The 144179-nt window shown below is 37.6% G+C and overlaps 2 protein-coding genes and 3 non-coding genes across 6 annotated transcripts; all 5 read left to right on the top strand.

The window, feature by feature from the left end:
- The first annotated feature begins 6536 nt into the window (after positions 1–6536).
- Positions 6537–16178, top strand: rpl27a.S (ribosomal protein L27a S homeolog). Its single transcript, NM_001088118.1, is given in 5 exon segments — positions 6537–6562; positions 9251–9314; positions 11901–11976; positions 13351–13525; positions 16013–16178. Coding segments are annotated over 5 exon segments (447 nt in total). The 5' UTR covers positions 6537–6559; the 3' UTR covers positions 16142–16178.
- LOC121396710 lies at positions 8183–8314 on the top strand. The gene has a single exon (XR_005963149.1). It is a non-coding gene; the product is annotated as a small nucleolar RNA SNORA3/SNORA45 family (small nucleolar RNA).
- Positions 10301–10432, top strand: LOC121396707. The gene has a single exon (XR_005963146.1). It is a non-coding gene; the product is annotated as a small nucleolar RNA SNORA3/SNORA45 family (small nucleolar RNA).
- LOC121396709 lies at positions 14471–14602 on the top strand. The gene has a single exon (XR_005963148.1). It is a non-coding gene; the product is annotated as a small nucleolar RNA SNORA3/SNORA45 family (small nucleolar RNA).
- A 14435-nt stretch (positions 16179–30613) lies between the features above and the next one.
- ubash3b.S (ubiquitin associated and SH3 domain containing B S homeolog) lies at positions 30614–125073 on the top strand. 2 transcript variants are annotated; one of them, XR_005963037.1, is made up of 15 exons: positions 30614–31255; positions 96305–96358; positions 99527–99713; positions 104227–104425; positions 107092–107261; positions 109091–109299; positions 112077–112209; positions 114191–114317; positions 115341–115463; positions 116406–116498; positions 117396–117540; positions 117909–118015; positions 119027–119136; positions 121846–122176; positions 124414–125073. XR_005963037.1 is itself a non-coding variant. In XM_018227800.2 (14 exons), the coding sequence occupies exons 1-14, from the start codon at positions 31128–31130 to the stop codon at positions 121981–121983; spliced, it is 1923 nt and encodes a 640-aa protein (XP_018083289.1). In that variant the 5' UTR covers positions 30614–31127; the 3' UTR covers positions 121984–122698. The 2 variants fall into 2 exon arrangements, 1 of the variants encoding a protein (XP_018083289.1); XM_018227800.2 differs by lacking the exon at positions 124414–125073 and having other exon boundaries at positions 121846–122698.
- The last annotated feature ends 19106 nt before the right edge of the window (positions 125074–144179 follow it).

Genomic DNA, 144179 nt, shown 5'->3' with positions numbered 1-144179 from the left:
AATAAATAAATATTAAGTTATTATAAATTAAAAGCAGCATCTGAAGGACCAATCCTGCACCTGTGGGTCTTTGTTGGCAAGGCCAGTTCTTGCTTGACAGACAAGGGATAGACTGGTCGAAATAGCTTCTTATTAACTTCATTGGAAATATTCTGGATTAAATAGGCAAGCAAAAGTCGCTCCAAAACAGTTCAGCAACTGACCCATGAGTGCATCCACATGTCATGGTTATTCCCATTTAAATAGATAGGTATTCTCTGTTTTGTTGCATGCAAACAAAATCTAAATCTCCCCGAATCGCCAGGTGTGCCCTTACCCATAGGTAGGTCTGGGTGTCAGAAATCATTATCTATAATTGCATGTAATGTATTTGGACCTAAAGTTCCCACTGTCTCTCTGTAGTTATCGTATATAGGGCTAAAGTACCTACTACTTCTCATTGTATCAAATGTAATTTGGGTGTCACTACTTCTCCCCCTCATTGTATTATGTATTTAGGATCTGGAGTTATTGTTTGTAGAAGTCGGTGTACCATTATTTACAAGTGCATACTGTGTGTGTATATATGTACAGTATATCTTTTCTGTATAAGCTAATCGAGGCTAATGGGGCAGGTTTTTCATGGTATATCATGGAAGCCAACCGAAAATTTTTGGGAGACCATATAGGCAGTTTCATCCTCTTGCTAAAATTCAGGACAATGGCAACAGTGCTATTAGCTCATGGAGGCACTATCAGTTCAGGCAGCTGAATCCTTTATCCTTGGTATCAGAGAGCCCATTAACAATACCTACCCATTGTTCTGTGTATAGTCTGAGGGGAGAGGTTGATATCACTCCAACTTGCAGTGCAGCAGTAAGTGTCTGAGGTTTATCTGAGCACAAATCCAGGTTTGGACTGAGAATTAAAATAGGCCCTGGCATTTCATGTACACAGAGGCCCAATCAGCCCACATAGAGGCCCAAACAGCCCCCACCAGCCCACTAAATACTGACTTTCTATGGGACCTTGTAGCAGCCCCTCTGACATTTGCCAGAACCCACAGATTGCCAGTCCGGGCCTGCACAAGTCACATGACTGGGGAAAAGGACATCATGGCTAGCCCCATGCCAAATTTAAAAATTAAATGTAAAAAAATATGTTTGCTCTTTTAAAAACGGATTTCAGTGCAGAATTCTACTGGAGCAGCACTATAAAAAAAAGTGTGCCTCATGACAACATCCCTAAATTAAAATGCTATATTTATCTGGAATAATAAATATACTGTACACACTTGATATAATCACCATTTTTGTCTGTCTTCCCAAAAGTTACTGGAGAGTAGACCTGAAAAAACTGGTGGAAGAAGGTGCTAGCAAAGAGCCACAGCCAATTTACTTCATTAAGAGACCAATCTGCATCCAGGAGCAACTCCTCAAAGACCTAAACCAAAGGAAAAACACTTGAGGAATTGCTCTGTGATGAATGCCATATGGAGGGCATCAGTGGTACCTTAGCTGCTTTAGTCTCACTTGACTACAAAACAATTTACTTTTTATAGTTTTTAGTTTTGCAGGCAGAATAAATTGCTGTTTGTATATAATATATATGCTGCTACTTGCATAGTCAGCACTGTAAAATTTTACGATTCAATTTCAAAGTTTTAGGACAAAGGGCACATACAGTGCAATGGACAAAACATAAATATACAAGGTTATACCTCAAAAACAGAGAAGAGGATAAGATGCACTGCTGTGATAACACTAAAGATTCTCTGTGATTCAGTACATCTGATTTCTGGAAAAAAACTTGATGGTCTTAGGTTTATGAATGCTGATGTACCCTTACTCCCGTCACCCACCAACAAGAATTTATAAACAAAAGCTGAACAGCCACAGACTATAAAAAAAAATCAAATCTAAACAATGGAAAATCTGTCTAATATTGAAAGTCTTTAGCAATATACAAATCAATCATTGTTGTAGGAATGAGTGGAAAAAAAAAAACCTGAAGCAAATTTGCTCCAATATAAATGAATGGAGTGGCTTTATCAAAAACGAAATCCAATGTAAGGTACCCATCATTGTTCAAAATCGGCTCCTCCTTGAGTGAAGTTTTTGAGCTATTGTGTTCTTGTTAAAGGTATAGCATGTGATTTAGGTCATTATGGTTTGATTTTCCATCAGAACTTTTGTCCTTCCTGTGATATCCAGAGACAAGCAACAGCATGTCGAGTGGTGGATCCATACTTCAGTGCTTACCTGCTTCATAATTGCATCTATGACTGGGTAACCAGTTCTACCCTGAGAAGAAATGTTAAAAGCAAGGTCAAAAAATGGCACAATATATTGTGTTCATGGCTAGGTTTCAGAATGTATTTGACTGCCTTTAGCAGCGGAATGACGTTCTTCTCTGTGGATTGATTGTGTTCAGCTACTACTATTGCTTCTCCAAATCTTTGGTTCCTAATGCACATTGAATGAGTCTTGGACAGCAAACCTGATTCTTTCATCAGCCTCTGCCAATATTGGGAATGTCCTTGGTCAGGTTATGAGCATCAGCATAGCTTTAAAGGTATTTGAATTAATCATTCTTGTCTCAAGAGGCTACTTGTTTTAGAGGGAATTCAATGTGAATACACATCTCAGCCCAGGCCTGGTGCTTTTTGTTGTTGTCCTAGTCAGCCTAAACCCAAACTGTGTTTCCCTCCATCTTATTGAAATTTGGAATTCCTACACGAGCAGTGTAATAGAACTCCTGCAACTGCAGCCACCCATGGAGAGACACTGGAGGGTCAGAATGTTTCTTCTAAGAGCAAATAAAAAAATAACTGTAAAAAGTTCTGCATTCTTGATTACACAAATTCTATTGGATATTTTACACTGCCAAAGACTCAGCTCCTGGCTAAGGCCTTCCTAAAAGAGGTGGTTAACCAGAACCATTGTACATCACTGTAGAATATGTTGGTGCATTTTTATGATTAACATATATTTATAATTAAAACTTAGTAAAATTTAGACTGATATGCCATAAACATGTTCACAGATAATAAAATTGACTTGGTATTGCACATAATAATAAGGTGCTTGCTTGTCAAGCTGTTGTTCAACTAGCAAAGTGAAGTTTAAGTAATGTAAATTGCATTATTTCTGCGACATAAAAGAAAAACACACCTAATTATTTTTAAAGGATAATTCCAGGGTTCGCAAGGGCAGTGGTGTAAAATCAGGCATAACTAGAATACTAAGCTTTATAAATATACAGTTGTGTTCAGAATACTAGCAGTCCAACATCAATCATGGTTTGTAGAAATTATATTTCTACATAGCAAATAATGTACTAATAGGTTGAGTAGAGTAATAGAAAACCAACAGACCCAGCAGAATGCTGCTGATTCTGTGTAATTGAGTTTTAAATTGAGGCTTGTCCAAATTAATAGCAGAGTGGAGTTCAATTAGTGAGGTCATTCATTCTGTGGAAAAACAGGCTCTTATTTAAGGAAGGAAGGCAGCAAATGTACACTGTGAAGACAGTAAAGCAGGGTGGCGCAAGTATCTATATCAGCCCAAGGCAACTACTGCCCTTTAGCAGTAAAGATCTGTGTCACAAAAGACACCCCAGTAACTCCCTATCTTCTTTTCTGCTGATTCACTGCACATGATCTGGGCTATCAGTTAGTGAGCTTAGGAACCGACTCACAATATACTGTACATACAGAATAGAAATGACACAATATTAGACTGATTAGTAAGGGCTCTTACTCACTGGCGTTCTGACCTGCGCTCCCCTGCGTTCCGTTTTTTGGCGTTCAGCCGCAGGGGAGCGCAGGAATAGACGCATGTCATTATTTCAAATGGGGCTGTACTCACTCAGGCGCGTGTAGGCGCCGAACGCAGGTTGAGACGCAACATGCTGCATTTTTCCTGCTTTCGGCACCTACACGCGCCTGAGTGAGTACAGCCCCATTTGAAATAATGACATGCGTCTATTCCTGCGCTCCCCTGCGGCTGAACGCCAAAAAACGGAACGCAGGGGAGCGCAGGTCAGAACGCCAGTGAGTAAGAGCCCTAATTGTTACAGATAATTACTAAATGGCAGCACAGACACCAGTGCAACTAGCATCAGAATTTAATAATCAGCCCTGTAGCATCAGCTTATATCACAGGCCAACCTCATTTTTTTTTTGATAATTAGTGACGACCCCTAAGCTTAGCTTCTCAACAGCTGCTCAGAGCCCACTAAGCATGTGAATGTCACAGACACTTTCCAAGATGGTGAACCCCTGTGACAACTTTGAAGTCCTGGATGATTGCTGCTATTGACAAGCTGAAACTTTAGGCTGGTACAACAATTTCACTATGTAAAATTTTTAGCCATATTCATATTTAGGGTTTAGTTCTCCTTTAAGCTGGCATTACACGCGGACAGATTTAAGCTGCCAATTTGGATGTTTTAGACATATTAGGAAGCTTATCTTCCCATGTATGGGGCCTTCCGACGTCTTCCCTGACCATATCTGGCCAAAAGTCGTACAGATATCGATCGGGCATGTTTGATTTTCCCCGCGATTGAGGACCGCATCGGCTAGTTGATGCAGTACTCACCCCGTAGGCACCCATTCCCATCGTTGTAATCTGATCGTTTGGCCCTATGGCTGAACAATCGTATTAGCCTGGTATTGCCCTGACTTTGGTGGCAAATTGGAGGAAAGATTTGGTGACCTCTCCAAATGAACGGATCTTATATTGTATGGCCACTAGGATTGCCATCTGGCCAGTATTTTACCAGCCTGGCCGGTAAAAATAATGCTCGCTGCCAATGTTATTAATAGGAAAAAATGGCATGAATATAGGAAGGTCGGTATTTTTTTCCAGAAAAGGTGGCAACCCTAATGGCCACCTTTAGACAAGTGTGTCAGTTGGCGCAAATAAGACAAACAGTCAGTGTTATTTGATGCACTGATGCACTGGCTCATTTGCTAATATGTGCCCAAGGCATGGATAAAGATGGCTGCATTGACTCAGAGTTATAAGTCAGTGTACCTTATAACCTCCCCCCATAGACTATTATATAATTTCCTCTGCACAATATTTCTACCCCACCCAGCTACTTAACCCCATGGCCGCCATCAGGGGGCACAATCGTCCTCAGCCCAATGTCTTCTATATTTTAAGGGGGGGCAGCAGTGCTGTTTACTGGATTAGCCGGGCCCCCCTTGAGCTGCCGAAGTAGGAGCCAAGTTACGTCAAAATAGGAAGAATAGGGGAGGCCAGAAAATTTTGTTGTATGGGGCCCTGCAAATTCTGATGGTGGCCCTGCTTAACCCCATAACCATTTTTATTAACATGTATTTTTAGAGCGCCAACATATTGCGCAGCACTGACCATTTTAACTTCCCATAGTTCACGCATTGTCATTGCCACCAAAATATTTGTAGAAATTTTACTTGGGATACTTTTGCCTAGTCTCCCCACTCTGAAAAATATGAGGACTAGAAATTAGTGCGACTTGTAGGGTTGCCACCTTTTGCTAACCTTTTTACCGGCTGATGGTGGGGCGGGTACAAAAAGGGTGGGGTGTGATGTCAAAGGGTGGCATGTTGTGCCACGGCGCGGCCAGGACAAAACGGAGGAAAAGGCTACGTTTACAGGGATTGGGGGCAGGCTGAGGGATCTTTTTAAGGGTATTACAAATTTACCGGCAGCTACATTGCCGGTAAATTTGTAATTCCGTCCTTGGCAGGTGTTTTACCGGCCTAGCTGGTAAAATACTGGCAGGGTGGCAACCCAAGTGACTTGCAATATTTGGTATTGCGGTAAATTTCGACAGTGAAATTTTGCCAAACTAAGTGGACTGAGTAAGGTGGGGATGTACTTCATGGCACTAGTGGTGGAATGCACGGGAAATGTGATTTGCTGTTGCTATGGGTAACAGAACTTGCATATGAGGACTAGAAATTAGTGCAACTTGCAAAATTTGGCGAAACGTTGCGGTAAATTTCGAAAGTGGAATTTCACCAAACTAAGTGGACTGAGTAAGGTGGTGGTGTACTTCATGGCACTAGTGGTGGAATGTGTGGGAAAAGCGGAGTGTGAGAGCTTGACTGTGTGCATTGAAATAAATGGTCTGATAGCTCGACTCCAGTAAAAATTTCCAGCTTTCATCACTGAAGTCCATTTTAATTGCCTACTCTTCTACATTTTGCACACCTAGGTGCGATTTTCCTTAAACGTGGTTTAAAATGACCGAGCAATAGAAGACATTCAAGTCAACTGAAATAAAGCAGGACTTCTCCTTCAGAAAACAAAATTACAAAGCAAATGTAAATAATTCTAAAGCAAAGTGTCATGTAATGCTTGTTAAAATGTTTTAACAGTAACGATCTGCGATGGGGAACGTCAAACAAATTGGAGATTTCCCTCTAGCCAAGGAATTCTCGCAAGAACCAGAAAGGCAAGCGAAACGTCACAATGTCGTCGCGATCCGGCCTGGTATTTGTTACCGGAAATGAGGTATCCCTTCTCACTTCTAACCTCGCGAGACTGCCCGAGATCTCTCTCTTTTCTCTTCCACCGCCGACATGGTAGGTTGCAAGACGTGTGGCGTGCGAAAATGTGCGGTTTTATTGGATTCTAAAGGAGTTTTCCTCCTGATACACGTAACTGTGGCACGGGAGAGCTGCTCTCGTAGGCGCTGTTTTTAGCTGTAGCCTGTTAGAGGAATGCCCGCGGTTATCTGGAAGTCTCTTATGTTTAACACGATGGGCAAGCGCCTCCATGAGGCCTGACGCTTATATATTGCCCTTCCACAGGCGTGCTTCATGCATTTACTCTATTCGGGATAGATACATTTCGCACTTGTAATACACAAGGGCGAGTAATGCGCTTGCGCGTGTCTGCTCTGAGCTTTATATGACAATGAGCCGCGCTCTTCTCATAAACTTCACCCCAAGTTCCAGTTGTCCAGTTTTATGACCATTTACCTGTTTTCTCTTTGATACACATTGTTCTGCCTATATACATGTGCTTCAAGGGGTTGTTCACCTTCAAATTCACTTTTAATATGATGTAGTGACTGATATCGAAGACCATGTGCAAATTTTTTTTTATTTGTGGTTATTTAGCTTTTTATTCAGCAGCTCTCCAGTTTGCAATTTCTGCAATCTGGTTGCTAGGGTTTAAACAAGCCAAGCAACCATGCCCTGATTTGAATGAGACTGGGGTATGAATAGGAGAGGACCTGTACAGAAAGATGAGTAATAAAAAGTAGCAATAACCATAAATGTGTAGCTTTACAGAGCATTTGGTTTTAGATGGGGTCAGTGACCCCCCCATTTGAAAGCTAAGACTCAACGAAAAAAGGCAAATAACTAAAACACTAAAAAAAATTGAAGTTTAGAATTTTCCATTCTATAACATATTAAAAGTTAATTTAAAGGTGAAACGCCCCTCTAATGAAATACGTTTATTTTACGGAGGCTACTTTGGGCGCACCGCGTGTGCTTTAGCGCAGGCGACTTTTCATTATAGCCTATGGGAAAACACGCTGAGGCAGTTTGGAGCGATTGTCGCTCAGAAGATGAGGCGATTAGTCGCCAGGCGACAAAATCCCCCCGGATCTCATGTGAACTAACCCTAAGACTGCTCAGATTGCCTGTCTTCAGCAGTGTGTGTATATAGGTACAAACGTGTCCTCGCATCTCCCATTCATAAATTACCCGAGGTTTCGGACATTCTATAAAAAAAATCTGTTCTAGGGCTGCTCTGACAGAAAATAGCATTCTTCTAACTGACTACAAATTAAAATAGGTGCTGTAATGTTATAAAATATATATATATATTTTTTTACTTATATAGTAATATGTATATTGGCCTTTGGAATTTTTTAAATACCCAAGCCTGTTTATCCTGGGCTTGTGCCCTTATTATATTGATTTGAATTCCTTTGTTCTTAGACTAAAAGTCATACACTTTATAAAATTTGCCCTTGTTTATTTACAATCATCTGCAATGCGTCTCCTTCTCATGCTCTCAGGGCAAAGGGTGTGTCCATGATATTGATGGTGGAATTTAAATTAGTGGCTATAAACTGAAACTAAATCATTGGTGTAGTCTTTCACCAATAAATATCCCCAATGTAGTTGGGTAACTTTTGGCACACAACAGTAAAGCGGCTACATGAATGTGTTCTGAGGGTTCAAAATATCGAGACTAGAGTCACATCTTGGCATTTCTGATTGCTTTGTTGTGCTAGAGTACTCGGAGATAAACTACTGGTCTTTATTCACTGGTTGGATGTCATTGTCGCTCAACCAGCCACCTGTTCAGTGACAAGTTTGTTGTGGTGGCCACAGGTTGCTTCCCATTAACTTCAATTTGGAAGTGCAATGGATTTATGCATTTTCTGCATGAAGGAGATAATTGACAGTTGAAAGCTCTGCTAGGGTATGATCATTAACCTTAAGCAGTTGTCAAAACCATCGAGATTGCCCATTTTTTTTCTCCATGACCTTTAGAAAAATTCCCTGCTTTTAATCAACATTGGCTTTACCATGGTAAATTAAAGAGGAACTATCTCAAAAATTAAATTTAGGCTTCAGCATACCGAAATAGGAAACTTTGTAAATACAATCAATTAAATATTCTGTATAGTTTGACATAATCAGGAACACTACAGAATATTTATTGATTGAATTTAAGTTTCTTTCAGTATGTTGAAGCTTAAATTCATTTATCTCTCTGCATCTTTCTCCATTCTGTCTTCTTGCAGCAGTTGGGTGTCCTAGCCATTTACAATTAGATCCAATATATCTTATAGAGGGGGTCTTCCTTTTGTAGCAAATGTACTAGAGCACATTCAAATAACTGATTCCAGTACAAATTCTAACAAAATAACTGCCTTTTACACAAATTCTATATGTAGAGACGTGCTGTCTGGTGATTTATATAGTAAGCTCAATTACATCTTCTAGGCAAAATGAGTCCCCCCCCCCCCCTATAAGATATATTGGATCTAACTGTCAATGATTATCTGACACCCAACTGCTGCATGAAGGCAGAATGAAGAGAAACAGATGCTGAGAGGAATAGTGAAGATAAACTTGATTTCAGAAACTGTACTGAAATTTTAATTGATTGTGTTTAGAAATTTTCTCATTTCAGTATGCTGACTATTATATTAAATTTTCATTTTTGATAGTTCCCCTTAACTATTTGATATGCAGTTAAGCAAAATTAAATATCTGGGAGCTAATTATTTGTATCTTTAATAGCCTTCCAAACTAAGAAAGACCAGGAAGCTACGTGGGCACGTCAGTCACGGCCATGGCCGAATTGGTAAGTAAATACTGAAGTAGTCTACTGTCTTGTTTCTGTACTCTCCAGAACTTGTCAAACATAATGCTCCTTGCCAATGACATCATACAACTTCTAATTAATTCATAGGTAACATCGATTTTTCACTGGAGATCACATGACCTTAAAAATGAGTGACGCAAATGTATTAGAATATTCATTATCCACAGACTACAATAGATATGGTTATTGCTTTCTATAGTGCCATAGTTAAGTGCGCAGTGAATAGAATCAGTAGATTAACCCTCTGGCTGGGCTCCCTTTAGGGAAATGGAACATGAGTCTCCACCTCTGCAGGTGGCTAATCTCCTACGAAAGCTTCCCCACTGGCGTTAATGTAAATCGCTGGTGATAAAACCTATACGGTACTTCATTATTTTAATGTCTGCCATTTTCTTCTTCATGGTGGGGAAGCATTTGGAGATAAGTTGTGGGTCAAATGTATTGTCACCCTCTAGTGATTGGTTTTCTTGTCCTTGCTTTACATTATTCTTAGCTTGAAAAATTAGAACAGTAATGTCTAAACGTTTCATATTTTGATATATTTACACAATAAAGGTATGGGACCTGTAATCCAGAATGATTCAATCACTGGGGTTTTATTTGGATCTCCATGCTTTTTCTACTAAAAAATCGTTTAAACATTAAATCCAATAGGCTTGTTTTGCTTCCAATTAGGAAAAAATAGTTTCTTAGCTAATTTCAAGTACAAGGCACTGTTTCAATACATAGAAAAAGAAAATGTTTTTTTTTTTAAATTGAATTATTAAAATGAAGTCTATGGGAGATGACCTTCCTATAATTCAGAGCATTCTAGATAATAGATCCCAAACCTGTACAACATTTGTGGGACAGCTTAAACTAAAAATCTCTGGAGGGCGTTGTCCTTTCCACAGGCCTCCACTTGGCAAGAGTTTAGTTTATGGACTGTCTGAAATTAATCTTTTCCCATTGCGATCGTATCCATTCCTGAGACTAGAGTCACATCCTAACATTCCTAATTGTTTTGGTGTGCTAGAGTTCTCGGAGAGAAATTACTGATCTTTATTCACTGGTTGGTTCTCTATGTAGCTCAATCAGTCACCGGTTCAGTGACATACAAGGTAATTACTTAAAGATTTTTAAAGTGCTTTCATAAATTGGTACAGACTTTGCCTAAAATATTTGTTCTGTTCTTAGAAATGTATTAATTGTTTCTTTAACATGGACCTGCAAACAAAACCTTTTTTGATAATTTTCTTTGGCTGAACCTGATCTTGAACATACTTAGTGACCCTTATTTCAGATCTGGAAATGTCGGCAAATAATTCAAAAACCATAATAAAAACCATACATTTGCTAAGAATTGCCTAAGGGCTCTTACACACGGCCGTTCCGACCTGCGCTCCCCTGCGTTCCGTTTGTTGGCGTTCAGCCGCAGGGGAGCGCAGGAATAGACGCAAGTAATGATTTGAAATGGGGCTGTACTCAGGCGCGTGTAGGCGCCGAACGCAGGTTCAGACGCAACATGCTGCATTTTTCCTGCGTTCGGCGCCTACACGCGCCTGAGTGAGTACAGCCCCATTTCAAATCATTACTTGCGTCTATTCCTGCGCTCCCCTGCGGCTGTACGCCAACAAACGGAGCGCAGGTCGGAACGGCCGTGTGTAAGAGCCCTTAAAGCAGACGGAAAAGCTAAAATTAAGTAAGCTTTATCAGAAAGGTCTATATAAATACACCATAAAACCCTCAAAGTAATGTTGCTCTGAGTCCTTGGTCAAAATAAATACACCTTTTCTTTCCTTCTATTGTGTACACATGGGCTTCTGTATCAGACTTCCAGGGAATAGGCTTGAGCATGCTCAGTTTGCTCCTCACTCCCTCCCTCCTCCCCTCCCTGGTGTAATCTGAGCTCATACCTATGAATGAGCAGGGAGAGACTCGGGCTGGAAGTGATGTCACAGCAAGCTAATATGGCAGCTGCTATCCTAAACAGAGCTTCTAGAAGCTGTTTACTCGTATGGTTAAGCATTCTGCAGAATAAATTGTGTTATAGCTTGTGGCAAATTTATTGGAGAAGGAAAGTTAACCACTTGGGGTGTCAAATGTTAGGCACCTCCAAGTGAATGCATTTACTTACCTGAAACCCCGGGCCGGTACTCCTATCAGTAGAAAACTGCACCGGCCCGGGGTTATTCCAGCGAGCACCACGGATCGCTTCTCTTCCAGCTTCTTCTTTCTTCAAGTTTCCCAGGGCAAACTGATGCGCAGTAGAATGAGAAAGCCGAAGTTTTAGTTAGTTTGGCTTTTCACTCTAATGCGCAGCCGCAAGAAGCCTGAAGAGAATCTCAGTGGTCCTCGCTGGAATAACCCCGGGGTGGTGCAGTTTCTGGTGACGGGAGCACCGGCCCGGGTTTTCAGGCAAGTAAATACATTCACTTGGGGGGCCTAACATTTGGCACCCCCAAGTGGAAGAAGACTTTCCTTCTCCTTTGACTTAAATTAAGTTGGGATAAAAGAAAACTGTTAAACATGCATTGCAAACATATACTTAAGTTTAGATTTGTAATGGGATGTTTTTATTTCCAGGCAAACACAGGAAGCACCCTGGTGGTCGTGGTAATGCCGGTGGTATGCATCACCACAGAATCAACTTTGATAAATAGTAAGTGTTCGCTAATTTGTTTATAATGGCAGAATGGTCCAATGTTACTGTGAAAATAACTCTTGGGTAGCTTGATGTAAAGGAAGTCTTTAACTACACTTTCTATTTCCTATCAAATTGTGCGCAGTCAGTCAACTTTGTGGCTATTGAAATTCTGTTAGAACTGTATTTTAACATAAATTTAGTGCCTATAGCACGTTATAACTACCCAGGCAGTGGTTCTATGCCCTGCAAAGAATCTACATTTAAAGGGATACAAGCATGACTAAAATGTTTCCTGAAATTCCAGGAACTACTCCCTTCAGATGTAGAGAGTCTGATGCCCTCTTATATAGTGGATTGTTGGCAGCAACCTCTGCATCTGAAGTGGGTCAGGCCTGGCAGTGAGAATCTGTGCTGCTGAAAATCCTTTTGAAAGTGTCAGGTACTTGATGTTTGGATGAAATGGATATTATTATTAATCATATTTTAATCCTGCAATGATATCTTTAAACATATCAACCATGTTACCAAAGGGAATTTTTTTTTTACCCTTCTCTGCCGTGTACAGGTATGGGACCTATTATCCAGAATGCTCGGAACCTGGAATTTTCCGGATAATGTATCTTTCTGTAATTTGGATCTTCATACTTTGTCTACTAGAAATCACGTAAACATTAAAACCCAATTTTTGCTTCCAATAAGGTTTATCTTAGTTTGGATTAAGTACAAGCTGTTTGTTATTTGGATAAAATGGAGTCTATGGAAGATGGCCTTTCTGTATTTTGGAGCTTTCTGGATAACTGGTTTCCGGTGACGGATCCCATACCTGTGCTGTAAAGGCTGCAAATTATGGCTCTCCTGACTTAGTCTTTTGTTTCGAACACTCGTTTGCAACAGATTTTTAGACCTTAAACCATTGTATGGCTCTGTACCAGTATTCCCAAAAATTGCAGTGGCTACTGGTAGTAACACTTCCACTAGCCACATACATAGTGTTCATAAACCTAACGATTAGCTAGTGATTTAAGTGCTTAAATAGATCAAATTAGAAGAAGCAACAAGCAAGAAACAGCTTGCTGCAAAGGTATCACAGGGTGACAAATGCAGCTGCTGGCTAGTCACTACCTCTTTATTCTTTTAATCGATGCTTTAGAACAAATGTAACAAAATTGGCATTTGACAATCGAGTTCTCTTTACAGCAGGTTAATTATAAAATGCTGAATGGGGATTTACAAAAATTGTAGACACCATTACATATTGTACAGATAGGATACCTAATTTTTAGAAAATGCAGTTTCTCGTACTATACACATTAACCAAAAACAGGGTTAGTGTACTGAGCTGTGCAAAGATTTTGTGTGCGTCAATAAAACAAACTGTTTTTTTTACAGCCACCCTGGTTATTTTGGAAAAGTTGGTATGAGACATTACCATCTGAAAAAAAATCAGTCTTTCTGTCCTACTATCAATTTGGATAAACTGTGGACTCTTGTCAGTGAGCAGACAAGACTGAACCATGCAAAGAACCTTGAAGGTCCAGCACCAATCATCGATGCTGTTCATGCTGTAAGATGTTTATTTTATACATGTTCAAATACTTTTGAAATGGTTATGGTGATAATACATGGACCAATCCAGTATTCTGATTGTTTATGGCAACCTTAAAATGGTAATTCACTTTCACCGTTAATTTTAGTGTAATGTAAATAGTGATATTTAAATTACTTCTCTTTTTATTCTGCAACTATCTAGATTATATGGTCCAATTTACTCTTAGCAGCCTAGGCAGTGGCTTCAATGGGATATGAATATTAGAGGGGCTGACTATAAAGATTAATAAGTAACAGGAAGAATGCAATTGTAGCCTGATAGCGAACACTTTTTTAAGCAAATAATTTAAACTAAAAGGTGAAGACCAATTAAAACTTAGGTCAGTCAGTCTATAACTTAAAACTTAGAGGCACTTATCAGTAAAAAAAAATTCTTATGGGACTGAGATTCTGTCTAATACAAACTTTCTAAATAACTCCAGTATAGTTTTTTTAGTATAGTTTTTAAAGACCGGATTTGTGAGTGGATAGATGGTAGAATAGGTTAGTTAAGAGCAAGCTTTGCACATTACTATTGAATTGGTCAATTGCTTAGAAGTTGATAGTGAGTAGTAACTTGTTTATTTACATGAGATAAAGCTTTAAAGGAACAGTTGGTATGAGACATTACCATTAGTAACTCCAATTAGGGAAATTGTTTCTTAGCTAGGATCAAGTACAAGGCACTGTTTTAATACAGAGAAAAAGAATGTTTACAATTGAATTATTTGATTTAAATGAAGTCTATGGGAGATGACCTTCCCATAATTTAGGACATTCTAGATACCTGTACAACATTTGTGGGACATCTTAAAATTAAAATCTCTGGAGGGCGTTGTCCTTTCCACAGGCCTCCACTTGGCATGAGTTTAGTTTGTGAACTGTCTGAAATTCATCTTTTCCCATTGCTATCGTATCCATTCCTGAGACTAGAGTCACATCCTGACATTCCTAATTGTTTTGGTGTGCTAGAGTTCTCGGAGAGAAATTACTGATCTTTATTCACTGGTTGGTTCTCTATGTAGCTCAATCAGTCACCGGTTCAGTGACATGAATGGTCATTTCTTAAAGATTTTTAAAGTGGTATTATAAATTGGCACAGACTAAAATACAGCCTAAAATACTTGTTCTGCTCTTAGAAATGTATTCCATTATCTTTCATTTTCTAGCTTCCCCTCTCTTTCCTTAATCTTTCCCCCCCTACAAATGATGGCAGAATAAGTTAGTTTGAAGGAGCGAGCTTTTGCACATTACTATTGCATTGGTCAATGAGACAAATTGCTTAAAAGGTGATAGTGAGTAGTAACCTGTTTATTTCCATGAGATAAAGCTTTAAAGGAACAGTAACACCAAAAAATTAAGAGGTATTTACTAAAACATTTATCAACCAAAAACAAGCGCTAAAAGCCTAAAACTTTCGAGAACCATGAATGTAAAAAACATGTTGAAATAGTAAGACCATCTGCCATTGACTTTTACATGATTTCAATTGATTTTAGCTGGAGTATGTTTTAATTGAAATTTTTAGCAACTTGGTATAATCTATTTCTTTCCCTCTAAAAATTAGTTTTTCCCTTTTAGAAATTTGACCAGAAAAATTTGGTTTAATAAATAGACCCCATAGTGTTTCAAGTAATGAAAATATCATGTACTGTCACCTTGCACTGGTAAAACTGCTTTTTGCTTCAAAAACACTTTTTCATATTAACAAGCTGCTGTGTAGCGGAAATTGAAAAAAGGCTATATGGCACATGTTAAATAGTGGATAACGGATAGCAGATAAGCTCTGTAGAACATAATGTTATCTGCTGTGTAACTTGAGCCTTTCCTCCTTTCAGTGGCTGCCCCCATTGCTACACAGCAGCCTGTTTATATAAACAATAGTAGTGTTTCTGAAGCAAACACAGCAGTTTTACCAGTGCAGGGCAACACTGCATTATATTTTTATTGCTTTAAAACTTACATTTTTTGATGTTACTGTTCCTTTAATTTCTTTTCATTTTAGCAATAGTTGCATGTCAAGTTGGGATGTCTTCACATTTGTCCATCGTTGTGTGTGTGTTAAGTAGTGAAAACGGTTCATCTACTTCCTGAGCATCGGCCTACAGTAGGAATAGAAACACTTCCTCATGCTATTCTGGATATAAGACTTATGGTTTGGTTAGTTTAAGGAAGGTAATTCCTCTACAAAGTTTCACGCAGGGCTAATTTTTAACTTGTCATTTACACACAACTTTGCCGTTTTATTTAAAATTGTCAGTTTGTCTCGGTGCTGCTGAAAACCTTGGACAGATTAATTTTCTTAGCTAGCATAAATTATGCCACGTTTCACAATGGCCTAACCTGGTCGGTTCTACTTCTCCCACTCGTCATTTTTTTGTCTTACAGCAAATTCAGGCTTTTCTCATTTTCTTTGACTTCTTTGTTTGATCTGATTTAATCTAATGCCAGTTTTTTCTTTCAGGGTTATTACAAGGTGTTGGGAAAAGGCAAGCTCCCTAAACAGCCAGTGATTGTGAAAGCAAAATTCTTCAGCAGGAAAGCAGAGGAGAAAATTAAGAGTGTTGGTGGTGCTTGTGTACTAGTTGCATAAAACTGTCCCAACAAAAATTAAACCTTTTGTTCTCTACAATTATTGGTTTGTCTGCATCATTATTTGCTACAACTCTTGTCTAATTTGAATGTTTTCAAGGATATAACTTAAAGGAAGTATCAGCCTAAAACATTTTCTTGCTTAATTTAAGTAAACCTAATTCTAAGCAACTTTGCAATATACATTCATTACAAATTGTCTGTTTTTTACATTATTTGAACATGTATTGATATTGAAAGCTGTGTTTGTCCCTTTCTATTCTCTGCCCTGGTGGCTCTGGCTTTTCAAACAATGTAACATATGCCAACCAATTAACAGACCTGTCTTGCTGGAGGAGACTGGCTTTTTTGAAAAAAATTTTTGAAAGCTGAAAAGTCAGAAGGAAACTAATTAAAAAAACAAATAATGTAATCAAACTGAAATGTTGCTTAGAATTGGCCATTCTATAATATACTAAAAGTTACCTCAAAGGTGAATCACCCCATTAAGATTCTTCACGTTACATGAAATAAACCTAGATGCTGGACATAAGTTAGTCAATGCAAGCTTAGGTTATATTTGGTTCACCTTTAAGTTAACTTTTAGTTATGTTATACAATGGTTAATTCTAAGCAACTTTTCGACTGGCCTTCGTTTTTCTTTTATTAGAGATTGTTTACCTTTGAGAACTTTTAGTATCATGTAGTGATATTTGAAGACAATTTGCAATTTAACATTTGTGGTTTGTTATTTAGCTTTTTATTCAGCAGCTCTTCAATTTGCATCTTAAGCAATCTGGTAACTAGGGTCCAAATTACCCTAGCAACCATGCATTGATTTGAATAAGAGATTGGAATATGAATAGTAGGATCAGTAATAAAAAGTAACAATACATTTGTAGCCTTACGGAGCATTTGTTTTTTTTTTTAGAAGTCAGCAATGCCCATTTGAAAGTTGCAGAGTTAGAAGAAAAAGGCAAATAACTATAAATAGTTCACCATAAACAGACTTTCAGTTGCTTTTTATTTTTTTACCATTTTCCCAAAATGTAAATTAAGTAACCCAGGCGCTTCTAAACTGTAACAATTTGTTACATGTAGTTGATACAATTAATTGATACATTTCTCAGCAGAATCTGTGGAATATTGGTAATTATTGTATCAATTCTAACGGCTGCCTCATGGATTCTGCTCAACAGGGACAAAAATAACAAATGTATCCACTAAGTGTATCAATTTAGTACCGTTAGTCTGCAACCCCCCATACAGAGCTGCTTTAGAAGGTGAAAAATTCAACTTTACACTTCAATATTAGAGAAACTGTCACAAATAGAAAGTGATTGAAAAAAAGTCTGAACAATAGTCTGAAACCAACTGAACTGAAGAGAGGGTTTGAAGGTGAGCAACCACTTTAAAGTTTTTGGGTTTTTTTTGTCCATATCACTTTAAATTACTTTGCAATTTTGCCTTACTGATAAGGCATTGTAGTTAATTTGATAGCATTGCATGTGCAGGTTCGGTGATTAACTAGAAATGTATTTCTTACTGTTCTAAAGCGATAATCCGTAATTAACCTGTGCTCCAATATCCTGAATTTGTTTATATGGATATGTTTAATCTAGCAACAGTTGGATAAATTACTGCTCAGGAACAATACTTGCATCTCCTTTGACTGCTTACCTATTGCAAATCAGAAAAAGTTAAGGCACTTTCTCTCAAGTATAAATTCTAATTTTCAAGGTTTCTTTCTTGACTAATAACCTTTTCGAGCTAGGTGGCGCAATCAGCATTTTATAGTATGCAGTATGAGCTATTCTCTATAATAGTCATAACCTTTAACATATGGCTTAAAACACACGGTACAGGGTATAAATATTTATTTTATTGAATAAATGCTGTATATAGGGGATCCAATATTTATTATCCAGTTTAAAATACTGGTATAGGACCCGTCACAGTTATGGCACTTTTAGCTGCATGTGGCTTTAGGAGTCACTAACTCAGTCTCTTGCACACAAGTTAGACCAGGGGTCCCCAACCTTTTTTACCCGTGAGCCACATTCAAATGCAAAAAGAGTTGGGGAGCAACACATGCATGAAAAGTTCCTGTAGATGACAAAAAAGGCTGTGATTTGCTATTTGGTAGCCACTATGTGGACTGGCAGCCTACAAGAGGCCCTGTGTGGTAGCACACATGGTTTTTACGCAACCAAAACTTGCCTAAAAATGAGGAATTCAAAAACAAGCACCTGCTTTGAGGCCACTGGGAGCAACATCCAAGGCGTTCGTGAGCAACATGTTGCTCGCGAGCTACTGGTTGGGGATCACTGAGTTAGACTAATGCAAAAGCACCCCAAACACCAACCAACACCCACAAAACTTGCTATCAATCTCAGGAGAGATGCCTTCATTTGTTAAATAAACATGACTACACAGCCAAGAAAGGGTTAACTAGCATACAAGCCACTAGCCTTTCCATTTAGTATGCTAAGGCTTGCAGGCACACACTTTTGGGCTAGAGTTGTTTAGAGCATTTTTGTTTAGAGCATCAAAGACTAATACTATGTTTTATATTTAATATTATAAAAGCTAAGTGCATATGAACAAAAAGATGTTACAAAAACATTGAAAATACAAACGGTTTATAAAAAAGAAAACGAAAAAACAAAAACATGGAAAACCTGTACTTGCAATAAATATAGAATTTCTTGGTCCTGAAGGCAAGGGGAAACAAACGGGATAAACACCCCCATGGAAATGAGAACTCCAAGGTACATCCCAAATATAGTCATAAATTATCTGAGGGGCATCAGGTTAGTGTACACTCCCGCCTCCCTCAGGAATGATTTCTTAGATACTGAACATCAATTATGTGTGACTTGCCCATGCCCAGATATTCTCATTTGACATAGTGGCGAACCTAGTCATGCTTGGACTCCTTTGAATAACCAGTTTTTTATAGTGTTGTTACAACAGGTATGGATTCTGTGCTCATAAATGTGTTTGGTTTGCATTATATTGTGACCTCCACATCACCTATGAGGGGCCTTAATGTGAACTCTAAATCCCCCTTCTTGTGCTGTCACCCCTCCACATAACTTATGAGTTATTAGGCAGGGCATCAGAGGCTTTGACCCCTTTACACAAGGCTGATTCCAGACCTTACTGAAGAGGCCCATTACATATCTGATTTTGGTACTGGCACTGCCAGAAGTGTTTTTTTCATGATCCCATGGCCTGCTTTAATTAATACAGGCCTGTATCATGACCAAACCTGTTCTACAGAATGCTCAAGACGTTTTCCAGGTGATGGATCTTTCCATTATTTGTATCTTCATACATTAAAACTACTAGAAAATAATGTAAACATTTAGGCAGATTTATCAAAGGTTGAGGTGTAAATTTGAATTTTGAGCAAATAGTCCAAATTCTATTCGAATTTGAAAAAAATATCAATTTATTATGTACTGCCTCTTTAAAAATTCACTTCGACCATTTGCCATCTAAAACCTGCCAAATTACTCTTTTAGCCTATGGGGGACCTCCTAGAACCTATTTGGAGTCAATTGGTGGACTTTGAAAAATCAAAGTCTTTTTTTGGGAAAAACTTCAATTCGAATTAGATCGAATGCGCTATTACTTTGATTCGTACAATTGAAATTTGATAGAATACGGACCTATTCGGCCAAAAAAACCTTTGATTTAATTTCGGTTTGGTCTTTTTGAATTCGAAGTTTTCAAAATCGATCCTTGATAAATCTGCCCCTAAATAAACCCAGCAGGCGGATTTTGCCTCCATTAAGGATTAATTATATCTTAGTTTGAATGTATAATGTGCTGTTTTATTATTACAGAGAAAAGGGAAACAATGTTTAAAAATTTTAATTTGAATAAAATGGAGTCTATGGGAGATGAGCTTTCCGTAATTCTGAGCTTTTTGGATGACGGGTTTCTTGATAACGGATCCCATACCTGTATTACAGCATTTATACAAGCAATCAATACATATTTCCCCATAGGATGCTTAAAGGGCAAGAAAAGGCAAAATAATAAAATCCCATTTTTACTTTCTTTAATGAAAAAGAAACCTATCTCCAATATACTTTAAATAAAAAATGTGTACCGTTTTTATCATTTACTGCTGTGGATAGGAATTGTCAGACGGTCCCCAACTGCTGAGCAGGGAAACAATCATAATTATGAACAGCAGGGGGAGCCCCCGCCTTACTTCCCAGCCATGCAGAACTCAAGCAGCTTTGTTTAGGTTTAAGCAGCCCAGACCACACTGAGCATGTGCACAGTCTTAGTCTTGCAAAGATGTTTAACAAAGTTACAAGATGGTGACCCCCTGTAGCCAACTTTGAAAGCATAAATTATTTGTTTAATTAGGCTTGTGGTGCAGTAAGTTCATGTTTATATTTAGTATACAAAATACAGCATTTCTAGCCTTATTCTATTTTAGACTTTACATGCCCTTTAATGGCAATATATATATATATATATATATATATATATATATATATATATATATATATATATATATGGTAGTCCATTCATTGGCAGAATTTGTATTTGTCATGTGCAAATTAAGATTTTTAATATGTATTAAAAGAGAGAACTGTTTTTAAGATTTCATCCATATTGACCTAAAGGATTGTAATGTTTTTTGCCATCTCAGAACTGGCAAAAAAACAACTGCTTATAAAATAAAAATGCTTCTGGAAGTAGGCTGAAAATATAGTTATAAATATAGGCTGACACTGGCAAAGAAAACTCAACAAATGGGAACGGTTTTTCTGACTTTTCTTAAATTTGACAAAATTCATCCTGCAGATTAAAAAAAACAATGACCTATTTTATTTGGAGTTGAGGGATGGAAACCTGACCTTTGATAATCCTGCCTGCTAATATTGAAGTATCACATAACAAAAACGTGATTTGATATCCATAATGTGTTAAAATGTTAAAATCAAGTCTTTTAGGAGATGGCTTGCACAAATGTCATTGCAATTACAATTCTTATAAATGCAATATTTATCAGAGCAACACTTCTTATTTTTTTATGTGGCTCCAGCAAGTGTTTTGCATTAATTTATAACAAAGAATATTTTAACAAATAAGGAATAAAAATAGTATCAGAGGGCCTTGCTCACAAGAACTTGTCCCAGAGGTTAAGTAATCAGCCTTTGTGGGATCTGCAGCTAGAGACCCTGTGGCAACTCCTTGGGGCAGATTTACTAAAGGGCAAAGTGGCTGTCGCTAGAGAGTTTGTCAGAAATCCCATCCGCAGGCACATCGTCTATTTACTAACAGGCATAGAGGACAATTCGCTAGCGAAAAAGACCGTTGCTAGCGTGGTTTCGCACCCTATCATCAGGCGAATTCTCACTCAGGCGAACAATCGTTACTCCTCAAATTCACTAAAGTGCGAATCTTCCATCATGTTACCCCTTTCACCAGAGTTGCCTTCTCCAGATTATACCTGGCAAACTGATAAGATGAAGCTTCATCCTCCTCAATCTTATATCAGTGACATCATATCCTGTATGCCGGAAAGTCATAAAAGTTCTAAAAAACGCTGACGTTTTTTTCATATTTTAAAGTGGGATTGCCTTCAAAAGTTCTAACTATTCGAGATTTTTGTGTTAACATTTTTTCCAAACATTTCAGGGGCATGCCACATTTGTTTTAGGGTGGGCTCATGTCTAGGGCATTAGAGAATCTCTTTTGTCTTTATTTTGCTTCCTTGGCCAGCGTTCGGCTACAAAGACACAACTTCGCATTTTAGTGAATTAGCATATTGGTAATGAATTTATGCCTGGCAAAGTGGCGCTAAGTGTGGCAGAGCCTTCGCTGGTGAAAATTAACCCTTAAGTGAATTTGCCCCCTTGTGACGTTAGACAAATGAATTGTCTATTAGTGATATATAAATAACTTTTTTTAACCAGATTTTGCTACCAGCTACTTTTCCATAGAACAGCAGTAGCCCCTGAGATTGGAAAAACTATTTCCTACTGGTAGAGGCACACAATGCTATTTGGGGGAGATTGGTCACCCAGCAACAAATCGCCTTTTCTTTAGGCGATTTGTTGCAATGTCTTCCTGCCGGCTAGAATCTAAATTGCCTGAGTCCTTCGTTTTCCAAAGTCTCCCAAAGTTTCTTCGTGAGGCAACTTCGGGCGACTTCGGAAAAGGAATCGCTTTGAGTGCCAACCCACCGCCAATTTAGATTCTAGCCGGCGGGAAGGCTTTTCTGGGAGATTAGTCGTCTGAAGAAGAGGTGATTTGTTGCCGGGCGACTAAATCTCCCCGAATCTTAGAGTGTGCCCTTACAAGCTGCAAGAGCTCTAATGCCTATTATATTTATTATAACAAATACAAGAGGTCATCTGCACTTAGTCCACTCAAACAAAAACAATTGTTTGTCGATATAATGCAATATATTTAAGATGTCTAACTACGTCAAAGTCATCCCATATCTGGCCAGTCCTATGCTCAACTTTCATTGGATTCATTAAGAATTTTATTGCTTCATTATACATTTTACAAAGGGACTAAGTTTTACCTGCAACTTACTTGCTATCAAGGCTAAAACTCCCAAAAATGGTTCCCCTTTTATTGGCCAACACTGGGATCACCTGACTATGGCTGGGAAGGGTGGGAGTTACAACATGGAGCTGGCCACTGCTTCTGTATAAATTATAACAAACATGGGAAAGTTGTGCTCACCACTAATTTTTCAAAAACATTAAGCGGGGGTGCAATGAGGCTGTGACCATAAATTCATACAGACAAAGAGTCCTCTGCACTCAACAGATTGCTCAACTCCCTGCTAAAAGCTATTCAAATAAAAGCAGTTGCCTTGTTTTATTATTGCTTTTGATGTAACATCCATGCTTATTGTTATTCCTTTTAACTTTCATTCTCAATAAAACATCATACAAAAGCAAAGCATGAGGAAGTAGTCGAATGAAGAAGCAGAACCAGGAAGGAGGAACAAAAAATAAAAAGGATTCTTTCATCACCTGAGAACTCAGGAACAGAAAGCATCAGGTCTTTATGATTAACCTCAGTCTACATTATGAGTCATTTAGGATGACGAGCACTAATGTGAAACACTGTAAGGAGTTGGACCAGGTTCTATAAAAATAGAAAAAGCAGTCCTTGCAGCTACTAAAGGGTCTGGAACTGGAGGAGCGGAACTTCCGGGGGTGCGACCACACATGGACTGGCACCCCATTATGAGGGGGTCCCGGCTGCTCTGCCTGCACCCGGGCCCCGGTGATCATAGTTCCATTACTGCTGTTACTATAAGGGTCCTGGTAGGGGCTTGACTAAGGCAACATTCCAAAATGTGTATATGCAAAATGTAAAATTTTTGCAAAATTTAATTTTTAAAATATTGTAACAAAAATAACATGGAAAAACATATATATAGGAGCTTTTCCCAAAGTAATCATCCCAACTAATGCTTTCCCAAATAGGCCAATGCAAAAATGAATGAAATTATATTATAGATTGCACTTCAGATAAGGAATAAAAGTATTAGCCACCAAAAACAAATGGTGCAATAAAAATAAAAATGATTTGACCTGTTATGATTTACTACTTAATGCTTTTATTATATTACTATATCTCCACATGTTGTATTTTACATGGTAGTTTTTGTATGATCCTTTAAAACTATTTTAAAAGTAGCACGGGTCTAAAGACAGGATTTACGATTGCAGGCGTGTTTTAGGGACTGCATTTTAAAAAATGGAATGTCGGCTCTTATAGTCACCAGAGGCGGCTTTGTGCCGCTCTGTGCCACCTGAGGCAAGATTCTCACTTTGCTTCATGGCTGGAGCTGCCCTATAAGATTGCTGTCGGCGCTTGAAGTAAGGGTTGTGCATATGACCTCTTTGAACAGAGGTAGCAGAGGCAGTTGCAGGTTAGAAGAGGAAGAACAAGAGACATAGGTTATTTTGTATACTAAAAATATGAATTTACTGCACCATAAGCCTAATAAAACAAGGGATATATGCTTTCAAAGTTGGCCAAAGGGGTCATCATCTTGTAACTTTGTTAAACATCTTTGCAAGACCAAGACCACGCACATGCTCAGTGTGGTCTGGGCTGCAGTTGGGAAGTTTAGGGATTGTCATAAATTATCAAGACAGCACAAGTCAAATACTGTAATATCTGCCATAGAAACTGATACAGCAAGGCTGATTAATAATCAGAATATGCAGACTGCACTGGGTCTTTACAGATACAAATCTCTACACAGTCGCCGGCGGCTCTACAGGAAAACATACAAAGTTGCTCGAGTTCTGGGTAGTAAAGTGGGGGAGCTCCCCCAAAAGTATGATTGTTTCCCTGCAGAGCAGCAGTCAGAGCAAATAAAACGAAGGGGGAATTTCACTGCATACAATCTGGTTTCTTATAAACACAGTATGCATTTTTTAATTGAAGTATATTGGAGATTTCTTTTTCATTAAAGAAAGTAAAGATTTAATTTTATTTTTTTGCCTTTACATCCCCTTTAAGGGAGACATATACCCAGGATCAGACTGGGCCGGTGGGACACCAGAAAAAATCTGGTGGGCCTCAGCTCTCATGGGCCCCCACCGCCCAGGTCAGCTCTCCCAATCAGCTTTCCCTAAAGGAAGGAATACTGTATGTGACTCATGCTGTGGTGTGAAGGTGTGCGTTCATTGGGGGAGGAAGTCTGGTTCGAGTTTCTCCACTCATAGTTTGCTGCTGTACAAATTTCCATAGTTCCCAAATATAATTTCAAGTTGTAAACCATGATGGCAGCTGTAGTCCATCAGTCACAGTGATGGGTTCTTAAAGGAACACTGCACAATATAATTTTTAATAATATACTGTAACTATTAAAATATTTGCATTCTTCCATCTAACTCATATATTGGGCATTGTTGCGGTATAGTCTTGACGCTTTCTAGAACTAGACACAAGACCGCAGCACACTTACATATTAAATTCGTTGTGCTTTTTATTGTCTCATTTTAAATAGACAAAATGGCAACGTTTCGGGCATCACAAGGCTTGATAAAGGGTCCTGTGAGGCCCAAAACATTGCCATTTTGTCTACTTAAAATGAGCTAATAAAAATCACAAAGCACAACGGATTTAATTTGTCAGTGTGCTGCAGTCTTTTGGATGTCACAGATGACTTTACTAACCCATTACAGAGTGGGTAATTGACTGCAAAGCACCTGGTCCCAATATATAAGACACTGGGGTAGAGCACTTCACTATTGTGTAGAACTAGACACAAAAACATGGTATGGGAAATATCAAAGTTATCCAAACAAAACCCACAATAGTCCATGGAGCGCCAAGCATGAGCCAGTCTTAGCTTTCACCTTGGGGATCGGATTAAACCATGCAGGAAAAGGCAAGCATCAATGAGATGAAAAAATTAAAGATGGTTTTTTGAAACATTTTTCTATATAGGACCCGGAGCCTTGGCTGAAGGAGAGATGAAACTAGCACAAAGTATTATACGCTTACAAAAGTATGAGTAGTTAGAAACAGCTGTAACACTTCATTAAACAGTTTATTTCCAGTGTTTCAAATATGTTCAGTCTGCAGGAAAGATCTTTTGGAACTGAATTGATGCTTGAAGATGGTGGCAGGGGAAAACGAAGAATAATGGACAAGGGAAACAAATAAGGAATAAAAATAACATCAGAGGGCCTTGCTCACAAGAACTTACAGTCTAAAGTTTGCCCAGAGGTTAAGTAATTAAAGGAGAAGGAAAGCTACGGAGGCATTTTATTGCCAATAGATTAGCTGCAATAGTGCAAGCTAGAATGCTATATTTATTCTGTAGAATGTTTTACCATACCTCAGTAAAAAGCTCTAGAAACTCTCTGTTTGTTTAGAATAGGAGCTGCAGTATTAACATGGTGTGACATCACTTCCTGCCTGAGTCTCTCCCTGCTCTGGGCTCAGTTTACAGTAGAAAAGGGAGGGGGGTGGGGAAGAGGAGCAAACTGAGCATGCTCTTGCCCAGGGCAATGAGGTTTAAACTGAAGGCAGGTCTGATACAGAAGCCCATGTGTACACAATAGAAGGAAAGAAATGCTGTGTTTCTTTTGACAGGGGACTCAGAGCAACATTACTTGGGGGGTTTACTGGTATATTTAGATGGACCTTTCTGATAAGGCTTACTTAGTTTTAACCTTTCCTTCTCCTTTAAGCCTTTGTGAGATCTGTAGCTAGAGACCCTGTGGCAACTCCTTGGGGCAGATAACAAAGTGGCTGTTGCTAGAGAAAATTTGACAGAAATCCCATCTAAGGCACATTGCCAATTTACTAACAGGCATCGAGGACAATTCACTCACGAAAGAGAACTGCAATATAGTGGTTTCGCATCTTATTGCCAGGCAATTAATCAGGCGAACAATCATTTCTGCGCAAATTCACTCAATGCACATTTTGCCGGAAAGTCATGAAATTTCTAAAAAACGCTGAAGTTTTTTCATATTTTAAAGTGGGATTGCCTTCAAAAGTTCTAACTATTCGAGATTTTTGTGTTAACATGTTTTCCACATTTGTTTTAGGGTGGGCTCATGTCTAGGGCATTAGAGAATCTCTTTTGTCTTTATTATGCTAAATACTGTTATGATACTATACTATAGTCTATCTGACAACACATGTTGGGATATGACTGATAGTTAGCATTTCAGTCCTAATAGTCCTAATAGTCCTAACCAAATAACCATTCACAGTAAATGGATGATATTGGTTGAACACAGTTGTTGGGCACTGACCTTTGGGACAGGGAAATCTAGTATTGTATAGCCACTAATGAAAAAGTAGCCGATGTTAAAAGATTCAACTTTTAAAAATGCAAGTATGATAATTACCTTCTAATTCTGTTGGATAGGTGAGTTTCATAAGGCTGAACAATCCCATTTCTGGAAGGGTACACAGTAGCAGCAGCAGCAGAATAAATGATGTATTCAAAGGTTGATTCTGAATTAGATTATTACATTCTTGAAACTCCCCCAAACATGACCTCTATATTGTCTCCAGATTATAACCTGTATAACCTGGAAATCATATTTGCCTGTTGGCATGTACATCAAAGCACAAGAGAAACCGTTTACAACCATTAATCAAGTATTTGTAAGGGTTTCTAAGTATTTTTCTTGTTTGGAAGAACCCATTGTGAAAAATACATATGTCCCAAAAAAATATTTAGAAATTTATATATATATATATATATATATATATATATATATATATATATATATATATATATATATATATATATATATATATAAATATGTGTGTGTGTATATATATATATGTGTATATATATATATGTGTATATACAGTATATAAAGAACACGTTTCCATAGACAACAGAAATTGTGACTTAGCCACTTGTTTCATTAAAGAATAAGTATAAAGTTTTAAAAAATGCTGAAGTTATGTTTTTGTGTTCTCCTTTAAGGTTTAATTAACTTCTAATATAATGAATTTTGTAACACTGCCTACTGGTCAATTCCTATAACTGTACAGTCAAAAAGATGTACCATATTATTTAAAAAGATACGGTGGTACTTAAAAGTTTGTAAACCTTTTAACATTTTCTATATTTGTACATAAATGTTACCTAAGAAATCATATGATTTTCATCACCCGAAGTCCTAAAAAAAAAGAAATGATGAAGAAAACCTATTTATACAAATGAAACCAAAAAGTATTATATGTGGTCATATATTTATTGAAAAAAATGATTCAATAACATAAGTAAATCAGTATTCACTTACTTTTTTTTGCCCAGTATTTGCTGTGACCCCTGTGTGCAGCAATAACTGCAACTAAACATTTGTGGTATGACTTTAGACTATTCCTCCATACAGAACAGCTTCAGTTCTTGGATTTTGGTGGGTTTCCTCACATGAATCGCTCATTTTAGTGGGCTTAAAAATCTAATTTGTAAGGTTTAAGAGTCTGTTTCAACTTCAAATTAACTCACAGTTTAAAAAAAATGGAATGTCTATTTATTAAAAAATCAAATATAAAAACCTATAAAAAAATTTGAAAACGTGAAAATCTCAAATTAAAAAAAAATTGCTTGAATTTGGCTTAGGACAACTCCCATTGACATCACAAGCTTTTAGATACCAAGCTTAAACTTACCAAATATTCAAGTTTTTTTTAAAAATATAATGCAAAATTGTGAGTTTTTGTGCAAAGAAATTTGAATCCTAGCAAGAATTCAAATTCCACCGTTGATAAATCACCCTCTAGGTCTTTCTACAACATTTCAGTTGGATTAAGGTCTGGAATTTGACTTGGCCATTCCAGGACATTCACTTTATTCTTCTTTAACCATTCTTTGGTGTTCTTTGTGTGTTTAGGATTGTCTTGCTGCATAACACACTGTCTCTTGAGTTTCAGTTCATGGACAGATATCTTGATGTCATTGTTTCATCTATGATGGCAAGACCGTCCATGCCCAGATGCAGCATTGAAAAGCATAAATTACTGCAATAATATCAAAGAAGAACTACACTAACATCGTTTTTTTACAGGCTGTATACCATGGCAAATGTGCAAACCCTCCCCATTCTTCAGAGCAGCACTTCTGTGAATGATAAGATGCTAGAAGCTTCCTGTTCTTTTAATGTTAACTGCCATGGCAGTTATTCTTAGCCCATAACTCACTGCCTGAGTCTGCTTGAGTCTGCAATATACCAAAACACAAGGTCTTCTATTGTATATCATATTGTATATATGAGACATTAGTATTGATTTTATTCATTAAAGGTACTTTTGCCTAAACATAATACCAGAGGTATCAACCCCCTATTTTTTTGGGGGTTACCCAATTTTAGGCTCTGTCCCCCAGTCTCCCATCACTCAATTTCCCTGATTTCTGAGATTTCAAGCAAAAATCTGATGTGACCCCACGCCAAAACTATGCTTCTAAAATTGACATCTCCGAAATCTTTTCACTTGTATATATGTGCCAAGCGCTATTGTATCTGCTTACTCTGTTCTGCTGTGCACTGCTGAACTATGCACAAGTGTTCCTACTTATGCAGGGAAATCCTGGATCCAGGGTTCAGTATTACAGGAAGATCAGCACCCCCATGCTGTTCCAAAAAAATATTTCAGTGCTCAGTATGGAAGGTCAGTACTCTGCCAATACTACATAGAATATAATACAGGCACAGCAGAGTATCTGCAAAAACGGTGAACCCCTGCATGTCTGCACATCCTCGGCTATGCCTGTATTCTGTCTTTACAAAGTAATGTAAGGGTTCCCACTGTGAGCTAATGGCGCAGCAGAGTTGTGCCTGAATAATCACGCACTAACATCATTCTATCACTGGGTGCCAAACTCTGACAATTATGATCCCAATTGTATTAAAAAAAAATGCACAATCGCAATTGCACACAGTTTAATGAAAAAACATAGGGAATTGAATGTGAAATTGCACACTGCACTTGGAGATGAAGCCTACAGTCTGACCTACCTGCCTGATGGATGGGGATTTTTTTCTACGTGTCTTAGTTTTGATTAGATATTATTGGGCAAAAAGGAAATACACTAGAACTTTGGACCCATAGAGTGTCAGTATTGCTTGAATAAATGTCTCTCTTTTTATGACAAACTTTTGTGCTGTGCCCTGGGTGAGACCTTTATGTGTGTAGGCATATATTTTCCTTTGGGGTGCTATAAAATACAGTGTATAAAAAGCAAAAACCTATGTCGTCCAGCTATCCAGCATTGGGAGCATTGGGTGTATTTCATAAACAATGTTTACAACATTTCACCATAGTGCAATTTTCTCTGGGGCCATTGCGTGCAATTGTGATTGTGCATTATTTATATTTAAATACAATTGCGATCATAATTGTCAGAGTTGGGATTGAATCAATTTTGGCTTTCTCTGGGGCCCCTTGCTGAAAAATTCGGGATGAATGAATCTATTGATTGCTGGGTTAATATGAAAGACCCCTCTAAAGAACTAGTGTTAATGCTGCTATACTATACTTCCCAAGCTACAGATTTGCACTTTTCTTCTCTGAAGGTGGCCAGATATCCTCACCTGCATATGGAATCCTGGACATCTCTGTCTACAGTGCTGACCATACCTACCTCATTGTGCCTTTCTTTGGCAGTTGCAATGCAAGCAAACTATGGGTCACCCAAACACTGTAGACAGTATAGGAAGGACATTTGTAAGTGAGCTGACCAAGCTTCTCTTTCCAGAACCATGATTGCAGAGCACACATTTGCCACCCTTATTTGCTTGCGATTGGCTAGAATGCAGGAGACTGAGACTGTCCTACTGTCATGCTATTCACATCAGGATATTTGGGCAGTGGAGTGGGGGTGGATTTTGTTTCTGTATGTAATGTTTATTTAATATGAGTCTAAATTATGTTCATATTTTGTTGTATTGTTTTCATTAAAAAATGTAAAAAACCCTAAGGATATTCAATAGGATTCCATAGGAATATTTTCACCATAGGATTATTTTCACCACAAGGTGGCGTTTAATTGGAATAACGCAATAGTTCACATAGAACACTGTGCATAAAACAATTTAGTGCCTCCAGTTTAAGAGCTCTGAATTCCTTATTACGGACAAACAGGATTTGCACACTTCCACTTTAAGAAGGGGGGGTGCATTTATGCAAGGGGAAGTCTGCTCTTAAGAAACATTGCTTAATGAAACCATTCAAAAAAAATGACTTCAATGTTCATACCTGGCTTCAGGAAATGAGAGGAGATTTTGCCTGGATTGTACTATAGATCTGTTCTAAAGTGAAAGGATCGCAGCTACAATGTACCAGAGGCTACCGAGCAGTCACTTCCTACCCTGACTGTGTATGTGCTGCACCAGGAAGCTGCCGGCAGCTGCTCATCTGACAACACAAGCTGCTGTTGCTACTGTCTTTATCAGCTCTTTGGGTGACATGGCTGAATTGTGAGGGATGACACGTTAGCTGCTGCCCATAATACCATGGCTGCAAAGGAAGAGCTCTACACCCAGATTATCCCCAGGAAAATCAGACAGCACCGAGCAGGGACCATTAAGCATGGATCATCACTGGAAGTCCTGCTCTCCATGGGATTCCCAAAAACAAGGGCGTGAGTAATTGGTCACATTCCCTCATTGATAATTTGCATTGAAATAAGAGTATGTGGCTGCTGCTCGTGTGGAGATGGCGGATTTGATTTGTCTATAGAGAGAGCAGTGCAGCCAGCAGCAAAGTGATGCTGTTCCAGACTGTACGACTCACTATGGCATGCAGGGGCAACAGCACGATCTCCATGGGCAGGAGGGGGGGACCCCATTCCCACTTTCTGTCAAACTGTCAGAGGGCAGCCTCTCTCTTACACATGGAAAGAACTTTACTGGGTATTTCGACGCAGTGGGTTCATACAACCCATGTATGGCATCATGCTTCATAACACATGAAAAGTATTAGGCATGTCTAATCTGCATGGCTCCATAAATTGTAATTCTCCAACTCCCACTATCCCCTGACAGACAACTGTTGACAGACAAGGCTCTATAGCCACCTGTTATATTCTTTGCTGCCCTGAAACAGCTTAAAAACAACTGGCTGTTTGAGTGCAGAAAACAGTATTGCCACTTGCTTGCTCTTGGGTTATGGTATTGGGCTGATGGCTCCCACAATCTCTTCTTTTCAGGGATTCATTTCTATCCATCGATAATAATTTTGCTGGATTATTATGTGGCAGCTGCAAAACCTCTTGGGTTCCCTTGTTGTCAGACTTTGTACAGTGGTGGTATTATGTGTGGAAATGACTGACAGGGCCATGCCTTGCCGTGTTTTGTGACCGTTTATATGCTTTACTACAGAGAAATAATATGCCTTCCAATTGCTGAGAACAATTAATGACCCAATACAGCTATTTGATTGTCCATCCATGTAATGCATGATAAAGCACCCAGTGTAGTAATCATTTCTTTTTTTACTAAATCCCCAAGGATGGAATTAGTATGTCAACATATTCAAGGTATATGTAGTGGTCCTTACAATATGGGATAAGACTGCAGTGGTATTACTAAACATATGCAGTGCTGGGAGACACCAGTCAGCTTTCACTGACTTGGACAGTTACTGTCCTGCTTTTGATTTTCAGAAAGGGACCAATGCTTATTAATTTGTAAGATTTTATTCCTACTTAATACCATATGAAGCCCTCATGCCAACTGCAAAATCCCCCTGTCTTTAAAGTATATAGTTAACCATGTAACTATTATTATCTAGTTGCAAATAAGAGCTACTGATCACTCAATGTGACATGCACTCAGGGCCGTTTGGCTGTTTTAACTCTCTGTCACAGACAGTTTCAAAACATACATTTAGGTGAATTGGTACTAAAGAAATGAACCCCATTGCATGTGTGTGTGTGGATTTTAAGAGACTCTTGGAAAAGGACTTGTCAAGGTAGAAAAAATGAAAAAGAATCAGGACTCATAAACAGCAGTAAGATATTAAACAGTCACTTTTCATTAGATAGTCTTTTCTTATGCATACAAAAAACTAGTGGCAGTTTGCAGGTGTAATCATATTTGTTGGGTATATTATAATAATATTTCTGGGTATATTTTCACTAATATAATAAGCAATCACAGGACAACAAAGCCTGTGGGGTATTTTGCGAAGAAACTGTGACACAGAGGAAATAATATATTTGTGACTAGTATATAATATGGGAGGTAAGAATCTGCCTGTGGGAGTAAGACTGAAGGGTCAGCTGTATTTTACAAACCCTACATAATTACTGGATTCTTTATTAGGCCTGGATATAGGACTGTCCTGTGGGGATGCAGTTTACAGTCAGGAACCCACTGTTCTCCAAAATCCCCCTGCTGTGATATAAAAAATATATTTGAATATAGCAAATATATAGGACACATATCAATTACCTACAATAAAACTAATCCCTGGGGCACAAGCAATTATAGGTCTCAGGATGAGATTGAGCTAAGCAGCACAAAAGCCTTATTTTAAAGCATCTTATTAGGAATGCAAATGCCAGTTTATAGTATTTTACATTCACATACGATGCCTGTGACCAAGATGTATATCATTTCTTTTTAAAGTAATTTTCAGGACCTAATACTGCAAGTGGGATAAAAGGATGTGCCTGGCAATACAAAAAGAGCTCTTTAATAAACAAAACCATTCCATATTTATCTTAAGTAAAACTATTCTGGAATGCTTTTACGTGTTCTGTTTGCTTTTTATTTCATTGTTGCATTTTTTTCATGCACATACATGATGAACGCCATTCTTATTTTCAGATGAACAGTATGAAAAGGCCCAGATTAAAACGACAGTAGAATGCTGCTAATTTAGGGGTCTGCTAGCTTGATGTCTGACATTCTTGGCCAGCCCCAGTCTTTTAGCAAGGTTTGTGAGAATGCAGTACTTTGTAGGTATATGAGACCCCAGCCACCTTTGATAATGTAAATTATAGTCCTAACTTAAAACCCTGCCACTCCTACTTGCCAGTTACTGTAGGATCTAGTAAAGTGAGAACATTTGGATGGTATTTCCATTTCCTTACTAAAAGAAAGAAGGACCATATTATTTCCTGGAATAAATGGCAACCATTCTTTCCAACAAATTTCCTTCACATCGAAGGGCACATTTACTTAGCTCGAGTGAAGAATTAGAATAAAAAATACTTAGAATTTCGGAGTATTTTTTTTGGCTACTTCGAATTTCAGAGTATTTTTTTGGCTACTTCGACCTTCGACTACGACTTCGAACTAAAAATCGCTCGACTATTCGACCATTCGATAGTGGAAGTACTGTCTCTTTAGAAAAAACTTCGACCACCTATTTCACCACCTAAAACCTACCGAACATCAATGTTAGCTTATGGGATAGGTCCCCATAGACTTTCTTGCCAATTTGTGATCGAAGGAAAATCGTTCGATCGATGGATTAAAATCCTTCAAATCGTTCGATTTTTCCTTCGATTGTTCGATCGTACTAAATACGGTAAATCCTTAGACTTCGATATTCGAAGTCGAAGGATTTTACTTTGACGGTCGAATATCGAGGGTTAATTAACCCTCGATATTCGACCCTAAGTAAATGTGCCCCCAAGTGTCATGTTTTTGGACAAACTTGTAAACAATTAGCCAAGTGGCACCATTTTATAGTGACCATGAGAAAAAAACAATAGAAAGTTTTTAATTTTTAAAAGTCAAACCAGGGTTGTTAAAATGAGCAGCTGCTACTTATTAACACCATGTGTTACCATAAATTACTATGGCAGCAAGGCAAATAGATTGCTTGCGAGGTGCAAACAATTTATTTTGGGCACTTCTGGATCCAAAGTGTGGGGACAGAGATACTGTTACTTGTATTGTTTTACTAAGGGGAACAGAGATGAATATGCAGCAGTTCTCTTAGAAAAAGAGAGTTTGCATTCTTGTGAAAAAAGTCAGCAAATATCAGATCTCATGAAGGCTTCAAACTACCATATCATCTTCAAAGTGCTACCAATAAATCCCAGTCAACATTTCTGGCATAGCTAAACTGAGCTATAACTTAGAAATGTTCTCAGAAAGAGAGGCCAGGAGCAGACGGAGGAATTAGAGTACAGGTGTAAATGTATATAAGAAAAGAATATTTAAAATTTTAGTAAATTGGTATTGAAGCCTCCATATATTGCCTATTCAACCCAGCTGCTTACCGTACTCCTTGAACGGACAGTTGGCCCTGACCATAACATGAATTTTCTCTATATAGTATAGGTACCATATTCACATTGAGCCACCGTTTAGCCAATCCCTTCTTTGCCATTCTGTTGAAATAGTTCTTTATTCAGTTTTACATTTTAAAGAAATCAGTGCACTTGGAAAAATAGGTATAAATCTCAAATATAGTACAATATTTCTTTGTATGACTTTTGTTTGACTGTATGCAACCACCTATAGAGTGTAACCAGCATGTGTGAAAGTCCTTTGTGTCACAGGGCTACTGTACCTATTGATTATCTACAGCTAGTGATGGGCGAATTTATTCGCCATTTTTCAGCGAAGCGAAACGGCGCAAATTCGCCCATCACTATCTACAGCGGCTCAATGACTTTCTTTGAGGGATGCATAATTTATCATAACCACTGATGGAGGTCTGCACAGTGAATGCACAGTTTCTTGTACTGGAGCCTGTTGTCAATATAGAAAATGATGTAGCAAACGTAGCCTAAGAAATCAATAATAGATAAAAACAAGTGTGAGAGTAAACACAAGGGAACAAGAGAGAACACAAGCTATTTTAGTACTTCTGGAAACTTTTACTCTCCTTCTCTTTTCATTAACCATTACCGATTAAAATAGCCTTTGCGAGTGAGACAATATTTTTTGTTCATATTATACACACAGGAACTACGGGGGTGGATTGATGGTGCTTGCACTGTCTGATCACTGGTGTCAGTGTCATTGCTTCTATAGAGTGTAAAATAGGCAATGCCGCAAAAAACTTTACAGATAATACCATTATTATCCTCACCAAATTGAATTTTTGGTGAAAACTGTAAAGACCCTTGTGCAAGTTGTCCTGCATTGTCCTTGTGTGCTTTCTAGTTGGACTGGGTGCACTATGCACAGTGGTGACATTAGTGCTAAACTGGAGTTAAAGTGGCGTAAAAATGCTGGTTTATACCAAAAAATGTCTGATGCTAAATACACATAGTCCTTAATGCCAGTTTCTGATTTTTTAAGATTGCAGGGGCATTTCTGAGCCCCACATCACCTGATGTGACCTTCCCATACTGCCTTCTGCGCTAGATCCAAATTTCCAGTTTAAAAAAGGAATTTAGTTCTTAGAGGTGTGTATTGTTGTTGTTTCTGGTAATCTGCAGCCTGAGACAAAGTTCTCACCTGGATCAGTCATGATAAATGGCAAATTAACTTTTTCTTAGTAACAGAAATTGTAACACAGTAAGTTAGGTTGAAAAAAGACAAACATCCATCAAGTTCAACCTTTTAACTCTATTTTAACCTGCCTAACTGCTAGTTGATCTTTTTAATGTTGATGTTATTCATCCAAGCCAAATGGTATGAATAATGCCAAATATCTTTCAGCAAATTCATATTGTCATTATACAGGTATGGGACCTGTTATACAGAATGCTTGTGACCTGGGGTTTTCCAGATAATGGATCTTTCTGTAATTTAGATCTTAATACCTTAAGTCTACTAAAAAAATCATTTAAACATTAATAAACCCAATAGGCTAATTTTGCTTCTAATATGGGTTAATTATATCTTAGATAGGCTCAAGTACAAGTTCTTTTGTATTATTATAGAGAAAAAGGATATCATTTTTAAAATTTGGATTATTTAATCATAATGGACTCTATGGGAGGCGGCCTTTCCGTAATTCGGAGCTTTCTGGATAATAGGCTTTCCGATAATGGATCCATACCTGTATGCTGCATGGATTTGCAGTTTAACACCAAGAAAAACACTGTATTGACAAAAATGCAGTATGTGTATAAAAGTAGGTATAACCCGACATGAAGTACAGAGCCTTGCCCTCACATTCTATTTTTACTTTGTAACTCTTGTATGTAAATAATTGTAAGACCTCTGTTTGGTAAAAATCACTGTATAACACCGAATAACTTGCTAGTGCTATATAATAAATGATGATGATGAGAGCTCCAGGCTTGAGGGAATGTTGAACCATTCTGTTACTAAAAAACAACTGTACAACTACTATGATGGCTTATGCCTGTTTTTTTAAATTTTTTTAAATTTACATCAACAGTTCTGCAAACAAAGCAGTGTAATATGTCAGCATCATAGAAACTTTAAAGGGGTTATTTATCAAAGTCTGAATTTATACATCGCTACGCAATATGTTGGCGCTATATAAATACATAATAATAATAATAATCTCAATATTTTCTTCTACAAACTCCGATTAAATCCGCTCGGGTTTTTTTAACGTATTTATTATTACATTTACCCCAAAATTTGCTTTGCGGGAAAAATCCGATTTTCAAGATTTTTCCGGATTCTTTCATCAAATTTTCACAAATTTTATGATTTTTTCGGAAAACTTCGGGGTATTGCAGGAAACCCAGTGCACATCAAAAAATTATTGGGACTTCTCCCATTGACTTATATGCAACCTCAAGAGGTCCGAGATGCCGGATTTTCAGATTCAGACTTTTCCACCCTCAGGGTGATTTTTTTAAAAGTCTGATTTTATAAAAAAAAAATCACAAATTTTTCCTGATTTTTGCATTCGGAGTTTAGTAAATAATCCCCTAGAAAAAACCAATACATTTAAAAGTATCAATTATTAACTAGGTAGATTATTAGGGAGAGGATCAATTATTATGTCACAGTACAGTGTGTGTGCACAGTACATAAAGTGAAATCGATTTTTATTTATTTTATGGAGAAATATATTGTTTCCCAAACTGCATTGTCACAGAGGAACTGGCTCATAGACCTTGTGAATCATTGAAGGGGGCTTGGAGATGTTTACTGAGCAGAAGTGGGAATGTGAAATGTTGCAGATTATAACATTATGATCCTCCATCTTTTTTGTTATTTTATCTGTGAAATCCCTTATCCTACACTGTGATTGTATTGCAAGCACCATATGTAAACTCAATTACATTGAAGGGCTGCCCCATATGACTTTGAATGGTTGGTTCTCTATCGGTTGCTGGCTTTTACTACTGTATTTAACATTGCTTTAAAAGTTTGAGTTCCTTTATTTACATTGAGAATTAACACAATTGCCTGGCTTCAGTATGTTTCCATGTGAATTTGACATAAGTGTTGTGCAAATTCAATTTTTATCACTTCCTCTGGTCAACTTTTTCCTTTTATGGAAAATGTGTGGGTGGGTGGGGGGTTCATCTCTTTTTCATATCTCTTACCAAATAAATATTTTTGCAAGAAAGGAAAAGCTCATATGAAACCTAATTTGTGCATTTATACAGTATGATTATCTGTAGATTTTCAGTCATTTCACAAGAATGATGTATATCTCTTTTTGTGGTTGTTTTTTTTTTATCTAAAATACCATGAAACAAATGGTGTAATATACATTACTAATGCGAGGTTTCCTTTTAGTAATGTTGTTCCATTATGATCTACATCCATAAAGGCATTTTTATTATTCTATTTCATGGAAAATATTACTTAAATATTGAGAAAATGTATATTGCTATATTTAACAAACAACTATTTCTTATTTAACCTTAGTGTAATAAACATCTGAATGAAAAGAATAAAACAGGAGGGTGATTTAGACAAGCCGTTTGTTGACAGTGTCTTGAGATCTACTGATCACCAGCTAAAGGTCTACTGGTACATCCCAATCTACCTTTTGGACACCCCTGATGTAATATGTGTTGTCATTTATTTTTTAATTTTAGTAACTCTTTCAAGGCCCATGCCATGGCTTATAGTGACTGATTACGTTTGACTCTGCATTATTATACAGTGGTTTCATTTGAAAATGTATATGCTGTGTGGTTGTTAAGGAGATAATAAAAATCCAAGCTTAGTATACATATTGTTGTAGAATAAGCGTAGTCAGGCAGGCAAGAGTCAAACCAGGTAGTCAATCAGAAAGGATTTAGCAGAAGAGGTAGTCAGTATACAGGCAAGGGTCAAGATCCAGAGGTCAGAATAGTCAAAAAGCCAGGCAGGGGTCACAACAGGAATCAAAACAGGTTCAAACAGATTTAGCTTAAAGCTCAGAAGCACCAGGAACAAATCCTATCGCGGGCAAGGTCTCACAGCCCTAATGAGCTTTAAATACTGTTCAAATTTGGCGCCAGCTCGCCTGCGCCTTTAAATGACGTGGAGGCGCGCGCGTCCTTAGGAATCCAAGATGGCGCCGGACACGGAGCGGCGTGACGGGCATCCCCGCCGCACCACTGGACCACCAGGGTAAGTAGTATTCACCACTTCGCCAGACGTAAATTCGCCTGGACAGCGCTAAGATCCAAAAGGCGCACAGGGTACCGAACGCTTGCGAAGTTGCGCTAGCGATAATACGATCAGCAGTTCGAAGTTACGCTAGCGTTGGCTAATTTGCATACAGCGTGCAGTTAAAGTACAATGGACATATATGTTGCAGCAAATACATTACACTACACAAGGGCAGGGAACCTTAATAAAAGAAAATAGAGTTGTAATATTGCCCTACACATGTGCCCACTGTATAGTTCATGTGCCATATGTAAGGAAATGTAGGAGGAAAGCGTAAATTTACACACTTTCGCAGGCTATCACCCTGAAAAAAGGAAAAGACGCCAGCGTTTTTTGGGACTGGTGTTAGAGTGCGGAAAATTCACCTGGCGTTAGAGTGCGAAGTTGCGCCAGAGTTTATCTCCTTTGCTAGGGAAATTACGCCAGTGGCCGTTAGTAAATCGCCGAAGTGCTGAAATGACATCAGGCTGGTGATGACATCAGGCTGGCGTTAGCCACTTCGCCCTTTAGTAAATTTCCCCCTTTGTTTTGGGCTTCTGTACCAGCCCAAGGCAACCACAGTCCTTTAGCAGGGGAGATCTTTGCATCCAAAAATGCCCCAGTAGCTCCCTATCTTCTTTTTTGCTGATTCACTGCACATGCTCTGTGCTGCTGTCACTTACTGAGCTTAGAGACTCACTCACATTATACAGTACACATAGAATAGAAATGTCACAATATAAGGCTGATTAGTAATGAATACAGATCCTTACTACATGGCAGTACAGAGACCGGTGCAATTAGCATCAAAATGTAATAATCAGCCCTGTAGCATCAGTTTATATTACAGACCAACCTCATTTTCTGCTTGATAATTTGCGACGACCCCTAAGCTTAGCTTCTCAACTGAGCCAACTGAGTATTTGAGTGTCGCAGACACTTTCCAAGATGGTGACTCTCTGTTACAATTTCTGGATCATTGCTGCTATTGAGAAGCTGAAACTTTAGGCTGGTGCAATAAGTTCAGTATATAAAATATGGCATTTTTAGCAATATTTATTTTTAGGGTTTACTTCTCCTTTAAAGAGTTCTGCCTTTACCACCTGCCCTAGAAGATGTATAATGCTGTCTTGCGCTTGCTGTGCTCTGCACCTTGCACTGGGAGGGACAGAACACAGCAATGTACAATACAATATAAGTAATAATACTTAATATGTACAATTTTACTTACTCATTAATTACAGCCATTGTGTATAAAGTTTAACATTATTGTATGATTCTTCCATATTTTTTCTCATTTCTCATTTTCATTTGCCTTTAAAGGCATTTTTATGTCAGCTGTCTTATCTGTCCAGTTCTCCTGGCCTCTCACTGGAAGAATGCAACCTTTGTTTTAAAGTTTGCATTTCATGTGCAATATTTGCTCTTTAATGACCTCCTCCCCCGCTCTTGCTCAGACTACATTGCAGATTGAGGCTAGTCTCATGGTTAAGAATATTCTGAGTTAGAATAGCTCCAAAGCCAATGTTGCCTGTATTAATTAGTCATTCTTTATGTTCATTGGAAAATGTGATCACTGGCTTCTTGTGATCACGGATGTTATTTTTGAGCAAAATGGATTATTGTAAAGATATTTGCTTAGCACTGTAGAATCTTTGTGATTCCTTTATAAGTCCAATAAAAAAGAGCAAGGCTTTGTGGACCTACTTATGCACATCATTCTCTGACCCAGTGGAGTGTACAATTTGTCACTATAACATTCACACATATTTTAGTCACTTTTTCCAGGAGCCAAGTAACCTGCCTGTATGTTTTAATCTCACATAATTACATGACTTTACAATGGCTAACTCTCTTTAAAACTTTCCAATGCCGGAAGCTGAAGTCCAGCAATCAGTTATATTTATATATACAGTATTTCTACCCACTTCTACCATAGTCTGTACTGCAACTCACAGAACAGAGCTGCTGAATAAAAAGCTAAATATCTCAAAAAACAAAAAAAATAATAATAAATGAAAACCAAATGCAAATTGTCTCAGAATATCAGTCTCTACATCAAACTAAATGTTAGCTCAAAGGTGAATATCCCCTTTAAAGCATGCTGGGAGCTGTTACTTAACAACATCTGGGATTGATTCATATACAGTAGCTACACTGTTCAGTAACACTTTCCTCTAGCCCTACAGAACCAGTGACCTATTTTAGCAACTTTTCAATTGCTTTTCATTTTATAGTTTCTGAATTATTTGCCTTATTTTTTTGTCACTTTCCTGCTTTCAGGTGAGGTGGGGGGGTCTTACCAAACTGGAATGTATATTTAAATATTTCCCTTTGTCATCTTTTACCTTCAGCCACCATTTCATGATGGTCTGTGTGCTGCCTCGGAGATCACCTGACCAGAAATACTACAAAAAAGTGTGGAAGCAAAAGACAGATCTCTGTCTCTTAATTAGCTCTTGTGACCTAACATGTATGGTTTGTTTTTGCGCACCATGAATCATAGGATGGTAGTTCTCTATTTAGGAATACCTATAGCAAAAAGTATATTATTATGAGCTGTTTTATGTTTTTATAGAGACCTACATTGTTTTGGGGTATAGTTTTTCTTTAATGATCCCAATTTCCTTGGAACTGTCTCCAAAGAGGGAGACCTTACCAGGTTTTGTCTATAATGGGGGATATATTTAGGTATGATCAGGGTTGATCTGGCATGGCCTAATTTATCTCACTTTTTCAGACTCATATGTTAGGTGTTTTAATCTGCAACACACATCTAATTAAATGCTAATTAATCATTCTGAGTCAATGAAACAACTATAGATGTATGTACCTTTAATGAATTGAGAGCTGTAGATGCAAGTACCTGTAATAAACGGAGCAACTTTAGATGCAAGTATAGGTATGGCACCTGCTATCCAGAATGCTTGGGACATTGGGTTTTCTGGATAAGGGGCCTTTCTGTAATTTAGATCTCTATACCTTAAAGAAAAACTAAACCCCCAAAGGTAATAAGTCCCCACTGGCCCCCTCCCTGCCTCCCCCGCTAAGTGTTACCCCAGAATTGTTTCCCCTGTAGGATTTCTGACCGCACGTACAGAGTGAGCTCACAGGCGTCATCTTCCGGCACTTCGGTAGTCATCGTGTCTTCTTCTGACGCTTCACCAATTTCCGTCACTTCCAGTGCATGCGTTATTGTCATGAACCGGAAGATCCTCCAACTGCGCATGCGCCAATACGGCACTCACTTTACAAAGATTACCAAAGAGAAGAAGATGGGGCCCATGAGCTCTGCTGCGCTGATTCTGCATGTGCAGTCAGTAGTCCTACAGGGAACACAATTCTGGGGTAATACTTAGCAGGGGGGAGGCAGGGAGGGGGGCCAGTGAGGACATATCAAAATGGGGGGTTGAATCCTCCTTTAAGTCAACTAAAATATCATATAAACATTAAATAAACCCAATAGGAGTGTTTTGCCTCCAATAAGGATTAATTATATATTAGGCTGGATTAAGTACAAGGAACTGCTTTATAATTACAGAGAAAAAATAAATCAATTTTAAAATGCTGAATTATTTAATTAAAATTGAGATGGAAGTGCCTGTAATAAATGGAGCAGCTATAGATGCACATAACTTGAATAAATTGAGCAGCTTTAGATGCAAGAACCTTTAATGAATGGAGCAGCTTTAGATGCCAGTACTTTTTTAATTAATGAAGAGGCATTTGATGCAAGTACATTTAGGGGCAGATTTGTTAAAGGAAAACTATACCCCCCAAACAATGTAGGTCTCTATTAAAAGATACTGAGTAAAACAGCTCATGTGTAAAACCCTGCTTCATGTAAATGAACCATTATCATAATAATATACTTTTTTAGTAGTATGTGCCATTGGGTAATCATAAATAGAAAATTGCCATTTTAAAAAATAAGGGCCGCCCCCTGAGATCGTAAGATTCACTGTGCACACATACAAACCACATGTAAGGTCACATGAGCCAATTAACAGACAGAGTTCTGCCTTTTGCTTCCTCACTTCTTCCTGTTACAGTTAGTGTTGTAGTATTTCTGGTCAGGTGATCTCTGAGGCAGCACAGATAGAGTCACGAAATGGTGGTTCAAGGCAGGAGATGTAAAAGGGCAATATTTATGTAAATATTTATTCCAGTTTGGTAAGATTCTTTAATATGTCATTCAATTTGATATAAACTATCTGTTGCTTAAGTATTCATTTTGGGGGTATAGTTTTCCTTTAAGGGTCAAATTGTAAATTCGATTCAAATTTTCGAGTTGGATTTTTGGTCAAAACTCACAAATTCAAGTTGGGAATAATGCAAACTCGAATTCGAGATTTATCATACCTGGACCCTGGGAACAACTCAATTTTGACTATTCGCCACCTTAAACCTGCCGAGTTCATGTAGAAGCCAATGGCAGAGATCCAGTGACCCATTTGAAGATGTTAATAGCCTTCCTGACATTCAGATTTTTTTTGGAGAAAAAAACTAGATTCGAGTTTAGTCAAATTCTATTCGAATTCGATTGTTATTTATATAAAAAATAATGTGGATAATGTGGATTTTTAAGGGCTTTATTTAGCAGTTTCAGTAAAACACACAAAACTAAAAAGACAATAGAATGTGGATCTTTATTTAGGTGTGAGGCCAGGCTCAAATTAGTCATGCCGTTAATGCTATTGCTGTATACTGTAATGGAAAAATCATTACATTTCGAGGGAAAAATAACATAGTAGTGATTGAAGTGCAAAATAATATAAAAAAAGTTAATGTTTAAAAATCTTTAATCATGGCCAACACTGTGAATTGATCCCTTGGAGCTACTGCTAAGCTTCAATTATATTTTTCAGACACTGAATCATATCAAACCCCAATCTAAACAATAAATTAAGTATTGTTTGGTTACACGCAGTTCAGTATGAAGGACTCTTATTTCTGATGATGTGATGTGACATTGTCTGGTGCTTGTACCCAGGACCTGGCCATACCCTGCTGAGTTTGAACTCTTCTACATAGATGCTTTATGCTCCCAATGATTTAATTTAATCCAGAACTGCAGTACAAACACAGTTATTTTGTTATGAAGGAATTGTGAAGTGTTTTGGATAAAGTATGATTTTGGGACATGGGTCATATCTAGTGGGTCAGGCCTGCAATGGTGGTTGTTGCTTTAAAACTGATATATATTTAATATGAGTATTCGAAAGTAGATTGTTGGAATAGTCATATCACATAGAACTGGTCATCATCTCTGATGAATGGAACAAATCTGACGAAAGGGAAACAACATGCAGAACAACCGGGCTCAGTTTTAGTGCGTGGGCGTGACTGCTATTTACTGTGATTGGCTAGAGAACACTGTAGGACATTCAGCCTGCCGGAAAGTCACTTACCCAATATTTTGCTTTGGCCTTTTCTTCTTTTTCATCAACCACTACATCCATTTTCATTTCTTTTTGTAATTTTATAGCATTTAAATGTATATATATTTATCCCTACTTGTATCCTTCCACAATTAAATATTATATTTTCACACCCAATAAGAGAGCACTTATCCCCAACTTTTTGTACTTTGGGCAATCAGTTCTGCCCAGCAACTTGCATTTGTTAAAAGGGTCCCTTATTCATTAGTGGTCTGGTAACATTACTTTATTTATTAGGTTTATGCCAGTATTGATATGTAGAAGCACTCTCACCTGAGTAGGACTTTGGCCAGATTTATTTTGAGGTCTGTTATGAATTTTGAAGCTTTGATACCAATTCGTACATGTCTACTTGTGTATTTTTTCAGTGGAACATTTTTTGGCTCATGTTTGTATGACTTGGTTGATTAGTGTTCAAATTTTTTAGAACGTTTACTATTCAAACGAAAACTATAGATTTCTGCTTGATAAAAGTATTTTGGAAAGTTCTTATTTTGCAAAGTCATACTGCTATCCAGAATGCTTGGGACCTGGGTTTTTTTGGATGATGGATCATTCTGTAATTTGGATCTTGATACCTTAAGTCTACTAAAAATCATACAAACATTAAATAACCCAATAGGCTGATTTTGCTTCCAATAAGGATTATTTCTATCTTAGTTGGGATCAGGTACAAGTTACTGTTTATTGTTACAGAGAAAAAGGAAATCATTTTAAAGATGTGGATTATTTGATTATAATGGAGTCTATGGGAGACAGCCTTTCCGTAATTTGTAACTTTCTAGATAATTGGTTTCTGGAAAACGGATCCTATACCTGTACTTTGGTAGGTATCCAATTTAAGAATCTGCAGCACTGACATAGAAGTACCACTGGGCTGCTGATGCTGGCAATTCTATCGTTCTGGGTTTACCATTGATCTGCTGCTTTATGTTTACAGAGATGTTTAAAGAGCTTTGCAGCTCCGCTAACTAATTTAGCAATGACCGTGTCAGTCAGTGTTGGTGAGGGGTGGATGGGGGAATCACTTAGGCGACACCCCTTACCTTGCGGGTCATTCAAAGGCACAGGGTAGGAAAAGGCAGGAGACCCAGCCTGCATCTGAACCTTAAAGGGCATGTAAAGGCAAATATAATAAAATCCCATTTTTACTTTCTTTAATGAAAAAGAAACCTATCTCCAATATACTTTAATTAAAAAATGTGTACCGTTTTTATAAGAAACCTGACTGTATGCAGTGAAATTCTCCCTTCGTTTACTGCTGTGGATAGGAATTGTCAGACGGTCCCTAACTGCTGAGCAGGGAAACAATCCTACTTATGAACAGCAGGGGGAGCCCCCACTTACTTCCCAGCCATGCAGAACTCAAGCAGCTTTGTTCATGATGATCCCTAAGCAGCCCAGACCACACTGAGCATGTGCACAGTCTTAGTCTTGCAAAGATGTTTAACAAAGTTACAAGATGGTGACCCCCTGTTGCTAACTTTGAAAGCATAAATTGTTTGTTTGATTAAGCATGTGGTGCAGTAAGTTCATGTTTATATTTAGTATTCAAAATACAGCATTTCTAGCCTTATTCTATTTTAGACTTTACATGCCCTTTAAGGCAGGAGGTAAGGACAAGTTTTGGCTGCACCTCCTAATTCTGCTCTTGCAACAAGTGCCAGATTTTTGATCTAGTGCTCAGTGCAGAGAGAAGCAATTCAAGATGCACAAATTCTCTGTAAATAAATAATACTCATAGGGGATCATTATGACCCTTATGACATGAGGTTAGTTGACATCTCAGCAGGTGCTGAAGATTCCTTATTCTTTATAGTTTGAGTGCACTTGAGCTTTTGAAACATAATAAGATTTGCTGTTTCTTTTGCCTGTTCAAAGGGTGGCACAACCCTTCACATTGATGTCATGTTATTTTCAGCTAAAAATCGTCATTATATCCCATACTGCCATTTGTACGTGTTTTTCGTTGACATAAATGGGACGTAATGGTTTGTGGTATTTTGAGCAGAGCATAAAATCAGTGGATAAAATAACCCAAATCACTACATGGAACGTAAGCCTAATTGGAATCTATCTTTATTTCCTTTCTTCCAACCTTTGACATCCGTGGAGCATGATATATATGTGTTTTCACAGATTATTCTGCTTGATGTTCTATAAACTACAGGTGTTACACAATTGTCATCACTGCTGTTGTCTGTTTTTTTTACTGATTTATGTATTTCAGCTATTAAATATTTTTGTAATGAATATTCTGTCAGCTAGACTTTTTTTTTTTAAATAAACAAAGCCATTAATCATGTTTTACTGTGCAGTTATAGTAATTCTCCCAGGCAACAAGTGGATCAGATTATTTTCTCATCTCTTTCTTCTTGCTGATGATGCCACGGACTGTGTAATTTATTGCAGACTGGTTCTTGTGTTTCCCATTCATCTTGAAACTGGATTCAGCTGGTTGTTTCTTTAGGTTACACACAATTTAACACCAGCAAAAACATCTAGAGAGAAATTACAGGTTATTCATTTTAAGAACATTGAATTAGATATTAGACACTTTACTCCTGTTACTTATTGTTGCCTGATGAATCAGTATGAATTGAGTTTTCATGAGATAAACCACAATTTAAGTTTTCTGATTTAATCTAATGTAGCCCTATGCTTTTTAATCATTAACTTGTCTATTAATGACTATGTTATTACAATAAATAACATGTATTGGGCCATATTCAGTTCAGTGCAGAAACTTACATCATGTTTACCATGTAAACACTCTGGAAGTGAATTAAGATATCCAACTTTCTATTGTGAAGTAAAGCAATATCTGAACCTGTCTGGAAAAAACATTTTTGAGGTGTACAAATAATTAATCAGTAGCACATTATACCTTTACATTTGGCACAATTAATATAAGCAATCAATATTAATCCTTAAATCTATCAAGGGTCAAAAAGAAAAATCAAATTTTTAAATTCGAATTTCAAGCTAATTTTAGTGTACTTCGCCTAGGGAATAGTCCGAATTCGATTTGAATTAGAAAAAATTTGAATATCGAAATTTATCATTTAAAAATTTGACTTCAACTATTCGACATTTAAAACCTGCTGAATTGTTGTTTTAACCTATGGGGGACCTCCTAGAACCTATATGGAGTCATTTGGTGGACTTTGAAAAATCAATGTTTTTTTTTTTTAAAATACATCAAATCGAATTTGTTAATTTTGAACGATTGAATAAAGTGAATTCAGTCAAAGTTAAAGTATTCAATTTTTTTTACTACATTTTGGATGGTCTTTTTTTTTAATATATATTCTGTGTACAGGTATGGCGCCTGTATCGCTCCATAATTTGGATGTACATACTGGCTACTAGAAAATCATGCAATAAGTAAGCATTTTTTACATATGGATTATTTGGATAAAATGGGAGACCTTATGACCTTTCCATAATTCAGAGCTTTCTGGATAACAGGTTTCCAGATAATAGATCACACACACACACACACACACACACATACACACACACATACACACACACATAAACATTTATCATATCCAGCATTTAAGATAAGGATTCTTACACATGAATGTTTTTCTGCATGTTTTTGAGTGCATTTATTATGCTTATATGCGTCTTTTTAAATACAACTATGCCAGGTTGTGAGTTTTCAATGCAGTCTTCCATTCAATTGTCTTAGGTGTGAAATGCAAAAAATGGATGGTTAGGGTTACCACCAGCCCATTTTTTTGGGAAGGCTGTCTAGGTGAAAACTGCCAGTCCTAATTTCCCAATTAGAAAAAAATCCGGGCATGTCTTTTAAATGAATGGTACATCAAAACCCACCCCAACGTCAAGAGCACACCACCAAATCATCAACCGCCCCAGACATCATCTGCCTGCCCCTGATTTCACAAGTTCTGCTCCTGACATCATCGAGCCAGCCCCTACCCAGGTGGCAACCCTAAGCATGGTATGTCTTCAAAAACACAATGACCTTAATAAAGCATAATTCTAAACAAATATGAGTACAAACAGACAGACTGTAATGGAATCAAGTAACTGGTTTGACCAAGCCTGCCTCTCAAACTTGGGGGAAAAAAACCTGCTGTGAGTAAGAGCCCTTAAACTTGCTCGTTTTGATCTTTAAAAGGAGAAGCAAAACCAAAATGTAAAAAAACCCTGCCTCCCTACCCTACATAGACCCCCTCCCTCCTCCAGCCTAAGTGTTACCCTGTGCAAATGCCCCTAAGTCTTTACTTACCCCTCCATGTAGATTCTCAGGTGCCATCTTCTTCTATTCAGTAATCTTCGGAATGAGACCGGTGGAGCGGCGCATGCACAGTTGGAGCAATTTTCTGTTATGCGACAACTGCGCAGAAAATTGCCAAAGTGCCTGTCTCATTCATTCATTCGTGAACTATGATGCCTGAATCTGCACCGAGGGGTGAGTAAAAAGTTAGGGGCATTTGTCCGGGGTAACACTCACGCTGGTGGGGAGGAGGGAGGGGGGTCTATGTAGGGTAGAGGGGTAGGGTTTTTTTTAACTTTTGGGGTTGCTTCTCCTTTAAGCTGCTGCCAACCCATTGCTTTGGAACCCTCTAGATGAGTCAATCACAGAATTCAGCCTGGCCGTGAGTGGTATTGTGTGTTAGTGATGCCGTTACAATAACATCAAACCCACAAACATTGCTACTCAGTGAAATAGATTTTGCTTGCAGTTAATAATTTAAAAGCAGTAATAAATATTGTAAGTCTCACAAACTGACATCCTCTTATAACCTGGGTCCAACGTACGTTACAGTGCTAATAAATGACTGTGTGCCTCTCCAGGCTGTAAGGAAAATCTTTACATATTGCATTAAGGAGCTATCATAAACATGAAAAGCTCATGCAGTTTCTAGAGGGAGAATTTTTTTTGTGTACAAGGACAAGGAGATGCATTTCCTTACTTAGATTCAATTTGCTTAGCTAGGATTTCCTTACAAAGGAATGCCAAATTCATCACCCATCCCCAAGACTCTCAACTCTCAGCAGCCGCCAAGCTAACATCAGGGCTGCCAGTTTGAAAAGACATGATTTCAAAGCATAACTGCTTAGCTTTTAACATGGGCATAAACAGCATCTACCAATACAAACCAACAAAGCCATTCTCTTTTGCAGCAGACATGCCTTTTTGGTGACATCACTTGTGGCATCTTTTTATAAATAGAAAATTTCCTTTGATACGTGACCTTCACTCATTTTCCTTATCTAAACCACAACCATTCTGGGGAACTGTTGTGTGTTCCGGTTCTGAAAAGCTCTGCATTATTCTGACCTTTACAGTATTGATTTGTGAGATTGTAATAGAATTATTGCATCACCCTCTGTGTATTTCTGCATTTCTGTCTGCGTTTTTTATATAGTAACTTACAAAAATGAAAAAAATAATAATATACCACTTAAAAAAAGTATATATATATATATATTATATATATATAGATATACAGAATGGAAAGAGGATTTCTGTGCTGTAGAAGTATTCCTCACAGACAGGGTATCATTTACAAATGCAACACTCGAGTAGTAATACACTGTAGGCTTCTATGGCATTGGAACTGGAAAAAAATCACCTTGGTTTCCTTTTTAAGCAGTCTGTCTTGTACCCCTTCATGCATAGAGGTTCTAATAACAGTATTGTAGGTCAGTAGAATAACTGGTTGATTTCTCCATTTTATTTTTCGTATACCTGTTTATTTGGAGCCCAAATTAGTGTCACTAAACCAAGCAGCTATTTTTTTTTTCACTTTTTAGGCTGGTGAGGGACAGAATAGAAATCAGATTACAAAAAAGGGTAATAATTTGTTTGCAAGTCCCTCTTGTGCGCTTTGTGTGTATAGAAAGATATGGGATCTCTTATTCAGAGACTAATGGGGTTATTTATTAAAGTCAGATTTATCTGTTTTGAAGGGGGAAAACATAATAGAAAAAAAAAAAAATTTCGAGATTTTTTAAACCCAGAGGCTGTTAAAAGTCCATCGCAAACCTGCTGAGGTCATGTAGAAGTCAATGGCAGCAGACTTCCAGGTGTCATGAGCTACACTGGGGTTTGTACAATAATCCGAATAATATGTGGCCTTCGTATGATAATCTGAAAAAATTGGAGTTATTGGGCGTCAAATCCGAAAAAATCATACAATTCAATTTATTTTATAGTGCATCATGGACATGTGTATATATATATATATATATATATATATATATATATATATATATATATATATATATATATATATATATATATATATATATATATACATTTGTGATATATATATACATTTGTGAAAAAAATAGAAATTCCAATGTTAGTAAAAAGGCCCCTTAAGGTCTGGATATCCAAATTACAGAAGGATTCCTTATTTGAAAAACTCCAGGTCCCAAGCATTCCAGATAACAAATTCTATAAATAAAAATAGGAAATAATAGAAGTACATGAAGTCCCATGAGTGCTCTTACTTTTCGCATGTATAAAAAATTATATGTTTTGTTGATTTTGTAAAGAGGTTAACACTGTAGGGAACACATTTAAACATAGCATTTGCATTATTACATAGAATTACTATTCATATGCTGAATTAACAGATTTGAAAATTACAAGATTAAAACACAAGATGCGGAATAAGATAAGGTTTGAACGTTGTTTAATTTGATCCACTGGTGTTATACGTTTGTAAGGTCTTGCTACTTAATTGAATAGTTAGGCCTAATTGAAATCATGAGAATTTAATTCCAGAGGTTAATATATTCTCTGACCCTTGAAGCAGTGGGCTCTTCTATGCAGCTGATTAAGTATCTGAAAATAAAGACAATGGTCTCTTAGAAAGCAGGGACGGCTATAAAAAGATATATTAACCCTTACTTCTTGTAAATTGGCATGATGAAAACAGGGGTGATTTTTATCCCTCTGCCGTCCAGAGGCATCTTTCGTGCTGCCGCCCCCTCTCCAACCTGGAGGGGGTCCAATTGTGCTCTCTGGACTAGTAGTGCAGAATGCCAGTTTGAAAATGTAAATTTGGCTCTTAAAGGAGCTGCTTGTGGGGCGCTGCTGCCTAAGGTGATTCGCCCATCATTGAAAAGGACCTACAGGAATGTTTATTTGTCATGGGGCATAGTGGTGAACCAACCAATTGTGCAGCATTTCTTGAAAGATGCTACCGCCCAAATTGTTACTTGAGATAACATTTCTAGTACTGATACCTGATACTTTGTGCTAACAGCAAATTTGGACCGCCATTGAAATGACCTATATAAAAACACAGTAGGGTTCTATTTCAGCTCTCGAAATCTGAGTTAGTCAGTGACTTTAAGGGGGCCCACATGGGACATAACTGTTCAGTGAGTTTGCAATTGATCAGCTCAGATTCAAAAGCAACAGTTATGGCCCCCTCTCAATTAACTGATTGGCTACTGCCTGGAAACCAATCAGTAGAAACTTGAAACCAAAACAGGAAGTAGGGTTCTGGATATTATGTAAGACATCCATTCACTCCATTATAGATTTTATTTTTGGCTAACTAACTATATTAGAAATATTTTTTTATTTTGCACACCCTTTCTATTAACCTAGTTTTATTTTTACACTAAACTGTTCCTTTAAACAGGTCCTTTCGGAGTTATACCTGACTATCATAGTTATCCAGAAAGAGTATTTATTGTCTGGGATACATTACTGGGCAGATTTACATAGGGTCGAATATCGACGGTTAATTAACCGTCGATATTCGACTGCCGAATGTAAATCCTTCGACTTCGAATATCGAAGTCGAAGGATTTACCGCAAATAGTTTGATCGAACGAAAAATTGATCGAACGATTAAATCCTTCGAATCATTCAATTCTAAAGATTTTAATCCATCGATCGAACGATTTTTCTTCGACATAGGAAAGCCTATGGGGACCTTCCCCATAGGCTAACATTGCACCTCGGTAGGTTTTAGTTGGCGAAGTAGGGGGTCTAAGTTTTTTTAAAAGAGACAGTACTTCGACTATCGAATGGTCGAATATTCGAACGATTTTTAGTTCGAATCGTTCACTTCAAAGTCGCAGTCGAAGGTCGACGTAGCCAATTCGATGGTCGAAGTAGCCAAAAAAACAATCAAATTTGAAGTTTTTTTATTCTATTCCTTCACTCGAGCTAAGTAAATGGGCCCCTACGAGTGTGTTTTTGTGACACTACATATTGTTTAGAATTAATATTTGCTGAACATATCACATATCACATATGATATATCTCTTGAAATATAAATCATTTCAACTACTACAGAAGTAGGAATATTATCCATTGCGTATTTCAAATAAAAGAATTTACAAGAAGCTGCTAATTTAGCTCAATCTATTTAAGTATAAGTGGGTCATGTGATCGCTATTGAATAGAGAAGCCTTGGGACCTATTATTTTCCTAAATAGAAGAGGAAGCACATGCCTGGCAATCAGCTGAATAATGAGCGAAATAAGTGAGAGAGCTAGCTGATGTTAAGTAATATGGCACTTGGCTTCCAGATTGAGTGCATGGATCCTTTCAACTGAAGCTGAGTTAATGGGTTTTAATGTAAAGAAACCATTTCCAGAGAAAGAGGAAGGTAACAATAGAGAAGGAAGTAAAAGCTTCTAATGACTGCATTTTTGGGGGGATTATTTATAAAAATGGATGCCAAATTTTGACCCTCATTGCACAGAATCTGTTAGAATCCTTAGTCAGCCCTAGAGAAAGCTTTCCAATGAATCTGGCAGCACAAAAAAAGCTGACATAGCCTTCTAAAGAGAAATAATCTTAAAGGAGAAGTTAAGCTGAAATGATCATTCTGTTGACAGTGGTCAGTGTCACTATTAATGTCTATTAACTCTTTACCTCGAGTTTTTAATTATTAAACCACCTATACTCCTTCCCTCTTTCTTTTTAATTGATTTTTAAATTGCTAGTGTTGCTTTAACTAGTTATGAGTGGATTAAAGGGGTTGTATAAACCTTCAAACACTTTTTTCAGTTGGTTTCAGACTGTTCACCAGAAATATAGACTTTTTCCTGTTACTTACTATTTTCGATTTGTGATCGTTTTTCTAATAGTGAAGTGCAAAGTTTAATTTTTCACCTTCTAAAGCAGCTCTGGGGGTGGGTGGGTTGCTGACTCTTTAACTGTTCTAAATTTTTTTTAGTTGAAACATTTCTTATTGTTGTCCCTGCGGAGCAGAATCCCTGAGTTTCATTACAGGCAGCTGTTAGAATTGATACAATAGTTGCTGATATTCCACAGATACTGCTGAGAAATGTATCAACTAATTGTACTAACTAAATGTAGGAAATTATATCAGTTCAGATGCTCCTGGATCACTGAGCTGCCAGACTGAAACACTAAAGACAGGAACATTCAACTTTAAACATACATTTTGGGAAAACGGTAAAAAATAAAAGATGGAAAGCAATTGAAGAAAGTCTTTGTTTATGGTGAACAATCTGAAAACAATTGAACTAAAAAAAGTATTTGGAAGGTGAACAAGTGCTAGGATAGCTTAACATATTCGGTCTAGTTATGCTGCTGGCTGGACCGCTGTGCAGGTTGTTTACCCATATCACGTTTGGTCCTAGGCCCTCTGGCCATAATCCATGACAAGAAGTTTCCACTGCACATTCTGTTTTTTTATCAGTGTTTCAATCAGCATTTCTATATCACCCACTGTCACCAACCAATGCCTGCCAGCAGGTTTCCCATTTGTCCTGTGTGCCATCAACCATATTCTTATGGTTTTAGATATCATTGTAATGTAAAGCAGCAGCAGCAGCAGCATCTCCATAGCAATTCAGCTAACCTCTGTCTACTCTTACCATATATACACAACCATCATTATTAAAGGGATACTGTTATGGGAAAACATGTTTTTTTTCAAAACGCATCAGTTAATAGTGCTGCTCCAGCAGAATTCTGCACTGAAATCCATTTTTCAAAAGAGCAAACAGATTTTTTTATATTCCATTTTGAAATCTTACATGGGGTTAGACATATTGTCAGTTTCCCAGCTGCCCCCAGTCATGTGACTTGTGCTCTGATAAACTTCAGGCACTCTTCACTGCTTTACTGCAAGTTGGAATGATATCACCCCTCCCCCCCAACAGCCTAACAAAAGAACAATGGGAAGGTAACCAGATAGCAGCCCCCTAACACAAGATAGCAGCTCCCTGGTAGTTCTAAGAACAACACTCAATAGTAAAAGTCCCACTGAGACTCCTTCAGTTACATTAAGTAGGAGAGATAACAGCCTGCCAGAAAGTAGTTCCATTCTTAAGTGCAGGCACAAGTCACATGACTGAGGGCAGCTGGGAAACTGACAAGTTGTCTAGCCATGTCAGATTTCAAAATTGAATATTAAAAAATCTGTTTGCTCTTTTTAGAATTGGATTTCAGTGCAGAATTTTGCTGGAGTAGCACTATTAACTGATGCATTTTGAAAAAACATGTTTTCCCATGACAGTATCCCTTTAATAAGAATGACAGTCAAGCATATGGCATTAGTCACTGGGCACCAGTCTGCATGTAGTCAGCAATTACAGGAATTTTGTTGCTTTTATACGTATTAAAATATGTAATACCAGTTGTTGAGACATGTCCACTTTGGAAACAGTTTATGTGCATAAAAAGTCACCTGAATGAATCACATATAGTAAACTTTAAAAAAAAAACAAAAACACAGAATTATCTTCTTATTTTAAAAACTGGCAAAATAAAATCCATGTTTGGCTGTACCCTAACTGTAAGAACATTGTGACATATCTGATGAAGAAATGAATAGCAATTATTCGGATGCCTTCAAATGTATATTGCAGAAAGTTAAGTGATGTCTTTCTCAGAGAAAAAGTGTATGCTTTACTTCCATAGCTGATGCTACATTATTATTTACTCCCACATACACCTTAGAATTCAATATAATAGGTCTGTATAACAACCAGTGGTGCTGATATTACAAAACACCAAGCTGAATGCCTCATCCAAAGTCACCTGTACTTCATTTCCGTAAATATCTATATCAAGACAGCAATAACAGATCTCCTTTAATAGGGAAATTTACTTTTGAATAACTATTATTTTAAATAAAATGACTGTTTCTAAGCAACATTTCAAATTCCACTTTTTATGTTTGTTTAGTAGTTTACTTTCTGGCTTTGACAGTGAAATTTGATGTCTGGAACGGTCTAAATCCTAAGACGGACGAATGGCTAGTGTCAGAGGGTTGTTAGTTGTCACCCCCACCCTCTATGACGCCATAACGCTATATGGCCTAAGGCAGGATGGACTAAAAAGGGCTAAATGGTCTACTGTGGACAATGGTCACTCATATAACTTATACTAGGCCATACAAATAAATGATCACCACTCTGTTACTTAGATTCCAGAGTGTCAGCATAGTGTCAGCAAGTCTCTTATGCCCTTTTGCAGAAGTGTTGCTCAATAGCTGTCTGTACCACAATGGTTATGTTTAGCCAACAGATGTTTACGAGGCTGTGGACAGTTGGAACCAGAAATCTCTTATGTTGCAAAACTGCACATCTTACAGGAATGTACAAATATATGCCAGTAAGTCTCCTCGTCGGACCATGTATGGTATTTCCGTGAACCCCTTGTCACAATTACTGTAAATGCCTTCTGAAAGTTATATAACGCTTGGACCAAGAGGTGTTTCTTTGGTAAGTCCTTGGCTGACATTCTGTGTGTTACTCCAACAGCTTACCCAGACAAAACTGTTATGTTGTATTATGTAAGAATAAATTGCCTGACTATTACTAAAGGTTTTCCTTTACTGAGTTTTGTCTTACACGAGGTCAAAAATGGTATTACTAAAAATACCATCATATGGTGACCCGCCGACTGTGATTCATTTTTTTCCAGTCAATTTTTTCAGGCAATGGAGGGCTCCAGGCTGTGGCCATTGGAGTGTACCCGAGGAAGCTTTGTTCTCGGATGTCGATAGTTTACCCGTGGATATTTTCTTTTCCAGGACGGTTTCCCCGTAAAGCTTTACTTTAACGGATGATGGATACACGCGCGTAAGTACCCCCCGGGGTGGGGTATATATGTTTTTCTAACTTCTTCTTTTTGCCTATTGTTTTGTTAATTGTTGTGTTAATCAGCTGAAATTATGTGCCATTCATGATAGGAATCCGTAGTTTCCTTCCTGTTTTTGTATTTTGTACGTCTCTTATTCCTTATCATGAAGTGTAGTCTAAAACATCTTGAAATAGAAATTACACGTGTACTGTATGTTGTTTGATGAATGCAAAAGGATCCATGAATGTTGAATGTTTGCCTAGCCGAGTGCGTGAATAACTTTAGTGTAACTGTCATATGTGTAATGGTGTGTGAGAGAATGTGTGGCTCTGTCTCAGAGTCTGCAGGCCAGAAATACGGAAAACGAGGTTTTCTGAAGGAAATTCTGTAGAGTGTGAAGTGTGAATCACTTTCCTGTCCGTTTGAATTGTCAGATGAAAAACGAGAGTCATACAAACATTTAGGTTTTGTCCATCTGCAACTTCAAACCTATTTTCTCCCTTTCCACTCAATTGTAAGTCTGTTCTAAATTACAGAGAAAAGTGTAACATAATTTTTTCCTGCAGGTGACTCCAGTTTATATGTATGTTTGTTTGCCCTGTTTGTTTTATAAACCAATGTTAATAGCTCGCTGCTAAGCTTTTTTGCATCCTACAGGTCTGTTAGAGCATATTTTGAATGTAATACTTGTGTGTATGTTAGAAAGAAAAGGACTTGACTTGACTTGACTTGACGGTTATATGACTTTGATGTGTCGGTAATGAATATGTTTACCTTACTGTTTATGGTTCTCTTTAATGTTTAAATGTTTTAGTATGTACCTCTGGTAATGTAATATTTGTTCTATGGGTCTATCACTAAAATATTGTCATTTTGTCTTAGACTATCATGTCACTATTCGTATCTTATCCTAACATTGTCTTCTTTGTTATTATTCTCATAGTAACATTAGTTCTCTTGTGTATTTCTGTTTGTGAATGGGTTACTCGTGAATAAGGTTAATTCACTCCACTTGTCTTTCTTGTGTTAACAGAAATATTAGTGTTGTCTCTTTAAATGTTCTCTGTTATAGTTTTTTGTCTTAAACTAAACTTACTTCTCTTTTTTATCTTTATGTGTCAGATTGATAACTGTTTTCTAAGGGTATTATGTTTGACTTGTGATCTGAAAAAAAACATGTTCCATCAGTTTAGAATATCTAACAATCCTCCTAGATATGCTAATTGAGTGCACAAAACATTTTAAGTTTCAAAGCCTTTGTTAAGTGTCACAGTGGAGGGGACAAGACTGCGTTTTCCTGGCCAGAAGGCGATAGTATTCTTCCCTCACAACTTGAAATTCTACTGTGACAGATAAAGATAATTGTAAGAGAAAATATTTTATTATACAAATTGCATGCCATTAGATCTAGCAGGCTTTTGCCAACCAATAGAAAGTGATATTTCTCACATATACTTCAGCTGAGACATTACACCTATTCTCTGCTCCTTGCTCAGCAAACTTAGATCCAGTCCTTTATATGGATACCCAGGAGCAATTAAATGCCATTTTGAATGTGCCTATTGGCAATTTTAGAGTGACACAGGGTTACACAATCTCAGAACTTTTGGTTCCACAGATGGTGCAGCCCCCAGTAATGAAGATTCTTATTGAGCTAATGGTTCAGAATGTTTTAAGCTTATTAACAGTAGTACTTCCCCTGAATATTCTGAAGACAAACGTCCTGACGACCAAATAAATCACCGTCAGTTGTTTCACACTGAAGTACTTAACAGTGCATTAGACTTCCAGCACCCTTTAGAGGAAATCTAGTTCATAGTCCAATTAATAACAAGAAGGATTCTTTTTGCTGGTACTGTCATAAAAACTACATTTCCCAGAATCCTCCGTTGCACAATATTTCAGATGCTCCAACTTCTCTCACTGTTTTGTAACTTCCTCTTTTGTCAGGCAGCTGGCTCAGGAACTTTTAACCACAGCAAATATTTTTAACTTTACCATTTCATACTCATCTGTAATTTTTTTTCTGTATCTCCTGCATCTGGATCTTTTTCACCAACATGTAAGAAACTTGATGCAGTTTGGATCTATACCCGATTCACTCATTGGTACAGGTTAAATTATTTTTATTATTCTCTAGACAGATGTGAATCTATTATTTCATATTATTGTACTGCATTTGCAGTACAACAAGAGGGGAGTATTATATTGTGGGTTCTGTTGTTGTTACTGTGGGTTATGTTGTTGTTACTATTTTTTCTAATTAAATAAGTTTCAGTTAATAAAAATGCAGCTTATGTGCTTGTGCCGCTGCTACAGAAAAAAATTCTCCCGTAATCATTGCACTTGTGTATCTTGCATCACAAGTCTGCAAGTGTAAGAAAATGCAGAAGTGACTTCGATTTATTGTTCATTTTATCTGATAACCAGTAATTTCACTACCAAATTTGTAGAAATAAATGATGCTACTAAAATGGGTCTATGTCATTCTCATTTAGGCTAAAAATATAAATATATATATATAAATATAAATATAGATACAAGAGAGAACTTGTTAAATGTTTTTCCTGGTTATGATTAATCAATATTATTTTGTTATAAGAAGGAAACAGTACAGGTTGTATTTGATAGTTTACATAATTAAATTTTCGATTCTGTTACAAATTTGCAAATTACACTGATATTAAGTGGAGTTGTGTCTTTGTACCATCCCACTTCCAACAACACAATTACTGGCAGCATTTGGTTGGATTTATTCCCAGTTGTCCTGTCAATTCTCCGCAACAATCCTATCAGGTGTTGTGGACTCTCTCCATTTGAATTAACCACAAGAAAACGAACGTCCTTCACTCATATCATAAATGTACAACCACTTCTCATTACTGACAGTTCATACAGTGGTTTCATTAGAGTTCTTTAGCTAGTACACTAGATAGGTCAGTATTACCAGAACACCAGATATTGTCACATTGTCTCTTTGTTTCCAGGTTGGTGATCTGAGCAAAATTCCATCAGTAGCTGTTGAGATTATTCCAATCCATTCCAAATAGAACAGCTATCATTGATCCCACCACTCATTGAAAGAAACTCTGCATGCATACAAAGAGCCATTTCCAAGTTTGCCATTCATATCTGTGATGCCTTTACATTTTTGCCTATCCTAATATCGAAACTATGGACTGATTATGAACTCCTAAAAAAAAACAAAAAAACTGTACAGAGACTGCTGCATTGACTGAATACAAGTGACTGTTGAATATTTCTTCATATGTCTATCCACCGCCATGATGTCTCTCTGATTGGACTTTCCCCTATAATGAACTGATGGACTGATATTGAAACGGGTTAATTTTAAGTTTAGATTCATACAGTATTGAATGTGATATAGTTAAATTGTGTACAATTTATAAGAACAATGGGAATGTGATAATGTAACATTTTCTCTATATGTTTAGTTTTAGATTAGTTATGAAAACAACAAAGGTAAAATTGTATCTGGTTAAACAGTTTTTAGAAGGGAAGTTTCCTGTAATTACTTATTATTGTATTATTGCCCCAGGTCCTCAGCTCTATATGTAGCCGGTTGTGTGTAAACAGCACTGACGAAGAAAAAAAAACTGATAAACCCCATAATAATAGAACTCTGTCATGTGCTAATATTAGTATTGAGTAGAGTCTAGATTCCAAGACTAGTCCCGCCCATAATGTTAAATCTATAAAAATATAAATCTTATCACCGTCATAAACTAAGCTCTATAGTTAATATAGATATGGGTATATAGAATGTGTGTGAAAGTAGGGAGGGGTGTATGGATGCTGGGTTTTCCTTTGGAGTGGTTGAACTTGATGGACTATGGTCTATTTTAAACCCAATTTAACTATGTAACTATAAACATAGAGGTTGTTCAAATAAATAGAGTAGCTGACCAAAATAGTATGATTTTAGATTAGCATGTGTTTTGATAGGAAAAAGAAGGTTGTACTCATATTGTTTCTGAAATGTTTGTTGAATGTCATATAGTCAAAGTTTTAGAACTGCAACAATAAGTGTAATCTTTTTATAGAACAGTTCAGTTATTCCAAATGATTAGGTAAATTTTATAGCTGGTTAAACAACTCCATTGGAAGTTTCATTAAGTCTATCCATGTCATCCTAGCATTAATACTTGGTCTATATTTCTCTGTTAGAATTTGTGCTATAAGCACCTCCCCCCAACTTCTGCTTTCATTTGATTTACATCTATAAGATAAAGCTTTTCTCAGCCATGTGTGGGGAGGTTTGAAAGAAAGAAAGAAAGAATAATTTTTTACTTTTCAATAGTAATGAAATCAGTATTATATTAGTCTCTTATAACATGTTACATATATATTGTATATTCTTTGTCATTTTATAGGGTTTTCTGTTCCCAACTGCACTTAACCAAGTTATTTCATGAAACAGGATGTATCTGTAGCTCCCTAGCTTCCTGTTTTTTCTTTTCACTGATTTCAGCTTTCAGCTGCACTTCTGTATTGGTGCTGCCACGACAGTTGAACTGTAACTCACAACAGCATACACCACTGTCCCATTTATAATAGACCTCCCTTGTTCCTGGGGGTCCTCTCAGCACTCTTACTGTGCCTGTAATTACTAATGTGAAACATATTCAATGTTTCAAGAGAGGAATGACAGTGAAATTTGATGTCTGGAACGGTCTAAATCCTAAGACGGACGAATGGCTAGTGTCAGAGGGTTGTTAGTTGTCACCCCCACCCTCTATGACGCCATAACGCTATATGGCCTAAGGCAGGATGGACTAAAAAGGGCTAAATGGTCTACTGTGGACAATGGTCACTCATATAACTTATACTAGGCCATACAAATAAATGATCACCACTCTGTTACTTAGATTCCAGAGTGTCAGCATAGTGTCAGCAAGTCTCTTATGCCCTTTTGCAGAAGTGTTGCTCAATAGCTGTCTGTACCACAATGGTTATGTTTAGCCAACAGATGTTTACGAGGCTGTGGACAGTTGGAACCAGAAATCTCTTATGTTGCAAAACTGCACATCTTACAGGAATGTACAAATATATGCCAGTAAGTCTCCTCGTCGGACCATGTATGGTATTTCCGTGAACCCCTTGTCACAATTACTGTAAATGCCTTCTGAAAGTTATATAACGCTTGGACCAAGAGGTGTTTCTTTGGTAAGTCCTTGGCTGACATTCTGTGTGTTACTCCAACAGCTTACCCAGACAAAACTGTTATGTTGTATTATGTAAGAATAAATTGCCTGACTATTACTAAAGGTTTTCCTTTACTGAGTTTTGTCTTACACGAGGTCAAAAATGGTATTACTAAAAATACCATCAGCTTGCAACTGAAATGCAATTTGGTTGGGGGGTCAGTGACCCCAAAACACTGGCATCTTCAAAAAAAAAGTTTGACTGTGAGGCTTCAAGTTTATTTTTTATCTTATTAAGCCTGACAGTTGCATAACGAACTATGTAAATATTTAAAAAAATAGGAAGTATAAAGAAGACAAATTGCAAATCTTTTTTAAAATACCACCAACTACATAATATATAAAGTTAATTTAAAATGACGTAACCCTTTAAAAAAAAAAAACAGTTGCGCTCTTTTCCAAGCACAAAGCTGTGATTCTCCCTTGTGCACCAATGCATATACAAAAGAAGATATACAATTGTAGCTCTGAAAAACAAGTTCTTTTTATTATTTCAGACAAGAGAAATAGAGGTTTATAACTGAGAAAGGGATAGCTGTCTTTCTAAATAAATGTTTTTTTCACAATACATGACTTTGTTTTTAAACACACACTGTACAATTTAAGTGCAGTTAATACTACAGTGTAGGGGAAACTCAGGTTAATTTGTGAATGTCATACCCAACCATTCTATGTATTAATCTATCTTTAACTTAAGCGCTAGGATTTTATATTGAGTAAAAAATTAATCTTCCCATTTTAAGGAATTCGCTACTTACACCACAAGGTTTGCCCTCTTTTGCTTATTCAGAAATAATTCCTTTTTTATGGGGTGTTTCCTACAGACAGTATTAGTGAAAATGATTGTGATAAGCAGGGGTTGATATGATATTGAAAATAAATAGAGGGCACACCAATCAGCAAAATATTTAGCATAACAAGGTCTGAGGTGCAGAAACCAGAAGTTAACCCCACACTGAGCAACAGAATAAATCTATGAGTCAGGTTTGTACACTCTAAAAAATTAATTCAAAAGCAAGGGTGGAATATGGATTTTTTTTTTTACTTTTATGCAGAATCAATATAAAAAAACACTAGAGTGTTTAATCAACAGTTAAATGTGCATACATCATATCGTAAAGCATATATACATACCACCAATCGTTTATAATGAGTATAGAAAGATATGAAATTGTATAGAGGAAAAGGTTAATGGCAATAATGTGTTAAAATGATTGATAGTGAAAGTCCACTATGTGCGTGAATCATGTACACAGTTTTTATTGCATGTCATGAATGGAATATCTGTACTATATATATATATATATATATATATATATATATATATATATATATATATATATATATATTTCCTTGGTTAATAGATATTCATCAGAGCAATTATCGCAGTGGCAACCCTATAAACAGCGTCTATGTAATCATAAAAAATATGTTCTAAGGTTAAGTGAGAGTAAATTTTGATTCGGAACTTTCAGCCTGTTCTCATGCAAAGCCTATACCATTAAATTCCTGCCAACAGTTCATATAAACTGTTATTGTAACATCATGTGAATAGTTTCATTACTGATGACGGACGTATAATGGCTAGCAGTCTTAGCAAAATGATTCTTATTTTATGTTGGTAACAAAATTATTTTACTTAGGCTTTGTCCAGTTATATTTTATTTTAATTCTTTGTAAAATGTCCCCTTTAAAAGCCTCTCACTTTGAGGTTACACATAAATAGTCTTCTGTACTTAAAGGAGAACTAAAGCTTAACTAAAGAATTAGCTAGAAATGTTGTACATTATGTTTTGAGCTTCTGTTCCAGCCCAAGGAAACCACAACCCTTTAACAGGGAAGATCTGTGAATCTGAAGATGCCCCAGTAGCTCCCCATCTTCTGATTCACTGCACATGCTCTGTGCTGCTGTCACTTACTGAGCTTAGGGACCCACTAAAAATATACAGTACACATAGAATAGAAATGTCACAATATAAGGCTGATTAGTAATTAACACAAATAATTACTATATGACAGCACAGAACCTAGTGCAACTAGCATCAATAATCAGCCCTGTAGCATCAACTTATATTATAGACCAATTTTTCTGCTTGATAATTTGCGACAACCCCTAAGCTTAGTTTCTCAACAGCTGCTCAGAGTCCACTGAGCATGTGAGTGTCAGACACTTTCCAAGATGAAATATAAAATGTGGCATTTTTAGCCATATTCATTTTTAGGGTTTAGTTCTCCTTTAAAACTCCTGCACAACAGTTTATAATTCTACATATCATGTAACCGGTGTTTTATTTGCAGCTGGGAGCAAGGATTAACAGAGCTGCTGTTGAGCAGGGCAGTGCACTCAGGCCCTGATTTGTGGCAAGGCCACAAAGGCCCAGGCCTAGGGCAGCAAATTTTTAGGGATGGCATGTGGCCCAGCCACGTCTATGCTACTCACCTGGACACCTGGAGAGCAGAGGATCAGTAAGATCATCCAGTCAGTGGCTAAAGCACCAAAGGGGAGTTGGTGCAGGAGGTTAACTTTTAGTATGTTGTAAATTTGCCAATTCTAAGTAATTTTTCAATTGGTCTTCATTGTTTAGCAATGGTGGGGCAATGTGGAAAAAACATGGCAGCTTAAATCTCTTTATTGCACTTTGCAACTTTGGCCATCATCAGTATATGGCCCATCAGGAAGGGACTGTGCAAAAAAAAAAAATTGACTGCGGCTGTTGTTTTTTGCATATTGAACACCGACTTCCTATTCATAAATAACCCCTCATGTATTGCTTCTAAAGAACAAGTCTTTATCAATTCCATCCTTCTCTATTGCTATCTGTTGTGTAACGGAAAATGATTATCAACAGTTCCCTCTCTCAGTAATGCTATCTGTAGTGTAAAGGAAAAGTGTTATCAACTGCTCAGTGACTCATTGCTGATCATTATAATTTTAGCTCCAAGACTGTAAGACTTTTAAATATGTCCTTTGTTTAATATTTGCTTTCATCATTCTGGCAGCACTAATCCAGGAAAGGCTAGCTTATAGGAAGCTTTTGGGTCACTAGAGAGGGGAAAATGTTGCCCATATTACCACATTGCTTCATAAAAACTTTTCTCTTGCAGTACCTTTTAGTAGCATTTTAAGACAATCTACAATTGGCCTTTTTTTTTTTTTTTTAAATATTAAAATGTTTTGCTCTGCAGCTCTCAAACTAGGAGTTTCATATGATGTCTGGTTGCTAGGGCTTCTTGTTGCTTCTATCAAGGTGAAGTGGCTTCATTGTGAGTTGTACAATATTATGTAGACCTTCTCAGGTCATTGTCATAGCATATGACTCTAAAAAGCCAGCACTTTTTTTGAGTGCCAGTAATTTGAACATGAAATTGTGGCTTTTTGATTAAAATATCGTTGTGTTCTAATTGTTCATACATCTGCAGTAAAGGGACTTTAACAGGGTTTTGTTCATAAATAAATACTTGTTCACTTGAGCCTTTACTTCAGCTCTGACATGTGCCCACCCTTGAACCCAAACATGCTGCTAAATATAAATGTACCGTGAATAATGTTACAGGTTACTGTTTTTTTGATAAAATATTATATATTATATATATTTTTTTTTTATCAAAACTCACAAATTTGAATTTAAAACCACCAACTCAAATCTGAATGTGAGATTTATCACAACTCAACCCTGGAAACTATTCTAATTTGACTATTCTCCACCTAAAACCTGCCAAGTTCATGTAGAAGTCAACCGTAGAGGTCCCTTTAACTAAATGCAGATGTTAATTGTATTGATGAGCCAAATTTTTCAGTTTGAAAATTATGCCCCATAGACTCCAATGGAAAAAAAAAAGTTGCACATCAAAAATAATGTTGCATGTCAGAAACAATTTGATGCACAAAAGTCGAGTTTTTTTTTTTAGGAAGAAAGACTCGACCCAAATTTGAGTCCTGACCTGGGACTATTCGGTCGAATTTTAAACGTTCAAATTTTTTCATAAATAATATATTAATGTCAAATACCATTGAATTGTGAACAAAATTTATTAGAGATTAAAAAAATTCATATTCTTAAATTCGACCTTTGATATTGTATTGTATTGTATGTATCAACAGTTGTGCTGTGACAGACAAAATGATTGAAACTCACGGAAAATTCACAGTGAGGGTTGAAGCTCTTGCCTGTGTCAACCCATTTCAAAGCTGGAAAGACATAGAAGAGGAAGGCAAATATATAAAAAAAAAACTAGGGATACACCAAATCCAGGATTCGGTTCAGTATTCGACCAGTAATCGGCCATTTTCAGCACGATTCGGATTAGGCCGAATCCTTGTGCCTGGCTGAACCGAATCCGAATCCTTAAAATCATGTTACTTTTTTTTTAGTGATTTGCAAATTCAAATTAAGGTTCGGATTTGGTATTCAGCCGAATCTTTCCCAAAGGATTCAGAAGTTCGGCCGAATGCAAAATTGTGGATTTGGTGCATCCCTATAACTAAAAACTATAAAAACTATAAAAAGCTATAAAAACTATAAAATAAATAAATAAATAATAAATAAGACCAATTGCAAGTAGGAATAGGACTTTCTCTACCAGTCTAAGAGTTAACGTAAAGGTAAATCACCCCTTTCTCTGTTATAAAAGTTAGTAAAGCTCAAGGCAAATGCTCAATATTATAACCTGGCTGTCTAACAACAAAAGAGAAAGGACCTGGCAGAACACAGTTGTTAGAACACTATCTGTATGTGTCTACTGCACATGGTAACGCATACAGTAACCCTATTCACAAACAATATGGAAAGGGACTCAATTCTTTCTACCTTTATTTGGCTTTATTTGGCTTTAGAAAAATAACAAACTTATCCATAGTAATACTATGGCCATACAGCGGAAAAAACAAAGGGAACAAGCAAGTTGCTTGGCATTGTCTTCTGGGACAGGGAGAGAGGGAGAAATTTCAGAGAAAGGGAGTGGTGTTTGTTTCCTCTCATTGTAAACCATGTGCATATTATAAACAGTCTCTCATCAAACTGCCAACTATTTTCTTCTATTTCTGTCCAAGTCTGCTTGTATAAAATGAGTACTGCTATACAAATATTAAAAGGAGCATAGTAAGCTTAGCTTAATTTAATTATTAGCACTCTGTGCAGCCCTGGATTTGTGGCGAGGCCACAAAGGCCCGGGCCTAGGATGGCAAAATATTAGGGGCGGCATGCCGCTCAGCCGCTTTCTGGGGAGCACTCGGGAGCACTGGGGAGCACAGCTCCTCAGCAGCTCCCCAGCTCTCTTCCAGCTGGTGCACATTTGGGGAGGGGGCGCTAGGACCGCGTGCCCGGCCGACAGGACCGTGCCACCTCGGGCGCCCGCCCACTAAATCCGGCGCTGACCATAGTCCTGCCACTTCATTTGTCTGTGCCTTATGCACCAATAAAATTTTTTTTATTCAACAAGGACTTGATTCAGTATCACTGTAACAGCAGCTGGGAAAACCAGCAACTAATGTACTGAACTGTTTCAATTATTATTATTATTACTACACATTAATAAAGTGCCAGCGTATATATTCCAAGGCCCTGTACAATAAATGGGCGTATACATCGAACACACAGATTACATGCAAAAATACAACTGTAACAAATGTAAGAATTAAAGGGGCCCTGCCCAAAAGAGCTTACAATCTAAAAACAGTTGCTAGTAAAGCTTCAGGTTGGGAAGCATACTGAGTAGGAGCTTAAATATCTGCTATAGCCAGTAGCGATCCTAGAGGGGGATGGGCCCTGGTGCGTGACGCGCAGCCGGGCCCCGCCCCCTCCGTACGGCCGCATTTGGCCGCATTTTCAGTGGCGAACGGACTGCCGGGGGGCCCTGAGGGGGTGCGGGCCCTGGCCCGCTCGCACCCCCTGCTCCCCCGGTAGTTCCGCCACTGGCTATAGCAAAATATTAAAATTAAGTGAAACAGCACATATTAGACTACGGTATATACAAATATTTGCCCATGGGCTGTAAATGACAAAAAGATTTAGTCCCGATGCAATATCGAATATTCATCCATGATACATTTGGGTAGTTTTGATTATTTTGGCTTCATGATCGACCATTGGTGCATTATTGAGCAAAAGGCAGGAAGGACAAAATATCCTCATATTCCATTGGATCCCTATTGACCTGTTTAGACTGATAATCATTTCTGTCATTGTCTTCTGAGTACAGTTTCAGAAAAGGGAGTTCAATATCCTTAGAAAGAATGTTAAACCAACCGTAACCCCAGGTTGTTAAATTGCCCTTTCATACACAGCATCCCAAGATTATTCTACTTTTTGAAGAAACATTGTTTGCTATAAACTCTTGTTTTGCATTAACCCTGGAAGTGCTGGAGCATTTTGATCTTCTGCCACATTTACCAATAAACGCATGGCACAGGACAGATCAAAGCACACACCAAAAACATGGGGGCAAATTCACTAAACTCCGTTTGCAACACTTCGCCAAGCGTAGTTCACTAAAATCCGAAGTTGCGTCCAGGGCGCCGAACGCTGGAAAAATTTGTGCTAGCATTACTGTGCCAAGCAAAGCGAAGTTGCGCTAGCATTGGCTAATTTGCATATGGTGCAAAGTTGAATGGACGTATATGTTGCAGCAAATACATTACACTACACAAGCCCGGAAACCTTAATAAAATAAAATAAAGTTGTTATAATGCCCTACGCATGAGCCCAGTGTATAGTTTATGTGCCATATGTTAAGAAATGTAGGGGGGAAGCCAGTTACCCCCGAAAAAATGTACGGCATTTTTTTGGGACTTCAAAAAATTTTCAAATACTTTTTGAGGAAGTCCTATCTACTCTATTGCACTTCGCCTGGTCTGAGGTGGCGAAGGCAAGTCTGGCGCAAGAAGTAACGTTCAGTAAAATCCGCATCTTAGTGAATTCGCGTAGTTACGTCCATTCGCCAGAGTGCAAATTCGCCAGGCGTTAGGGAGCGAAGTACCACTAAAGTCTATCTCCTTCGCTAGCGAAGTTACGCTGGCGACCATTAGTAAATTGGCGAAGTTCTGAAATGATGTCACGCTGGCGAATTTTCACCAGCGTTAGTCACTTCGCCCTTTAGTAAATTTGCCCCCATGGTGTGCTAGTCCTATATTTTTATACTGTTGCAGAGTCAAAGGCACTGAAAGGGTTACACTTTTTTTTAACTGTACATTTACCAGTGTGTTTGGATTCATTTAGGGGCAGATTTACATAGGGTCGAATATCGAGGGTTAATTAACCCTCGATATTCGACTGCCGAATGTAAATCCTTCGACTTCGAATATCGAAGTCGAAGGATTTAGCACTATTCCTACGATCGAACGATTCGAAGGATTTTAATCCATCGATCGAATGATTTTCCTTCGATCAGAAAATGCTAAGGAAGCCTATGGGGACCTTCCCCATAGGCTAACATTTGCCTTGGTAGGTTTTAGGTGGCGAACTAGGGGGTCGAAGTATTTTTTAAAGAGACAGTACTTCGACTATTGAATGGTCGAATAGTCGAACGATTTTTAGTTTGAATCTTTCGACTTGAAGTCGTAGGTCAAAATAGCCCATTCGATGGTTGAAGTAGCCATATTCGACCATTCGAAATTCGAAGTATTTTTTCTTCTATTCCTTCACTCGAGCTAAGTAAATGGGCCCCTAAATGTAACACTTGGAAAGCATGAAACACTGGTGGTAAAACAGCTTTAGCTAGCACATTTCACAAATGTCTGATGCTCAGATTAAACTGCTCTCTATATTCTATAACAAAGTTCATCTAATGAGACCAAACTAACATTCACTTCATAAAAGCAATGCCAGGTTTCCGTTTTGCAGATTTATCAGAAATGTTTTCCAGCAAGGGAAAAAAAGAAAAAACGATTGCAATTTTATAGGCATTACAAAGAGGTGGTTTGAAAGGCTTTTATTCAGAAGATAATCAAAGCAGGAAGCCGTTGAGAAATTCATAAACAAAGGCATTCCTTCCATGGTAAAAGAGCTGGCAGAATTTTGTGTGATAAGCAGATTTCAAGTGAAAACAAAACAAGCTAAAGAGTCACTATTGCCTTGCTCGAAAGGAAATAAAATGAAAATGGCCATGTTTGTTTTCTTACTTAATTACCGTTTATTTATGCCACAGAATTTGTGAGTTTCATATGTTGCAGTGTGAGCTCCTGTGCACAGCTAAATAAAGATACATCAGCTGATGTGACTGTTTGGCCCTTGGGCAACAAGTAGATCTTTCATGGGGTCCCACCATTATAAACAGATACATGCTTAAAGGGGTTGTTCATCTTTGAGTTAACTTTTAGTATGATGTAGAGAGTGATATTTTGAGATATTTTTTTATTATTTGTGGTTTTTGAGTTATTTAGCTTTTTATTCAGCAGCTCTCCAGTTTGCAATGTCAGCAATCTGGTTGCTAGGGTCCAACTGTCCTTAGCAACCATGCACTCATTTGAATAAGAGACTTAAAGGACCAGTTAAAAAAAATTCATTAGTATACATTGAAAAAAAAAAACCACCAAGATAAAAACTAAGCTTAAAAGTCTTTATTATGAACTAACTTAACCGAAACTCCGCTTGTGCAAGGCAATCGTGATCCATCGTGTGGCGCTCGATTTCTCCTCCCTGCTTTCCTTACAGGAGATAGCCAGGGAGGAGAAATCAACCGCCGCACGATAGATAGTCGACCTGTCGCCTTTTCTTAAGAAGAGTGAAAGCAGAGTTTTGGTAAGTTATTTCTTAATAAAGGCTTTGCGAATTTAAAGTTTAATTTGTCTTGGTGTTTTTTATTTCAATCTATACTAACACATTTTTTAAATATATATTATATACATATTTTTGATGTTGCTGGTCCTTTAAATATGTATAGTAGAGGGCCCAAAAAGTAGCAATAACAGTAAATGTGTAGCCTTACAGAGAATTTGTTTTAGATTGGGTCAGTAACCCCCATTTAAGAGCGAGAAAGAGTCAGAAGAAGAAAGGAAATAATTAAAAAATTATAAAAAAATAAATAATGAAGACCTATTGAAAAGTTGATTAGAATTGGGCATTCTATAACATACTAAAAGTTAACCTAAAGGTGAACCACCCCTTTAAAGGGTTTGTGGACTTTTAGTATGTTATACAATGGCAAACTCTAAGCAGCTTTTCAACTGGCTTTCATTTTTCATTTTTTAGGGGCAGATTTATCAAGGGTCGAAGTGAATTCAAGGGAATTTTCGAATTAAAAAAATTTGAAATTCTAAGTAATTTTTTGGATACTTTGACCATCGAATAGGATACTACGTCTTCAAATTTACTTCGACTTCGATTCGAAGTAAAAATTGTTCGAATATTCGACCATTTGATAAGAGAAGTACTGTCTCTTTAAAAAAACTTCGACTTCAATACTTCACCAAATTAAACCTGCCGAAGTGCTATGTTAGCCTATGGCAGTGATCCCCAACCAGTAGCTCGTGAGCAACATGTTGCTCTCCAACCCCTTGGATGTTGCTCCCAGTGTCCTCAAAGTAGGCGATTATTTTTGAATTCCTGGCTTGGAAGTAAGTTTTAATTGCATAAAAACTAAGTACATTGCCAAGTAGAGCCTCCTGTAGGCTGCCAGTCCACATAGGAGCTACCAAATAGCCAATCACAGCCCTTATTTGGCACCCCAAGGGACTTTTTTATGCTTGTGTTGCTCCCCAACTCTTTTTACATTTGAATGTGGCTCGTGGGTAAAAAAAGGTTGGGGATCCCTGGCCTATGGGGACCTTCTAGACCATTTTTCTAAGTCTTCACACATCGAAGTAAAATTGTTCGATTGTACGCTAAAATCGTTCGAACCCTTCGATTTTACTTCGATGTAAAATTCATGTGATGCCAAATTCGGTGAAAAATACTTTGACTTCGATATTCAAAGTTGAAGTATTTTAATTCGATGGTCTAATTTCGAAGTATTTTTTACCTATTCGGACCTATTCGACCAAGAAAAAAAACTTCGACTTAATTTCGGTTGGTCTTTTTGAAATTAAATTTCAAAGTTTTTTCAATTCGACCCTTGATAAATATGACCCATAGATATTCGAATTTTCAATTTTTTTTCAAATTCAAATAGAATTTGGACTATTCCCTAGTGGAAGTACACAAAAAAATAGCTCAAATTTGATTTTTTTTTTCATTCGAAAATTCACCTCGACCTTTGATAAATCTGCCCCTTATTTATTAGAGTAAATATGAAAAACCAATTATCTGTTACCTGTCTGATTAAGGAGCATATTTATCATGCTGTGTAAAAAAACAGGGACAAAATACACCACACATCACCAGGTGGCATCACTGTGTAAAAACAGCTTATTTATCAAGCTGTGTATTGATTTCCAGCAATCATGTACCTATGTACCTATGTGTAAAAATCCGGTTTTAACAGAAACAGACATTTGAAAATGCGTGTCAAATTCGACATTTGGGCAGCATAAAATAAAACACATCTTGATATATTTGCCATTTACTTTACACAGCGTTGTACAGCACATCATTTTTCTGTCGTTATGGTAATCCCAATAGTCTTCTAAGGCAATGTGAGCCATGCAGAATAAATTCATTTGCATTACAGCACTGATGCAGACTGGACTGGATTGGCTTTTCACCATCTGCAAAGAAAGCATCTAGTATGCAGCTAGCCTTATACATTGACAAATGTTTGGGAAAATAAATATCTGTTAATACTTCCACTGGACAAGTCCATATAAAAATAGGAATGTATAATCCAATATATTGCACTATATAGATGCCTGTGATGAAAGGTCTCTGGGCCCTTCTTGCCAACCCCATGAGCCCCTTGCCCCAGCCTCAACCCCCACCACCAGCGTGAGGAGCTGCAATTGAGAGGGACGAGGTTAGGGAGTAGCGTGTCTCAGGTGGCCATGGGGAGCGGATCTGGGCTGGTGGGTTCCACCAGGTTTTTTCCTGATGTCCCGTCAGCACATTCTGACCCTGTGTTTCATCTTTTTCAGCTCTACTTTACTTTGTTTGTTAATTAAAGGAACACTATACCCAAAAGCAGTGATCCCCAACCAGTAGCTCATGAGAAACATGTTGCTCTCCAACCCCTTGGATGTTGCTCCCAGTGGCCTCAAAGCAAGTGCTTATTATTGAATTCCAGGCTTGGAGACAAGTTTTTGTTGTATAAAAAAAACAGTGCCAAACAATGGCCAATCACAGAACTTATTTGGCAGCCCACAAACATTTTTCATGCATGTGTTGCTCCCCAACTCCTTTTACTTTTGAATGTTGCTTACGGTTTCAAAAGTTGGGGATCCCTGCCCTAAAGCAATGTAGGTCTCTATTAAATGTAAAACTCTTCTTCAGCTAAATAAACAGGTGTCCCGTTGATATCCTGATCTGTACTGGGTTTCGTCCAACAATCTGAAGATTTTGTGGTTTTCGGCATCAAATGCAAAAGGCATTTTTGGAAAGATTTATTGATAAATAGGGGGTAAAATTCCTTGTGGATTTGGTCGGAATAGTTTTCAGAAAAGAGAACTTTTCAGATTTTGATAAATAACCCCCTTATATTAGTATGTGTCATTGGGTGGTGCTAAATGTAATTGCCATTTACAGTACTAAGGGCTGGCCCCTGGGATCATATGATTCACGGTACACACAAACAAACCAAGGGCATACATACATATTAGATCAAATGAGCCAATTAATGGACAAAGCTATGTCTTTTACTCCCACAATTCTTCCTGTTACAGTTAGAGCTGCAGTGTTTTCTGGTCAGGTGATCTCCAAGAACACAAAGAATCAAATTGCATCAGTTAATAGTGCTGCCCAGCAGAATTCTGCACTGAAATCCGTTTTTCAAAAGATCAAACAGATTTTTTATATTTAATTTTGAAATCTGACATGGGGGCTGATATTCAGTCAGTTTCCCAGGTGCCCCCAGTCATGTCACTTGTGCTCTGATAAACTTCAGTCACTCTTTATTGCTGCACTGCAAGTTAGAGTGATATAACAACCCCCCTCCCCAGCAGCCCATCAGCAGAACAATTGGAAGCTAACCAGATAACAGCTCCCTGGTAGATATAAGAACAGCACTCAATAGTAAAAATCCATGTACCACTGCGACTCCTTCAGTTACATTGATTAGGAGAACAGAAAGCAGTTCCATAGTGCAATACTGGCTCTTTCTGAAAACACATGACTAGGCAAAATGGCCTGAGATGGTCGCCTACACATCAGTATTACAACTAAAAATAATATACACTTGTTGGGTTAGGAAATACATTTAAATAGTAGAGTGAATTATTTGCAGTGTAAACAGTGTAATTTAGCAATAAAAACTATACCATAAAAATCATGACAAAATCCAATGTAAAAGAGCATTATTTACTGATACATATTTCGGTTTGGAAAGATTCTTTGATAGGCCAATATGATATAAACTTTCATGTTAAGCATTCAGTCTAGGGTTTAGTTTTCCTTTAACGGCTATTATGATTATATACTTCCTTCATTTTCACCAGTAGACCTCAATGCACTTCCGAGAGGGTAGTGAGATTTCTATATTAAGCGTTAAGAATATTGTGCACATGTAGAAATGCTAAGCGTCCCTGGTATTGTGAAATCCTAAAAATGAAGCAACATTGTAATTAGAAAATGAAGAAAATGCTCAAAAATATCACCCACACAGTTGTGAAATTTAGTGAGACACAAATTCAGCCATGGGGGGAACAAAACTGGGTCAGAACAGTTATTTTTAGCAGATGTGAAATTGCAGATTTTTTAACACTTTCCAGTGCTTGCTTGTCTTGCCGACAATAGATTTTCCAGTGACTTCTTAAAAATAATTAAAATACCAAAACAATAAAGGATTTCAATAAAGGATTTAACTTATCCTTTTTTAAAGGAACAGTAGCACCGAAAAATGAAAGTGTTTTAAAGTAATGAAAAAATCATTTAGTGTTGCTCTGCACTGGTAAAACGGATCTGCTTGCTTCAGAAACACTACTATAGTTCATATAAACAAGCTTCTGAGTAACAATGGTGGAAATTGAAAAAAAGGCTATATGGCACAGGTTAAATCACGGATAACAGATAACACCATTATGTTCTACAGAGCTCATCTGCTATCTGCTTTGTAACCACTACGTTATATACTTAATACTTTAAAACAATTAAATTTTTTGATGTAACTGGTCCTTTAAGGCATATCTCTATCTGTATTGTATATTTTATAGAGGTCTACATTGTAAGGTGTAGTTTTTTTCTTTGAGGGAGAACTAAAGCTTAACTAGGGTAAAGTTTGAGTTAAGAAATGTTAAGCAGGGTAGAAATGTCTCCCATTATGCTTTTTGCACCATCTGCCAGGAGAACTCCCTATTCTAACTGACTGTGCAAAGGAAAAGGGACTGAGCATGAGAAGTGAACTAGGCACTCTATTTACTTTTATAAATGTTGCCATAGGGACAGTGTTGGATTTGTTTTGCCCTTGGCATAACTATGGGCGGTGGCGTAACTAGATATTACTGGGCCCCACAGCAAATTATTTTTCAGGCCCCCAAAATGTTTAGAGGTTGACTTGTTTCTCCAATATTTATTGAAATTGTATATGAATTAGGGCCTCATGGGGCCCCTATACCTCCTGGGCCCCCTGCAGCCGCAGGGTCTGCTTCCTCTATAGTTACGCCCCTGCCTATGGGCTTCACACACTCCTTTTTATGGCATTATCATATACATTTAGTCATGCCAGTAATCTGTAAATCATCTAGTGCAAACACCAACAGAAACCAACAAGCAATTCGCTTGATTACCGGGAGAAGAATGAAACAGAATATCTGGTTATTTGCTGTGCATTTTTGCATTGGGGCAACTACAATGATGACTACCACAGCAGTGCTTTATTTTACAGTCCTGGCGTAGAAGCCTACAGAGGTCTTTATTAAAAGCTATTCAGCCAAAGCTTTATTAGCAGGGCATGTTTGTGGCCTTTTCTGCTAATTTCAGATTGTGGGTTATAAATCTGTTTATTTTTGCCAAAAATCACTTTTATTGCAGGCTTGGTTAAATCTATTAATATCTTAAGTGCAACACTGGCTTCACTCCCTTTATTTTGCAACATCATTGCCTTTTAGCCATATTCTCAGTAGTCTTTCCTCCAGTGGCTGGAAATGAACTCTTCACTCTGGCCTAACATGCCTTTAATGGATAGTTATTTGCAGATAGAAATCTATTATTGATGAGGTTCAGTTTTAACAAAGCAATGCACATTAATTATTCAAGGACATATTGATTATCAAATATCTGCTTCCTGTTTTAATTTTTAGGTGCACGGTTTAGTCTTGAAACTTGTCTTTCTTTTCTTTATAACAGTTATTAAATGTGTGGTTGAAAGAGTTGCTATGGTAATGCTAAGTCATAATAAACTACCTTTTAAATGTGATGTAAATGTGAATATTATGCTTTGTTTCTTCAGCAGCAAATTATAGTCTTCGGTTTTCAGTTTTTTTTTTCATTCTGATAAAAGGTACAGTAGTGCTTCAAGTAAGACTCCTATATAATTGAGAACTAATTAACACCTCAATAGTGCTCTTTACTTTTTAAAGAATAGTTTCACATTTTTTGCCACAATAGCAAGCTATTTATCTCAGTTATATTGATGATTAGAGTGAAACTGCACCCTTGCTTTTATCGCTTGCTTAATAAGGCTGAAAGAACACAGAGTGCTTTACAGCTTGCAAAATTGCCCCCTGCTACATGCCATTTGACTAGAATGAGAAATGCCTGACAGGGCCTGGTCTACTCCATTCAGTATTAAACACACTAGTGAGCATTTCCAGGCTGAACATTAAACCTAAAAAAACACACGTCCAGACCAACTAATTGATCCCAGTAGTTTAATTTAAGCTACTATTCATATTCAATCATTTCATTGCACTGTTTTTTAGATATAAGATCTGGTTCCCCCGGCATCATCTTAAGGTGGCCATAGACACACAGATCCTATCGTACGAATCGAGGATTCGTACGATTTTCGGATCATGTGTGACGTGTGCCGACATCTTTCGTCCCGCGGAGATCGGTCATTTGGTCGATCGGTCAGGGTTGATTTTGACCCGACCGATCCCGCCGGAGCCCATTGCGCATCGTAATCGGATCGTTCAGCCATACGGCCGAATGATCAGATTACCCCCGATATAGCCATGCTTGTTAATGGCATACCCGGGAAAGATCTGCTCGTTTGGCGATGTTGCCAAACGAGCGGATCTTTGCGTCTATGGCCACCTTTAGAGCCCCTTAGCTCTCTATGGAAATCAGCTAGTCAGTGGCCTCCTCTCTCATCTCTGCTGTAAGAACCAATTGGAAATCAGTACCAGGAGACCTTAAGAGTTTCATTGTCAGGAAATGCCAGGATTCAAACATTTGTCTGTGTGTTTCTTGGCATGTGCAATTTCCTATTGAACCACCAGGGGCTCTTTGTTCTGATGTTGCTTGATTTTCTCCAATGTGCATCTTTGTATTCCACTCTTCTGTTCTCTTTTCTCTGTCCACCTCGTTATCCTCAAGTATTCCAATTAAGCAGTAAAGCCCCTTTATAAACCTGTTGCAAGCAACTCCAAGTTGCTTGGTTATTGAGCTCCCCAGCCTGACCTAGCCTGCTACTCCTTGAATCGTGCCTGAACCCCACCTTGTTCCTGCTTCAAGTTCATCTTTCCTTGCCTTGTTCCTGAACCCTTGCCCTTTTCTCTGTCTGCCTTGTATTGATCTCCTGGTACTGAACTTGGCCTATTTCCTCATGGCATTTAGCATGTTTATACATATTTGTTCTGTTCTGCACCTTACTTTATTTTTATTAAATGTAACATTCACTTTAGCACAGCCTCTGGACTCAGTTAAGCCTTTTATGGCTATATACCAGGTTATCCAGCCTTTAGGCTCCCATACTCCAGCCTCTCCTAGGTGACCAGATGTAGAGGTCATGATAAACATCACTATAAGTGCCTATGTATACTAGTTTCCAATTAGCTCCAATTGAGGCTGCCAACTTCACTGATTTCCATAGGATTGAAGAGGGGCTGTTAAATGCAACCATGCAAGCCACATGTCTAATAAATGGTACAAAAATGATAATGACTGATTCAACTAATTGTTAGGCAGGTTTCACTTGGGCAAAAAGGTTGAACTTGATGGACATGTATCTTTTTTCCAATCTCATCTACTACCTTACTATAGCTGTATATCACAAAGTAGCTCCTCTTAAGGCCTTTTAATATGGAACAAAAACAAGTTTGAATCCCATACCAGACAAGGAGCAAATTAGTGGCCTGGCATATGTGCATAGGCAACTATTATGATATGATCCTTAGCTTGTGGTGATACCTGATGGGTAGCAATATGCTTATTTGGAGACCTCAACAAGTACAACTTTTCCTGTTTGGCCAGTTTTAGTATATTAAAGGCTGCACTTTTTTCAAGCCTAAAAAAATGGCATAACTATGGGTATGGCCAAGAGAGTGCTGTACCTAGTCTACCACGGGAGAGTAAGATGTCACAGTGCAGCTGAGGATTTGTATATAGTAGGTGTAGCAGAGAGGTGTTGGTCAGTGGGTAGATGATAGTGAGAGGATGAATTGCAAAAGGATTGGCTTGAGAGGGTAGGTGGTTGGATATGAGGGAGACAGAAATAAAGCTACCTACTTTTTATTGGCCTGGGAGAATTGTGACAGTGTAGATTGACTGGAGCTGGATATTAGGTGCAGGCCTATGTGTAACAGGGGTGGTAAGTGCTGACATCTCATTTCTAATGGTGTGTATCTGAAATTATACAGTGAGATCTTGTTCTGTGAAAGAGGAAGGAAAATCAGGCAGGGGTGGGCAAAGTCGAGAGCTGAAAGTATGGAACAGGAATTTTGGATGAGATGATCGTGAATGTGTAGTGTTGGAAGTCTGCATCTGTCTGTGATTTTCTTCATTGAAGCATAACCATCAGATAAGACATGTGGCCCTTGTGTTGCCAAAATTACAACCTGTAAATAGAAGGTGTCACTCTTTTAGGAGACTCATGGAATATGCAGAACTGTATCATTAATTACAAATCTGGCTGCTCTCATCCCAGTGTTTTGTTCTTGACCAATGTTTTTATCACACCAGAGCCTGTCTAGAATTGTGGACAGTGGAACACCACAGGCCAATGGATTTGTTCTTTGACTGTTACACACTGTGTAATTCTAAGCAACATTTCAATATACCTTCATTGAAAAATGACTTTATTCTTTAAATTTTAACTTATATTTTAAGATGAAAAAAAATTCCCCTAATAAGAAATACTATACAGTGCAACTACCACAATGTAGCATTATTAGTACACTGGGCTACTAGGTGGCCCTAATGACATGTGTTTAGCCTAGGGACACAGGAACATACAGTAGGTGGACATGAGTATTGATTATAAAGAGTGTTGATTTCAAGGCTCAAAGCAAGGTTATTGATATTAATGTGTAAGAGTGGCTTAGGTAAATTTGATATGCATCAGGTTTAAGAAGTGGAATTATGTGCAACATCAGTCAAGACTTAATAAGATGTCAGTCATAGGATTTGCATGTGAAATAAGCCGACACTAAACTGCTGTATTCATCCTTTCTTTTTACTTGGTGGAACAGCTGTCATGTTAAACAGAAATGTGGAATCCCCATAGCTCTCACTAATGATTTTCACTCAGTATGTTTTTGAAGGAAATCCCCTGAACTGTTTACACCTCATCATTGAAGTTTAGCACCTGTGCTTTGTGCTGTAAAAAATGTACGGCTCAGATCTACAGTTGATTCTTAAAGAACCAGTGTGTGGGAGGCATAAAACTGGCATAGGCCTGCAGTGTTGGTAAAAGAACTTGGAACTGCACCTGAAGCAAGTTGGGACAAATGCCTTTACATTAACATTAAATTAGTGACTCACACAAGTAGATGTGGTATATAATAATAATAATTTTACTGTTGTATTTTTCTATTATAACAGTTATTCCTAAGGGTAAATTGCCTATTTAATAGGAGAATGAGGACTTTTCAGCAAGTTTAGCAATTATAAATATTGATATGTATGTTTATTTTGTTTTCTGTGGGAGGACTTCCCTAGTGAAAAAAAATGAACAGACAGTTTACAGTTCTGCCTTGGCTTCCTCTGCCATTGTACTTTCATTTTCTTTGTTTTGGTTTGCATAAGGATTATCATTATTTAATTACTTATCACACGGATTCTTACGGATTCTGCAGCTCTTTATAACAATTATACATAATCCGTTCCTGCAGTGAATTTCTTTGTAGTTTAAATATTTAAGACTGATTTAGTCCTTTATTTAATAGGTAGTTAAGTGTGATGCATAATATGCTGTATTGGAATGTATGTCTATATATATGTAGCGATTCTTGTAAACGCATCACTGTACATATGTACACACTAACACACTTACAGTACGGACATAGAGAACAAATTGTGCAATAAATAAAATGTACAGTATACAGTTACATTTTTAGACATGGGTGGTAGCAACCAGACTACCTTGACAGAGGTAGTAGCAGTAAACACTAAAATTCGGAATTCTAACTGTCACCTGTCACGGAACATCCCCATCTGTTATTCAGTAGGACCCCCCAAAAACGTCTCCCCTTCTGATGGAGTAGCTAGTTATAAATGGTTCTGAAAGATGCAAACATCATCTTTATTGGTTTGGAAGGTCACACCTGATCCCAATCCATATATAATAGTGTTATAGAAACTGACAGTTATTTTATCTTGAAAATAATTGGAAAATACATAAGTACCTACAGTATGTATGCATCTGAGTGTCTGGTTTGTTTCTGACATGTCTTCTTTTCAACCTTACTATATAATGACTGTGTGAATGTGATAGGACCCTTTGATTGTAAGTTCCGCTGGGGCTCTGACTGGTGTGAATGATTTTTATCAATATAATGCACTGCAGAAATCTGTTTTGATGAATAAAATGCTGGCATTTAAAGGGGTGGTTCACCTTCAAACAACTAGTTGTTTTCAGATAGATCACCAGAAATAACAACTTTGTCCAATTACTTTCTATTTTCTATGTGTTACTGTTTTTCTAATATTGAAGTGTAAAGTGTAATTTTTCACCTTCTAAAGCAGCTCTGGGACAGGGGGGGTCGCCGACCCTGGAAACTGTTCTAAAAGGATACATTTAGTTGATACATTTCTTATCTTTGTCCCTGCTGAGCATAATTTCTGGGTTTCATTCATAGAATTGATACAATAGTTGCTAATACTCCAGAAATGCCGCTGAGAAATGTATCAACTCAATGTTGCAAAATTGTAACATTGTAGAGTCTGCACCTGAATTACTGAGCTGTCAGAGTGAAACACCACAGACAGGAACATTCAACTTTAAACTTAGATTTTAAAAAAATAAATAATGGAAAGTAATTGAAACAAGTTTTTATTTCTGGGGAATAATCTAAAAGCAACTGCATTGAAAAAAGTGTTTGGAAGGTGAACAACCCCTTTAAAGGATAAATTAACTTAAAAAAAATGTAAATTTGCTTGACACTTTTCTAAGAACTTTTGCAATTCACATTAATTCGTTTTTTTTTCTTTCAGAGCTATTATAATATTGTTATAATATAATTTAACATTGCCATCTGCTGTTCAGTTCCTATAACTGTATGGTCTGAGAGTGAGAAAGGTTTTGAAGGAGAATAAAGAAGTTGTCTAAAGTTTCACTGCTCATGATAAAAGTTTTTTGAGGATTTTAATCTCTTTCTTGAGCAAAGCAACAATAGAACACTTCTCTGATTCCTTGTGAATACATATCTTTCCTAGCTCTCTGGCCATACAGTTGCAGGAACTGTAATTGACAGGTAGAGGCTTATTTATTGAAGGTTTCTGAAACCACAACTAAATTGTCATTGCATTTATTAAATGAGCCAGATATTAAAAGTACTAGCAAAGAAAAGTGCTGAACAATGCACTAAAAATAGGAATACCTCGAAAATCTCTAAAAAAATAGAGTTTTTTGGGCAATTCCTAGTGAAAAAAAATCCAAAAACCTCGAAAAGTTCAATTTCAATTAAATTTCAAGTTCAGCGCAGCTTCCATTGACTTCTATAGAACCTCGACAACTTTTACTTGGTGAAGTCTGGCAGTTTTCACGGCTCTCCCATTTTTAGAGCTTTTAAGAAATATAGGAAAACGCAAATTTTTCAAGATTTGTGGAAAAAATTGCAATTCGATTGTTAGTAAATGGGCCCCTTCATAAAAACTGAATTTGTTTTGAGAAGAAATGTAAAAAAGCACCCTGAGCAGTTTTACATTTTTATAAGGTTTACCCATCCTTTAAAGCTCTTTTTAGAAAACAGGACGCTGCATCTAAGCATAAATGTATGTTCTCTATGTGCTTACCACTAAGACCTACATAATAGTTATGCTGTAAACTAACTGTGTCAGTCAGTACAGGTATGGGACCTGTAATCCAGAATGCTTGGGACCTGGGGTTTTCCGGATAATGGATCTTTCCGTAATTTGGGTCTTCATGCCTTAAGTCTACTAGAAATTCATTTAAACATTAAATAAACCCAATAGGCTGGTTTTGCTTACAATACGGATTAATTATATCTTAGTTGGGGTCAAGTATAATATACTGTTTTATTATTACAGAGAAAAAGGCAATCATTTTAAGAAAATTTGGATTATTTGGATAAAATGGAGCCTATGGGAGTCATTCCGTAATTCGGAGCTTTCTGGATATCGGGTTTCCGGATAAGGGATCCTATACCTGTATTTGTATGTAATTGTATGTATGTTTGGTGTATATACTTTTCTGCTGTAAATAGTTGTGGAATATGTTGCCACTTTATAAATATGTGTTATTTCATACCCTTGAAAAAATACTAGGAATTGCTGCCCTGGCAACAACTCCTGGAATCCTGGGATTTAGATACATGTTCTGCATGTGATTACCAATACTAAACATTACTGAAGGCTGCTTATGGTGCAGATTGTGCTTTGGGTCTTATGTTTTAAACAAAATGATATCATGTGGCAGGTACCTTTTTATTGTTTAAGTCTTCTCATATGGGATGACTTACTGCTAGCTATCTAGTCATAACTAGATGTCTGCAATCAACTTAAAAATGTATATGCGTGCCTTGTTTTATATGAAAACCTAAGATTACTCAAATGAAAAAATCTATCATTCTGCTCCTTACTATTTAATAATTAACCAGCCTCAGAAATATGAGAATACAAGATAAGTGTGTGCAGGAAAGGGAAAACCAAACCCACGCAAAAGGTTGTAGTCAGTTTGACTGCAATACAGAAAACGTACAGATATAGCAGACCTGATGACTAAAATTGCCTTTTGCAGCAAGCATTAACTTCAACAGAGGAGAAGCTATATAAATGTTTATGATTTATATTTTGTGTGTGTATACAGTATATATACAGTTGTGTTCAGAATAATAGCAGTCCGACATTTCTAACCTGATCAATCACTGTATTTGGTAGAAATTTTTTGGTAGATATTTCTGCATAGCAAATAATTTACTAGTAGGTGTAGTAGAGTAATAGAAAAGAAACACCACAAAGTCTCATTGTTGAAAAAAAGACATTTTCTGAAGAGGTTCCAATTTGCACATTGACTGGTCTAAAGAGAAATGATGCAACAATATGTGGACTGATGAAAGCAAAATTGTTCTTTTGGGATCTAGAGGCAGCAGACAGTTTGTCAGACAACCCCAAACACTGAATTCAAGCCACAGTACACTGTGAAGAGAGTGAAGCATGGTGGCGCAAGCATCATGATAAGGGAATGATTCTCATACTATGGTGTTGGGCCTCATACCAGGGATCATGGATCAGTTTCAATACATCAAAATAATGAGTTCATGTTGCCTTATGCTGAAGAGGAAATGCCCTTAAAATGGATGTTTCAACAAGACAACGACCCCAAACACACCAGTAAACCAGCAACATCTTGGTTCCAGACCAACAAGATTCACATTACGGAGTGGCCAGCCCAATTTCCAGACCTTGATCAAAGAGAAAACTTGTGGGGTGACATCAAAAAGGCCGAACCGAGAAATGCTGAGGAATTGTGGAATGTAACATGTGAGAGAAATTGGTGGACTCCATGCAACACAGATGTGCAGCAGTTCTCAGAAACAGTGATTATACAAAGCAAAGTCTTGAAACATGTTTTAGTGTATACAGTGAATGTAGGAGTTTGTAAAGAAAAAGGCAGACACTGCTATGTTTTGGAACAGCCTAATATTCAATTTTCTTCACTTTCTGTAAAGGAATAACACAAATGTGATATTTTCATAATCATGTTTTGATTTGAATTAGAATGTGCAGTGTTCCCAATGCATGTGCATGTATGGAAACAAAAGCTGTTATAAGGATTTTGAGCTTTATTCGCTTTTTAAATCAAACTGCTATTATTCTGAACACAACTGACTTTATATATATATATATATATATATATATATATATATATATATATATATATATATATATATATATATATATATATACACACACACACTATAAAGTAGTTTTATAAGTCACTTATTTTAAATTTAAAAAATGCAAAGGCTGAAGAATGAAATGCTAATGTAACTAATCTTCTGTGGTTGTTCTGATGTCCTAGCATTGTCCATACATTGCAAAATAAATTGTAGTGGGGTAGTTTGTGTCTGTTTGCACATTACTCATTGGCCCTTTTTTTGTAAATAAGCCCAAATCTCTGTTTGATGTACTAGGCCCAGTACATCATCATTTTAGGCACTGACAATAGCTTGACTCTGCTACTACTGTATGAGCTTTTCTCATCCAGGAATGCAAATATATTCCTTCCTATAGAAGTCACTGGGGCAGTCATGCGAGACAATGCACCATTAAGGTAATGCCACACATGGTGTTTTTAAAAATTCCCTTGTGCCATAATTACACCAATACATTTTTTACAATTTTACACCAGACTTACACCATTATTTACCTCTGATCTGGACTATCACACTAAATTAAATTCTAACGTAAATAAGTGGTGTAAATACTCTGCAAAAGAATTCAGACTTTATTGGTGTGTTTCAAATGTCTTTTTCAGTTAAGCCCTCTTTTTATATCAGAATTTTTTACTAGGCCACACATACAGTTTATAGCAGATGTATAAATAGGATTTTCATAGTGGTGAAACCAATGGTATTTTGGTTTATTTCAGTGCTGATTTTTTTACTCACCCTTATGCCCCTTGCAGTCACTTGACAAAGGCACATCATTTTATTATACAGTATATTCTGCATATTTATTTGTGTGATTCTGATTTATTATTTGTTGTGTGACTTGACAAAGTCATCATAATAAACTGCCCTAAGCTAGCTCTAAGGTGTCCATACATAAGCAAATGTAAGCAGCCCATTCAGACTGAATCAGCAACTTATCTGCCCATGTACGGGCCCTCCAATGTCAGAACCGTCAGTTGTCGATTAGGCAGGTTTAAAATCCAGGGTCACATCGGCTCATTGATGCAGTCCTCAACCCAGCTACCTTTATTTCAGTTGTTATAATCTGAAAGTTTGGCTCTAGGGATCAGCCTTAGTTTGCCCACCTCAAGGTCTTGCCAAACGAACAGATCTTTCCATGTATGGCCAGCTTTACACGTACCAATTTTGCATGATTGTTGGTACATGTATGGCGAAACACCAATACCAGCTAATATCTAAGTAATAAAATCTTTTATTACACATACCACTCTTGCATTGACAACTACATCTTTTTTAGTTTGTAGTTTTAATCCAATGCAAGAGTATGCTGGTATCTGTCTGTCTGTCTGTCTGCCTGCCTGTCTGTCTGCCTGTCTGTCTATCATCTATCTATCTATCTATCTATCTATCTATCTATCTATCTATCTATCTATCTATCTATCTATCTAGTCCCAATTGAGGAGCACTCACACAAAAATATATCGTCTGCCTGGGTGCCGGTAACAAATAATGTAGTAATCCAGTGAAGTACAGTACTCAACAGGTCTTGTGCAGACAAAAATAAGTTTTTTAAAATTTAATTTACAAACTCAACATTTCGGCCACTGCCTGTGACCTTTCTCAAGTTGTATTCCCTTGAGAAAGGTCACAGGCAGTGACTAAAACACCAAGGAATACTGTAATAAAAAAAAAACCATACATTTAAGCTGTAACTTAATGTAGCAGGGCATTCTAAGAAAAGCTCCTCTGCTACTATGTCTCATTACATATATACAGTGACATTTGGAAAAAAAAATTATGAATTTTCATAATTTTCAGCTGACTGACCAAATGTAGGAACCAAGTCAAAATATTCGGCTATTTAAAGCTGCGTTTTATCTTTAAATTGTCATTTTTTTCTATATCATTTAAAACATAAAAAGTGTCAAATGCTTTCAATTTCCATTGCGTAGGAGGTGCAAGGGTTTCAAAGTGGTTTTAAAGGTGCAGTCCCTAGACTCAGCTTAAGCTATGGCTCTGATAGCATCATGTTTACTTGCTTAAAAAATATTTCTAAATAAGGTTCTATTTGTTTTCTACAAAACCCTCACTCGCCTACTACCTATGTTTGAGACTACAAGTGATTTTATTTTTATTTCACTTGCTCTACGCAGCCAACATATTATTTGCTAAAATGATAATTATAGGCACGTTGGCAAAGATCTGTGGTTACTATACATATGTTATAATTTTCTATAGGAGGTACATTATCTGTAGTGAGTGATACTGATAGTTTATTAGGAGTGCCTGTTTCTTGGCTGTCATTATTGTTATCATTAACACGTATGTTGTATTTATAAAGACAATGAACATACAAATTTTAAAAAAAATACAACTGATAACCAATGCAAAAAAAATAAATAAAAGAGTTAAGAAATTGTACATCTGTTAATATGTGATACCCAGCAAATTTTCTGTATCATCATGCATCGTACCTTGGGGTTAAATTGTTTATTATGGTATGAGAGTGATGTAAGAAGTGTAAGTGATATTCATAAAATATAAAGACACTAAGGGGATTATTTATTGTAGTCCGATCTTTATTTATTGTAGTCCGATCTTTTCTGGTCGGAATTTTAAAAGGGAAAACAAAGGAGGAGGGAAAAAAAACCTTGAATTTAAACCCTAATGTTGCTAAAAGTCAGAATAAAAAAGTACTCTGTCTCTAACCTGCCGAGGTCATGTAGAAGTCATTGGCAGATGTCCCGTTTACAATTGGAAGATATGATCTGTACTGGGTTAATCATATAATTTGTGGTTTTGGGGGATAATCTAAAATATGTTTTTCGAGTTAATTTAGTGATAAACAAGGTAAAAATGTGCACAGAGTGTGGTGGTTTTAAGAAAATAGTGAGAAATTTGGGGATTTAATAAATAACCTACTGAAAGTGGATGAGGAATCCATGGCTATATAATGGCAAAGGGCCACAGGATGCTTGTTTTATACATCATGGCATAGAATGGGATGCATTATTACTTACGGTATATCATACAAAGTTTCACCTGCTAATCCAGCTGGGGCAGGCGGGCCCAGAGAGGGTGTTGCAGCTGGGGCAGGGGGGCCTGGAAGGCAAGTTGGAGGCCCCTGTGTTAGAAGCCCCGGTGGGCCTTCAGTCCGATGCTGGTTTTACCTTTTTATCACTCAAGATTACCAATTTGTATAGCTGGGCAAAACAACTGCATCTGTCTGCTCAGCGCTGTGTAAGAAGTTGCAAATTTGGCTGGCAATAATTATAAACCAATTGGTCTTTGGTACAAAAACTGTTATTTGTATAATCTAAAATGGAAAAAAAATCCAAGCAACTTTCCAATACACAGTAATTAAACATTTTTAGCGGTTTTAAAGTTATTTTTAAATGTAATGGCAATTGAAAGCAGTACCTATCTGGTACATTTAAGGTGGCCATACACGTAGATATCCGCTCGTTTGGCGATTTTGATGAGTGGATCTCTCGCCGATACATTGAGGTGGGTGATATCGGGGTGATCCGATCATGGGCCCTAGGGCCCAACGATCGGATAATGTAGCAAACATGGGCAGGGCCGCCATCAGGGGTCACATGGGGTACTCCTGTACCAGGCCCAGGCCTGAAGGGGCCTGGCTGTGCTGCACTTTTCAAATAGCCGGACCCCCCTTGACCCCAATGAAGTCGCGCCGCCTCTTCCGCCCGAAAAGCCGAACAGCCGAGGTGCCGAACAGCTGAAGTCCCGAAAGCGACGAAAAGACCCAAAGTCCCGAAAGTGGCGAAAAGACCCCAAGTCCAGAGGCAGCGAAAAGACCCGAAGACCCGAATCGGCGAAAAGACTCGAAGCTGCAAAAAGACCCGAAGTCCTGAAGCGGCGAAAATACCCGAAGCGGCGAAAAGACCCGAAGTCCTGAACCGGCGAAAAGACTCGAAGTCATGAAAACAGCAGAAATGGAAATCCTGAAGCTACAAGTTCAATTCTATGAACACCAATTTTTTTTTAATCCCCTGGCCACCAATGTATTATTTTAATACTCTATAGGCCCCTGCCACCAATGTTTTTTTTAAAAAAAATATTCTCTGGGGCCCCAATTTTTTTTAACTTGTAAGGGGGGCCCCGGCGCAATGTTTTTTTTTTAAAAAAATATTCTCTGGGGCACCGATTTTTTTTTTAACTTGTAAGGGGGGCTCTGGCGTCAATGTTTTTTTAAAAATATTCTCTGCGGCACCAATTTTTTTTTTACTTGTAACGGGGCCCCGTGATTTCTAATGGCGGCCCTGAACACGGGTGGTCGGTCAACAAATGGATGCATGTGCGATCTAACGGGATTTTTAATCCTGCCCGATCTACATCTGGCCAACTTTCGGTCAGATATCGATCGAGAAAGCCTGTCAGAGGGCCCTACACACGGGCCGATAAGCTGACGACTTGGTCTGTCGGCCAGGTTTACTGTACTGCTGGTTCTGAAGAACTTCTGCTTTATTGTTTAAAGAGTCAGAACCAGAGAACAGAAATAAATAAATACTGCTTTCAGTTTTTTTTCGTTTACAAATAGTTTTGAAAAAACTTCCAGCATTCAGAAACACATAATTTAAGTTATTGTAACCCATTATTGGCTGTATTGACTAAATCCAGATACTCTCAACCAGAATACTAAGTGACATTTCAGGCAGCTGAACCACCAATGCTAGAGTGTTTTAAAAGAAAAGAAAAGTCAAGACTCGGATATCAGGTCTTGGGGACAACATCAATATGAATCATGCCAGAATCCTTTTAGCTTTTTGAGCACCAGCAGTGCTTTCATCTGACATGGTGTGTATTGCCTCATGAACACCAAATCAAAGGGAACTTTTAGTCAGGAGAGGTGACATCAACTGGCTTGCTAATGCTGTCTTCTGTAATAGTCAGTTCCCTCAAGTGTATTAACATCATTGGTTCCTGATTCCTCTGATCCAGTATCTTCAGGCTTTATTTGAAATATTTAATTCAAATCTACACACCCTCTAAAAAACAAAGCATTAGACCATGGTTTGAGCAGGGCCGGATTTACATAGCAGGTGCCCCTAGGCCCACTGCCGTTCATTGCCCCTGTCCCCTCCCCTTTATTCGTGCAAATTTTCATCATCGGGACTGGAGAAATGGGGACTGCCGCATGGGAAATTAAAAAAATTATTGTAGCTCCTGCGCATTTCCAGTGTTTTTGAACAAATATGAGTGTGGTTGGGCAGCATGCCGCCCCCTAAAATCCGGGCCTGGGTTTGAGCTGATTATATTGTGTTTATCAAACAAGATAAAGGTCGACAACACATGCCTGTTTTTCCAAAAGATGCAATTTTTTTTAAAAAAATATTCAGACAGTATGGTTGAAACATCAAATCTAGGAATGCTTTGCCACTTTCAGGTGGACAAAAAGGTTTTGGAATTAGTCATGAAATTAAATAGTTGTGATGAAACTTTGCCATGTAGATTTTCCAGAAAAGTGAGAGTATGTATGAACAATTGCTTGTCTGCTGGCTCTGCCAATCAGATCCTAGCTGTCCAATTTACATTAATCTTTTGGTAAATATGGTAGACATATGAAGCCACATTATGAAACATTGGTCTTCATTATTTATTTTCTATAGTTTTCTAAATATTTGCCTTCTTCTGACTCTTTCCAGCTTTCAGATCGGGGTCACTGACCCCACCTGAAAACAAATGCTCTGTAAGGCTACAAATCTATTGTTATTGCTACTTTTAATTACTCATCTTTCTATTCAGGCCTCTCCTATTCATATGCAAGTCTCATATTCAAATCAATGCATGGTTGCTAGGGTAATTTGGACTAGGGATGCACCGAACCCGCAAATCTTTCGATTATCGAACCGAATCGGAACCGTCATTTGCATATGCAAATTAGAATTTGGATTTGGTTCTGGTGGGCAGAAGGATTCGGCCGAATCGGAATCGTGCTGAAAAAGACAGAATCCTGGATTCGGTGCATCCCTAATTTGGACCCTATCAAACACATTGCTGAAATTGCAAACTGAGAGCTGCTGAATGCAAAATGAAATAACTCAATAACTCAAAAAGTTAACTCAAAGATGAACAACCCCTTTAAGGATCATAAAGATGTAGGCTTGGTCATCAGTATCATCATCCAAATCAAATGAAGGATTTGTGTTCAAGCATGATACATAATTGTGGGATTAGAGGTACCCAATGGATGTACACCTATGTGTTAGTATTAAACCTATTGAGAACCTATTGAGAAATATGGACATTATGCTTATTTCCTATTTTTTTCCCTTAATTTTCTATTTTGCAATCTTGCAAAGCTTAGTTATACCAACCAGTAATGCATGTCTCGAGCTTAATGAACCTTTTGTTGTAGTAAATGGGAAACTGACAGAGATAATAAGTAACTGCATTCTACAATCTATAATTACAGGCTTATAGAAGCAACAGTAAGCAAACATTTTCAGCACACCAAAAAAAAAAAGAACAGACCCTTAAAAAGTAACATTTAAAATATGCAGAAATTGAGAAACGTACTGTAATTTGTAGGTGTGTGTGTAACTGCTTGAAAGTATATGCTTCCTCATTTACAAACATGGAGGGCAATGTGCAAATTTTGAAAAACAACAATAAAAATTTCCCTTAGGAAATTACTCTTAGTGCCATCATCAGTATTCTTGCTACTTAATTTCTTCTTCAATTATTAGTCAGTACTTGGGTGGTGGGCCCTTCCAACAAGTAAAACATGGCCCCAATAAATTCCTCACACTTAACCCTGCACCACATTTTCAATCCCTAACAAGGCACAGATCGTAATGTACAATTGCTAGGTACAAATCTATTGCGTATGAGGTATTCATGGAATAGTGTGTCTAAAATGGAAGTCACCAGTACTCAGGAGTGCCCAGGTGTACTACCCTAAACCTACAGCATAGGGAGGCATACACCACATAGGAAACAATTGGCAGGCTATTCAAAAAATCATTCCAATCCAGGCTTGTAAAATTAATGCAAACCAATGCATTAGCTCAGCCTTACCGTTTCATATTGCTAGGCCTATGATAAAGTTCTAGGTATAGCAATATAGAAATAATATATTGCTTTCAGTTAGGACTAACTTGTTTTTTCCCAGCTAATAAACACAGACAAATCTAATTCTTTTGTGGTAGCATCCATGCCTTCCTCCATATTAAAAGTGTGTTTTTTTACTTCTCAGCCCCTGGAATAGCACCCTTAAAACCCCTAGTACTGCTCCCTCAGTCTGTTCTTGCAGAATGTATTACAGCAGAAGAAGTATTATGGATGATAATAATAGAACAATAATGTTAAAAGGCTAGTTATGCAAAAAATCACAATTATTTATTTGAATAGTGTACAAGTTGTGTCCAAATGGATTGAAATGTTAAAGGTTTTTCAGTTTGCTTATTAGGTATGGGACCTGTAATCCAGAATGCTCTGGACCTGGGGTTTTCTGTATACGGATCTAATTTTGATCTTCATACCTTAACTCCACTAGAAAATCATGTAAACATTAAATGAACCCAATAGGCTGATTTTGCTTCCAATAAGGATTTCAATAAGGATTATATCTTAGTTATATCTTCGTTTCGATGAGGTACTGTTTTATTATTACAGAGAAAAAGGAAATACTTTAAGGATTTGGATTATTTGGATAAAATGGAGTCTATGGGAGACTGACTCTTCGTAATTTGGAGCTTTCTGGATAACGAGTTTCCATATAAAGAATCCTATACCTGTATAAAAAATCTACTTGAAGGGTTATTTGTTAAACTCCGAATGCAAAAAACTCCAAAAATTTGTTTTTTTTACAAAAAAGTCCGACTTTTTAGTGGAAAAAAAAACCTCAAAGTTTTTGTGATTTAATATACCCTGAGGCTGCTAAAAGTCCGCAAGTACTCCATCTCCAAGCTGACGGGGTCCTGTAGAAGTCAATGGAAAAGGTCCCATTTTAAATTTGAAGATATCTTAGTCTGCGCTGAGTTTTGTATGGAAAAAAAAACAGGGGTTTTGAGCGATTTCATGTAAAATTTTTGTGTTTCGGCATAAAAGCTGAAAAATTCTGTTTTTTTTCACAAAAACAGGAATTTTTCGAGTTTTTTTCCAAACCAATTTTATCGAGTTTTTTCAATGATTATAAATAAGTTCTAATTATGGATTGTAGTTTGGTCAGACTTAAAGGATCTGAAAAAATCGGATTTTGATAAATAACCCCCTTAGTGTATACATTAAATGAAAGCACGAGAATCTACAGTTAACCAGTGCACGTACTTAAAAATATTGATGTATTTTCTATTCCAAAGCGAAGCTGAATAAATCTTTTTAGTTCATTGTGGTTTTTTGTGACATTTAAAATATTTTTGTGGTTAAGGCTCTACTGTTCATCCAACAAACATCCGTATCACTTAAAAATGTGCTATAGTTAATTTTGAACATACTTTTCTATATGTACAGCTGTGTTTTCTTTTCTTGTAATCTGCTAATATGCCTTTGAATATTTAGCATTCTGTAATTCCTGACAAAATGTGGCTGCTTAGGTTTTTTTCCAGAATGCGAAGGTACCCATGAGTTGTCTAGAAAATGTCCTTATATAAGCTCTATGTACTGTGTATATTTTTTGTATTTATTATGTAACTTGTCCTCCCTGTGTGTACTTTTCTATATTGTACTTGCAGAGCTGCAGCACTTTAACAGTGCATTACAAATAAAGTTATACATACAAACATGTTTTTTTAGTCCACAGTGCAGTGTCTCCCACCATAATTTCAAGCATAATTGCAGAAATTTGTGGTCCAATACATGAGGGCTCCCCTGTGTCAGTTGCACTGTGCACGATTCATCTGAACAGATCGGTAGGGCACATTGCTTCTTGGCGTCAAATTCAGAAAGCATTCATATATACACATTTAAGCTTTTAATTTCCTTAGATTTCCAGCATTTCACTTCTTCACAAGAACCTATTTAATCAAACTAAGGGGGTATTTATTAAAGCCCGATTTTTTCTGGTCGGACTTTTAAAAGGGAAAAAAACCTAGAATTTTTCGAGATTTATTAAAATCTGATGGTGTTAAGAGTTTGAATAAAAAAGTATTCCAACTCAAACCTGCCGAGTTCATGTAGGAGTCAATGGTAGATGTCCCTTTGAATAATCCAAAGAGTTCGTGGTTTTGGGTGTCAAATGCAAATACAATTCAGATTTTTTCACAATTTTGTGGAGTTTTTATTCAAACAATGAATTTTTTGGAAAAATGGGGAAAAAGTCAGTGCGTATTTGGTTAGAGTAGTTTTTAGAAAATTGTAAGAACTTTTCAGGTTTTGATAAATAACCCCCTAAATGTAGGAATATGACCACTTTCCTTTTTATTTAAAATTGGGCCCGCCCATCTTAATAGAGTATAAAGGTTTCTGTATTTATTGAAGCCCCTCTGCTTAAAACAGGATGTTTGAGACCACATATGAACTTTTTTTTTAAATTACCACATATGCTTAGAAACGTGGGAAATATCACAAAATTCTGCATGCATGCAGTCAAGGGGAAAAAATCCCAACATTCATCTTGCTAGAAATGCTGAAGATCTTCTTACTTTTTTATTGACTTGTATAATCACTTGACAAGTTTTTGGGTGGGTTGATTTAAATCCAACTACATTTTTTCATTAATCCACCCCGCCCCGATCTGTAAGGAGTTTGTATACCCCATGTCTGGGTCACTTTCTCCCATACTTCTCATACATGCAGGAAGGTTAATTGGTTCCTAAAGAAATTGGCCTTAGTGTGTGGTATGAATGAGGTATATTAGACTGAATGCTCCACTGTGGTTGGGACTAACTTTTGATATCAGAAGTGACAATATGTACAATATGTAATTATTTAAGAAGGCATTTCATAGTAACATTTACTTTGTCTATCATATGGGTCTAAGCCATTTAACATTAATAAAGCTACAATGATATAACCATATAGAATCAGGTTTTTCTAACCATATTTAACTGAGCTGTTTACATCTTCTTGCATTCTTTAAAATAGTCATGCTTCTCTATGATTCTTCCTGTTGGACTGGAGCCTGTGGACTTTATTGGAGAGTCTCTTTTGTATCTTAGATTTAGGGGCACATTTATTAAGCTTGAGTGAAGGATTCGAAGTAAAAAATTTCTAACCATATTTAACTGAGCTGTTTACATCTTCTTGCATTCTATAAAATGCTTCTCTATGATTCTTCCTGTTGGACTTTATTGGAGAGTCTCTTTTGTATCTTAAATTTAGGGGCACATTTATTAAGCTTGAGTGAAGGATTCGAAGTAAAAAAATGTTGAATTTCAACGTTTTTTTGGGTACTTCGACCATCGAATAGGCTACTTCAACCTTCGACTACGACTTCGACTTCGTTTCAAACGATTCAAACTAAAAATCATTCGACTATTCGACCATTCGATAGTCTGAGTACTGTCTCTTTAAAAAAAACTTTGACTACACTTTAAACCTACCGAGGTACAATGTTAGCCTATGGGGACCTTCGCCATTACTTTTCTAAGTTTTTTTTGATCGAAGGAAAATCCTTAAATCCATGGATTAAAATCGTTCGAATTGTCTGATTCGAAGGATTTAACTGTTCGATTTTTCCTTCGATCTAAGTATTTGCGGTAAATCGAAGTCGAAGGATTTTACTTCTAGGGTCAAATATCGAGGGTTAATTAACCCTCGATATTCGACCCTTAGTAAATGTGCTCCTAAATATAGTATTCTTACTTTAGAGTGCCTTGGTATAAGTGGGCGCATTAATGGTGGTCGCACGCTAAGATTCCGGGAGATTAGTCACCCAGCAACAAATCTCCTCTTCTTCTGGTGACTAATCCCCCCCCGAAAAGCCTTCCCGCAGGCTAGAATGTAAATCGCTGGTGGGATGGCACTCGGATCGTCTCATTTTTCGAAGCCTCACGAGGAAACTTCAGGCGACTTCACATTCTAGCTTTTTGGGGAGATTAGTTGCCTGAAGAAGAGGAGATTTGTCGCTGGGCGACTAATCTCCCTGGAATCTTAGCATTTGTCACTATCCTGAAGGGAAGATTTATGCCCCTGCTAATACAAGGATATAACAAATGATGCAGATAGAATAAAATCACCTGGTGAACTGGAAAGATGAAACTACATCCTTCTTAATCTTATTTTAGGACATTATATACTGTATTTCGAAAAATCATAATGTTATAAAAAAAACTTTTTTTTCATATTTTAAAGTGGGATTGTCTTTTAAAGTTGTAACTGTTAAAATATTTTGTTATATTTTTTTTTAACCATTTGAGGGGCATTCCTCATTTGTTTTAGGGTGGGCTCATGTCTAGGGCATTAGATGATCTCTTTTGCCTTTATCTTGCTTCCTTGAACATTTTTAATAATACAGCAAGTGGCCACTTCAGGCATTTGCAACAGCATTTCTAATATAGACAGACATTCAAATTGACCTAAGTGTACTAACGAAGTTTCGCTAGGAAGAAACAAATGTTAGCTGGGAAATGCTTGCACTGACGAATTAGCACTAGCGAAACTTTTCCAGCGTTCGCCTGTAGAGACGAAACTTGGCATTTTTGTGAATTAGCGCAGTGGTAGCGAATTTGCATTTGACTAAGAGTCGCAAAGTTTGGCAAGCCTTCGCAGGCGAAAATATGCCTTTTAGTGAATTTGCCCCAATGAATGCAACAATTTGTTTTCCATGGGTTACACACAGGCATATTTGCCCAGTATTGAAAAATTACCCCCAATATGTTTTCCAACGGAGGGACCATAATAAGAGACTCTGTAGCACTTGCCCTGCAATGCAGCAAAATGTGCAATGAGCATTTAAAAATGAAAGTGGCTGGAAAAAAATTGTGGTTGATCTCGTCATTGCAATCTATTGTAGCAAATATGAAAAATGTTCACCATATTGAAATTTATATTTTCTTTTGCAGACAAAAAGCTTTAGCATCCACAGGTGGAAGAAGTGTACAAGCTGCATGTGACTGGTAGGTAAAATAAAGTTCTCTTTTCTTAGTTCTACATTTTGTTATACCTTGATAAGGTCATACAGGCAGCCGTTTAGCGTATAGCGATTACACCTTCGTTAAAAAGCATCTAAAACATTATAAATAGCCTGACTAGGGGATGGTGGGGAAGTGGCAGTGGTTCTTATGATGTACTGATACATTATTATACTTCAGAAATAGTTTGCTGCTCTGCATATGACCACAGTCTCCTGCAAAGAGTCATCTTGAGTTATCAGAAAAGAATGGCCTTGTGGGAAGTCCCATCTCTACTTTTTATTTTACTTTCTCATCAGAAGATCTATTCATGCCTTACCGTCTGTAAAGAAAATGTGGCGTTTGAGCTTGGTTCACTGTAGTGGGGTTGTAGTATAGCGAGGTAATGAATAAAAAAGGGCAGAGAGACATGAAAGGACAGGGAGTAAGGGCAAGGTCACAAGGGGGGTTTTATGCGACTTTTTGAAAAATGCAGTCAAGCGCAAATAAGTCAATGAATAGGGATGTAGCGAACGTCGGAAAAAAAGTTCGCGAACATATTCGCGAACTTGCGCAAAAATGCGAGCGGTTCGCGAACGGTTCGCGAACCCCATAGACTTCAATGGGAAGGCGAACTTTAACATCTAGAAAAGACATTTCTGACCAGAAAAATGATTTTAAAGTTGTTTAAAGGGTGCAACGACCTGGACAGTGGCATGCCAGAGGGGGATCAAGGGCAAAAATGTATCTGAAAAATCTGCCTGTGTGTGCTTGGAAGAGATAGTGTAGGGGGAGAGCTGTTAGTGATTTCAGGGACAGATGATAGTAAGCTTGCTGGCTAGTAATCTGCTTGATACTGCTCTGTATTGGAGGGACAGAAGTCTGCAGGGATTTGAGGGACATTTTAGCTTAGGTAGCTTTGCTGGCTAGTAATCTACTGTTCTCTTTAAACAACTGCCATACGTTGACCTTGTAGGCATTGTTTGCCCAGTTTTTTTGGACGCAGCCACTGAAGCACAGTTGCCAGAAAAAATATGCCATATAAATGCTGAAAATAGTCATTTTTCGCCATTACGTAAAATATATTATGGCTGCTTGAAAAAAGTGACTCCGGTGTTTTTTCTGGAGACGGTAATATTATGGATATTTAGACAGAATGGGAACAAGGTCACACAGCTCGATGGCGGGTTGAAGAAAACAGTGTGCAAATAATGCCTACAAGGCCAACGTATACACTACTACAGCGGTGGATACGGATTACGTAAAATATATGAATGCTGCTTGAAAAAAGTGACTCCGGTGTTTTTTCTGGAGACGGTAATATTATGGATATTTAGACAGAATGGGAACAAGGTCACACAGCTCGATGGCGGGTTGAAGAAAACAGTGTGCAAATAATGCCTACAAGGCCAACGTATACACTACTACAGCGGTGGATACGGATTACGTAAAATATATTATGGCTGCTTGAAAAAAGTGACTCCGGTGTTTTTTCTGGAGACGGTAATATTATGGATATTTAGACAGAATGTGAACAAGGTCACACAGCTCGATGGCGGGTTGAAGAAAACAGTGTGCAAATAATGCCTACAGGGCAAATAATGCCTAAAAGGTCAACTTATACACTACTACAGCGGTAGTAAAATAAAAAAAAGTAAAATAAAAAAAAAAAGAATATTAAAAAAAAAAAATTAAAGTTGGTGCTGCTGAACTACTAGGAGCAGCAGATTAGCACACCAGTCCCACTCCCCAACACTGCTAGACTAATAGCACTGGGCTCTTATAGTAGTAGTAGTAGTAGTAGTAGTAAAACAACAAAAAAATAAATAAAAGCAGTCCTTACAAGGACTACTGTTATTGCAGCAGTCAGCAGATGAGATCAGAAGCAGGACAGCTGCCCACTGCAGCTACATACAGAGCACTGCAGTAGAAGGTAGATTACTAGCCAGCAAAGCTACCTAAGCTTAAATGTCCCTCAAACCCCTGCAGACTTCTGTCCCTCCAATAACAGAGCAGTATCAAAACGATTACTAGCCAGCAAACTTTCAACTGTCCCTGAAATCACTAACAGGCAGCAGCTCTCTCCCTACACTATCTCTTCAGCACACACAGGCAGAGTGAAAAAACGCTGCAGGGCTTCGGTTTTTATAGGGAAGGGGAGTGGTCCAGGGGAGAGCTTCCTGATTGGCTGCCATGTACCTGCTGGTCTGGGGTGAGAGGGCAAAAAAAGCGCCAACAATGGCGAACCCAAAATGGCGAACGTCGCGCGACGTTCGCGAACTTCCGGCGAGCGCGAACACCCGATGTTCGCGCGAACAAGTTCGCCGGCGAACAGTTCGCGACATCTCTATCAATGAAACCACATGCACATGATAACATGTGTTTTTCAGCCTGTAGTTTTCTTTTCCCAACATGCACTTCTAGTTTTTCTTGTTCCCCACAATTCTACTCTGGAGAATTTTATTAAACTTTTGTGAAAAAAAGCCAAGCGAAAAAGCAATTTACATGCAAAATGTAGCGAGACTGATAGTCAATATGCAGCAACAATATGGTGTTTCCTTGGCGTACTGGTGTTTTGGCTGAAAACCGTAAATACTGGCGTCTTGTGATGGATGTTGGCTTATAACCGCCAAGTGGGAATTGCTGTAATGTGTATTCCATTAATTTCAGTAGGGCTTTATTTCTTGGGTATTTACAATTGACTGTGCATTTTTAATGCAACATAAAAACGCCCCATGTGACCTTGCCCTAAGTGTTCTGAACTATATAATGACTGCAAACAAAGATGGTGATTGGCAAGATTGTGTCTATTAGGACACAAAAAAATGTACAGTATTTATGTATATAAGACTTTGAAAAGAGTTTTGATCTTGACCATCAACTCAACCCCATTATCCTATCATGAGCCAACTCTACTCTTGCCTGGATAGGTCTTGTATTTCCCCTTCATGAAGATTTTTTTTTAACAACCTCCTTACTGTAGAGCCATATGATCATACTAGTTGCCATGTTATCGATCTTAAAATGACAATTTTTATGTTTATTTTAGAGGAAAACATATTCTGTAATTAAATCCAGGTTAAACCCAGTTTGGTTTTTCTTTGGTGTATATTCCACTACCTCATTGTGTTACATTTATTATGTGCAAATTAAAAAAACCTTTTTCTTTTTCAGGTTGTTTTCTCATGTAGATGATCCATTTCTAGATGACCCTCTGCCACGGGAATATGTATTATATTTGCGGCCTACTGGTCCTTTAGCACAAAAACTTTCGGACTTCTGGCAACAATCAAAGCAGATGTGTGGAAAAAACAAAGCACACAACATATTTCCACACATAACACTCTGCCAGTTTTTTATGGTATGTTCTTATTTCTTTGTCCTGTGTGTCCTTTTATTAGCATGTGTTGCTAATGAACCATTTTATTTTATTACAAAACATTACTTTTGTTTGCCTTTAAATTAACATCTAGTTTGATGTCGAGAGTGATATTGTGTGACCATTCTCAATTGGTTTTCATTTTTTATTAGTGTTTTTTTTTTTAATTCATTTGCTTTTTATTTAGCAGTTTTAAATGAGGCACTGGAATATGAATAGAGGAGGGTCTGAATAGAAAGAGACAGTAAATGATAATTTTTTTCAAATTTGAATCGAATTGAATATTCTTATTGTGTGAAGGGTCTCAGTATATCTCTGCAAAGCTATGACTAGTTTAGCCACCTTGGTTTATTAGCTTTTTCGTGTTTTCCAGTGTGATTTTCTTTATGTGACCAAAAATAAATGAAATATACATTAAAACAGTACAGTTAGGGGCACATTTACTAAGTTAGAGTGGAGGATTCGAAGTAAAAAAACTTTGAATTTTGAAGTTTTTTTTGGGTACTTCGACCATCGAATAGGCTACTTCGACCTTCGACTACGACTTTGACTTCGAATCGAACGATTCAAAATAATAATCGTTCGACTATTTAACCATTCAATAGTCGAAGTACTGTCTCTTTAAAAAAAACTTTGACTACCTACTTCGGCACTTTAAACCTAGCGAGCATCAATGTTAGACTATGGGGATCTTCCCCATAAGCTTTCTATGCTATTTTTGATCAAAGGAAAATCCTTCGATCGATGGATTAAAATCCTTCGATCGTTCGATCGAAGTATTTGCGGTACATCCTTCGTCTTTGATATTGAAAGTCGAAGGATTTTACTTCGATGGTCGAATATCGAGGGTTAATTAACCCTCGATATTCGACCCTAGGTAAATTTGCCCCTTAGTAAATGTGCCCTAGGTCTTACTTTCATTAAGATTTGCAGACTATCCACCTATGTACATGTACATTGTACCTTGTATATGACCTTACAACATGCATATTTGCAGATAAAATATGTTATAGAATGATTGAGACGAACTAATGGAGTGTTCTTTATAATATTTGTATACAAAGAGCAATATAAAACCATCTACATAATAAATTTAATTTTTTAATAAATAAGTTGCTGGCCTTCTTAAATGGGTTGTTCACATGTAAGTTAACTTTTAGGATGTTATAGAATGACCAATTCTAAGCAACTTTTCAATTTGTCTTCATTTTTTTTTTTTTTTTTATAGTCACTGACCCCTTCTAAAAAACAAATGCTCTGTAAGGCTACAAATGTATTGTTATTGCTACTTTTTATCACTGATCCTTCTATTCAGGCCTCTCCTATTCACATTCCAGTCTCTCATTCAAATCAATGCATGGTTGCTGGGATTATATGGACCATAGCAACAAGATTGCTGAAATTGCAAACTGGAGAGCTGCTGAATATAAAGCTAAATAACGCAAAAACCTTAAATAATAAAAAAATGAAGACCAATTGCAAAGTATCTCAGAATATCACTCTCTACATCATACTAAAAGTTATTTCAGAGGTGAACAACCCCTTTAAAGGGATTCTGTCATGATTTTTATGATGTTGTTTTTATTTCTAAATGACACTGCTTACACTGCAAATAATTCACTCTACAATATAAAATGTTATTCCTGAAGCAGCAGTTGTATTTTTTTTAGTTGTAATATTGGTGCGGTGCGTAGGCAGCCATCTCAAGTCATTTTGCCTGGTCATGTGCTTTCAGAAAGAGCAAGCACTTTAGGATGGAACTGCTTCCTGGCAGGCTGTTGTTTCTCCTACTCAATGTACTCAAGGGACTTGGATTTTACTATTGAGGGCTGTTCTTAGATCTACCAGGCAGCTGTTATCTTGTGTTAGGGAGCTGTTATCTGGTTACCGTCCCATTGTTCTGTTGTTTGGCTGCGGGGGGGAGGGTAAAGGGAGGGGGCGATATCTCTCCAACTCGCAGTACAGCAGTAAAGAGTGACTGAAGTTTATCAGAGCACAAGTCACATGACTGGGGGCAGCTGGGTAAAGGGTAAAGAAGAGGCTATCATATGGCATGTGGGTGAGTATATGAGATCTAGCTGTAACTTTGTTTTAACGTTCCTTTAATGATCAATGCAAAAGCATTTCATATACAGAGCATAAACGGTAATGTGACAGACTGACTGCAAACGGCTACCAAAATAGATGTTTTGGTTTATAATCAAAGGATTCAATATAATTAAAAGACTCACAATTATGCAAAGCATCAGAAACTGAAAAATAGGACGATTATTCTTTGATCTCAGTTGATTAATTATATTGTACTCTCCACAAATACCAGCTTAATCCTGCACATGCTGGCAAATGTTCTCTGTAGCATAATATATAATGCTAAATAGTAAAAAATATAGATCATCCTGAAATGTTTTCTGCTCGGAACTTTCAAGTTCATGACATGAATATTCAGAAAAACTTACTCAGGGTGACTTCCTTAATGACAATATGGAGAAGCTCTGGTTTTGTTAGTCATTAATAGGGATGTAGCGAACTGCCGATTTGGTGTTCGCGAACGCCGTTCGCGAACACCGGCAAAAAATGCGAACGTTCACGGACAGTTCGCGAACTTCGAACACCCGCTAAAATCGTTCGATTCGAACGATCGAAGGATTTTAATCATTCGGTCGAAGGATTTTCATTCGAATCGAACGATCGAAGCCATTCGATCGAATGCTTTCATTCGATCGAATACTTACAATCGTTCGAACGAATGGAAATCGTTCGATTTTTAGCGGTCGAAGGAATTCGAATGGTCGAATGGTCGAACGACTTGTATTCGAATCGAACGCGAACTCAAAATGCGAACGTTCCCAAACGTTCGCGAACATTCGGCGGACGCGAACGGTCGAAGTTCGCGCGAACTAGTTCGCAGCAGAACAGTTCGCTACATCCCTAGTCATTAAGGGGCACATTTACTAAGTGAAGGATTCAAAGTAAAAAAACTTCGAATTTGAAGTTTTTTTTTGGGTACTACGACCATCGAATAGGCTACTTCGACCTTCGACTTCGAATCGAACGATTCAAACTAAAAACCGTTCGACTATTCGACCATTCGATAGTCGAAGTACTGTCTCTTTAAAAGAAACTTAGACTACCTACTTCGGCACTTTAAACCTACCGAGCTACAATGTAAGCCTATGGGGACCTTCCCCATAAGCTTTCTAAACTTTTTTTGATCGAAGGAAAATCCTTCGATCGATGGATTAAAATCCTTTGAATCGTTCGCTTCAAAGGATCTAATCATTCTATTGAACAATTTTTCCTTTGATCGTTCGATCGAAGTATTTGCAATAAATCCTTCGACTTCGATATTCGAAGTCGAAGGATTTTACTTTGATGGTCGAATATCGAGGGTTCATTAACCCTCGATATTTGACCCTTAGTAAATGTATTCGTCGTGGCCCTTACAAATTGCTTTTAAATGATTGAGGGACATCAATTATTATACATATTCTTCAGTGCAGTACATTAAAAGGGCATATGCATCCAAATTAAATACAAGAAAAAGATTGTTTTTTTAAATTTATTGCAAGCATGCTGAATTGCTATTCTTCTCCTAAGGTACCATTCATGTTTGTTTTTAGTACACTGTTTTAGTTTAGCAGATTGCATAGCCATAGTAGATGTAAATGTAATTTTTCTATAGACTTTTACATTACCGGAAAAGTTAGCTTCTCATGAATCACCTTAAAGGAACAGTAACACTAAAAAATTAAAAGTGTTGAGAAAGTAATGAATATCATGTAGTGTTTACCCTGCACTGGTAAAACTGATGCGTTGCTTCAGAAACACTACAATAGTTTATATAAACAAGCTACTGAGTAGCAATGGTGGAAATTAAATAAAGGCTATATGGCACAGGATAAATAACGGATATCAGATAACACCATTATGTTCTACAGAGCTTATCTGCTATCTGCTGTGTAACCTGAGCCTTTTTCTCCTTTGAATGGAGAATTTGATTGTTTATATAAATAGGCTGCTGTGTAGCCATGGGGGCAGCCATTGAAAGGAGAATAACTTATCTACTGTGTATCTTGTGCATGAATGGCTGCCCGCAATGGCTACACATCCGCTTGTTTATAGAAAGTATAGCAGTGTTTCTGAAGCAAACTTACCAGATTTAACAGTGTAAGGCAACAGTAAAATATATTGTCATTCCTTTAAAACACTTTCATTTTTAGTGTTACTTTGGTGTTATTTTAATTGCAATAAGATGAAAAGTAACAGCATAAACTCAATATCCAAGAAAGGGAGCCTGTGAGGACATGTTTTTTTTAAGTAGTTGGTAAATATTATTTAAATAGCTTTTTCTATGGAATACATTTTGCGACATCAAAAAAGAAGCTGCTGATTCTGTTGTCAAAATGATAGAATTGTATTTTGTCATTGTGTAAGAAAATATAACATGCACGTACTGTCCCCAAAAGTCTGATTTGAAAAACAATTTCTTTGATAGTGTGAAGATAGTAAAGTAGACGCACTTTGTGAAGCTTTGCAGACCACTGTTTCCCGATGGAAATCAAAATTCCCGAATCCCCTGCCTTTGGAACTGTACATCTCTTCCAATTTCATTGGCCTATTTGTTAAAGATGATTGCGCTGAGATCTTGAAGATATTTGCAGCAGATTTTGCAGCAGATGCATTAGTGAAGACTGGTAAGTTCAAATTGTCTTTTACTTCATCTACTCTATTCCTCTTCCTGTCCTGTCCTAGATATCTGGACATGTCATTTAAGGCTGTCTGTAAATTTTGTTGCTTTTGAATTATAATTTGGAGCAAACATTAGTCTCAAGCATATAATGTGAGTGTGACAATATTTGCTAGAGTTCTGTTTCTTGTCATCTCCCTGTGGGCAGCAAGTGGTTCTGAATGTCGGCAGCTGAAGCAGCAGAAACAGCTGTAAGCTCCCTTAAGATTTGACTTTAATATACATAAATTCAGCACTTTAACATGTTATATGCTAACATTTAAAATATAGAGGTGTAAGTCTCAGGGGAGTTTAGTAACACCTTAATCTAATTAATCATCTGGGCAGAGAAATGTATGAGGTGTACTGTGTATAGAACAATGTTGGAGTGGTGCACATTTGAAGACTGAGAGCACATGACTTCTCAGTTTATCTGAAAACATAGTAGTATATAACCCCCCTTGGTTTTTAACATTTTGTTGTAGTGCAGATGACCCCTGCCCTTCCCTAGCTGCATCCCTCCATTTCCTCAAACATCACTGTTTGCCAGGCTCACCTGTCCGAATGTAGAGAAGCATAGGCTGGGTTACCACCCGCCATATTTGTCAGTTCAATTCTCAGCTTAGACTGTGTGAGAAGACTTATGAGCACTGAAATTCGATTCATCTTCCTGGCCCAGTACACATGCTCCTGGGCAGCAATTGCTGTTCATGTTGGAAACATAGGGACATGGCCAAAAATGGTTCTCTATTGTTATGAATCTGGATCAGTAAACCCATCACTAAAGAGTTTGTGAGATTTGTAATCCGGTAACAACATATTGCATAGCCAGTGGCTATAGGCCCCCTGGAACATTCGGAAAGCTTTTGGTCTATATCACCTAAACATTAAACAAGTAAAACTTTATGCCACCATTTCAATATATACTATTTTGTCTCCACTTAATGTTCCAGTAAATGTTCTGCAAAGCACAGCTGTATTGTTTATTCTACACTACTGTGTTATCCAACATAGCTAGATCATTTTGGCTGTTTAGAATGACACTGTCAATGAATAAAAGACGGGTGGATATCTTGCTCTTTAGCTGTTTGGTACTAGAGAAGCTGTGTTTAATACATCCACCTCAGGAACAAAAAACAGGGAACACACACAGCAGATATTTACATATGTTTTTCATTTACAAAGTGATTATAGTGTTATGTTCTACTTTTATGTGCTAGTCTAATTCACTCTTTGATACAAATTGCTTTCTGTCTTATTTTTTCTTATCTGATTATGTGTTCATTGCTATACTGAGTCCACCTATCCAGCAAAGTTAAAGGGGACATAAAACGTCTCTAGCATAGTTTCAAGGGTTGTAAAGTTGACCTAATATCATAGTGGGTTGCTTAACCAGTGGCAGAATGGGTGAAGCACTGTAGGGACTGGCAGTAATATATGTATTGCATGTTGGCAAGGCATGATGGAAGATTTAGTCAACAACAAGAGCTGCAGATGGGGCCTGCACAAAGCAGGTGCTATTTTATACTCTGCTTTTTGCTAATAAAATATAATTTGGTATGAACTCCTATTTACCATCACTGTGTGACCAGAAGTCCAATTTGTATTTTTTTGTCCAGAAACAATCTGCTTCTGAGAGTGCTTGTACTGTATAGTCCAGGCAGCCATTATATTGTCATGCACCTATTCTTTGTTATTATGTTATATCTATATATTTGTTTATAGAATTTGGATTTCATGTTTTCCAGTCTAATGTATATTTTTACTTATCCTTATGCTGCTTGTGTCTGGGTGACATCTAGTGGAAATAGTATCTGCCAAAAATAGAACATTTTTTACAGGGAAACTTTCTCTAAACATAAACATGAACTTACTGCACCAGAAGCCTAATTAAACAAATCATTTTTGTTACTGTGTCTAGGTTTGCATTCAGGATTTATATTTTAGGGTGCTCTTTAGGGATTTAAAGGGGTTTCTCGCCTTTGAATTAACTTTTAGTACAGTGTAGACATTGATATTCTTTCACAATTTGCAATTGGTTTTTATTTTATATTTTTTTGTGCTTTGTCAGTTTTGTTCAGCAGCTCTCCAGTTTGGAATTTTAACAGCTATCTGCTAGATTATATATAACATAATAACATGTTTACCTTAGCAGCTGGGCAGTGGTTTAAATTAGAGACTGGAATACGAATAGGATTGGGGCTGGATAGAAAGGTAAATAATACAATTGCAAGTGTTCAGAGAAATAGTTTTTTTGTCTGCAGGTGTCAACAGGGTCGGACTGGACATGGGGGGGCCAACTGGTTACGATACTCCGGCCTCCCCACGCGCATGAGCAAACGTTTTGGCGCACGTTTTACCGGCGCATCAATTTTATATTTGTGGGCCCAGAGATTAGGGGAGGGGGGCTGGGCCGGCAGGGGCCCATGAGGGCCCGGGGCCTACCGGGTTTTTTCCTGGCATCCCGCTGGCCAAATCCGACGCTGGGGGTCAGACAGTGATCCCCATTTGAAAGCTGGAAAGCTGCTAGGAATAGGAACCAGCTTTTCAATGCCATGTTCACTAATTCACCATCAGTAATCTTATGGTACTAGAGCAGTTAACAAAGGGATCTTGTCTTTTCTTGTGTTTCAGAGGTGAGGGTGGAACCTCACAAGAAGCAGTTGCATGTGACTCTGGCGTACCACTTCCTAGACAGCCACTTGCCCACGCTGGAGAAACTTGCACACAGTATAGACATAAACCTGGGCTGTGACTGGGTGGCTGCAATATTCTCCCGAGACATACGGTTTGTCAATCATGAGGTAAATTCCATAGTCACATAAAATACAGCATTTGTACGATTGTGAATATCACTGTAACAATGACAGCTCATTATTATTATCCCGTTAGTTATATAGTGCCAACACATTTTACAATACGTGACGTGATATCCCTCCCTGCCCCAGGGGAGTTACCATCTAGTCCCTATAACATACACACATACTGTGGTTACTCTCAGACAGTTAGGAGCAAGGGAAAAAGTCCTTTTTAAAATAGTAGATCTGTAGCAAGGCTTTCACTTGATTATGACTCTCCTGCTGTTTAATGTATAATGAGTCTGTGTAAAGAAGTTACATATGCATTGCCACACTTCCAAAAAGCATAGATCTACTACCAGGTAGTCCTGCCTCCTTCAGTGACAGACTGACAAATTAAACGGCCTGGTTCTGCCAATCCTGAGACCATAAAGTAGAAACATTCATGAAATATAAAGGCAATGCAAAAAATGATCTAATTAGAATAAGCAGGACTCAGGGAAATAACTACTGAGGAAGCAGACCCTGCGGCTGCATGGGGGGCCCAGGAGGTATAGGGGGCCCACGAGGCCCTAATTAATATACAATTTTAATAAATATTGGTAAAACTAGCCAACCTCTAGACATTTTGGGGGTATGAAAAATTATTTGCTGTATCTAGTTACACCACTGACAGCACTATTATCACAATAAGAAGGTTTGTGCCTTAAAGGAAACTAAACCCTGAAAATTAATATGGCTAAAATGCCATATTTTATATATCGAACTTATTGCACCAGCATAAAGTTTTAGTTTCTCAATAGCAGCAATGATCCAGGACTTCAGACTTATAACAGGGGGTCACCATCTTCGAAAGTGTCTGGGGGCTCTGAGCAGCAGAAAATGAGGTTGGCCTGTAATATAAGTTGATGCTACAATTAATTATTATTAATTATTAAACTCTGATGCTAAATGCACTGGTTTCTATGCTGCCATGTAATAATTATCTGTATTAATTACTAATCAGTCTTATATTGTGACATTTATATTCTATGTGTACTGAAAAAAAGATTGGAAGCTACTGGGGCATCTTTGGAGACAGATCTTTATTTCTAAAGGGCTGTGGTTGCCAAGGGTTGGTATAGAAGCCCAAAACTTAAAGTACAATATTTCTAGCCTACTTTTTATTAAACCATAGTTCTCTTTTAAATTTAAATTTAATATTAATGAAGGAAAATAGTAGCAGAATATGAATAATATATTGATTTATATTGATTTAGCGAAAGTCTTGAAATATATAGCCAAATTTGACAAAACGATGTTGTCAGTTATGTCTCAAAGTGCATAAAGAGAGCTCAACATATTATTAAAGATTAAATCATATGGACAGGTGCAGTCATACACCACCAGAGCTGTTTTCTTTGAAGGAAAACATACACCTGTGTTATCTATGACCTGTGTTCTATATACCTGTGTTCAATATAAGTTTTTCCCACTGTTTCAATTTAAATATTTATGTGTAGAACATTAAAAATGGAAACATTTTAACTTATTTTAATCCCACCAGCTAAGTTTTTTATCTTTAGTTGTAGACTTGAGAAACAGGTCACGGCTGGTGGAAGAGCAAGATTTTTGTTACACAGAACTATCTCTATATTAACAGACTTTTTAATATATGGGGGCAAGAGGGGTTACGAAAACAAACTAATAAATCAATGGTGCTTTTTAAAGGCACACAGCCTTACCACCCATCACTTTTACTTCCAGCATATCCAGTCAGTGTACGGACATGGCCATTAAAGATTCAGCTGTCTGCAAGTTGCACAAACAAAAAATCTGTTTTCTTTCTTCTGTAGACTCTTCAAGTGTTATACCCATATTTACCTCAGAATGATGATGAATTAGAGCTGGTTCCTGGAGATTATATATTTATGTCCCCAGTAGAACAGACAAGCACTAGTGAAGGCTGGATTTATGGAAGTTCACTTGCAACTGGATGTTCTGGGCTATTGCCTGAAAACTATATCACAAAAGCTGATGAATGTGGTACATGGGTATTTCATGGGTGAGTGAAAGGTATTACATGTATGCGATTCATTATCTAGGAATGTTGGGACCTAGGGGTCTTAAGGACGTTTTATTTAGCTTCCAGCACTGTTTCTAGATGGTCAACCCCTGGGGCCTGGCCCCCTTGGGGAGCCTAGAGAAGTGGCTGGTGGCAAATACATAAAGCTCAAAATAAAGGTAATTTTGGGTGAAATTTGTAGTGAATAGTTACTACTAGTTGAGAAGTGGCCCTGATGTTTATATTGGTATCTAATGACTTACCCCAGACCAATTCCTGTTGACAGCAAGGAAAAGCTTAATCTGAACCCAATCTTTTTTTCAAAAATTCTTTGATGGGCAGTTTTGCCTAATTGCCCCATTATGGAAATGATGCTGACACTTCCCTATACGTTTCAACTTTATCTACTCTAGAAGTTGGGGGGGGGGGTTAGTCTGAAACAGAGATAGACTGGGTAAATTTTAAATCACAAATACACCTGAATGCCTAGCTTGAAGGTTAGTTAGGGGGAGATTGGAGGTGATAACATATTTGTTTGCATAGATAGTATTGCCTTGTTATGAGCTATGTGGGCTTCGTCCTAAGGTTGAACCTTCAAGGGGGATTTAATATAACAGAGAATAATAGGTAGTCAGAAAGACAGCAGAGAAGGTCTGCATTTTTTCTAGGAAAGGTGACAATCATAACCAGTAAAATATATTCCTACATTTATCTTATTTTTCACCTAACTTACTGCTCTTTTCTCTGTTATATAATGCATTATTCATTGTTTCCACACACAGAGTGCTTATCATTTACAAACTGGAATAATTATCTGCTATTGTCTACTTTAAGAAGTTACAATGAGCTTAAAAAGAAACCAGTCTTGGTGAAAAGAGCATATACAGAATTTAGTAAAATATGCAATGATTAAAAGACTACTTGAATATTTTATACAATGGATTTACACTGCCTGTATATTGAGGCTAAATACCTTCAATACTGAATTCCTGATCTGCCCAATCAACAAGTTTGAAAGTCTATATTTGAGTTAGTTTGACTGAAAAGCTCTGATTGATGAGCCACAGTTTAAATTAGATTGGGTGGATCTCAAGAATTCTTGTGTGGGCACCCTAAACTTTATTCCTATTAATATAAATGAAAAGATTTGGCATCAGTACTTTTAATACTTAGCTGTTGCTGAACAAGTCAGACCATCTTATAAAAGATTAAAGCATTGTGGGAGCTGCAGTCTTAAAGCAATATTGCTCAATAAAAATTTGCCTCATCTTTAAGGTCAGCAGCTACTGTATAAATAATCCTCTATTAAAACTAATAAATAGTCTGAGAAAATCTGGTTCCATGTTTTGCTTCTGTAATTGGAGTTAGAAGCAAAAGGGCAATAGCAGACGAGCAGATTTGAGGCCCTCAGGGAATCAGTGGGTGAGATTTGTCGCTCCTTGAGTAGCGCAGATTTCCTGGATTCTTTTTGACACCCTGTTTCTGACCCAAGAAATTTTGGAATCTTAGTTTAAAGAAACATTAACAATTAAAAGTTCCTATTGCCATTTAAAGGCTTTGTGTGACCTGTTTGACAGTAGCATTTATAATAAATATACTACTGTACAGTTTTATGATCTAATTTTTATGACCTATAAAGGCAGAAAGTGCCTCGAGATTAAAAATAAATATCTGCACAATGATTTTTTATTTATACTTTTAACAGAGGCAGCAAAATTAGGTTAAAACCATGAGGGAAATACTTCATTTTTAGAAATGCAAGTCAGCGTGCAACTCGACATGAGCCTCTTTTCTTAAGCTTTCTTGTCTCCTACTGATACAATGAAATGGCACGCATCAAGGTTCTTGCATAGGAAAACTTCTTTTTTTGCCCTAAAACACATTAAACCTAGGATGATTACAAATGATAACAAGACGGCTCAATTACAGGTATGTAAAAATGGATGCAGTCATTGCACCATTCATTAAAGGTACTTGCACCCAAATCTCTCTTTGCATTGCACATAGTTTTGCTCAACACCGGTGCATCCATCCCACCTCATGTTGAAAATTGCAAGGGTATAGCTTCCACAGTAGCACAGTGTATTTACACCTAAAGAAATTATGCAACTCTTTCTTTAAAAACTTTAAGCGCTTAAGGGCAATTATGCACATTATGATGTGTCAGTTGCAGTTGCATAAGGCACATCTCCCCTTCATGGATGCAGTTATGGTGGAATTATGGGGAGAAATTAAAATGCAGCATTGTGGTTAAAAAAAACATGGTGACATGCATCTGAAATTTCACTTTGCACCCTTCACTTGTAATCGTACCCTCCAGGGTTCTCACAGCATCCTGCAGCGTGCGGCAGTCACATCTGACAGTAGTGTTGTGTGTATACATGTAGTTTGTACCTGCAATGTTTCTATCACTTCCATTATATTCCAACTTGTCACATCCGTTTCATCACCGCACAACGGATCACACCGAATTGTCCCTTGGAGTTCAGCCCTTAGTCTTCAGATTTATGCAGCAAAGTATAGGGAACCTCCCATTTGTGTATATAACACACTGTGATAGTGGAGGGAACTGTTAACCCAACATACCAGTTTTAGCTTTCAGACAAGGCCATAGAATTTTACTGTTCTTTATAAAGTTGTTTTTCTTCCTGCTGCGACATGTTCTGCAGTTTATTCTTGTGAAAGTTATCTCCAGAAGTGATGTGCAGTCTTCGGTTTTGTAACTTCATTGTTGTTCTTTTGAATCATATGAATAATATACCATCTTTATTATACAGATCCTATTCACTTCTTGATACTTCCCTGTCCACCACATGTTCTCTTGGAGATCGAGGGATGGAGAGAAGACAACAGGAGGATCCTGGCCTGGGAGATACATCAGCACTTACAATAATATGTCAGCCTATGCAGGTGAGTATCTATTTGCAACTACATAAGAAATACTTTATTAATGTATATTAATATATTAATAATATAATTAATATTTATAGAGTGTAATGTAGCCTAGTTGTACATGAAAGGGAGTTGCCATGGATGTGTGACTAATAAGGGTCTGGTATCATTAAAGTCTGTATGGAATTTTTCACTCAAATTAGTTATAGATCAGTTTATTTTCCATACAGATAATATAAAGGAGGTGTCTAGGGAACTCTTCACAGCAACAGATGAACCCTTCCGGCTCAGCTCTGTAAACCTTTGTCCCATACCTGTATTCCAACTTGAATTCTGCCTGCTCTGATTACAGAGGAGAGAACCCTTGTTTGATTTCCAAACTATAGACAGTTCTAACTATCCCTCCCCGTTTGAAGTTTGATTACAGTCTGTTCACACTCTTCATGATTTCATTTGAAAATAGCTGAAGGTATTAAACATATTTTTCTAGATCTGAACATCTAAACAGCACTATATTGACGTGTCTAAAGCCTGGCTGCAGTGTTATATTTACAGGAATATATTACAGAATAATCTCAGGGAAGATTCCCCCTGGAAAATGTTCATGCATCTGCAGCTCATAAGATTTAGAGGCAAGATGAGTCTTTTTTGCAGAATGTTTACTGTTTATTGAGTGCTGAACTCTGGTTTTATCAGTGTCTTTTCAGCAAGTTTCCAGTGTGTGACACGTGGGAGAATTGAAAATACTACATTATTGTACATTTTTTTCTCCTTATAAGGAAAATAGACTCCATATAATATATCAAACTCCAAAGTGTGTCACTGGTCGATCCTCAAAAAAAGAAAAAAGGGGGAAAAAACAAGACAAATCATAGTGTAGAGTTCTTTTCTAAAATCACACCTCCTTGTGTTATTGAACCCACTTTAGCCTTTTTAAAGTGCAAGTAAATTATTTACCCAGTGCAATTACAACACCATCAAGTAAAAAGTGCAGGTGCTAAGGTGAAAAGAGAAATTGAAAAAGTGAGGGCAATTACCCACACGATTGTGGTTCCACTTCTGGTGGTATATTATACTCACAGACGGCCCATGTAAAATCATATGTCACGACAGTAACTGCTCTTCAAATGGTTCCTTGGACAATAAAAGTGTGGCATGTGCGGAAAAGCGTTTAAAAATACTTTAATAAAAATTTATTGCACTCACAATGTTTTCGGTGTTAAAATCACTTTTAAAAACAAAACGGCATCCTCTCATATGAGCTGGAGTCCCTGCAGTGTGTGGTGTGGTGTCCGCGGTATCCCTCTTTTTGCCGGTAGAGTATCTGTCCCGGCCCACCCGCAAAAACCTGTGGTACCTTGCGGGTTGAGGAGAGAAGTTCTGGGTGCGGGTAAAGACGCGGGTCGGCGGCTCTGCGGGTTTGCTGGTCGCGGGTCTGGGCTGCGGATAAGATTCCTGCGGGTAGGGTCGGGTAACGGTTCCAAGAGGGTAAGAATGCGGGTTGCGGGTCCGGGTTGCAGATTGCAGGTTGCGGGTACGGGTCCAAAAAATGGTGTGTATACAAATGGTCTGTAGATATCACTGTGTTCAGACATACTGTGCATACTTCCTGGTAGCCTAAAAGTGAAAGTAAAAGCTTACTTTTGTGTAATGTCTGCATGACTCTGCTAATAAAGCACTGTTATACTCTACTCATCCTCGGCTACCCAAAACATAACAGACCTGACCTGACATGTGGGCTAAAAGATAGTTTTGTGGAAAGAAAACATGGTGGGTTCTGCAAAAGTGCTCATCTTGTTCCAAGATTAAAGCTGTGTCTTCTCTACCTTTGTGACATTGAGAGTGACCTCCTATAAATAACTCCTTCTTTTCATTTTTGTACTATATTATTCCACTGTCCTTTGCAACATGTTCCCTTCTGCTTCCCTGTGTAATTGATCTACACTGTTTAACTATAGGATATTATGTTCAAATCAAATTAATTATCTGTCTTTCACAGCCTCTGAGAGTAAACAGTCAAACTGACACTGGTCCCAAGAAGCGTTGTCTCTTTGTCTGTCGCCATGGTGAAAGGATGGATGTTGTTTTTGGAAAGTACTGGCTGTCACAATGCTTTGATACAAAAGGTCAGTCTTTTTACCATAATATGTCTTCTTGGATAGCCAGACTGTAATGTAAAGCCCATTGTCGAACTGGGCTGTCAGGAAAACGGGCCTTCGTAGGCCCCACCAACTCAGACCTGGTCTTTACCTGTTTAGCCCTCCTGTGATGTCACAACCCCTGACCCCTCCCCTTGATCGTGGCAAAAGATTTGTGCTTGAAGATGGGTCTGGCAGTGGGAGGGAGCAGGCAGTTGGGGGCCCCTGAGGGGGTGTGGGGGCTCATGGGGTAGCAGCCCCGGTGGGCCTCACACACCCCAGTCAGCACTCCAGCTGATACAAAAGGAAAACTGAGCTAGCTGTAATGGCAGTGTTGTGGATCTGGGTACAAAGCACTAACTTATTAGGTGGTACATTTATCAATAGGGAAGAGAGAACAGAGATAAGAAGGCTTGTATCTTTTCTAGAAAAGGTGGCAACACCAGTCTTAGGCTTTAGTGTTTCTTCTTTTCAAGAGCAGAAATTATATGCCACCAGCTCTGGTTTTCAGACCTACTTAACAGACTTTTGTATTCTTCAAGTAGAACTAAACACCCCACTGAGTTTTTTTTTATTGATTTTCCCCATGAACAACCCCTTGTCCCCCATTCCAACTGCATAGTTTTCTGCTTCTGAAAGTCTCTTGACCCCTTGTACCAGCTATTTAACTGCATATCACTTCTGTGGGGTTTCTAACTGTTTTACATCCTGTGTCTGTATCAGGGGACATGCTGTACTTTTATTTGCACACACTGCTTAGGGAGGGGGGATTATCAGTTAAAAGCATACTCCTTCAATTCATCTATCTGTGGGTTTCTTTGACACATCAGGGCTTAAATGGAATCATCATTCTTAGATAGGGTAAAGAATTTTATGTGAAACAGCAAAAGCTGCAGTTCAAAAAATACTCAAACAAAATACTAAGCAGAATGCAATGCAGCTTCCCCTTTGTACATGAAAAATGATTTTTCTGCAGTACAGACACCAACATAGAATGTGATTTGCTTTTAGGAAGGTATGTACGAACAAACTTGAACATGCTCCCGAGCTTACCCCAGAGAAGCGGGGGCTACAGAGAGTATGAGAAAGATGCTCCAATAACTGTGTTTGGATGCACACAAGCACAACTTGTTGGTAAGACATATCATTGTTTTTTGCATTTTTTTATTGTATTATTTGTTTTACAGAAATAAAGGAAGTGCACAATTATCGTTTGTACCAATGGTTGAGTAAATAAGTCAAACAGCATCAGCAGATATTATAGGGCATGTCAACGATTGTACAGTTTTGCAAATAAAAGCAGACTTTGATTGAGGGATATAAATTTTATATTGAGTACAGTTCTGAGAGTTGCCAGTTTTATTTTTAAATGTAAATATTAAAATGAAAAGAAGGGTTCTATGCACACAATAAACCATGTCCTCTGATTAGTTATTGGAACATTAATAGAAGGTTTTTACCTTATTGGAATGCTGTGTGGGGAATGCGGGCAATCATACTCTGCACTGTGGCTAATACATCTCATATATTGAGATTTCTAAGCAGTATTTGCCAAGATTACCATATGATCAAACTTCTAGGTGTTAAAAAATGTTTACAAAAATTGCCTGCAGCAAGGATCAAGAACCAAGAAAGTAAGAGTAAAACTGAGCAGACAGATTTCTTATTAGATATTTATCTTCATTAGTAGAAATTGGAAAACATTTTTATTTAAAAAGTTTTGCTTTAAAAATCCATCTCTGTGGTTCCTGGAATATACCTTTATGCTTTAGTCCTTGTTGGTTTCTTTAACCCATACTCATACATATATTGGTATTATGTTGAGAGTTGTCATCAAGCAAAATTTTAGTAAAATATACTTTAGCACCAGTGTTTACATCCCCTTTGTCATCCCTTGCCTTTGAAATGCAGACAAATCTGTTTCATATCATACTACTTATTAAATGGATAAATAATAATAACCTGTCAATATATATAGTTGTGTATACTAAAATAGTCACGCTCTGTTGGACGAGTCAGTTCTGCAAGAATAACAACACTGTTCCTGGCTATTCATTTCCTTTTCCTGTCATTTAGGTGAAGCTTTGCTGGAAAGTAACACCACTGTCGACTTTGTCTATTGCTCCCCATCTCTGCGCTGTGTCCAGACAGCACACAACATTCTAAAAGGTAAGCATGTAAGTCTAATCCAGTTTGCAGACCAAACACACTTAGATGGATTGTATGTATTTTCTTTGATCAGTATGCTTAGCTGGATATCAAAATAATAAGGGAAATGTAAATAAATAAGTGCAAAAACCCAAGGCAGCAGAAAGATGTTAGTATTTGTGCCCCAAGTGCTCTCACCCAAAAGACTAGCTAACAACCCCCCCTTGTACTTATTCTCTCCTCTTTCTCACCACTAGTGATGGGCGCATGTCTCCCATTGCGATTTGCCAGAAAAATGACAGAATTTTGACACCTGCATAAATTTTGACGCCCACGTCAATTCACGTTGACGCTGGTTTCAAAGTCAATGGGTGTCTGAACAGTGATGCCACGCAATGGTTTTGATGTGATCGGCTTTTCTGACATACATCCAATTTTTTTATGGCGCCGAATTTTTGCAGGGGTTGCGCAAATTTATTCGCTGGCCGCGAAACGCCACTAGCAAAAGCAGGAAAGCAATTCAGCCTTTGTGCTGGATGTTTGTGTGCACATACCATCCCTATTGCGCCCTAGTCAGCTTCCTCTGCTGCTTACCCTTAGTTTCACCCATGAGCATGGTACATTTTTAGAATCTTTCAGTTTCATAGGGGCAAGAGTAAATAAGGGGATGAACAGTGAGTATGTTCAGATGGAGACTGGAGTGGAGGGGTTAATGAATGCTGTGTACCCTTTAGCCAGCCCTAACACCTTTTGCAGATTACACAGCAGAGTATGTACTAAAATAATGACTTGAACAGGACCCACACTAGTGGAATCTTTATAAAGTCCTGTGACTTCTAGTTACGCCACTGGAATTCACGGAAACTGTGAACATCTCTGAAACAAAGCAGTACTTTACATGGTCTCATTTCTTTCAAGGTCTTAAACAAGAGAATAAAGGAAAAATCCGTATAGAACCGGCCTTGTTTGAGTGGACCAAGTGGGTATCAGGAAACACTCTTCCTTCCTGGTTTTCCCCAACAGAATTAGCAGCAGCCAACTTAAGTGTTGATACAACATACAGGTAGTCTTCAATATGACATCATTATAGTGTTGTTTAGCCTTTCCTTCTTCAGCTGCAATCAAATACTTATATACAGTGTATAATGCATGAAATAATACATTGCGATACAGTATGTCCAGTATCATTTATACAATTTACAGAAAGGGACTAAATAGAAAGCCTTTGATGCCATGTGGCTTAAATGAAACCTTTATGCTTAGTCCCTTAAAGTGACTTTTTTAATCTATGGAATTATATATAGTTGAATAACGGAAGTGATTTTTATGTAGACACATAATTCCAATCTTTGTGAACTTCTGGACATGCACAATAGTCTTTCACACTCTGTAAATAATGAAGCATATTTAAAGTACTTTATTCTTTTATAGACCTCATATACCAGTCAGCAAATTAGTGGTTTCTGAAACATATGATACATATATGAGCAGGAGCTTCCAGGTTACCAAGGATATTCTGAGTGATTGTAAAGGCAAAGGTAAGTCATACTGGAAACTTTCAGGTTTATAAAAGGACAAGCTCAAGTAGATGAAAGGCTCTTTCATTCTGCTTTGCCCCTTGTAACCCAGAAAGGTAAACTCTGTGGTACCTGTAATTATGTCCCAGAAACCAAGGCCATATCATTTATGATATATGGTTGGCAATTGGTTAAAGGTAATCTTTTACCCTTTGTAATCTGGTTTCTTTGCTAAAAGTTATCTACACCTTATGTTATGGTGTTAGTGTTTTTTGTGTGTAACCGGTCAGTCTCTAAACTAGAAACTCAGTGGTCTATGAGCACAACAAATTGTTAGTGCAAAAAAACTATTTCTCCCAAGCAAAAACGCCATGGCTTAAAGTAACTTTTAATATGATTTGTTGACAATGATATACTGAGACAGTTTGCATTTGGTATGCATTTTGTATTTTTTCTGGTTTTAATGATTTCGATTTTTGTTCAGATCAGCTGATGTTCTGCCCCTGACAGCAATCGTACGAAAGTTATGTCCGACAAAGCTGGTGACAGTATCCCTCTGAAAATTGTATGATCGGCAATACATGCAGAGATATTAACCGCAGCCGAAACCTTTTAACCTGTCCGATCAACCAAACAACCAATCTCTGCCAGATGAAAAATGTCAGGGACTGTCCCTACATGGTCCGAAAATCGTACGAATCCTCGATTCGTACGATCGGATCTCTGCGTCTATGACCAGCTTTAAAGGAAGATATAGTATACAGTATGTAAAATGCACTAGGGCTGAACTGAATGTTGATGGCAGCATGTTCCCATATTCCAGATGGATATGTATTTCTGTGCCCTGCAGCACTGGATGGTGACACATGAGAATAATGGCGCTATTTTGTTGTAAACCAGCTGCATGATATATAACAAACCTGATCTTTGCCAGCTTATTAGCACATTTCCAATAGCTCATTATACCTTAGATCTAATAATCAGGCTATACTGGAGCTACTGATAATAAATAATATATTAACTGTTTTTCAGGAAAAAATGTTCTGATTGTAGCACATGCCTCTTCTCTGGAAGCATGCACGCGCCAGCTCCAAGCCCTGACACCACAGAACTCGAAGGACTTTGTGCAGGTGGTTCGAAAGGTACTGAGTTTTATTACTCTTTTTGGATAAACCCCATCTTAGCAGTGGAAAGGCTTATGCACTTTGCTAAAATGCTGATTGCCATTCCTACAAATATAAGAATAGGATCCATGATATGTTCATAAATCGCTGAATTGCAGGAGATTACTTTAAGAGGCTTATGTACTCTCCACATACTCTGTATCAAACACACAATACAATAATTGTATTTGATTACAAGCTACTTTTTTCCTCTGGGTAATGACATTTCAAACTGAGAAACAATGAAGCATTTCAGTGATCCTAAACAGAAGTCGGCCTTGCTATTGGCTGAATTATGCTATTTACATCTCAACTCCTGCTGAAATGATTGCAAAGTAGCCCTGTTTTCATTTCCCACTAATGGCCTTTATACAAATGGGAAGATGAAAGATGTATTTTTAACGTTCAGCTCAGGCATCATTATTTGGATATTGACCTCTTTAAAATCACTGCAATTTGTATTTTATTTTGCAATTCTTTTTCTGCTCTATCATTTGGATGTTTTCCCTGAAAAATATTATACATATGGTCATGTGGATAAAGAAGTAACATATGTTTTATAGTATTGATCCAGACTTAATGGAATTAAACATTATATATATGTTGCAATATATTTTGCAGAGCTGCAGACAGCAGATGAGATTAGAGCTGCATATGGAGAATAAACACACTTTAGGCTATTTCTCTTCCAAAATGGAATAGACAGTTGTTGAAAATGTATTACACAGAATAGTGATACAAATCAGACAGAGGCCAACCTGGTCTCCGCAGCCAGTGCTGCAGGCCATCCTGGAGTTGGTACAATATAGGGCTCATTTATGACCACAAGCTGAATACAATTTTGAGCACAATCAGCATGCTTTTTCCCCATAATGCAGTGTTTTTCCTAGAATTCCAGTGTCATTGTAATCAGTCAGCCCAGTACAGAGTCAGGATCCAGAAGAATAGTCAGTAACAGGCAGCGATACAGCCGTGGCCAGGGACAGGCAAGTGTCAAAGAACAGAGAAACCAGACTAGAAGCTCACCCAGGTACTATGTACAATGGACCTTCGCCGGGCGATGGGAATGAGGACATGATGCCTTTTAATATTTGAATTTCTGGCCAAGCGAGATGACATCATGTGGCGCACTGAAATTAGAAGACTCTTGTGCATAGATGCATGCATCAAATCAAAAGAACGCACATGTCAAACTGCTACTTTATATGCAAGCACACTGTGCATATAGTTGCACGGTCTTGAGGGAATGCTAGAGCTACCGCCTGGTCCAAAGTCGGCATTAGTTCCAGGATTCCTTTGGGTCAATAAGCATAAATGTGCTCAATATAGAACCCTGTTCTATACCACAACTATACCGAAGAGCAAAGAGCACATTTTGGTGCAAGTCTTTAATGAATGGGGTTTTTAAGGATGGATTGGGGAAACCAGGTGGGTTTTGAGCCGCGTTTGCCCGACACCTACAAAAATCATCCCTTAAATAGTTGTAGCTAATGATCGGCGAATCTGACCTGTTTCGCTTCTCCAAAGATTCACGAATAGGCGAAGATTTGCCAAAATCTATTGAAGTCTATGGGCGTCAATTTTTTTTGTTGCGCGATGCAACACGTCCAATTTAATTTTTGTCGCCATTTTTTTCACCATTGGAGTCTATGAGCATAATTTTTCCAGTGAAAATTTTGCTCATTACTATTTGGGTTCACAAAGTCACAACTATAAATAAAAGGTTCGGTAACACAACAGACTTCAGTTACTATGTACTGTATGTGTGTACCAGTTTACTGGTGAAGGCTTATTCATTAAAGGTCGGGTTTTAGTGGTTTTAGAGGTTTTTAAAAGCACAACTAAACTCACAAACATTAAAACAACAATTGCCATTAATTTTATTAAAAGATCCGATTAGGATCATCGCTCCTCCGACTGACTTATATATAACACCTCAACAACTTTTACTTGTCAAAGTTTGGCATTAAAGGCTTTCATGGTTACTGGCCTTGGCAAAGGTATTGATTTTTAATGTTTAACACGAAATAATGACATGAAATCCGTCTTCCAGTTGTACCACTGTTTTTGAAATAGGAGATGGGGCGACAAGCACTAAACTAGCTCTTAAGTGCGCGCTCCTGTCTCCTGATAGCTGACTTTCTGTTTCAAAGTGGAATTATTTTCTGGGGCTTTACAGAAGAAGTTAATGACATTGTGCTCAGCCAATCGCTGATCGCCACATCATCATGTTTCATTATGAGGCAGACTAGTGACATCCCAATGGCAGCAACCTTCAGCTCAAAATAAATACCTGCTTTTGCCATATAAAGACATACCTTTTTAACAATACAGATATGGAACTCTTATCTAAACATCTGTTATTTGCAAAGCGCAGAATTACAGAGTTTATTTTAGGTAAATAATTCTAATTTTCTAAAAATTATTTCCTTTTTCTCTGTACATTTTATTTGATGGTAACTAAGCTCCATGAAACCCTGTTGGTGGCAGAACAACCCTCTTGGGTTTATTTCATATTATTTGATTTATAGCAGACTTAAGGTATGGGGATTGAAAATATTAGAGGATCTCTTATCCGAAAACCCCCAGGTCCCAAGCATTCTGAATAATAGATCAAATTACTGTATTGGGCAGTATTTCTCTTTGTATGTTAAACTATAGCTGTTTACTGTTTTCCATGTATTACAGATTCCATACTTGGGACTTTGTTGCTGCGAGGAGCTTGGAGATTCGGGCCTGTGGCAATTAACTGACCCCCCTATCCTCCCGCTGACTCATGGACCAACAGGCGGCTTTAACTGGAGAGAGGCATTGCTACAAGAATAAGCAAAACAAATGGATGCCCTCTATAACAGAAAACATATCTTACCTTACATAAATGTTAAAATATGTCTCCTCAAAATGCAAATACAAGCAAAGGGTTGGAAGTGTAGTCCAAACACAATACTTTTTGTTGAAGATTGGTATTTATGAAAAAAAAAATGTAAATTAAACAAACAAATGTATTCCTGCCAACAATGTGTTGGAAATGTTAAGTTATGCATGCCCTGGCAGCCATTCTATAGAAAGGTAACCTCGCCTAATGCTCACCGTGCAAATTGCCAAGCAGGACACCATGCTATTCAACGTATTTGTGGTTACAGCAAACTCATTTTAATATCTGGTATGTTACCAGCTGAACTAGCAAGTGTTATGAGCAGAAACATATTGCATCTGGCTTTCTTATCTTATCTCTACAGGGTTACAGTATAGTAAAAAAAGAAAATCCTAAGTCCCCAATTCCTAAGCTATACCAAACTGTATTTGCTGAATACTAGGATGTACTGTAGGTACAATTATCCTAATTATAGGAAACAAGTACTATCACATTTTATTGCTAAGCAATTATTTTGTCCCTATAGTGGTCTTAAGCATTTTGTTAGGCTGCTTACTAGCAATTCCTTCCTGCTGGATTAGTTTGTAGGCACATTCAGGGGCACATTTACTTAGGGTCTAATATCGAGGGTTAATTAACCCTCGATGTTCAACCGGTGAAGTAAAATCCTTCGACTTTGAATATCGAAGTCGAAGGATTTACTGCATTTCCTATGATCGAAGGAAAAATCGTTCAGTCCAACGATTAAATCCTTCGAATCGAACGATTTGAAGGATTTTAATCCATCGATCGAACGATTTTGCTTCGATCATAAAATTGTTAGGAAACCTATGGGGACCTTCCCCATAGGCTAACATTGCACCTCGGTAGGTTTTAGGTGGAGAAGTAGGGGGTCGAAGTTTTTTTTAAAGAGACAGTACTTCAACTATCAAATGGTCGAATAGTCTAACAATTTTTACTTCAAATCGTTCGATTCGAAGTCGAAGTCATAGTCGAAGTAGCCAATTCGATGGTCGAAGTAGCCAAAAAAATCATTCTAAATTAGAAGTTTTTTTACTCTATTCCTTCCTTCGAGCTAAGTAAATGTGCCCCTCAATGTCAAAGTGAAATGTACCTTTAAATATGATAAGAAACCCATGGAACAGACTTACCTGACATTCTATAGCATTTGATAAAGACAGTACCTTGTATGGTATGACACATGACAAAGTATGTAACACTTAAGTATAAACCATCTCCTGCACCACGATAAGGAGACATCATCTCGGATACAGATGGCTCACATTGTATGGGCCACACAACATTTGTATGTCACAAACAAGTAAAATATTTATTAAATTAATACTTTCCCCATATGTAAAAAGACATTGTTTTGCCACCGCTACTTTAACCCGAAATTAAATGTGCTATGTCTCTTATGAGCACTAATAAGGCCAAATCTTCTCATGAATTTCTTCTCCATTAGTCAACTGTAAGTTGTTAGCAATTGTAAGTAGCAGCTGTAGGTTTTATATCAATGTACTGTATGTATTTATATAATGCTAAACAACAACCCTTGGTATGGCCAGGTAGCCTTTGGATGCTTTCTTCCTTGGCTGCAGTCTGGAATCTATACTTCAGGAGCTGTAATTTGATGCCTATATGATGCCCGTTTGCAGAGATATAGAGCTGATAGCTTCAACAATCCATAGTTACTTGGTTATATGGGCTAAACACACAGGGGATGTAGGACGAGAGGAACATACAGTCCACCCCAGCATGGGAGGGACGCCTTCTATGTCTCGGACCTTGATACAATCTTGGTTGGTGCAGTAACATTAAAATGTAGAAGAGTATGGTGCTCTGTTTGGTACTGCTGTTGTTCAAGAAACTGTAACATAAACCAAATATTTCAGGTGGCACTGGAAATAATGAAGAAGTTACATTTTTATTATGATGTCAGCAAACGTTTCAGAGGTGTTCATCTGCTTCAAGTGCTTCTGTGCCTGTGGTACCGAGGAGGTTGAAATGACTCCAGTGTGGGAAGAGATAAGCAAGTTAAAGCATTATTTTAAACCATTCTGTTTAAAAAAATAATAGCACAAAATACACAGAATGATTTCAAAGTCACATTTTAAAGTGATTTAAATCTTGACATTCTCATGAACTTTGTCATTATGCTGTATACGCAATGCTTTTTCAAGAAGTGAGGAATTGTAGCATCTGTTCATGGAACTTCAAATATGACTGTCTTTGCAATTTCTTTAAATGAAGATATCAACTATAATAATAGGGTTTATAATAATATTGTTAATGCATTTAAACCTTCAGTATCAGCTTCTGTTTCACCAGGCAACTCATTCTATAACTGGAGGCAGTATGAGCTCTGTTATACTATAAAGGGGCTGGAACCCATTCAGAAAAAGCAGGCTTGTTACCCAACTGCCAAAGTTTCCTTGTTTTCTATTCTTAACTGTATCTTGATGATGCAAATATATAATCTGCCATAACTAAATCATGGTAGAGATATATGTTCTACAGAAGCCTGCTCCTCTATGGGGAGTCTCATAATTGTGCTTAGTTAAATAATTTAATGCAGAGTATTATGCAATATATTTTTCTTTAAGTAAGTTTGGTAAATAAAACCATTTAAAAGCCAGACAATCAAACCAAAAAATTGCTATTTTTTGTTAATGTTGTGAGGAAAAGCCTAAGTGGCATGTTTGATGTGTCTTATGGATATTATTATCTATTCATAACTATATACTGTATGTGCAAGCTGTAAAAATATGATCGGTCATGGCTGGATCTATCTTTGCCAGTGTAAAGTTACAGGTTTAAAAGAGGTTACTTTTCACAAAAATACATACTTAGGTCAGTGCGACACCAGGCAGGCAGAGAAAAGGCTAGTCTCATCCACCGAGAAGATCTCGGCCTAAAAAAGAAGGGCGGATGGGAGAAGATTGGCCTTTTCTTTGTTTCTATGCAAATCAAATTGCAAATTTTTCAACGAATCTTATAAAATTCATGGTTTTCTTGTATTTCTAAAAAGCTCTACAAATTCGTAAAAAACACAAAAAAGTAAAAGTTGTTGAGGTGCTATAGAAGTCAATGGGAGCTGCGCTGATCTGATTGGACCGCTGATCAATTCAGACTTTTAGGGGTTTTTGGATTTTTTTGCTAAGAATTGCCTTAAAACCAGCCCCCTGGTGTGCCACTGGCCTTAAGCTGGTCACAGACGCAAAGATCCGATCATACGAATCAATGTACGATCTGACTTCCCCATCTCCCGATCTGCCACTAACATTCAGATCAAATAAAGTAGAAAAGAACAGATCAGCCGATGTTCTGCCCCTGACAGTAATCGTATTAAAGTTATGTCCGACAAAGCTAGTGACAATTTCCCTCTGAAAATCTTACAATCGGCAATACATGCAGAGATATTATCGCCAGTTGACAGAAACCTTTTAACCTGTCCGATCAACCAAACGACGATCTCCACCGGGCGAAAAATGTCGGGACTCTCCACACATGGTCCGAAAAGATCTTTGCGTCTATGGCCAGCTTTACAGACAAAATAATGAGCAGACATTTTCAGGGTAATAAAAGAAAAACTGGCACTCCGAGCTCGATGCATGCGGGCAAAGCCCTGCGTGTTTATTACAATGTAACTTAAACGGCCCGCCCCCGAAACGTTACATTGTAATAAACACGCAGGGCTTTGCCCGCATGCATCGAGCTCAGAGTGCCAGTTTTTCTTTTATTACGCTGACTACAATTGGGGTTGCCGATCCATTTTGACTGTGCACCGGGCCAACTTATGCTGGAGAGGCCAGGGTGTGCTGGTGGGTTCTGGAAATCAGACATTTTCAGGGTCTGTAAATATTTTTTTAATTTCTGCGTTTTACTTTTTTGTTTTTCTAATAATAATTATGCAAGGAAAAAATGATTAGTTTCCTAACATGCGTACTAAACTTCACAAGTACAGTAAGAGGCCCATTTATCAAAAGTCAAATTTTAATGGTTTTTGAAACCAAAACTAAACAATATTCCTCTATTATCAAAAATGCCATTACAGTTATTAAAAGATTCGAACATAAAAAGTATGAATGGAAAAAAAACACAGGACGATGCTCTAAAAATTCAAGTTTTTTTGACAATTACTCACAAGGAAAAATCAGAAAACCTGTAAAAGTCTGAATTGATTAAAAATGGTCCGGTACGATCAGCGCAGCTCACATTGACTGCTTTTATGTGTTTCTTTGTGGTTTTTACATGTAGGGGCAGATTTACTTTCATGTCAATTTGGAGTTGTGCGAAACTTGGGGGGAGGAGGGAAAGGCAGAAAGGGGGGGCCAGCAGGAGGGAATAGGAAGCCAGGGAGAGGGACCTGCAGGAGGAAAGTGGAGGAGGGCAGGCTAGAAAGTGAGTCCCACAGTAGGGCCGGAGAGGTAGGGGGCACATCTTCACAACCTCATCATCAGGCAGCTGGTCAAGAGAAAGTATTGGCCTCCTGAAGAGACGAAAGGGGCATATTGCAGATTTAGAGTTTTTAAAATTCAAATATTCTAATTATCGTAGTCTCTCAGGGAACTCGACAGGTCAAAACAGGTGAAAAAATGTGTTGCTAAAAAAATTCGATAGTAATTTGATAAATCTTGAATTTGAAGTAAAACTTTTGAATTTCGGATTTGCGTATTCGAATTTTCGAGCTTCCTGTTCTTGAAACTGGTATTCTATTACTCGTATTGGTGAGTTCTAGTTAACACATTTCGAAAATACAAATGACAACTCGAACGTCTTGTAAAAAACTCTAACAACTTTAAAATAACTTTAAAACTTCCACTATAAATATGCCCCTTATTAAATCTAAACATTTTTGAGTTTTAAAGAAGTACAGAAAAGCCACATTTTTTTTAAAGATTTGTGGAAAAAAAAAGAAATTTGATTAATAAATAAAAGCAAAAAACAAACAGATTGATTGCTTTAGATAATGGTACCGGTGCAGTGAAGCCTCTACGTTACTAAATTAGCCCAATAATGCTTTTTGGCCAATTTGGTCATTTCTCAAAAGAGCAAACAGATTTTTTTATTTTCAATTTTGAAATCTGACATGGGGCTAGACATTTTCTCAATTTCCCAGCTACCCCTGGTCATGTGACTTGTACCAGCATTTAAGGAGGGAACTGCTTTCTGGCAGGCTGCTGTTTTTCCTTCTCAATGTAACTGAATGTGTCTCAGTGGGACATGGGTTTTTACTATTGAGTGTTGTTCTTAGATCTACCAGGCAGCTGTTATCTTGTGTTAGGGAGCTGTTATCTGGTTACCTTCCCATTGTTCTTTTGTTTGGCTGCTGGGGGGGGGAGGAAAGGGAGGGAGGTGATATCACTCCAACTTGCAGTACAGCAGTAAAGAGTGATTGAAGTTTATCAGAGCACAAGTCACATGACTTGGGACACCTGGGAAATTGACAATATGTCTAGCCCCATGTCAGATTTCAAAATTGAATATAAAAAAACCTGTTTGCTCTTTTGAGAAATGGATTTCAGTGCAGAATTCTGCTGGAGCAGCACTATTAACTGATTCATTTTGAAAAAAAATTTTTCTACCATGACAGTATCCCTTTAAGGTTTTCTTCATTTAATCCTAGTGAGTAAGTTAGCACACTATTCTTCTATTCATTTGACTAGAAAAGTGTCCTATCACTGCCTATAGAGAGGTCACTACAAAAGGAAATGTAATTTCATGAAGCTCATTACATTTGTGTTCCTCCAAGTCCCAGTAATGTAATCCAGAAACAAAACTGTGCTGCCACTCTACTGATATTGTATAACTAATTCTAAAGCTAACTAAGGTGGAGATCCATGGTTTAAGACTTGGTGAAACATTCTTCTACCTTGTGCCTTCACAACGAGAAGCGCCAAGTATGTTTTTCCAATATTATATTTCTATATAAATACATAGAAGGTTCATATGTGGATATCTATTCTGTGGCATTATCCTGAGACTGGTCACACACTGTGGAATCCAATTGGCATTGGACTGAGCCATCAGTTTGAGGAAATTGTGCCCATATCACATCCATGTTGGTCAATGGCCTCCTTTATGCAGCTCTGGTAGACCAAATTGTGTCTGTGATCTGAGGGGCTCCTATTACAGTCAACTAGGGAATAATATGCAGTTTAGAAAACTGGTCTGACACATGGCATTAAAGATATAGTGAACCTTAGTGCCCTTGGGCCAAAGAAGCTATTTGTATTTTCAGCGCTACAAGATGAAATGTTACTAGTCATGGCTGAAATTCTATATCAGTGGGCAGCTCTTAAGTCACTTGAGAAAGGGTATGTAATGACCCGAAACATGTCGTGTAGTAGCCTTTAATAAACACAACCACAGCGTTTTGCTATTGAGAAGTGCTCTCCTCATCCTTTAATTTTTGCCAGTTGTTGGGATATCGGTTTACCCAAGCGAGGATTTGATGCATTCTTTGAAAGATTGAAAAGGCAGTGCGGAGAACGTCATTTGTTTATTTGGCAGCTCTTAAGTCCTGCATATCACTGCTACTTACAATAGCTATTCTGAAATGCACTTTTTAATGCTTTGTGGGCTGCTAAGTTGTGTGTAGCATTAAATATTGTTTTCCACTGATTTTGTCTTTGAAAGATCAATGTTTAATGTGTTTAAGAACCCATTCACTGAAATGCAGATGTGAATAACAAATCTTACAGGGTAAAGAGATAAATATACTCATTTTCCATTCTTATTTGTTATGTTTTGTGTTTTGTAATAAATGGAATTTGCCCTGATTCAGAGGTTTTATACCCATCATGAGTCCATTCACCAGCTGTTTACCTGTTTCTCCATATGCACCACAAATTTCCTACCATTAACTTCATTCACACATTTCCTAGCCTTTCCTCTGTTTCTCTACAATTCACAATATCCTTCATCACGTCTGTTTATTACCTTCTCTACCTTTCAACTTGTCCCAGTCCTTCTCTTTTGTTTTGCATCCTCTTGTCTTTTATTGTGGGTAGTAAAACCGTGGATTTACACGTGTTGAATGTGGATTGTGTTTTATACCCATCTTGGAATACAGCAGCTAAGCAACCTGTGCCCTATGCCAGTTTGTCCTGTCTCCTCCAATCAGTAGGACTTATGCTAATTGCAAAAACTGGTGCCGGCTGCCATGTTTTATACAAACAATATAACAGTCCCAGAATTCCAGTGTAACTGTTTAATTCTAATTGTGACAATTACAATGATAAGACTGTATACCCCTCTGCTTGGGGATGATTTAGCAATACAGGTGCAAAACTTGTAGTGCACAGTTCAGACGGCATAAGGTGCAACATAGAACAGGAGCCCAAGTACCACCTGGGAAAGCTATCTAGATCTCACTTGCACCTTGTGTCGCTGGAGCTTGTGCTGAGTGCCATATTCATAGAAGCAAGCACAACTGGCAGATCTGCACTGGAAAGTTTAAAGGGGGTTTTCACCTTCCTTTTTTCAATTAAATTATTTTCAGATTGTTCACCAGAAACAAAGATTTTTTTCAGTTACTTTCCATCTTTTATTTTTTACAGTTTTTCCAAAATTTTAAGTTTAATGTTCCTGTGTCTGGTGTCTCAGTCTGGCAACTCAGTAATCCAGGTGCATCTAAACTGTTACAATTTGCTACATTTAGTTGATACATTTCTCAGCAGCATCTTGAGTATTAGCAACTATTGTATCAATTCTAACAGCTGCCTTTAATGAAACCCAGAGATTCTGTTCAGCAGGGACAAAGATAACAAATGTATCAACTAAATGTATCAATTTAGAAAAGTTTACAGGGACGGTGACCCCCCCACCCAGGAGGGGAAAAATGAAACTTTACACTTCAATATTAGAAAAACAACTGAAAAAAGTTTGAAGGTGAATAACCACATTAAAGTATTCCTCCTCTGTAAAAGGCTTTTTTTCTGGATGTAATTTTGCACCCAGCAATTGTATATGAGTTCTCGGTGTTGTTGGATATAGATATTTCCTTACCTAGAGACTTAACTGCTCTGCTCTGCAGTATGTACATTTTTATTTCTCGTTCATCTTGTTTTATAAAAGAAGATGTGAAAAAATCCATAGAAATGCTTTATTATTAGTATGGGATCTTTTATCTGGAAATTTGATATCCAGAATCCTCCAAATCACAGCAAGGTCATTCACCCCCACAGAGTCCATATTAAGCAAGTTGTCAGGTTGAGCCACAGGTGAGTGGCTTGCAGGTTGGAGTCTAGGTGCTGTATAACAAGGGTAAAATGGGTATTTGAGGTGTTGATAGGCCGGAAACATGTTATGGAGAAGATTGATTTATTAATGAAAATTAAGAAATTAAGGCAATATAACACAAGAAATGTAGATACTGTGTAAGTTTTTACACCAGACCATTGGTCAGGGGCAGGCAGGAACAATGACAAGTCCGTATAACAGGTCGAGATCAGGAGCAGGCCGCAAAAATGCAAAGTCTGTATAGCAGGCCGAGGTTGGGGGCAGGCTGAAGACAGAGGATAGTCCAGTAAACAGGCCGAGGTTAAATACCAGGAGACACAACAGAGTACAGGTAAGGGGAACTGGAGTGGAAGAACAAGGATACGGAATAGCAAACCAGACAGAAACAAGGTAGGAACAACGGGCAAGGGGATCATAGGACTGCGGAAACACAAGCTAGATCTGGATATAAGGCTTAAAGGAACATTAACACCAAAAAATAAACATGTCCATAAGTAATGAAAATATAATGTGCTATTATCCTGCACTGGTAAAACTGCCATGTTTGCTTCAGAAACAAAACGTGTATCCATGGGGGCAGCAATTCAAAGCTAAAAAAATCAGAAAAGACATGGGTTAAACAGCAGATAAAAGATAAGCTCTATAATATACAATGGAATTTTTCAGAACATATCTGTTATGTATCCTGTGCATGAATGGCTGCCCCCATGGCTACACAGCAGCTTGTTTATATAAACTATAGTTGTGTTTCTGAAGCAAACACACCAGTTTTCCCGGTGCAGGACAACAGTATATAATTGTCTTTCCTTTAAAACACTTTCATTTTTTCACCAGGGAACCGCCAGCTTAATGTTTCTGAATATGCAGCAGTCAAGAACAGGTTCATATTTCATAAATAACAGAACAGTAAGATTAAACTTAAAGGGATTGTTAACTTTTAGTATAATGAAGAGAGTGATATTCTGAAACAATTTGAAAGTGGTTTTGATTTTTTATTATTTGCAGTTTTTTAGCCTTTTATTCAGCAGCTCTCCAGTTTCAGCAATCTGGTTGCTAGGGTCTAAATTACCTTAACAACCATGCATTAATGTGACTAAGAGACTGGAATATGAATAGGGGAGACCTGAATAGAAAGATGAGTAATAAAAAGTTACAATAACAACACAGTGGTAGCCTTCAAAAGCATTTGTTTTTTTTTTAGATGGGGTTAGTGACCATTTGAAAGCAGGAACAAGGCAGAAGAAAAAGGCAAATAGTTACAAAACTATAAAAAAATAAATAATGAAGACCAACTGAAAAGTTGCTTATATTTGGCCATACTATAACATACTAAAAGTTAGTACTTAAAAGTTTAAAGATGAACCACCTCTTTAAAAAACTGCATTTAATATCCATTTCTAAATATAAAATATAAACACTTGATGGATCTGTTTTCACTTGGGAATCACAAAGTTCTCAAAGTCAATTAGTTTTTCCAGCGATAATTTATGCTATTTATGCTATTAAGAAATATGGCACATTGTGAAGGTTTGGAAATGTTTTATATGAAAAGTTTTCTAGAAGTTTGCAGTAGGAGCTGTAAGAGATGAACGCTACCTCTCCAGTCATTGGTGGTATTTAAGGGTATCCTGTCATTTTTTTGCTAACCACCAGTACAGATAGAAAGTCCAGTATCAATGGAGATGTATGGTTATTTCATTACCTCTACCCAAGCTGAGAGTGGGAATAACTGTACCCACCCAGTAAGTGTTATAAAAGGTCATAGGAACTTTCCTGTCTTGATGAATAGGGTTCCAGTATTCTCGGGAGTTAGGGTTTTCCGGATAATGGATCTTTCTGTAATTTGGAACTCCATAATTTAAGTCTACTAAAAATCATTTAAACATTAAATAAACCCAACAGTGTTGCTTTGCCTTCAATAAGGATTCGTTATATCTTAGTTGGGATCAAGTACAAGGTTCTTTTTAAATGAATACAGAGAAAAAGGAAAAAACTGTGTAAAATGTGAGTTATTTGCTTAAAATGAAGTCTATAGGAGATGTCCTTTTCTGTCATTCAGAGCTTTCTAGATAATGGGTTTCCCGATAATGGATCTTATGCCTGTACTTGGAATTACAACTTATTTGGTGGCTGAATATGGTCGTGTACTGCCTTACAGTTCCTATAGAAATACAACAAGATAAAATACTATTGGGATGAACTAAGATTATTTTTACTGCTGGCTGTATCTAGTAGAGCCACATTCATAATCAATTTGCAACAATAACTTTAGCTTTGAGACTAAATGAATTCATGAGTGTAACATTTGACTTTTAAATGGAGAGCTGTGAGTCTTTGGGAAAGATCAGTTTTGACTATCAGTATTTTTATTCAGTTGAAGTGTTGAACCAGGTTTCTGCCAATCTTAATTAACCCACATTCATTTCTAAAATCTCTGCCTTCAGGGGCATTATTAAACTAGTTTGGTTTCTAGCTGTCTAAACCCATCATTTGCTCGGAACTCAAATGATCTGATAATTTCAGCACTCAACCAAATAGCTCTTGATGCTTCTTACCTTTATGATAGTGTATAATTTGCAAGCCTCTTGAGTGGCTTATTTACCATATCTCCAAGACTCTGATCTTCCTCTCCAGAGACACTCAGTCTATTTCAAATGCTTCAGCTCATCCAACTCTCAGCTGCTTTTCTACCACTGCCCCACTCTCCAACTCATCTGCATTGTACTGCTTCCAAATACCATTTAGGGACCAATCTCGTGTTTATATTCCATACATTTCAATTTGTTTTAAAGCACTGCCCCGTAAACATATAGAAATACCACTGAACTAATAAGCAAACAGGCATAATTATCATGTCTAAAATTCAATAGAAATCAATGAGTGTCCACTAAATGGAACCATGGTGTGTATGCTATTTATAAATGTGCATGTTAAGGTCCTCCCATTTATAAAAACTGCCAATAGTGAGCTTTTATTGCCATAAAGCCTCTTGCAGTCAGATAATTAATTTGATTGGTTCCTGGTCGGACAGCTGAAAAACAATCAGCCAATCGTCAACTCTCCAAAAGTTTTCAAGGTGCTGCATTGTCTTCAACTGGTGGCTCTATACTTTCCAGAGCACTTACAATTTAGAGGTTGTAAAAGACTGAGCTTAGCACTGCCTCCCCCCCCAGCAGGCCCGGACTGGCAATCTGTGGGTTCAGGCAAACGCCAGAGGAGCTGCTATAAGGTGCCATAGAAAGTCACTATTTAGTAGGCTGGTGGGGCTGTTTTGGGCATATGCATTTATGGGCATGAGATCTATTATCTGAAATGCTTGTGACTTGGCATTTTCTGGGTAAGGTTATTGTCCTGCAAGTTTCCATGCCTTAACAAGACATTTATATATTATATACCTTAGAACACATTAATGCCTATAATAAACCCAATACTGCTAATATGTATTTATAGCTTAATAAGGACCATACTTAAGCTGGCCATAGACGCAAAGATCCGATCGTACTAATCGTGGATTCATACGATTTTCGGACCATGTGTGGAGAGTCCCGACATTTTTCGTCCGTCGGAGATCGGTCGTTTGGTCGATCGGACAGGTTAGAAAATTTCTGTCGCCTGCCGATAATATCTCTGCGTGTATTGCCGATCGTACGATTTTCAGTGGGAGACTGTCACTAGTGTTGTGAGACATAAGTATCGTACGATTGCTGTCAGGGGCAGAACATTGGGTGATCTGTTCTTATTTGATCGGAATGGTAAAGACTTTGATCTGAATGGTTAGTGGAGGGTCGGGAGATGGGAAAGTCCGATCATACGTTGATTCGTACGATCGGATCTTTGCGTCTATGGCCAGCTTTACACAGCTAGTCCAATTACCAGTATTTTAGTTCAGCAACTCATCAGTAGCAACTCCAATGTGCCTCTGTCTAAGCACAAAAGGCATACAACACTGATCCATAATGTAAAATGATTGTACCTCTACTTCAATAAATTTCACTGCCTGTGACATGTACTGTTCAAAACATCAGCTTTACAGCACAACCATGCTAGGAAAGGAGAGTATACATCAAAATTACCCTTTTGTTTCATGTATTGGCCAAAGGCATCCACATATCATTTCTTGCTCGCTCCATAAGGGAATTACCAATGGCTACACTGCTACACTGGAAACCTTATGCACATAATCCAAAGGACAACGTTCTAATAAATGTAATTGATAATATACAATTTGAATGTGAGTCTATCTATCTTTTTTTAACAAAGAAATAGTAAGAGTGTTATGGGTACCACTTTTAAAATACCATCTACAAATTGTTTGATATAAATGAGATTTGTTTGGATAACCACAAGGTGGCATCAAAACATTAGATGATATACTGTCTGTATAGAGATGGCTGCTGCCGCCTCACTGGCAGCCTTTGTTGATCTCAAATAATGCACAGCCGTATTTAGGGGTGGTGATACACAACAGTCATTTGTGTACTTATGTATTAAAACCGCCTTTTTTGTTACCTGCCATGCCCAGTTATCTTTATTTTGTGCATTTCGCATATAGTACAAACATATCTTGAGGTTCTTTAATAAAATGGTAGGTGTGAGTGATGCGGATCAGTTGTGTGCTTGCAGTGTTGGCGATTCTGTTTGTGTATGTTAGTCATCAATGTATTTGTCTGGAGTTTACAGAGTTTTGGGAGTCCTCCCTCCTTCCTTCTAACGGGACCAATTTGATTTAGTCTGTGTAATAATGACTTTGAAACCAGCATTATGAGCAACGTCTTTAGTTTGGCAACTGACGCCTGTGGTATGAGGACATGTAAGTTAACAACTGAACATTCACAACACTTAGAAATTAAAAAAATAGCTGCAGAGTGGTGCTAAGTGGGGAACACCAATGCTGGCATTACTGTATGATATTTCTCTGTATAGGCTTTAAGCAGATCTAGAGTGGTTGTGTCTGTCTATAATATAATCCTCAACTGATTCTTACTTGGTACACTCCAAATGGCATTGTAACACACTCATCTGGCCACTAGACTACACCTCTTCCCCCAAAGGCATCTCAAAATTGGGTTATAACATAATGAAGAACTACAGAACATAAGAAGTCTGTGGTGAGCTAGACTGAGACAATAGTCTAAAAAAAAGTCTAAAACTCCCAGATGAGAACTGAACACATTCACATAAGACAGTGGAAAAACATAGATGGAAATCATCATATATTCCCCTCTTGATCCTTCCATAACTCTGAGACAAAAGGGAAATAAAACTGAGAGTGTCCCCAGGGATGTATTTATATTTAGTCACCTGGGGGGAACCATGCATGGGGGGGGGGGTTAGAGGGTGGCCCTGTGGTGTCTATATATAAGAAAAAAAAGAAATTGATAAAGTCAGGCTAGGAAAGTGATAGTAGCATAGAATTCCAGAGAAGTTTTTGACATCTGCATAACTCCCTACAGATCAAGCTAAAGATAAAGTTATTTACTAAAAATAATATCATTGTCTTAATTAGAAAAGGACAGAACTGTCAAATGTTATTGATAATGGATTTATCTGTAGAGTCATTATATTTGTGTTTAGTAAAAAAGAGATTCACATTTTAACATAAAACATGAATATAAAAAGTTACACCTAGGGCATGTTCTGTACCAGAGAAAAAACATATTTGGCGGTGCAGTTCAAAAGCAGCACAAGGGTCACAAGCTGGACACAAATGATATAAATGCAGTACAAGGAGACATGCGACCCTGCAATCTTCTCTAACAAGCATTGTTTCTCTTCTTATTTCAAAACTGAACAGCAGCTGCTGGGAAAATAGCAACTCTAGGGTGGAACACGATTAGGGACATAATCATTCTACAGGCATTAAAACTGAGAGTTATAAAAGGGCTGGATAAGTTATGCATTAACTCAAGACTTAGGGGGTTATTTACTAAACTCCGAATGAAAAAATCACGAAAAATTTGAGATTTTTGTTTTATCAAATCTGACATTTAAAAAAATCTCAAATTTATTTTCAATGTATTAAACCCCGAGGATGGAAAAAGTCAGAATCTGAAAATCCAGCATCTCAGACCTGTCGAGGTTGCATATAAGTCAATGGGGCAAATTTACCAACCTCCGGAAATTCGCCAGCGACAGCTTCATTCACAGCACGAAACTTAGCCAGTCGTAAAACCAGGACAACACTAGGGGGCACATTTACTAAGCTCGAGTGAAGGATTTGAAGTAAAACAACTTCGAATTTCGAAGTTTTTTTTTTGTTACTTCGACCATCGAATAGGCTACTTCGACCTTCAACTATGACTTCGACTTTGAATCGAACAATTCGAACTAAAAATCGTTCGACTATTCGACCATTCGATAGTCGAAGTACTGTCTCTTTAAAAAAAACTTTGACTACTTCGGCACTTTAAACCTAACGAGCATCAATGTTAGCCTATGGGGACCTTCCCCATAAGCTTTCTATGCTTTTTTTGATCGAAGGAAAATCCTTCAATCGATGGATTAAAATCGTTCGAATCGTATGATTTTTCTTCGATCGAAGTATTTGCGGTAAATCCTTCGACTTTGATATTCCAAGTCGAAGGTTAATTAACCCTTGATATTCGACCCTTAGTAAATGTGCCCCTAATTCTCTATAATCCGAAGTTCCATCCAGGGCGCCGAACTGTGGCAAAGTTGCGCCGGCGTCCGTTAGTAAATTGGCGAAGTACCGAAATGACGTCATGCTGGCAAATTTTCACCCACGTTAGTCACTTCGTCCTTTAGTAAATTTGCCCCAATGGGAAAAGTCCCAATGATTTTTTTATGTGCGCTGGATTTTGTCCAATACCCCGAAGTTTTCGGGCAAAAATCTGAATTTCCGTATGAAAAAATAGTAAAAATCAGATTTTTCCCCAAAAGCAAATTTTCGGGAAAATGTAATAATAAATACGTGTAAAAACTGGAGCGTAATTGGTCAGAATTTGTAGCAGAAAATATTGAGATAAATTCAGGCTTTGATAAATAACCCCCCTTAAAATCCATGAAGGCAGAATTAAATTCATGTCAATAAAAAGATGTTTTAAACTGTTTTGGTATTTAAACTGGAACAGCACTACTCAATTTCTTTAAGTTGAAAATGCCTTTTTTACATTATCCTCCTAGTATTACAGCTATCTTATAAAGGGCCAAGAAGTGCCTGAAACGTAGCTGTAATGCCCAGAGAATAATGCAATAAAGGCATTTTAAACTTGAAGAGATTGAGTAGTGCTGTTCCAATTTGAATGCTGTATATACCAGTGAAAGTGGCTACTGGGTAAATCTGCAATACATTGGAAGTTTGAAACCTGTTGTTCTGACTACTTGCTGTTAAACTGTTTTGTTTTCAGAACATCTAGAAACAAAACAATAAAGACATCCAACCACTGATAAACTATTTTTTTTCCAAACTACTCAATAGTTTGGGGAAAATCTGCTGAGTCTGGGAACCTGGGAAGTAACCAAGTAGCAATAATATTTATTGGTCTAATTCAAACTGCATAATGCTAATGCTTTCAACGTTGACATTTCTCTATGATAGTATATTACCCCTCCATTGTCACACCGGATGCTTTTGCCTTTGTATTTGGTTGTTCTAACATCTGTATTTTGAAGATTCAAAGGCACTGGTTGGCATCAGGCTGGAATAGCTCTGCCCACTTCAAACTCCACATCCCTTCCATTTTTCCCTACAACACTAGGTTTACCCTCATTTTTTCTATCTGCATCATGCAGAATATAGAGGTGTGCTTAACTGGAAACTATTAAGCATAACTTTGCTTACTGTACTTTTTACTTTATACATTGTACATTTTACCTTCTTAATTCTAAATTCTTCTTCATTTATTCTGCTAATTTATGCCAATTCGTCTGCTCCACAGTGTCTCTGATAAGAAAACACAAAAGTAATCATGCATTACAAAGCCATACTGAAACAAAAACAAATGAACTAACATATCAAAATGAATAGAGTGGCCCAAATGAGCAAACAGCCTGACAAAATCTGCACCACTGAATTATTCTTGTTTCAATCTAGTTGTCTTTTAGAATTATAAAGGAAAGGTACCAGAAATGAAAAAAGTAAGCACGCCTTTTATTGTTAGATAGCTTTGGATATTATGCACTGTAGATTGCATGCAGATTCACAAATTGGGATGCAACTGGCTGCAACTTTTAATCAATTGACTACCACCTATGCCAAAAGTTAGGCACCCCCAAGTGGTTGTATTAGTTACCCATGGGCCGGTGCTCTTATCAGCAGAAATCTGTGAGGGTGGAGTTCTGCCACGGAACGATCGTCTTCTCCGCTTCTTAGTTATTCATATATTATAGTGCAGTAGAATGAAACAGCCAGCTTTTTCATTAAAGTTTGGCTTTTCACTCTACTGAGCATGCACAGCAGCGAGAAGAAAGAAGAAGCAGGAAGAGGATTGCTCCGTGGTGCTCGCTGGAAGAAGGTAAGTAAATACATTCATTTGGCGATGCCTAACTTTCGGCACCCCCAAGCAATAAAAGACTTTCTTCTCCTTTAAGGAAGAGACCCTGCAATATATTCAGGGTGGAACAACGCTACTCTCAACTTGATGTACACTATATGGTTAAAAGTATCTGGAAAAGTATGTGAACACCTACCTGCTCACATCTCACTCACTATTATTCTAGAACAGCCTCTTAAAGGAGGTTTTTAGGGAGGTTTTACTCTGATTTTAATCAGGCCTGGTTTTTAGTCACCCTTTCAGGGCTCTGTGCAGTCATGTTCTTCCATTTCCATCCCCCCAAACCCATTCTATATGGATTTCACCTGGTACATTATGTTCTGCAACATCAAATTGCCTTCCCCAAATTGTTGACATAAAGCAGAAAGCACTGAAATGCCAAGAATGTCACTGTGCACCTTAAGGTTTGCTTTTAACGAAACCATGTAAAAAAGACCATTTATCCACCTCCACAAAACTTTTTTTCATTGGCATTAGTCATTCAGGCAGTTGGAATCCTCCTCCCATCTGCCAAACAGACTCTTTCAGCAGCTTGTCAAATGGTGATATTACATTTATCACCATCCAGTTGTGGTATATACAATATGTTTTTTTGCACTTTTAACGAAGTGTTTTAAGTTTCTGTTTAAGAAACATTTTTTATTTTGCACAGCCTATCTATTTTCCCAGTTTTTAACTTTATCCTGAACTGTTCCTTTAAGAAATCATTCTACTTCAATCATCCTGAGAGGCCAAGCATCTCTACCAATAAGCTAACTTTAGTCTCTCTTAATTGCACAATGTTTTTATGCTCTAAAATGCTTTGCTGTTCATCTTCAGTGACTGTCAGTCAGTTCTACTTTCACCTCCTTTATAGCTGTCTCCAATGAATGTAACTCTGCCTGCCTTAGAGATATAGTTTAAAAGGCCAGATATACTTTTACAGACACTAACCTCACCAAGGGATCTGTATGAAAGAAATATTTTAATGTAGCATAACCTGGAAGCCATCAGCCTACTACCCAAAACAGTAGAGGAGATACAGTAGCTCTATAATTGTCTATTCACTGTGGAGTATTAGGTGGTGCACAGTGTAATGGACTCTGTCTGGTTAAAACCCTTTGGCTTGGACCCTAGGAAGAGACTGTGACTGGCTGATTTTATTTTATTTTTTACTTATTTTCCACAGTGTTCCAAGATTGACTGGTGACTTTATTTCAGCTTTTCTTAACTAAATGAAAGCTCTGACATTACATTTACTGTCTAAATGGAAAAAATAGGATGTATTGAGGTAGCCATGACAATGAATACATATTGAGACTTACATCATCAGTTAAATAATAAAATTTCATGAGGCATTTCAGTATTGCAGAAACAATTGCACTGGAAAAGACAAATACATATTTCATGAAACAATAATATAAAAAAACAACACAGCATATGTAAACAAGAAAATGTATTATTTCCCTAATATTCCTGTTTACATATTGAACATTCACAGTAAGTGGTTCGATTCATCTCATGAAACGATCTAATAAGACTTCTATTAAAATAAAATACCCTTTGACAGGAACACCAGTTATGAATGTATTACTAACATTTGCTGAGGAATCAGTAAATCATTATGTATGTCTTTCAATGGCCACTGAAGGGCTCCTAAAAGTGCCGGCTTTACAGTGGAAAATATTTTCTGAGGAAGAGCAATTTGCAATCTGTATGAGAAAAACCCTTATCAGCACTCCTTTAACCTACAGTCATCTGGACACCTGCAGCATCAGGAGACATATATCATTCGTGATTTACTATATAATTCTCATATAAATGAGGACTTGCTTACTGAGCTGAACATGAGCTTTTAAGGAGAACAACAGAACAGATGAGAACAGATGTTTAGATTATTTTATGAAAAGGATGATGCCAGAAAGCCCTCTGCAGTTTGTGAAAACACAGAGGAAATGCTGTTTTCCCTGATCTCGAAATAAGGGTGTTTTATCTCCAAAATACAATAGTTGATAGTATTAGGTAATGATAGTTTCAGTGATATCTATTAACCAAAGTTGGAAGAATATTTTCTGTAAATAAATAATAATAAATCTGGCCCATGTTAATAAAGTAATTGTAGCCCATATTGTGTTAACTTTGGGATTGATTATTTGTAATGTGAGAATGTGGATGATGGAACAGAATATTGGGGATAAACCTCGGAAAGAGGGGAACAAAGAATGTACAAGCAAAAATGAATACATACTTGAGTAAACGTGTGAGTTGATGGGAAGGGAAGGAACAGAATGGCTGCTAACTGAGGAAAGAAGGGTAAGCAGGAGAGTAGAAGAGAAAGGAAGAGTGGAAATTAAGGAAAGGAGAGAACAGGAGAGAAGTGTAAAAGGAAAACTGAAGGCAATAGAATAAGACAGGATCTAGAGAAGGGAAGCTCAAAAAGAAAGGGGGGAGAATAAAAGGACAGGGCAGAATAGGTCAAGGGTGTAAAATAAGAGAGCAAATTAGGAATGTACGGAAGTGAATAAACAAGAAAGGGGCAGCGGTGGATTCATGTACAGATACACTAGGCTATAGCCAAGGGGCCCAGTGTAATCAGGGGCCCATCTAGCTTTTTATAATTATTATTTCTATTTTCTTTCAATATTTATTTTTATTTGCGCGTCTGGGTCTGGTCAGGTGCACCTGCTGGTAAAAGAAGGCAGGCAAGGCATGTGTGCACTGATACGTGCAGATCTAGTGATGTCACTGGCGTGCCAAACCCGACCCAGAATAGAGGTTCATGGGTACCTGGATCTGCATGCATCCGGACCCCACAGTAGTCAAAAAGGGGGCCTGTGTGGATGTAGCCTAGGGGCCTAACATGTCATTAATCCACCACTGGAGAGGGGAGATAAAAACAGAAGAAAAAAAAAAGAGAACAATACACAAGTGGAAAGGGGAGAGGAGAAATTAAATATATAAGGCAAAAGAAGAAGAAGTGATAAAGATAAAAAAGAAAGAAGTGTAAAATAAATGCAGAAGAGCAGAGAGAAAAGCACAGATACATGACATTCTAAAGTGAAAACAAGAAACTGTGGGGAGCTAGTTAAAATGCATTTTTTATCATGGTTAGTGAAGCATACTTATTTTTGGCAACCTGCTTGGCAAAGCCTTTTTAAGTTCAAGTTAAAGGGCATGTAAAGTCTAAAATAGAATAAGGCTAGAAATCCTGTATTTTGTATACTAAATATAAACATGAACTTACTGCACCACAAGCCTAATCAAACAAATAACTTATGCTTTCAAAGTTGGCTACAGGGGGTCACCATCTTGTAACTTTGTTAAACATCTTTGCAAGACTAAGACTGTGCACATGCTCAGTGTGGTCTGGGCTGCTTAGGGATCGGCATAAACAAAGCTGCTTGAGTTCTGCATGGCTGGGAAGTAAGGCGGGGTCTCCCCCTGCTGTTCATAAGTATGATTGTTTCCCTGCTCAGCAGTTAGGGACCGTCTGATAATTCCTATCCACGGCAGTAAATGAAGGGGGAATTTCACTGCATACAGTCAGGTTTCTTATAAAAACGGTACACATTTTTTAATTAAAGTATATTGGTGATAGGTTTCTTTTTTATTAAAGAAAGTAAAAATGGGATTTTATTTTTTTGTCTTTACATGCCCTTTAACTAGAGATTCTTATGCCTAAAGCAATTGTAACCACCAAAAAATTAAAGTGTTTTAAATTAATGAAAATATAATGTACTTTTAGGGCATCGACATACATGCGTGGTTTTTAAAAAAAGCCGTCCGACATGTAAATACGCTAGCCTAGTGTGCCGTTGCCTAAGCTTGAAACTGCTTAGTGTATTTACACGGTGGTCGGCTTTTATTAAAAACCACGGCACTGACCACGCCACAAAAAACAAATGTGTGTCCATGCCCTTATGCTGCACTAGTAAAACAGGGGTGTTTGCATCAGAAAGACTTCTATGGTTTGTATAACCAAGCTGCAGTATAGCCAAGGGGCTGCCCTTCAAAGCTTAAATAGGAGAAAAGGCACAGGATACACAGCAGATAACAAATAAGCTCTGTAATATACATATCTGTTATCTACTGTGTGTCCTGTGTTTGAATCGCTGACCCCCATCGCTACACAGCAGTTTGTTTATATAAATTATAGTTGAGATTCTGATGCAAATACATTAGTTTTACCAGTGCAGCACAAAAGTACATTATATTGTCATTCCTTTAAAACACCTTCATTTTTGTTGTTACTGTTCCTTTAAGTAACAATGATGTGTGTTTAATAGGAGGCTTTTCGTCCAAAATGGTGAGGATTTGAATTCTCAAGATTAACTGCCTTAGGAAAAATAAATCCAATATTTTATTATATGGGCATCACCCTCCCACCCATCCCCTAACATGTGTGTCATTCAAACGAATTAGGGAGTGCCAGGTGGCGCAGGCCATAATGGGGGCTCGTATGCACTGCCCTATGCTTTGCCCTGCTCCTCATACCAGATTGAGGAGAAGCGTGCAGCCATTCCCAGGGTGCAAGTACCTTTAGAGGAGCACAACGGACATGCTCTTTGATCCTTTAGTACTCCTACATAAATGCCCCCTATTGTGTTATAGAAAATGACTGCCTTTATTGGATCAAATATAGGTTATACTAAAAGCAAAATCAAGAAATGACGCAATAACAATGCACAAATATAAATTTGAATACATTCCAAAATACAAAAACTGTAAATAACATGATTTATTACCTGCTTCCAGCCAAACCCTTAAAAGTAAATATACACATGTAAATATAATTTCTGATTAATACAGTTAAATATGCTCAGTGGAAATAATTTGATCTGTATACACTAATTATAGCATGAAAATGGTATTATCCTGGTTGGAACATATGCCCCTTCTGTTATTGTCCTTTTTCATATCCTTCTTTTGAGATTTTTGTATCATGCCACAATGTTGAAAGAAAAAATAAATGTAGAGAATGAAAACATCCAAAGGTATAATGGTGCTACAACCCATTTCATGAGGAGAATTTCTAGCTAATGTCCTGTCTACATGGAACACTGCTAGCTACTTAGATGCTTTTAGATAACTAGCACTGCATGTGGACTTGTAAATCTACATGCTTACTGGGGATTAAACTTAAAACCATTTCAAATAGAAGGCTTGCACGCTGAAAATAAATCCTAAAGGAGGCACCACGGTGCTTTAAAAGGGTCTCTTTATCCTGTCAGCAGTGATTGACAGTTACAGAGGAACATACTGAGTATTGATTTATAGACAAGGGGAAGAGACTAGACGGCTAAATGAAAATAGCAATCTTGCTGTGCCTTTATGACACTTGTTTCTTCGAAACCAGTTAAGAACCCTGTAAGTTTGTAACCAACATTAATAACAATATCAATGGATTA

This window comes from Xenopus laevis, chromosome 7S, assembly GCF_017654675.1.
Source record: "Xenopus laevis strain J_2021 chromosome 7S, Xenopus_laevis_v10.1, whole genome shotgun sequence".
In the NCBI taxonomy this organism is placed as follows: domain Eukaryota; kingdom Metazoa; phylum Chordata; class Amphibia; order Anura; family Pipidae; genus Xenopus; species Xenopus laevis.
The sequence above is the reverse complement of the archived record's forward strand: the minus strand, read 5'-3'. Positions and strand labels throughout refer to the sequence as shown.

Excerpts from the sequence above, each read along its gene's own strand:
- ubash3b.S (XM_018227800.2), top strand. The coding sequence starts at position 31,128 with ATGGCTGCAAAGGAAGAGCTCTACACCCAGATTATCCCCAGGAAAATC. Across the intron at positions 104,426-107,091 it reads AGATGCATTAGTGAAGACTG|AGGTGAGGGTGGAACCTCAC; the intron begins GTAAGTTCAAAT and ends CTTGTGTTTCAG. Across the intron at positions 118,016-119,026 it reads GAGTGATTGTAAAGGCAAAG|GAAAAAATGTTCTGATTGTA; the intron begins GTAAGTCATACT and ends ACTGTTTTTCAG.